This window comes from Talpa occidentalis, unplaced genomic scaffold (assembly GCF_014898055.3).
Source record: "Talpa occidentalis isolate TD23 unplaced genomic scaffold, MPIMG_talOcc4v2.1 talOcc4.5, whole genome shotgun sequence".
In the NCBI taxonomy this organism is placed as follows: domain Eukaryota; kingdom Metazoa; phylum Chordata; class Mammalia; order Eulipotyphla; family Talpidae; genus Talpa; species Talpa occidentalis.
In genome coordinates, this window is record NW_023604861.1 from 116,480,657 (window position 1) to 116,624,835 (window position 144,179).

A 144,179-nucleotide genomic window follows, 5' to 3' on the forward strand; every position below is an offset into this window, starting at 1 on the left:
ATTCTAGGCACTCATTAGAAATCTGATAAATGAATAACCCCATGCAGGTTACTTTTCATCAGTCAACTGAGTGAACCAGAAACAGAAGGGTCAAGGAGGTCACAGGGAACCTCCCCTCGCTTTGATCAAATCCTTACATTCCAAAGTCACCAAGGATAAAAGAAAAAAAATTCAGCTGTTATTCCTTGAAGGAAGATTTTCTCTCCCTTTTCCCTCTGTGACACGGGAATGTATGGAATCACGCAGCACAGAACCGGCTGCTCAGTCGTCACTAGGTAAAAGCTTGACATTTTCGGTGACACCCTTTTTGATTATGTAGGCGTAACACAGACCCACAGACTGAATGCTATAAAAATAATGAAATTGTACTAACTTTCATCTTAATCCGTTGCATTCTTCACTCATCTGGTTCCCCAGGGCAGTTGGTAAATTTTTTGGACAAGTTTGTAAGAAAAGTGTCCACACGTTCTGCTCCACATGGTTCCAGCAGCATCTGTGGCACTCAGCCCACTTCTGTCCAGCTCACCATCCTCTTCCCTCACCTTCACTTCAGTTCCACTGAAAGCCATTCCCCACTCCTGTGAACACGCTTTAAACTGTTGCTTTATTTGGAAAATCTTTGTTTAAGAACTGGCTCATCCTTTGAATCAATACTGCATTAATCACTTGTGTTATCTCCCCCAGATTACCTTTCGCACTTGGTTTACTTTCAATTCCCGAGTCCATTTTACTTGAGAAACATGTTGGCAGAAGAGCGATTTACTGTAGTCACAGCAGAAGCATATAAAGCAGAGACTGGTGTTCCATTGACACGTTTATAGGAACAGACACCCAAATAGGTGGACCTGAAAGCCTAGTTAGTTCATCTTTCTGGGGAGTTGGACACTTTGCCAGCAATTGGCCGAGAGCTCTTGGGTTAACACTCAGAGCCTCACTGTCCTCCATGAAAGAGATGATAATCAGAGCCTCCACGTACCTCCAAGCCTCCTTAGGGTTTTGTTTTTCTTTGTTTTGAAGTCACTGCACAGCAACCGACCTCTGAAAGAGAAAATATAAAATGAAGACCTCTCCGTGATGCACAATAAAACTCGGAAGATGTCCTTGTATTGACGCAACATCAGGTGACTTTATTTGACTGTGTGATTTACATGCAATGTTTTTAAAATTTGTTCACATTCAACGTGGATAAATAAGTTTATAGAGGTATTAAAGTTTCCTTGGGCTTCCTAAAGATGAAGTGATTGCCAGCATCCTTGGCGAACACATCAGCTCATGAATGACTCCAGAGGTTCAGGAGACGATTGATATATCAAGACAGTCACGAAACAAGGACTAAAATACATGAGTTCCTATCCTATCTCTAACCACAAAGCAATATAGCTTCCTTTTTTTGAATAATTGCTTTTATTCAATAATTTTTTAAAAGCCATCAGGAATGCTTTCACAGGACCAAGTAAGAAGGACCTACCCACTTAAATATTAATCTTTGAGCAAGCCTAGTGACAAGGGAATTTCTCAAAACGTCCTGTAGAAGGAGTGCCAAGAAGTTAATTAAAATTTCTGTCATACCTTTAGGCTACTGCAAAGTCCAGGGTCTCCTGAAGGTCAGTCATGTAAGGAGAGGTTCTGTGCTTATAAAAATAAGCACGGCATTCTTTACAACATTACAAAGGGCAGTGTGTGCTCTGGTTTAGAAATGTAGCCGCTTGATTAAAAGCTGCAGAGAAGTAACTTCCCAGGGAAACCATGAAAAATGAGGGGAAATGTGAACCTATATAGATGTATAAAATTTTGAGAAATAAGCCCATCGGCAGCTGAAAATGTACTCTTGGTATTTGTGCAGGGGATGGTGTTGGCAAGCGCAAAGAGTAACAACTTTGGAGTAAGAGGCCAGAATCCAAACCTCGGCTCTGCCACTGAGGACCTTAGTTGGGGAAGGTTATTTAACTTCCATGAGGCTTCGTTTCTCCATCCATAAAGTGGGGGTCATCAGAACAAGGCAAGATTGTAAAAAGATTGACCTGGAATAGTCACTGAGGAAATGCTGCGTCCCTCCTGTAGTCCCAGCAAGGCGCAGAGCAGGTTTTCTATGATCCAGGCAAATGGGTAAAGGAGAAGTCCTGGAGCCCTCGGTGACTTTTTCAGGCTTTTTATGATCTTTCTACACCATTTGTAGTGGAGCAGGCAGGGATGCTGGGGGGGGCGGGGGGTGGGGGCCAGGCTGGCTAGCCTCCTAGCCCCCAGCAAATCTTCACTCTTTCTGGGCTGTCTGGTGTTCTCTCCGGGCCTCGCCCCTGGTTTACTGCACCCCGCCACACGGTCCTCTACCACCAGGCCCTCTACCACCAGGCTCCGTTCCCTGCTGCCGTGCTCTTCTCTGCAGGCTGACACCGCCCTTAGACACTCAGCCTCTCGGCCCAGGTGTGCCCGTTTACGCATGCGCACACCCCACTCCAGGGCCGCCATCAGGCACGCGTGTGAGACCACAGGTGTGGCTCGTTGACGCTGATGGCAGGAGGGCAGAAAAAAACTGACAACTTCCATTTACCCAGCAGCTCCCTTTGGCATCTCATCAATAGCAAGAGACAGACTGAAGGGGAGACTGAGAACCAGAACTTTCTTTTCCAGTTCTCATTTGTAACTAATGTTTGCAAGAATGAAGGAGACTGAGGCACTGATAGGAATGGGACTTTGGCACCATCCTTACAATCAAGTCCTTAGAAAGGGAGTCGTGGTGTCTTGGGGGGTTGTTTGTATGTTTGTTTGTTTTTGAGTACCCAGTAGAGTCCAGAATTAACAAATGGAAACCAGAGTGTAGGAAGAAATGACAAACCCTCAACAATTTATTCAGGTCTATGGGTTCTTTTCACGCTCTTATGCTTAACAGCTTTAATCTGTGTGATGGATGAATGTGGAGGATGAGTGTGAAGTTTAGGCATGGTCAAGTTTCTAAAGCAAATGTTTATGTGCTCATCACTGTCAACTTGACTGACACACAAAGCCACAAGGATAAAGATAAAAGGTGTTTTGTGATTCTACAACTCAGTGTGCTGCGCTTGCTACCAGGCTGCAGTTGTGGAACCCCTGGTATTGGGGGAACAAGGTCAATGTAGCTCCAGGCCCTCCTTGTCAACATCAAGCAGAGCCTCCATGAGCCCCAGCTGAGCAAGGCTTCCAAGTATATTCCAGAATTCCCAGAGGATGTTATTCCATATCTATGCAAATTAAGGGAATTTATCTCCAAGAACCTGTGTAGTTATAAAACGTTTCCTAAAAGCCTGAGGGTACAGTCCAGTTACACTCAAGTCATCAGAACCAGGTCATGCAAAATTAGCAGATCACGGATCAGAGGTTTGTGCATTTTGTGAATGTCAGCAATGGCGGCCCTAAGACATAATGGGGTCTTAACTACAGAGCAGGCCCATAGCCCATGAGGTGTGATTTTAAGTGAGGGTGCCCAGTGTGTGACATCTGCCTTTCCTAGTCACTCACAATCACTATGTCCTTTCTCCTTGTCACTGAACTGAAGTCTTCCCAGTCACCTAGTTGATCAAGTTCACACTTGAACTCAACTCAATTTGCCCATGGTGGTACAGACAGCTTCTGGAGAATACCTAGAAATTAAAGAGGACAAAGCTGGTATTGGATCAATTAGAAAGAAAGTGCATTCGGGACTTAGTCCCACATTCTCAACTACAATTTTTCAATCCCAAACTCCACTTAGTTACTGATAAATGCCATCCTAGGTGACACTGAGCTTACCACAAAGCTTAGTAGTTTTTGTTTTTCATTTTTCCTCTTTTTCAAATTGTTTTATTCTCTTTTTGGTACAAGAGCCATAATTTCGTTGGTAAATAACCTTGCTCTAAACTTGCTTCGTTGTCATTCTTGATAGCATCCCTTCCTTTATCTCCTAGTTTCCAATTTACCAGCAAATCTTATCAATTTTATCTCTAAAATATATCTGCCTACTTTTTCCATGTTCATCACCACCCTCTTGGGCCAGCCACTGTGTGTCCTGCGCTCCTGCAGCACCCTCCATGCCAACAGGCATCTCCACCTCCAACCTCCAGTCTTGTTCACCCTTAGGCATGATGGGCAATGTTTTACTGTACATGCGGGAGTGGGGATGGAGGGAATAGGAAATAAAGCCAGAAAAGTGTCTTATTTTATAGCCAACCAATTTTTCTGCTATGGGAGCTACAGAAAGACATTCTAATAGATCACAGGACAATTAGAAATCTTGCTTTGGACACTGTCAAAATATATTGTGTATTGAGAGGAAATATATTAGATAGCCACATCCCGGTATGCCATGGATATCCTGAGCCTCTTTAAGTATTTGTGTCTGTCCTATAGAAAGGAGAGCTTCCGCTCCTTCTGGTCAAAGGGCAGGACCCTGGAGAAATTCAAATAATGCAATTTAAAAGGATTCTTGGTCAATATAGCCATTTGCATTCAAAGGAAGTAATTTTTGAAACATTCCTTTCAGAATTCCAATTAGATTTAAAACATACCCGCACATAAATGGGAAAGCTTTAAATTGAGGTGTAGCACCATATTGAGGTTACAAACTTAATAATGTCTGAGCTATCAAATAAATGTTCCATAGTACTTAGTTCATAACATTTGAAGTTATGTCTGGGTTAGTTTGGGTTAATAGTCCCTTTAATTATTCTAATGAAGCTTACTTGCTTGCCAAGCTATATTCTCATTCCATTTAGCCTCATCATACTATTGTATATTTTTATGGGCTTCCTAAAATTGGTGCTAAGGGATTCAGTTCTGTCCAGGGAAGATGAGAATTTCATTCTGTGACTCTGAATTCGTGCATTTATTCCATGAAGATTTAAGAGCACTGTAGTGTCCCAGACACTGAGCTAAGCATTGGAGACAAGACACAAATTAGACAGTTTCCACCTTGTTAGAGTTTATGATCCAGTTAGAGGGGAGGAGGGATTAGCATGCAGAGTGTAACTGGGCACATTTGAGAATGGCTTCTAGGAGTGTTGCGTTGAAGATACAAAGGAGAATCAACAAAAGCAGAGCAAGCCTGGGCATCCCAAACGTGCAGAGACCCAGAGGCGTGAGCAGGCAACATTAGCAGCCCCATGCACCCCACTGGGTAGTTTATCTTGATCCAGTGGCCTCCTGAGTCTCCAGGATCCCAGCTCCTCTTAACCTTTGCTCAGGTAACCTTAGGAACCCAGGGACCCATGATCCTTAACTCAGGAACTGAGGCTTACTGGCCAGGCACACCATTGTCATTGTCTAATTTAAGTTTCAAATGGGAAATCTTCAAAAGACAACCTCCCTCCTCTCTCCCAAAGCTAATGTACTTTTTCTGTTGCAGAGGATACATTCAAATGGCAAGAATGATATGAAGTGAAATGCACAGTCAGGGAAAATGTAATTCAAAAGAAACTTATCTTGAAAACCACTGAATTACTTTAATACTGGATTTCAGAAATCATTTAGGACTTAAGCGACTTTACATTTTTTACTATATGTCACTTCATTTTACTAGAACAAGCTTCACCAAGGTGAGAACCTTTGTCTTTCTTCATTGATTTTTCCCAAGGACCTAGACTAGTGCTTGGTTCATTGGAGGCATCCAATAAATATTTGTTGAAAGATGTGCCTTTCAAGGGAGAAAGTGCACCCATGGAGTTTTCCCACAGCCTGGACTCTTGACTCGCAAGGGCCCATGTTGATCAAAGGGGGGTAGGTTCCCTGGATGGGTGGCAGTACGCTAACAGAGCAAATAAACCAAGGACAAGGTTGTTCTAAAGAGGGACTTGTGGCGTCTACAGCTAAATCATCGCATTTTAGATAAATCCTTTTTTGGGAACAATCTACATGTGGCAGATGGGCATGATTCTTAGTTTGCCGTCCCAGGTGTTTTGTAAAGCTATTTACTTTCTATACAAAGGCCTTATCTTAAATGTGTGTGTTGGGACCTGGGGAGAGAGTTGGCTCTCGGTCATTTTTGGAGACACACACACACACACACACACACACACACAATCATACCAAATTGCCTGAGCATGTCAAGAGTCAGACTCATTACTTCTGAGACACCTGCTGTTCCAAGGCTCTGTCCATCCCAGCCCACTGTTTCTGTAGCTCTGACACCATGGTCGGGGCAGGAGAACCTTAGTACCCAGGGCTCCAGTATTCCTGGACACTCCAACCCAGCTGTCCTTACTGAGGCCTGATGCCTTCAGGGAGATAATCACTCGGCTGCCACTGTCCATCCTTCTCTCTTTCTAGTCTTTGGGGTTCCCTGGAGCACTTTCAATCATGAAGTCACTCCTCTGGCCCATCCCCCCTCCTGGACCCAGGGCATGCCCTCTTCCATGAGCTCAGACCCCTCCGCCTTCTGCCCTACAAAAAGCCCCAAGATAAAGAAAGACAGTCTGGCCCCAGGCCCGCCACTAGAAGTGGGACAGAGAGAACACAGGGAGAACAAATATCCCATCAGTTATTCTGCCCCACACAGGACTGTTCAGCGTTTCAACATTCTCTGCTTACAAGACAATTAAGAAAACCCTCTAAGACAAATTCATGGACTGGGCGGAGGGAGCAAATGTTTGACTCTGGAGACATTACTCAGCCAGTAAAGAGAAAGTGAGGAAGCCTGCACCACCCTGCCCTGGCTCCCTGGGGCTGGAAGGCAGGGGGGCTTGGTTCCCACAGCACTTTTGGAGCCTGAAGTCAGCCAGCTTCTGGGGGATTCTTTGCTGGCGTGTGAACCCTTCAACCGTCTGTCATCTGAGGCTTTCTTCCATTCTCACCTCAAACCCCTAGGAAGATTCTCTGAAACTTCAAAAGTCACTCACTCAGGCACTGCTTTGGTGGTTGGAATATAAATGTTCAAGAGTCTTGACATCTTCTATGGGGAACTTTAAAGAAGATTTCAAAGAAACAGCTCTCCGGCTCTCAGAATTTCTCACATAATAAATGAAAATAATCGCCCCTTCCTCTGTGTCTCTGATCTCATCCCAAGGGATGCGTTTATTACACAGGCCTGTGAGGTCGCCAGGGAACATACCCACAGGCCATGGAATAGCAAGTGTGGTCACAGCAGTCATCCAGCGGCTAATAAAATGCTTATGTGACAGTGCATGGGCATGGTCACTTGGAATTCAGACTTCATTTGGGGGTGGGGTGGAATTATCATTATCCTTTTATGAACTACCAAATATGTTTTTGTAACAAAAGGAAAAGGCACCTTTCACAAAATTAAATTGGAATCAGTGCCTATTTCTGGATATGGGTTCGCCTAGGCACCAGGATGTCTTTCACTGTAAAGTAGAGGATGATGTTGGAGTTAAAAGGAAAAGCTTAGGGCCTCCCTGCTGGCGCAAGGGTTAGGACACAACCTATGAAGCAATCCACAGCCACTGCAGCACGAGTTCGATTCCCGGCCGGCCAGGGAGCAACCTACATGATGCAGCAGACCTCTCCTGACTCGCCCGCTGCTCCCCTCAGCAGTGTGTTTCAGTCTGTCTGCCTGTTCTGTTCCCCACTCTGTCTCTGGTGAAGCCTCTCACCCCCCACACCTCTGGCCTGTACCCCAGCTCTTGTATGCATACATAAATAAATCTTTAAACAAAAATAAAGGAAAAGCTTAGATGTTAGCTAGGGTCCATCTCTCCATTTGAAAATAAGGGATTATAACAAGAGGGTATAATAATAGGAGGGCATAATGCCTCCACACAAAGAAAAAGGATTGAGAAAAGGATTGATGCAAACTTTGAGTCTTATCCTCAACTTCCTTAACGAGAAAATGGAATGATAGCACCTACCTGAAAAATCTTTGAGAGGATTAAATGAAATTATATCTGAGGAAAAAAACATAACCCAGTTACTGGCATACAGTAAGTGTTAAGTAAGTGTTAACTCTGAAGGAGATAACCACACTCTGGGCCAGAACACTGGCCCTCCATCCCAGCCACATACGAGATGTGATCTGATATTTATCCCAGATGTTACCTGGGATGGTTTTTTAAAAAAAATTCTCAAGCCCATGCCCAGATGTAGACATGGAGGTGGCTGTCTATAGTGGGCTCAGTGTAGATGCAGTTAAAGAATTAACCAATAATTCTAATTGGCAGCCAAGATTAAAGTTGAAACCCACCAATCCATGAGGTTCAGGAGGGAGGCCAGAAATCATGTATCTTTTTCACTGGCTAAACACCAGGTGGATGATAAAGGGGAAAATGGGGGTGAGGAGTCGGGCAGAGAAAAGAAAACCTTAATGCCATGATTGCTTGATTTTGAACATTTTAAAAGGACAGGTCTATTAGAAAAAGGAGAAAGGAAAAAAGGGGGGCACACACATAGATATAGGCAGGCACTCTTGGGATAAGAGCCCCGCCTATGGCTAGGTTTTAAAAGAAGTTGGAAAAAGGCATGTTTCGGTCAATAGCAAGTGTGTGGTTGCTACCAAAAAAAGTAAATAGAAATGCCCAACCTAATTAAATGAAGCAATTAGTAAGGCTTAATAAGGGTCTATTAAAACAACAGAGTTCTCACCTGTCATATGGCCACAGCTGAAGTCAGGCAAGCACACCCAGATTACCAAGGGGCATTCATTTAATGCAGAAACCCAGTGAACATAAAGAGACAGAGGCGGAACAACAGAGAGGACTTCAAACAATACTGCATAGTGTCACGGATTAGCGCTTACATGGTTCATCTGTTTTTCTTATAATTTTGACTCTAGTACAAAGACAGAGAAGAGACTTCAATTAAAAATAAATAAATAAGGCAACAGAAGAATCTTCCTGTGACAAGGAAGATCCACAGACAATGCACAAATATTTGGCGCTGACACAACAAAGACACCATTAAGACAAGTTCTGAAGATGCTGCATTAAAATTTAACAAGCGTGGTACAATGACAAGAAAATTATACTCACTTTGTTATGAACCGTTTTGCAAATAGAAATGACTCTCAGGTAATGTTATATACAAACTTTCTGAAATAAATGACAATCATACAAATTTTCCATTGCAAGTTCCTCTTTTTCTAAACCTAGAAATGTTCCATGGCACCGCTCCCTATTTCTCACAGTCAAAGCATAAATAGTCATTAAAGCACTTGAATCCACAGTAGTCTTGTCCTTAGAAAGGTATGGAGGTTTTGCATGATTTTAGATCAGTCATCCAGAAAGGGCTGGCAGGCAACAGGTTGGAATGTAGAAGATCGCTTTGTGCTTGGGATCCTGGGGAGAACGTGATCCACTCCCCCCAGGAGTCGTCTGCACTGTGGACGCACCACTGAGCAGTGAACTTGAGCGTGGACAGTCATACCGTGGAGTCCCTGCCAGACTTTAGATGTGCAATCTTGGTCCGGCTAATAAACGGGTAAGCGATGCAGAGACCTCCAGCTGCCACGATGAAGCCTAAACTGCACCAGGCGCAGAAGATGGACCAGCTGTAGCCGTGTTCCACATCGTCAGGCAGGCTGTAAATTAGCTTCGGGAGCCGGTTCAAATCATAGGAGATGCTGGCAGCGTAAGTGCAGAGGGAAATGGTGCAAAATATCCCTATAAATAATACCAAGAGAACAGGATGATGGGTCACAGTTTTGTCTGCTACAAGGCAAATGTCAGATACACCTTGGTGAAAATCAGATCACCCAATGAGGCGATAACTCCAAATTAATAAAGGAACTATAATTCTTTCACTTGAATGACTTCACTCAACAAACATTGGCAAAACCTTTATGTATCCTAGGTACCCGAGTCAAAGGAGTGAAAACGACAGGAGAAAATTCTGGTAACATAAATTATTCAGAATTATCTTGCATGAATGGTAGGTATATTGAAATACATTTGGGGGTTTTATTCTCAAAAACAGTAAAAATTCTAAATATTAAAGGAAAAGAATATTCTGTAATCACTCAAACCTAACACAATGGTTTTCACTGCCCTTTGTTCTACACCTGCTTTGACCCATGTTGCAATCATCAAACACAGTCTTCTTTCTGTTTCAATTACCATCTGTCATACTGGAGATGATTTTTTTTAAAGATTTATTTATTTATACAAGAAGTGGGGTACAGTCAGAGGCATGGGAGGGTGAGAGAATTCACCAGAGACAGAGCGAGGAGCAGAACTGGCAGGCGGACCAAAAACACTGCTGACGGGAACAGCGGGCGAAGCAGGAGAGGTCTGCTACACCATGTGGGTTTCTCCCTGGCCAGCTGGGAATAGAACACGCGCTGCCGAGGCTGCAGACAGCTCCACAGCGCGGCGCTCAACCCACTGCACTACCGGGGAGGCCCGGGAGATCATATTTTAAATGAACTTTTTCAAGTGCTAAATTATTTTCCAAGGCCTCGCACATAGTAGGGCCTCAATAAATCATAGCTTTAAAAAAAAAATGAAGACTTTTAAATAATATAAATTAAATCCAGGAAGTTGGAATTGATGTAAAATAGTCAAGGAGAACATATAATTCAACTACAGGATGAGAACAATTCAAGTGACATAAGGAAAAAGGACAGATACCAAATTTTAGGTTTTTATACCAACACATGTATGTATAATTGTCTTTCCAGATCACTAACATCTGGACTCTGATAAAAATGTTTCAAAAACCCCAAACATAGATTTTTAGTACTCAAATGATATATCAAGGATATAGATGTTTCTATTCTACCACAATGGAGCCACAATGCTGCTTTTGGATGCAATCAGAAGGAGGCAGGGTCTGAAGCCCAGTGACATATCAGAATGGCCAGAGTCCTGTGTTCAGAGTCCTACATGTCTCAGCAGTATCTCAAGAGGAAACAGACATACTGATTTGGAAACTAGAAGGAATGGCTAAAAGTACAAGTTCCCCCACCCACCCCTTTTTGAAATAGAGCTTCGGTGATCAGAGACATTAGCTGAACACCAAACAGGCAGCAAGTGAGAAGAAATAAAAATCACTTGAATGCCATTTTTGAAGTGCCAGAATTCTGACTCCGTACAAATCACATTGCCTGAAACCTTTTCCCAATGCACTCTTAGAAATGTTTTCAATCAAAAGAACACCTGATTTGAGAAAACTAATTCTGTTTTTCTAAAAAGGATAAAATCTTTTCTTCTGACTTGTTGCTACAGATTATTAGAGCAAACACATTGCTTTGAGTTTTCCAAAGAAAGACCGTAACGGAAAAAAGGGAAAGTATTCTTGCACCCACTGTAAGCTTTTACTGGCACCAAAACAGTCTGAGACCATGGTTCTTTAAGCAATGTCAGTAACAAACTAATAAGGCAGTTAGAAAAAATGATCTCTGGAGTATCAACAGGTAAAATACAATAATAGAACAATGACCTTTTTACAAAAAACAAAACAAAACAAAAAAATGCAACTATACTCTGCATTTAGCTGCACTGAATGTCTAAAGGCAAGATTTTTTATACATAACGTGGTATTAATGAACTGAGAGTTTTGAGTTCAAATTTAGACTTTTAAGCATCCTTTGATGTCCAAGTGCATTGGGCCGAGATGCAGCAAGTGTGTTATCTGACCCATTACTAATCACTATGTGACCTTGAAATTTCCTGACCTCGCTGAGCCTTGGTTTCTTCATCTAGGAAAAAAAAGGGAAACTTGGTTGCAGAAGTTTGGTACTGGGTTAGATTTCTGGGATTCTGTTATTTCAAAATAAGGCATGAAGCAATATTTCCCAAAACTTTCTAGTGAATCCAGTACTCAGAATTATGCAACAAATAAAAAAAAATAGAATGTCATGGACTTTCCTTTCTGTATACAATCCTTTTGAATTTATACTGAACAATTATTTTATTATCACCTCTCCCTGCCAAGGTCATAAACACTGCTTTAGGTTATTTTTTTTTTTTTTTAAAGAGGCATGTACTATTTATTTATTTAATTTATTTATTTGTTTGTTTGTTTATACATGCACTGGGTACAGTGAGAAGCGCGGGAGGGTGAGAGAATTCACCAGAGCCAGAGCAGGGAGCAGAGCAGGCAGAAGGACCGAAGTACACTGCTGAGGGGAGCAGCGGGCGGCAGGAGAGGTCTGCGCGCCATGTGGGACCCTCCTCCAGTGGCCGGGGAGCAGCCGGGGATGGAACCGGCGCCGCAGAGGCCGCGGGCAGCTTCGCAACCCAGCGCTCAACCGCTGCGCCACCAGGGAGGCCCAACACTGCTTTAGGTTAAATGATTGTTAGCATAACAGCAATTCACACAAAATCTAACCCAAGGAAACCTTGTCTGCCATAAAGTGGCCCCAGCTGTGCTTCCCCTGGGGCCCTTGGTTTGTGCTGCCTTCATGATGTCACCAGTAAAACTCACTTTTTTAAACCACATTCCCAAAGAGCTGAAATCCCCCTGAAAGTTAATCAGTGATCAACCATGAGCAAAAGTTGGGAACTTCATGGCATCCCACTAATCTCAGTCTTGGATCCTCTTACCTTGTAAACCTGATTACTCCTTTGTTTTATTTTAATTATTGATTTACATTTATTTTACATGAAAAAAATCATTCTTATCACTTTGCCACTGAGGTTCTTTTTGCAATAGGGTAGTCATCAAACCTTGATGCAAACCTGCTTTATTTCCTGCTATTTTTCCTCACTCAACTAACTGAGAGTGGTAGAGAGGGTTACTTCAAATTAGTGGTACATACTAGGTACATACTACCTAGGTACATACTAGGGAGTGCAATTGCTGAATTGTATGGTAGATCATCTATCTTTGATATTTTGAAAAACCTGTTTTTCAAGAGCACAATTTTGTATTCCCCCGAACAGCTCAAGAAGTAGAACAACAGAATCTTAACTATTGAACTAGAGGTTACCATTCCCACCAAAGGTGACTGGGAAAGCCTTTATCACATATAAAATACTATCTCCCATCACACCAATTCTTCAGCGTTAATCCCTCCAGTTCCATGCATGTTGTTGCAAATGGCCAGAGGTCATCCTTTTTTGTAGCTAATTAGTATTCCACTGAAGACTTTCTCCTTTTTAGACTGTCCCTTCTCTAAAAAAAACTTGCAAATATACAACCATCACAGCTACTCCTTGTGAGATTGGCAGGATTGTTTCTGATATTACAAGGAAATGATATGTGCTGACAGCAGACAAAGCACTGTTTCCAACTTTTCCAGTAAGCTTTTATGAGAGACCTCACTATTCAATATAATTTAAAAAGAAAAAAACCTTCTAACTTCAAAATTACCTGGAGAAAGTTGCTTGATTAAAAGATACTTGTTATAGGACCTCCCCGGTGGCGCAGCGGTTGAGCACTGGGTTGCGAAGCTGCCCACAGCCTCTGCAGAGCCAGTTCGATCCCCGGCTGCTCCCCGGCCACCAGAGGAGGGTCCCACATGGTGCGCAGACCTCTCCTGCCGCCCGCTGCTCCCCTCAGCAGTGTACTTCGGTCCTTCTGCCTGCTCTGCTCCCCGCTCTGGCTCTGGTGAATTCTCTCACCCTCCTGCGCTTCTGACTGTACCCAGTGCTTGTATAAATAAATAAATCTTTTTAAAAAATTTTAAAAAAGGATACTTGTTATAGTTGCATTATTAACCTTAGATCAATATTGATCTTAGACTTTTTTCCCTTTTTCCTTCTTCCCTGACCAGTCAAAGTTACTGATCTACTACAGCCCAGCAGGAGTGAAAGGTCACCAAGTCTTAAAAACCATCCTGGCTATTATTACTGGTAACATTTTCAGAGTGAACAGTAATTAATGGTTCTTTTAAGTCCTGTATAAAGCTACTTTTCTCATATATTAAAAGTTTTTCTGCCAATATTCTTAATTAGAAGATGTCATGATATCACAGAATTACAAGGCTGGAAGGCACATTTTCAGACTAGGACAGAAGTAAATTTATGATGCCATCCCAGATCATCCACCTAATTTTCTCCCCTAAAGTCTTCCTGGTGCCTATGGCCAGCTGGTAAGATGCAATTACAAAAACTGGGTCCACTCTTGACCATCCTTCCTTTGATGTGCTTAGAAGGCTGAAAGGGGGCCTCCCCAGTGGTGCAGACAGTTGAGCGCAGGGCTGTGAAGATGTCTGCAGCCTCTGCAGTGCCAGTTGGCTCCTGGCCATCGGGGGAGCTACCCACATGGCAGGGCAAACCACTCCTGTCTCGCCCGCTGCTCCCCTCAGCAGTGTATTTCAGTTGATCTGCCTGTTGTGTTCCCCACTCTGACTTTGGTGAACCCTCTCACCCTCCTGCACATCTGGCCTGTACCCCGGTTCTTGTATAAATAAAATAAATCTTAAAAAAAAAAGGCGGCTGAAAGGAATGGAAGTTGCTTCACCCTGGTTAGTCTGCTTGATAAATAACATACCTGTAACACCCAAAGGCATGGACTTTTTTTTTTTTTTTCCTCACTTCTTCAAAAGATGGCCTGCCCATCATTCTGGTGTCTTTGCAATTCCAGAAAAAAAATGCCTCTTGCTACTTTTCACTACAATTGCTCAGAAGCCATTCCCTGGTTGTCGCAAATAAATGACTGAGCAGGACTAGTAGCAGCAGACAAAATTAAAAATAAAAGATGCATGATCTGCAAAATTCCAAAATCCAAAAACATCAGGTCTTTTTCTGAAAGACTGCAGCAAAGCCTGACCTGAGGTGACAGATTATTTATAGTCCTTATTGATCCTGCTTAGTGTGAATATTCATATGTTTTGCTGCAGATATGTTAATGTATTTGATTTCAGACCCTGGTGAGGGTGCTGGGTAATATAGAACAAAGGTACCTTTTTAAAGGAATACCAAAAAATCCTTAATTCCAGAACACACCTGACCCCCCATGGGTTTCAGATAAGGCATTAAGGACCTGTAGTTTTAGGTCCTAATCGATGGGTAAACTAGATAATTCAATGCATCTCCCACAGTGAAATCTTTTTTTTATTTTAATGTATTGAAGAAAAGCAATAGGTAACCTGACTTGAGTATTAACTCTTCCTGACCTTTGCTGGGGCAGCCGTGCTATCTCTCCATTAGTCCCTGTCTCACAGGCAGTGGCCACTCAGGTCACAGCCTGTAAAGGGGAATGAATCCAGCAGGCAGTGACACCCCAGCCAGATACCCAAGCTTGATTCAGTTTTTGAGAATCCCAGTCTATTAGAAGATAATAAAAAATAAAAATAAAAATTCTACAACCAACACAAAATGATATTAAAAATGTTTGCAGAGACTAAATTAGCCCTTTAAATATTTATATTTGTAATTTAAATCATAATCGTCGTAATGGTATCACTGTGGTAAGCTAATAGAACACATCACTCAGCGCTGATGGAAGCTCTCATCCATGTACCCCGAACGCAGGGTGGTCTGGTCGGGTACGGCAGCAGCTTAGAGCCGCAGGGTGAGTGTCTTGGTCCCTTTCGTCCGCTGTGTCTGCTTCTGTGGGGAGGCGGGTGTGTGTCCTCAGAGCACATGAAGTCAAAGGCTACATCTGCCATCTCGTCTCGGGGGAGATAAGCCGGCCCCCCACCCTGCTGAAGGGCTCCTTAAGTCCAGGAAAGAGGAAGGGGGTGAAACACCTGGCTGGGAACTAAGAGTTGGCATTCAGCAACGGGTGCCACTCCACACGTGGGTAATCAAGAACTGTCTGTCGGCACCAAGGTGGGAGAAAGATGGTTCCAACGTTTCCATTTTAACATCTCAAACTGTCACATCACTGATGTTCTCCATTGAAGGTTTGGCTAATAAGTTCACGCAGGGAATGAAGATGCCAGCACAGTAGACGGGGCTAAATTTAGCAACAAGAATCTGTGGGAGTGACGCTGACTAGGGCTGCTGAAGATACTTCTGCTTAATTAAAATCAATTCTTTTAACCCTTCTTTGCTCTCACCGCCTGCTCAGTACATGCAAAAACCCGGCAGCTCGGTTAGCCCTTGCAAAGGAGTGGTGTGATTGTCTCAGTGTTTACAAAGGAAGGGTGAAGGCATTATTTGGAGGAGCAAAAGCAAAACCAAGCTCTCTAAATCTCACAGTAAGGGCACGAGCGGATGCACACAGCATATTCTCCCCAAGGAGGCAGCTATTAAAAGTATTAAAAAATGAGAACAGTGTCGTGCCATGGGGCGAATGTTAAGTGGAAGAGCAGGAGACAAAATACTTCCCATGTGATGATAGTCACAAAGGTTTTTCTTTTCTGTGTTTCTATTTCTTTTTTTTTTTAAATGAGGCGAGGCACATACCTGGACAAGACTTGCTTCAGAAAAAGGAAAACACTTAAACAACCTAATTTTTTAGGGGGTGGGATCTATAAGCAATTGTCCCCTTTATTCCAAACATGTTTGGGCAACAAAAGCAAAACAATGTCATGTTGTGCCAATAAGCCTCTCAGGACCGCTCATCAAGCCTCAAGTCCGTAAGTCCCACACTTTGGTGGTGGTGGTGGTGGTTTTGATTGTTATAGCTTTTTGTTTTTATAGGCATCACTTTGCTTGTTTTGTTTTTGTTTAACAACTACATGGGGACTTTCAATGATAAATCCTATTGATCACTAAGCCACTGTGGCTGGACTAGACAGTCCACACATGGGTGAGAAATAAAAGCTAAGCAGGGATAGGAGAACCTGATTCAGGAAACTCAGCCCTACTCTTCTCCATGATGTCAAGTGTCAACCCCGCTCCTCAGCGCCAATGCACCTCCTCTCATTTCAAACCAAGCCAGCTTCTGGGCCTCCCAAGAAACACTCACAAGGCCTGGCTTTTACAGCCCTGTGATTTACTTTCATGCTACAAATTGTTTTATATGCTGAGAGCATCCTAAATTATTCATGCATTGCCCGTATAAAGATGTCCTTTAACAACTACTACTGAGGCTTTTGTGGGTCCAAGGCTTCTCTCATTTTCCTGACAAAGGGTGTGAAGTAGGACCTATTCAGGGTCAGGAGGAAGGGGTGTGTGTGACCAGAAGTTGGGAAAATGGGAATTCAGCTCATAAAGAAGAGAAGAGAATGGTGGGGTGGAGGGACATTTTTAATGACCATTAAGCCCCAGCCAAGACTTAAAGGACTCCTGTGAGCAACACACCCCCCTGGTGCTGTGCTGTCCACGCAACTCATTTTTTTCATTGGGATTTTAAATAAGTCCCTCAAGCAGGCACCCAGGGACTGGTCCAGAGGGTTCCAGTCTTCCTCCAAAGCCTGAAGAATTAGAATTTTACTCTCTGTGCTACAGCCTGGTGGGCACAGTGTATTCCCAGTACTAAGCTGGTGTCCTGCTGACAACTATTCAGGGGCCCTGGGACTTCTGAATGCTCTTCAGGTGGTGACAATGATGCCCTGTTTTTGAGGTCATTTGCCCACAGTGTGGGAAAGGGGCATGTGGAGGCCGATGAGCTGACACACCAGGAAGCAAAGCACCACCTTCCTGTCAGCCCTAAAACACCAACAGAACTGATGTGGACCCCAGGGGTGCTATGGCCTCCAGCCCCAGGGGGTTGAGTGGCCACTCGGTGCTGCAGAACCTAGTGTGAGCACTCACATAACTGAAGTCCAGGGAAGGGGAAACAGGCTTTTACTGGACGTGGCTAATATCTAGAGCAACATCTGTTGTGATCCCATGTACACTTCTATGCAATTGTTAATGACTTTCAGTAATCATTAACACACATTTTTTTGGTGAAGGAGAGGAAGGAAAGACTTCTTCTCTGCAGCCACCTTCAGTCAGTATTAGATGTCAATGCAGCACCTGACTCCTTTTTAAGAAAAGATAACCTTCACCCGTTAGTCAGAAGATTATAGTCATGTCTTCATGCACCTTCCTTCCAATCTTCTGCTTCAAGATCAAGTTGCTCCTTTGTTTAAAACCTTCTGGTTGGGGGCCTCCCTGGTGGCGCAAGGGGTTAAGCACCACACTATGAAGCAATCTGCAGAGGCCGGCCAGGGGCAACTCTCTCCTGCTGCTCCCCTCAGCAGTGTATTTCAGTCAGTCTGCCTGTTCTGTTACCCACTGTCTCTGGTGAATCCTCTCACCCCCACATCCCTGGCCTGTATCCCAGCTCTTGTATGCGTAAATAAATAAATCTTAAAAAAAAAAAAAAAAAAAAAAAACCTTCTGGTTGGGCCTCCCTGGTGGTGCAGCTATGAAGCTGTCCGCAGCCTCTGCAATATGGCCAGCCAGGGAGATTCCCACATGGCGCAGCAGACCTCTCCTGTCTCGCCCGCTGCTCCCCTCAGCAGTGTTTTCCATCGTTCTGCCTGTTCTACTCCCCGCTCTGTCTCTGGTGAATTCTCTCACCCTCCTGCACCTCTGGCCTATACCCCAGTGCTTTGTAAATAAATAAATAAATAAATCTTAAAAAAAATATATCTTCTGGTTAAAACCTTCCATTACCCTCCAAGTCACTACCTGCTTCTCTCACCTCCTGTGATATTATCCTTTCCCTCCCTACCTTCCAGTCACACAGGTCTTTTCTCTTGGGACTCAAAATACACATCTCAGCCTTGGGGCTCAGCACACTCCCAGCCACTGGATGCTTCCCATGATTTAGCTCCGTGTGGCCTTCCCTGGGTGCCCACAGCTTTTGTCACTATCACAAGTTATAATTTTTTTCTCCACAACAAAAAGAGAGTAAAACCAAGACATTCCCATCTAACCCTCTTGAAGATTTATATTTAGAATCCCATTTAATAAGGTCAGGGGGCTAGAAAGACAATGCCCACTCATGTGAAAATCAGCAAACTACAGGACCCAACATGCTTTGCATCTCCCGGGAAAAATTATGTCTCCCCCTCAGGCAGAAGTGAGAGGCAGGTTCTCCAGAGGTTATGCAGAAGCTTGTTAGCTTGGATTCTGGGACTAGTACGTGGGTCTTGCCCAGAACACCCTCACCAATCTGTCTTCTCTTCTGTTGTTATGTTTCCCAACAAGCCTTGTTTGCTGTTAGAATTACTCATTGCTTTTATTTTAGGTCAATACGTTCAAGGCGCCACGATGGGGAAATCAGGACTGCAATTTAAAGCACTGTTCTTTCTTGTAAGTTCTGTGTCACCCAGCTAAGGCAAATGATCTACTGGTTGCTTTTCTCACAATTGAAGTCAAAGTAAGCAGAGAAATAACAAAGGACAGCCAGACACATACAGGGCAGCCTTCCTTGTTGAGGGGCTCAGCGTACCTGTCATGAGGAAAAGGAGTCCAGCCACGTGCCGGGTCAGGCTTTCCTCCCAGAAGAAACTGACCATCGCCACGATGCAGCCGCAGAGAAGGACGGCCACAGCCATGCCCAGGAAGCCGGCGGTGATCCTTCTTAAATCTAATCTCGAGACACGACAGGCATTTGAAATAATAAAGTAAAGAAGAAATGTTATTGAAAGTTAGAAAATGAAGAGTTTTGGATACATTGTGAAAATTAATGTTATTTGGGTCTGCTGAGGGCCTAGAGGACCGAGGTGGTTTAGGAAATTCTCTTCCCCTGGCATTTCTCAAGAGGACAGATGGGATATAACAAATCGAGGCATCAGAATCTACCCTTTCTGCATCCACACAAAGAAGAGAATAGACTAGAGGATGAGACCAGGGTTTACTAGTGATAGACAGCAAGTTACTGAACAAACAGAGAGGGTGGCATGGAGAACTATCTTGTTTTCCTCATAATAGAAATGCAAGTGACTGCACTGTAGTGACTGTATTAATCTAACTTTGCCGAGAGTCTAAAAAGGGGGTTGTTGTGATACGTGATTTTACCAGAGCATGTGGATGCCAATTATTTCACTTTTCATTTACATCTATTTCCTGCCTATTTTCAAAAAGAATTTGAGGAAGTGAGGACAACTGTGGTGCCTGAAACTGGGCCAAAGCTTACATATAAGACATCTGCTCATAAACAGCCTTCTCCCTTAAAGACAGACCCCAACCTGAGCATCCATTTACCCAGGGGTCAAGTACAGTTTGTTCTATCACACAAATGCAAATGTAGTCACTAAGCGGGGACCCCTGCCCCTCCCTCGCCTTCTAGGCCAAAACAGGAAGTGGGGTGACTGCCTGTAACTGGACACATTTTCACTCTGACGGCGACCCTACGGTTGCTCTCTGACTGTCCACTCTCTGGCTATTTAAATTTTTCTATTTCCTTCTTTTTATTTTTAAACAAAGTTATTTTTAAAATATATTAGCTGACTTTCTATGTTCCTTCCTAAATCAATAGATCCCAGACATAGATCTGTCACCCTTGAGGCCAGCCAAACAGGTCTGGGTGAGTGCATGTAGACTGTGCATACCTGTGCAAACACAGAGCCAAAACAGGGGCCATGTCCCACTGTGTGAGCCTGGAGGTGGGCTGCTCTCTTGGGTGCAATATTCCTGTGGCTCCTGGCATCTTGGGAGTGCTCCATAGAGGGTGGATTATAGAAGCTTCCAGTCTTGCTCCTACTCACACATGGACCACCCTTTGCTTTAAAAGGGACTTCTCAGAACCCCAAAAACTCCACAGAAAAATTAATTCAACTAATCAATCAGTTCAGTAAAGTGGCAGGATACAAAATCAACACGCAAAAATCGGTAGCCTTCCTATACACCAACAATAAATCTGAAGAAGAAGAAGAAATAAAAAAAAATCCCTTTTACTATCGAAACAAAAAAAATCAAATACTTGGGAATAAATCTAACAAAAGAGGTAAAGGACCTATACACAGAAAACTATAAAACACTATTAAAAGAAAGAGAAGAAGACACAAAGAAATGGAAAGACATCCCCTGCTCATGCACTGGAAGAATAAACATTATTAAAATGGCCATCCTACCAAAAGCAATATACAGATTCAATGTTACTCCAATAAAAATTTCTATGTCATTTTTCAAAGAAATAGAACAATTATTGATGAAATTCATATGGAATCACCAAAAACCCCGAATAGCCAAAGCTCTCCTGAAAAAAAAAAAGAAGGGAATGGAGGCATCACACTCCCAGACTTCAAACTATACTACAAAGCCATAATCATCAAAACTGCATGGTATTGGAACAAGAACAGACATACAGACCAATGGAATCGAATAGAAAATCCAGAAATAAACCCACAGATTTACAGTCAACTAATCTTTGACAAAGGAGCAAAGAATATGCACTGGAGCAAAGAAAGTTTGTTCAATAAATGGTGCTGGGAAAACTGGGTTGCTACATGCAAAAGAATGAAGCTTGACTACTACCTCACACCATATACAAAACCAACTCAAAATGGATTAAAGAACTAGACATAAGACCTGAAACCATAAAACACATAGAAGGAAATATAGGCGAAACACTACATGATATGCACATCAAAGACATCTTTACAGACACATCACCCAAAGCAGTGATAGTGAAGGCAAAGATAAACAGTTGGGACTACATCAAACTAAAGAGCTTCTGCACAGCAAAAGAGACAATAACAAAAACAAAGAGAAACCCCACCGACTGGGAGAACATTTTTGCACACAACACTAATGATAAAGGACTGATCACAAAAATCTACAAAGAGCTGATGAGACTCAACAAAAACAAAGAAAATAATACAGTCAAAAAATGGGCAAAAGAGCTAAAAAGAAATTTCTCTGAAGAGGAAATGCAAATGGCCAACAGGCATATGAAAAAATGTTCAACATCACTTGTAATCAGGGAAATGCAAATCAAAACTACCATGAGATACCATCTTACACCTGTGAGAATGGCACATATTAAAAAAACTAGCAACAACAAATGTTGGCAAGGTTGTGGAGAAAAAGGAACTCTTCTGCACTGTTGGTGGGAGTGCAAACTGGTCCAACCACTATGGAGAGCTGTGTGGAGATTTCTGGACCTACTAAACATAGAGCTTCCATATGATCCAGCAATTCCTCTCCTAGGTATTTACCCAGAGGACACAGAAACATCAATTCCTAGGTATTTACCCAGAGGACACAAAAACACCTGCACGCCTATGTTTATAGCAGCACTATTTACAATAGCTATGCTTTGGAAACAACCCAAATGCCCAAAAATAGATGACTGGATCAAGAAGATGTGGTACATATACACCATGGAATATTACTCAGCATTCAAAAAAGATAAACACATGCAATTTGCAGCCACATGGATGGCGCTGGAAGGGATCATGCTCAGCAAAATAAGCCAGAAAGAAAAAGAAAAATACCGGATGGTCTCACTCATAGCAGGAATCTAGAAAACTTAAATAAGGGACCAGGAAAAAGAATAACTATAAGAAAGAAAATATCAAAATCAACAAAAACTATGAACCAGAGACACTCTATGGGGGGTGGGGGGTGGGGAAAGGAGGGCTTGGGGTAAAAATAAGGGTGTTGTAATTGTATGGGGAATATAAAAATAAAATTTAAATTAAAAAATAAATAAATAAAATGAACAACTATAAAAAAATAAATAAATAAAAGGGACTTCTCATATTCAGCCCAGAGCATCTAAAATAAATCAGGGCATCTCTGCCTGGAAGAGGAAGCGTAGGCACCACAGAGCAGGGGCAAGGGACAATGATAATTTAAGGGGGATGGCTCCATGTTCAGGGTATAAATTGTTTTGTGACACCCACATCTGAGCAGGAGAAATGTAATAATAGTTCAGCCACTACTCTGTCACAATCTGCTCAGTTCCCTGTGGTTCAAGTGACAGTTCTATTTTCAATGACTATTAAAACCACAAAGTTTAGATATAATCCATGTGGGATTCACTGGTATCAGACATGTAGAGTTTATCCAGTAAACATGATACATATCATCAAATGTGACTTGCTTAGAAAAAGCCATGCTAGAAGCGTCTTTCCATGAGATGCTCGAGGAAAATATTCAAATATTGTCTTATTGGACAGTAACAGGGTATAAACTTTTATAGCAAAGAGATGAGCTCTTTTTCAGGATCCTTTGATGATCTTTTGGGGGCCTAGGATCAGAAACTATATGACTTTCCGCACAGGTGTTTAAGCAAAGAACTCCAAACACACAAAAAATGCAGACATAAAAACACTAACTCAGATCTCCTAAGAAAAAACAGTTAGAACCAGACAGCAAGAGACAATTTTGGAGAAGTGATACTATTAAGAAATAAACCACATTTTAGCCAACAACTTTCCAAGTCCTAAATTTGCTACTCATAATACTTATAATATTAGATCATTGCTGTGGCAATATCTCAAGAGCTTCCATTAACAGATTTGAGATTCAGACACAGAGCCTTTTAATCTGAAAAGAGACTTAACTGACAAATAAAGACTCTGCCTGTCTTTCTGCAGTGGCTGTGGTCACCAAACAAGATCCCCAAAGTCCTTGCTGCTTATTCTGGACAATGACAATGTCAACCTCTGAAGAGGATAAACAAAGAGAAGAATACAGTCTAGTTCTTTTTGCTTTCCTTAGTCAACGATCACTAGGCAGTGTGTACCAACAGTTTTCAGGAAAATAGTGTTCCTCTTTAGTATCCCATTGCATGATCCTTTCTAGATTTTCACATTTTCCTGACAGTGAAAAAGAGTGGTTCCAGCCACTGAGATGTAGTGGTAGCAGACACCCTCTGTGAAAATTGTGACAGACACTCATGAAGATGTTTCAGCTGAAACACCAAAGTCTGAGATAGTCACAGTAACTAAAATGAATATTGTCTAAACACACAAAGAGGATCTCAGGTATAATCTCCACGGCTTACTAAGATAAGTGGCAGAGTGGGTCCTTGTCCCTAATGAGGTAGTAAAGAAGACTCAGGAGGTGGCCTGTGTTCAGATACCACTTGCCCTGCTTCCACACACTGGCCTATAAACAAGCTGTGACCACAGCACAGTGAAATGACTGAGTCTCACCAAGTTGGACTGAGCCCAGAGGGCCCACACATGGTCAGAACAGCATCTTTCAGCCCAAACCTGTGAGGGCTGGTGGGGATACTTTTTGTCCAGAAAAGACACCATTTCCTTCCTGATCCTTTCCCAGAGATACTCACGAAGCAGGTGCCATTCGTCTTGCTGTATTGTCTTGGTTAAATTGAAAGGAATATTTCGTAAGCGGATTGGCTGAGAAAAGTGGTACTTGATAGCTGTGCATCGCTGCGCAATACCTTGAAGGAAAGAAGAAATGCGATTTACTAGTCTGTGCATTTGTAATGGAATTCTCAAGACCCGAGGCAGAATAACGTGTCTTCCACTGCATTGAATGAGGGAGGGGGAGGGAATCTGTTGATTAATAGAAGCAAGTCAGAGCAGCAAACACTTAAAACATGCACTAATTTTTAAATGATCTTTCCTTTTTGAATGTATTAAATTTGACAAGGGTCCTAAGTCTCCCAATTGGTTATTAACATTGAATTTTATAGACCAAATACAAAACTCCTCAAAGAGAAATGGCTTAAAAGTATACAAGTGGCTGGGATAAATCAACTTGGAATTTTAATTTAAGATAGATAAGCTATACAGGTCTGAATCTAACCTGAACTCTCAAAATGACTGAATCAAAAAGTTCATTAGGAAGTGTGTTATTTGGAAACCAGAAGATAGTTTCCACAAAGACAAACTCCATGGTGGTTTAGGTAGTGATTAGGTCTCTAGATAGCCCACAAAAATCAAATCCCAGGGCAGCTGATGTAATTCCTTAACACGTTATTTCACTGACCTGAATTCTCAGTCCTGAGGAAAAGGGTAACACTGATGAAGACAGAAAGGTGAAAGAAAAAAATTTCCTCCCTTTTCTGGTTACATGACCAGCCCTAGGCACAATATTTTCTTTTTTTTTAAGATTTATTTATTTATTCTGGGTACAGTCAGAAGCGCAGGAGGGTGAGAGAATTCACCAGAGCCAGAGCAGGGAACAGAACAGGCAGACTGACGAAACACACTGCTGAGGGGAGCAGCAGGCATGGCAGGAAAGGTCTGGTGCCATGTGGGACTCTCGCCTGTGGCCGGGGATCGAACCCGTGCTGCAGAGGCTGTGGGCAGCCTCGAAGCCCAGCACTCAACCACTGCGTCACCTGGGGAGGCCCTAGGCACAATATTTTTAAATGGACCAGTATACCCATTATTTCATCAAATACCTCCATTCTTTTTTTTTTTTTAAGATTTATTTATTTATTTAAATTTATTTATACAAACATTGGGTAGTCAGAAGCACGGGAGGGTGAGAGAATTCACCAGAGCCAGAGCAAGGAGCAGAGCAGGCAGAAGGACCGAAGTACACTGCTGAGGGGAGCAGCGGGTGGCAGGAGAGGTCTGCGCGCCATGTGGGACCCTCCTCTGGTGGCCGGGGAGCAGCCGGGGTAGAAACGGCACTGCAGAGGCTGTGGGCAGCTTCGCAACCCAGCGCTCAACCGCTGCGCCACCGGGGAGGCCCAATACCTCCATTCTTATATTCTCATTTCCAACCCATGCTTTCACTTTATAAATTAACACAGAGTCATTTATCTTCTAAAGTCTTCTGAATCCTGTGAAAATATCTACTCTCTCTTCATATTAAAAACACAACAGAAATTTCTTCTTTCATTGTAAATCATCTTGGTCAGTTATTTGGATAACTTCAATATGATTAATTTTAAAAAAGATATGAGTAACTGTTAACCCTAGCAGATGTTTAAAAAAAACTTCATAGATGCTAATAAATCTCTAGTTGGTGGAATTTGAGTAAGTGTAAAAATAAGGCAAAATCTTTTTAAATCTGGCATTGAAAGAAGGAGATTAATACTTGAGCACAGTTTGCCTGTTGAGTCTGTCAGTCCCTGCTGTGAATGCCCCTACAGGATCATCTACCCTAAATAGTTCTCTCAGTCATTAGTGAGCATAAGCATCAGCTGGGGAGCTAGTTAAATGTAGATTGCTGGACCCCACCCAAGATAATTCTGAATCAGAAGATTTGAGAGGGAGCCAGAAACCTCAATTTTAACAAATATCCCAAGTAAATCTAATGCAGGAGTCCTTGAATCTCACTTTGAGAAACACTGTGCTAGACAATCTCTGCTTTTGGAAGCTTTTATTGTTTTCAAATAACAAAGTTTCTTAAAGCTCAGAGATCTTTTATTTTTCTCTGTTTTACAACATGAGTCAGTGGCAGCTGTTGTGAGGTCTAATGCTTATAAGTTAGGTGTCTACATATAAGTTTGGTGCTTATAAGTCAGGAAATACTGGGCTTGCAAAGAGCAAGTAATATTTTGGGAGAATAATGACAGACAAAAGATATAACAGCTTACATCTGTATTTTTCAAAACTGTCATTTCATGAGATACTTATCATTTTGCTGGCCTTGCACCTCTGTAAGCAGGAAGTGAAGGCTAAAGCAGAGTTGAAGGCATGTCCCAAAACACACACAGGGCCCATAAGCAAAGACTGTGAAATGTAGTGTTTCCAGGCCATTAAAGACATTTCTGTCCAATCACTAGCTTCCCCCTAAATTAGCCAACTAGAAACATCAGGAACTACATATGATAAAGAATACAGACTTTATAGAATCAGCACAGGAAAGATAACTAAAGAAACAACAAAAACAACTCAAACACAGGAGGGGAAAGAATCAAATTTGCTATGTTATTTAAAATGTCCAGTTTTCAACAAAAAAGTACAAAACATACAAATAAATAAGAACATAGCCATACATAGGGTGGAGAGTGGAAGTCAATAAAAACTGTCACTTGGAAGTCCAGGCATTGCACTTACCTGACAAAAACTTTAAATCAGCTACTTTAAATCTGTTCAAGGAACTAAGGAAAGTTTGAGAACAATGTGTCACCAAATAGAGACTATCAGTAACATAAGGCATGAAAAGAAAAAGTAAAGGGAAAATCAAAGAGAAATTCTTGAGTTGAAACATACAAAACTGAAATGAAAATTTCAGGAGAGGAGTTCAACAGAATTTTGAACAGAGAGAAGAGATTATCAGTAAACTTGATGATAGGTCAATTGAGATTATCCAATATCAGGAAAATAAGAAAAAAGAATGAAGAAAATTAACAGAAGCTCAGAGATCTGTGCGATATCATCAATCATACCAACATAAGTATAATGGAAGTCCCAGAACGGAGAAAAAATAGAAATAATATTTGAAGAAATCATCAGCAAAAGCTCCCCAAATTTGATGGGAAACATGAATCTACACATACAAAAGTTGAGGAACTACGAAAAAAGATAAATCAAAGAGATCCACATCCAGATACAGCATATCAAACTAATGAAAAGCAAAGATAGAGAATTTTGAAAACAGCAAGGAAAAAAGCAACTTATCACAGATAAAAGATCCTCAAAAGAACCGAGGAGGGGACAGGATGACATATCCAAAGCACTGAAAAAAGATAATCATCCAAGAATCTCATATGCAACAAATCATTGTTCAAAAATGAAAGAAAAACTAAGATGTTCCCGGTTAAATGAAAGCTGAATTTGTCACTTGCAGACCTGCCTTACAAGAAATAATAAGTGTTTTCAAACTGAAATGAAAGGACAGTAACTGAATCCACATGAAGGCTTAAAGAAGATTTGTAAATATAATGCTGTAAGTAAAAATTCAAAAATAGCATAAATATATATTTGTTGTTACCTTTTTTTCTCTTGACTTAAAATACACAAGCATAAAGCAATACTTATGAATCTTTATTGATGAGTAAACAATGTAATTTGTATGATGATAGCAGTACAAGGGAGAGGAGAACAGAGCTATAAAGTTGCAAAGTCCGAATACACTATGACATTCAGTTGACATTAATCCAAACTAAATTGTTATAAAATAAAATGTAATTGTAATCCACAGGGAAGTCACTAAAAAAATAATAAATAAATGTATATATAGTAAATGAAACAAAAAGAATTTAAAAGGCATACTAGAAAATGTCTTTGATTCAAAAAAGGCAATAATGGAGTAACAGAGGAACAAAAAAGACGTAAGGCATATAAAAAACAAATATTAAAGTAGCAGATATCAAGAATTACTTAAAGTATAAACAGATCAAGTAATTAGATCAAAAGTTTTTAATCAAAAGGCAGTGATTAGCATTACAGGCAAATGACATTATCCAAGTTTATGATGTCCACAAGAGACATACTTAGACTCAAAGACACAGATAGGCTAGAAGTAAAAGGAAGAAAAACAGATATATCATGGAAACAGTCACCAAAAAGAGGGAGATTGGAATGGTTACTCTGATATCAGACATTACAGACTTTAAGACAAATATTGTTACTAGAGGCAAAGAAAGACATTTATAAAAATAAAAAAGCCAGTCCATTCAGAAGATAAAACAATTATGAACATATTACATATATGCACACATCCAACCGCAACCCCAAAATAAAGGAAGCAAAAACTGACAGAATTGAAGGGAGAAACAGACAATACAACAATAATAGCTGAAGACTTCATCCCCACTTTGAAAAATGGTAGAACAATTAGGCAAAACTCCAACAAGGAAAGACAAAACAGACTAGACAACTAGACAAAACAAACATCTAAAGTCACCAAAAACACATAATATATATTCTTTTCTACTGCATGTAAGACATTGTCTAGAATAGACAATCACATATTGAGATTATAAAACAAACTCAATAAATTTAAAAGTATTTAAGTCAAACAAAGTGTGCATTATGATCCCTGTGCACTAAAAATAGAAATAAACAACAGAAGAAAATTTGAGAAATTCATAAATTTGTGGAAAGTAAAGTAACACACTCCTAAACAACCAATAGGTCAAAGAAGAAATGACAAAGGAAATTTAAAAATACTTTGAGAATAATGAAAACAAAATCACAACATAGCAAAATGTATGGAACAGCTAACGTTGTGCTTAGAGGAAAATTTATAGCTGCAAAATGCCTACATTAAAAAAGGTCTCAAAGCAATAAGCTAACTTTCTCACTTGAGGAACTAAAAAAAGAAAAAAACAAAACCCAAAACAGAAAGGGATTACAGAATTAGAGTGGAAATCAATGAAATAGAGGAAAGAAAAAGAGAAAATAAGCAAAACCAAAAACTGGTTCCTGGAAAAGATTAATAAAATTGACAAATCTTTAGATGGACTATACAAGATAAAAGGAGAAAAGACTCATGTTACTATAATTAGGAATAAAACAGAACATATTGCTAATGATAGAAATAAAAAGTAGTAAAAGAAAACACATAAAAATTATGTGCCAACAAATTTAATAATGTGAAATACCAAATTCTTAGAAAGACACAAACTACCATGACTGACTCAAGAAGAAATAAAAATGTGAATAAAGTTTTAGTGAGTAAAGAGCCCAAGCTAGTATTTAACTTAGTAAAAAAATTCCCACAGGTCCAGATGGCTTCAGCAGTGAATTTTACAGAATGTTAAAAGAAGAATCAACAATCTTTTACAGACTTTTCAAAAAATTAGAAAAGAAGAGAATAATCCCTAGATCATTATGAAAGATTAGTATCACCTTGATACAAAACCTAAAACATCACAAGAAATGAATATTATTAAAAAAAAATCCTTTTAAGTATATATATGTATGCATGTGTGTGTATTTAAAAAAAAAAAAAAAAACCTCAACAAAGTGCAAACTGAATTCAGCAACATATAAAAAGGATTGTACATCATGACCAAGAGGGATTTAGGCCAGGAAAGCAAGATGGCTCAGTATAAGAAAATTAACGAAATATACCTTATCAATAGAATAAAGCACAGAAACCACATGATCATCTCATAGATGTAGAAAAATAATTCAACAAAAATCCCAACAACTTTTGTGATCTAACTCTGAAAGGCATTATTAACTCGATAAAGTAGTTAGAAAAATCTGAAGCTCAGAGAGGTTAAATATCTCTCTGCAATGCACAATGCAAAACCCAGCTCTAACATACATGCTATTATCCAAACTTTGTTTACTACCACTCAGGAAAGTTAGAAATTTTTATTTAGTCTTTAGGAATGCATCTTAATTCTGTGATAGTTTAAACTGTAGTTATGAAACTGTTAACTTGAAGTGAAAAACAATTTTTTTTTTCAGTTCAGTGCCAGCATATGTTCTTTTGGAAACACAGTTGATACCCAGTTGAGGCTTTAATCTGTATGTTATCCATACCTTTTATAAATTCTATTTAAAGATTGGATTCACTCCATGACTGACTCAGTAGCTTCCTCCTACTTGCATCCCATGGAAGCTGCTTAATGCTGGAGATGGGGTGCGGATTGGGGAGAAATTATTCCTGCAGGCTCAGAGGGACTGACTCTAGAACAATCCTGTGCTGGAAAATGTGTGGTTTCTGCAAATATTCTCAGGGCCCATCTTCTCTGCCCACTCGCTGGGAACTCGCATGATCTCAGCCCATTGGGAGAGAAGCAGAAAGGAGGTGGGCAGCTAGCCCAGTGTTTCTGCACTTCCCCAGGGAAGCTGGCATGTGCCAGGAATGAGGTAAGCCATGCACACAGCACTGAATTACCTTTCTCTCTCCACTGGGCTCCTAGGCTAAATTTAAATTGTTAAGAACTTCGATATGAGAGAAGAGATAGGGAGAGTGACAAGGTCTGCACTGGACAATAAGAAGCAGTACTCAAAAATCCCAAAGATTGTGAGTCTGGTAAGCCCAGAGTTGCTCAGTTGAATTTGCAAGAAACTGTTCTACAGCCTCAGCGCTCCTCTCCCTTGGAAGATGATTAGACTCCAGGCAGAATTAGAAGAGAAAGTGGCAGCGAAGGGTAGATCAGCAACAGCAGCAGGGGTCTGTCATTAGTTGTTTTATTTCCTTGCTCTTAACACTTGCTCCACTGTCATAGCATAAAATCAAATAGATTGGAAGAGGAAAGTGTATTACATACATACACATAAAACCGACAAAATGAAACTTGACAAAAACCACACAGGAAAAGATGTATAGTTGCTGCATGGCTCGCCAAGGACAAATTAGGTCCTTTTGATTAAAAGACAAGTGTGCACGTATCCATTATGGTTAAGTTCTGTGCAATGCAATGTTAAAGAGTGATACTGTGAAAATCCACAAGGAGGCATTAGATTCAAATTTTTTTCAAGGCCATGCATGCAAACTTTGAAATGAACTGGTTTTCCTGGTTTGGAGAGCAATGAGTCTGGCTCTCAGAAAAGGAACACAAAAAGCATGAGCTCATAGCACCAGATGGCATCACACAATGGGGGGAAGAAACATGCAGAGGGTTGAAAAGAACAAGTTGTGGTCTATATTTAGTGATTAATTAGCTTCTTAAAGGGCCAAGTAGAGCCACTTTAATGATGATATAAACCACAGAGTAAGATATATGAATATGCTACATAGGAATGGGAATGGAGCTATGGCCTGGTGAATTTCTGTAGTCTCTGATGCTTAGATGAATTAAATTCCAAGCTAAGTCAAAGTCATACAGAAACCCATACTCTAATTTAAATGGGAGGAGGGGTGAGAAACAGCAGAAGATGCTGTAAAAAGTAATTAGCACCAATTAAGGATGAGGCTATTATGTATAGTGGCCAAAGGTTTGGCAGTTTGGATTTGAACAAATCCAAGAGACTTGGATTTGAATCACAGCTGTGTGATTTTTGGTGAATTACCTAACTTCTCTGAGCCTTGGTATCCTCATGTATAAGAGAGGAGAAATAATGACAGATAGCTTGAGAGGTTATTATAAGGAGTGAAGGAGATAATTCAAGGACGTAGCATAGGCAGCCCACTCTAAATTCTCAGTAAATGTCAGCACTCAATTATGAGTTCTCTTGGCACCTCGTCACATTCGCTGTACAGAAGCACTGCCACACACGTGGAGTCTGTATCCTAAACACAGATTAACCCAAGTGTACAGAGAGATAAACAGACACATTAACCTGCAGCCTGAACAATGGTTTAACCCAAGCTTCTAATGTTTCCTCTCCTCCTCAGGGCATTCTCACCTCCTCAGCGCAGGATTCTTATCACTTCACCCCTGCTGCACTGGCTAGCTCGCCTCCATGCTGTTCGCCCCACCCTACAACCCTCCCTCCATGCAGCTGCTAGAGAAATGTGCTGTGAAGTTTTGGAATCTCTGGAGCTTTAGTTGCCCGCTTGTAGAATGTAGATGTAGAAAAGATTTTTGCTACATTCTCATGCCTTTTACAGTACATGAACTGATAGTTTCTTTCAGTTGACTACCATTAACAAGAAAAGTTTTACTTATTATGTCATTATTTTAGAATTTTGTATTGATTTAAAAACAAAGTGCTTCACATAGAGCTAATTGTTTATTAAATAGTTTTAAAGTGCCAATGTGTCAGCTTCTGTAACAGGATGGTCCCCAGGAAAGGGGGAGGTTCCAGGTTTCCTGACCCACCCAAGGGAGGGGGGAGCTAAGCAGGGAGAGAAGAAGCTGCAGAGGAAACTGAGGAAGGAAGGAGGCAGGATGGAGCCAGAAGGAGACCTGGAGGAGGCGCATGGAGCCGAGAGACACATGAAGAAACTGTGCTTGCCTTTGGTCATGAACTGGTTGACACAGATGTGGGTGAGAGACCCGTGGGGAGGTGACAATGGCGGTTTTTGTCTTGATTTTGATTTTGCTCTTTTCCCTCCAGACTTGTCTGATCCTTTTCTGTGGGTCCCCACTCTAAGATGCTTTAGACTTGTGGCAGGCTTTGGGGCCTTGCTCTGGGCCAATCCCATGTAGATGGAGTTTTACCCACGAGGGGACGGGTAACTTTGGGTGCTTCATTTAGAAACTAGACTCTTTGCCTTTCCTGTATTGTTTCCTAGTTTTATTAAAGTTCCTTCCCATTAAAGTCTCATATGTTTTGTGTTGATGCGGCGGATGGCAGAACCCATTTAGAGTAGGCAGGTTGCGGGGTCTGGGCTGCCCCTCTCCCTGTCCTGTAACACTTCCACACTTAGGCAAGCAGAAGACGAGAAACAGATCTGGTGGTGCCTGAGAACACAAAGACTAGGGTCTTCGTTGTCTGATTGTGTCTCGCTCTGCCCCCACCTCACTAAAGGCTTAACTGTGACAGGTGCCCAAGGGCGACCCCCACCTCTCCCAGATGTGGCCCCCTGGCAATGTCATGGTGCCCATTCTTCCTATACCTACAACCCTCACTTATGACAATACAAAACCTACTAAGCCCTCCAGCACCTTCGTTCATCAAGTCTTCCCCTAACACTGAGACAGGCACCTCATTCCCCTCTCTGGCTTTATTTTCATGTTAGAGCTGAATCACATCTGGCTCCTGATTCCTTAGTCTTTGTTACTTCCTAAGATATCAGAAAGTCTCTCTCTTCTGAATGTCCCAAGTGCCTTAAAAGCCCAAGACTGACTTCTTTCAGGTCTTTTGGCAGATGAAAGGGCCAGTGAGCAGTCTGCACTATTCTAGAACTTTTCAAGGGCAACTTGGAATTCCATAACTGGCCCACCAGTTCTGCCTGTACATATTTAAATCTTTCAAATCTGCCCAATTTGAAGGAACGACCAATTTGTGGGGTCACAGAGCAGGGTAGCTGCTGTGTTCTTGTCAGAGACATTTAATTTCAGAGAAAAGCAGGTGTTAAGCAGACAAGAGAATGTTTTCCTCATCTCTCCTTCAATGGGTATGAACAGCCCTCACTTAGATAAAGCTTCAAATGGCAATTGCAATTGTAAAAATAAAGCCAGAGGGCAAACCCATCATTTTAAATTGGGTTAGAAATGTTATGTCTTCAGGTCATCACACTGAAAAATAAACAAGTGAGGTTAATTTTAACATATCTTCATTTACCATGCAATCAATATTTTGAAAGTTTTGGAGACTTTTACATATGTCATTTGGAAATCTATGTGTGATTTCCACCTACAGCACATCTCCTCCGAGATGGGCCTCATTCTAGGTGCTTGCTAGTCTCCTGGGGCTGCTGGCAACTAGTGGAGATAGAAGGCTTCCAGATGAAGGTGAAAAAGAGGCCAATTAATGTAAAGGCAAATAGAGCAAAAGTGTGCCTGAAAGGTGTGAAAGTTCCTTTGTTTACATCCTCTCTCCACAACATACTGTCCTGTTCTGCCATGGTTGTTTCCTATTACTAAGGCAGCGTCGAGCTCGTGGCATTATCTTTATAGTCACTCTGTATTCTCTTTGGAGCAAGACAGCCTGGATTTGCATCCTGACTTGACACTGACAAGCTGTATGCTGTTGGTCAGTTACTTAACCTCTCTATCTCATCAAAAGATTAAGTGAGAAACTCATGTAACAGTGTTATTGTTAACATCCAGTAGTAGTAGTAGTATTAGTAGCAGCAGCAGCAGCACCAGCAGCAGCACCAGCGGTTATTTTATTTACCTGAACAAACCCAAACTGGACTATTTCTTAAAGGCAAGACTGAAGTGAGTTCCTCAAATTGTAAACACATGATTTCTAGGAGCCAGAGAGGGAGGAGTCAATGACGTCTGGCAGAGGTAGCCTATTGTAGAGATAGTGAATATCACCACGGGGTGTTTATAAAAGAGAGTGGCAGTGGAGCAGAGAAAGCAGCATGCAGACAGGCACATCCCATGCAGACACAGACACTGTCAGCGGGCCAGATGACCACTGGTGTGCTGAATTAATTTTTTAATTCTTTCAATGTAGTGATAATACTATGTTTTGTCTACAACAAAAAGTAATAAACTATTTTAAAATTTAAAACCAGGCATCCTCATCCTCAGCTTCTCAGACCATGATGGCAAATGGAGACCTAGCTGGCGGGGTAGGTATTCAAGATTGGAGGCTATGAGGATGTGATTCTATGTGGCTTTGGGGGATTTCAGTCCAGCTGAATGCTCTCTGCTGCTTTCTCCCGCCCGCTTCTCCTCTGCATCTCCCCTTAGCCTCTCTGTAGCAGGAGAGCTGTAATGTGGGGAGAGGACCTATTTCTTTTTCTTGGTCTCAGGAGTTGTGAGTGTGGGAATAGGGATCTGATTATGCCATTGGAGAGAAGGCAGACACAGATAAGAGCTGGCACCTCATCTCATACCCTGTTCTCTGAGTCCCATCTCACATGAACCCCAATAGAGCAGCCGACTCTTGGAGGCTGGACCATAACACACAGTGGTGTTTCCCTACCCACAGGGAACACGTGTTACAGGCAGGTTGATCATCACTGCTGGTTACTCTTGCTCTGGTCACAATATGCCGAACTCAGAGAGATTGATATAGTCTGAACAAAATCTGGCTTAATAGTACCTGGGTCTAAAGCTGTCGTTAATACAGAGCTGAAGTTAACATCTCCTGGATTCAGGAAGGTCTAAACACTCAGTGTAGGAAGCAAATCTAAGCTTTCTTCCCTCTCTAGTAGGACTTTATCAATGAGTGTGAACATCAGTGAACATAATTTTTTTTTAATCAGAAGCTTTGCCTGTGTACTCCCAAATATTAAGAGAAACCTAAGGGTATGGGTTATTTTTTCTGCATTTAATATAGCTGTGTAAGAAGTCATATGCAAGGGTATAAGCTAGATTATTGGCTTTAGGGAAGCTGTGTGACTTAGAACAATAAACTTGACCACTCTGAGCCTCAATTTCCTCATTTATAAAATAGAGATAATACAATCTCATAAAATTGTCACAGAACTAAATGAGATAATATAGCTAAAGGGACCCAGTTCAGTGTCTTCTCCAAAGCTGATGCTTAATAAAGGACAGTGTTCATCCAGCTCCCCCCTCCACATTATAAGAAGGATGAATAAACTGTGAGTCCTAACCTGAGGTATTGAAGTACTAGTAATTTCATCTTTATCTCCAGCATACAGGAGAAAATCAGTGCCCAATTATTAATCATTACCTTTTGCCATCAAAAGTCAATCACCTTATCCTACCCATCTACTGGTTTCCCTCAACACTCTAAAGCAGAATGTTCCTATTTGGTATGATTTATTTAGTAGGTTATCTTTTGGGTTTGGGAATGTTCAAAAATTTTCCATGTAAATTCATAGTAACAGCATTTCCAGACCTCAAAAACAGGCTATCAAATCACACAAAATAGGAATGGTCTTCTTTCAGATAGGCAGGGAAACCTGTATTTTCTTTGACTCACTAATTTATTCATTCATTCAACAAACATTTATTTAGCAAGTGCTGTTTAGACAGAGGATGCTTTCTGAATCTAGAATATGGCACCATGAAATGAAAATCTAACAAAGCAAAGCTAAACCATAATTCTGAAATGTAGAGTGACAAGAGAGACACAGAGGGAAGGAAGAGTAGATGGATGGATAGAAAGGGGGAGAGAGACAGAGCCCACCTATCACATTATGGCTTCAGCCATTTCCCAAATACTCAGAAAAGAGCAACTTGCTGGAAAAACTGCCTGTTTTAGAGTGAGTTGGCAGCATTTCAGGGCAAGTTATTCTTAAACACAGTGCACTATTGGCCCCTTCCAGGTGTCTTGATAGAATCCTTCTAATTGATCTATACTTTCAGAAGCCTGTTTCTGTTTGAACATGAACCCTGGATCAAGCTGAACTGACTAATTACTGTATATGGAGATTAGGAAAGCAACATTTGGTAGAGCTAATTTATGAAAATACAGACAAGGGCAATAGTTCTGCTCAGATAGTGAAAAAAAATTAAACATACTTGCTACTGTGAACAATGTTCTCATGTCCCTTTCACCAGATGGGCTGCTGGATTTATGACAGGATGTGTCACAGATATACATCAAGATAAATGGAAACTTGGAGCCCCTGTAAAGCCCACCTTCGGGATCCAAAGAGAGTCTGTTCTTACAGTCAGCTCAATAACTGATAGAGTTGTCCTATTGGGGCTTTGTAGGTTATTGAAATCAATTTCAAAAAGTAATCTAAACTGATTGAAACAGTACTTTCTGTTTTCCTAAGTAATGACAAGACTAGGCAATGATCAAACGAAACTGACAAGTCTGAATTTCCTTTCCTTTTATTTCTTTTTTTTTTTTTTTTTTTTTAAATATTAAATTTTATTTTTATATTCCCCCATACAATTGCAAACGCCCCATTCTGACCCCAATCCTTCCCCTCCCGCCCCCCCCCCCAAAAAGTGTCTCTGGTTCATAGTTTTTTGTTGATTTTGATTTTCACTTTCTTATATTCATTTTCCTGGTCCCTTATTTAAGTTTTCTAGATTCCTGCTATGAGTGAGACCATCCGGTATTTTTCTTTTTCTTTTTGGCTTATTTCGCTGAGCATGATCCCTTCCAGTGCCATCCATGTTGCTGCAAATTGCATGTGTTTATCTTTTTTGAATGCTGAGTAATATTCCATGGTATATATGTACCACATCTTCTTGATCCAGTCATCTATTTTTGGGCATTTGGGTTGTTTCCAAAGCTTAGCTATTGTAAACAGTGCTGCTATAAACATAGGAGTGCAGGTGCTCTTTGGAATTGATGTTTCTGTGTCCTTTGGGTAAATACCTAGGAGTGGAATTGCTGGATCATATGGAAGCTCTATGTTTAGTAGGTCCAGAAATCTCCACACAGCTCTCCATAGTGGTTGGACCAGTTTGCACTCCCACCAACAGTGCACAAGAGTTCCTTTTTCTCCACACCCTCGCCAACATTTGTTGTTGCTAGTTTTTTTAATATGTGCCATTCTCACTGGTGTGAGATGGTATCTCATGGTAGTTTTGATTTGCATTTCCCTGATTACAAGTGATGTTGAACATTTTTTCATATGTCTGTTGGCCATTTGCATTTCCTCTTCAGAGAAGTTTCTTTTTAGCTCTTCTGCCCATTTTTTGACTGGATTATTTTCTTTCTTGTTGCTGAGTCTCATCAGCTCTTTGCAGATTTTTGTGATCAGTCCTTTATCATTAGTGTTGGGTGCAAAAATGTTCTCCCAGTTGGTGGGGTTTCTCTTTGTTTTTGTTATTGTCTCTTTTGCTGTGCAGAAGCTCTTTAATTTGATGTAGTCCCAGCTGTTTATCTTTCTCTTCACTATCACTGCTTTGGGTGATGTGTCTGTAAAGATGTCTTTGATGTGCAAATCCCGTAGTGTTTCGCCTATATTTCCTTCTATGTATTTTATGGTTTCAGGTCTTATGTCTAGTTCTTTAATCCATTTTGAGTTGATTTTTGTGTATGGTGTGAGGTAGTGGTCAAGCTTCATTCTTTTGCATGTAGCGACCCAGTTTTCCCAGCACCATTTATTGAACAAACTTTCTTTGCTCCAATGCATAGTCTTTGCTCCTTTGTCAAAGATTAGTTGACCATAAATCTGTGGGTTTATTTCTGGATTTTCTATTCGATTCCATTGGTCTGTATGTATGTTCTTGTTCCAATACCATGCAGTTTTGATGATTATGGCTTTGTAGTATAGTTTGAAGTCTGGGAGTGTGATGCCTCCATTTCCTTCTTTTTTTTTCAGTAGAGCTTTGGCTATTCGGGGTTTTTGGTGATTCCATATGAATTTCATCAATAATTGTTCTATTTCTTTGAAGAATGCCATTGAGATTTTGATTGGAATAGCATTGAATCTGTATATTGCTTTTGGTAGGATGGCCATTTTAATAATGTTTATTCTTCCAATCCATGAGCAGGGGATGTCTTTCCATTTCTTTGTGTCTTCTTCTATTTCTTTTAACAGTGTTTTATAGTTTTCTTTGTATAGGTCCTTTACCTCTTTTGTTAGATTTATTCCCAAATATTTGATTTTTTTTGTTTCGATAGTAAAAGGGGTGGTTTTTTTGATTTCTTCTTCTTCAGATTTATTGTTTGTGTATAGGAAGGCTACTGACTTTTGCGTGTTGATTTTGTATCCTGCCACTTTACTGAATTGATTGATGAGTTGAATTAGTTTTTCTGTGGAGATTTTGGGGTTCTCTATGTATATTATCATATCATCTGCAAATAGTGATAGTTTGACTTCTTCTTTTCCTATTTGGATTCCTTGGATGTCTTTCTCTTGTCTTATTGCTCTGGCTAGGACTTCCAGTATTATATTGAAAAGCAGTGGTGAGAGTGGACATCCTTGTCTTGTTCCAGATCTTAATGGAATTGCTTTCAGCTTTTCACCATTGAGAATGATACTGGCTGTTGGCTTGTCATAGATGGCCTTTATGATGTTGAGGTATGTTCCTTGTATCCCAAGAATTTCAAGGGCTTTTATCATGAATGGGTGTTGCACTTTGTCGAAAGCTTTCTCAGCATCTATTGATATTATCATATGGTTTTTATATTTCTTTTTGTTGATGTGTTGGATAACGTTGATTGATTTTCGGATGTTAAACCATCCTTGTGCCCCTGGAATGAATCCAACTTGGTCGTGGTGAATTATCTTATGGATACATTGTTGGATTCTGATAGCTAAAATTTTATTGAGGATTTTTGCATCAGTGTTCATTAGGGAGATTGGCCTATAGTTTTCCTTTTTTGTGTTGTCCTTATTCGGTTTTGGTATTAGTGTAATATTGGCTTCATAGAACGTGTTTGGTATTGTCCCTTCCTTCTCAATTTTTTGGAAGAGTTTGTGAAGGATAGGCACTAATTCGTCTCTGAATGTTTGGTAGAATTCATTTGTAAATCCATCAGGTCCTGGGCTTTTGTTTTTGGGGAGGTTTTTAATTACCATTTCAATTTCGCTGCTTGTAATTGGTCTGTTTAGGTGTTCTATTTCTTCTTTATCTAGCTTTGGGTGATTGTAGAGTTGTAGGAATTTGTCCATCTCCTCTAGATTGTTGAACTTGTTTCCATATAACTGTTCATAGTAGTTACTGATTATTCTTTTGATTTCTGCTGTGTCCGTTGTGATTTCTCCTCTTTCATTTATGATTCTGTGTATTTGTGCTTTCTCCCTTTTTTCCTTTGTGAGCCTGGCTAGGGGTTTGTCTATTTTATTGATTTTTTCAAAGAACCAGCTCTTGGTTTCATTGATCTTTTGGATTGTTTTTTTAGTTTCAATTTCATTTATTTCTGCTTTGGTTTTTATTATTTCTTTTCTTCTACTGGTTCTGGGGTTTTTTTGTTGTTCTTTTTCTAGATCTTTGAGCTTCGAGATTAGGTTGTTTCTTTGAGTTCTTTCTTGTTTTTTGATGTGAGCTTCTATTGCTATATATTTTCCTCTTATTACTGCTTTTGCTGCATCCCATACATTTAGGATATTGGTGTCCTCCTTGTCATTCAATTCAAAGAATTTTTTAATTTCTTCTTTGATCTCCTCGTTAATCCAGTGGTCTTCCAGTAGTGTGGCTTTTAATCTCCATGAGGTAGGATAATTCCTTGCCTTCTTTTTATGATTTATTTCTAGTTTGATGCCTTCGTGGTCAGAAAAGATGGTTGGTATGATTTCAATCTTGGTGTATCTGTTGATGTTTGTCTTGTGCCCCAGTATGTGATCGATCCTGGAGAATGATCCGTGTGCGCTTGAGAAAAATGTGTACTCCGTTTTTTTTGGGTTTAGTGTTCTATAGATGTCTGTTAAGCCCAAATGCTCTAGGTCCTTATTTAGAGCTTTAGTTTCTTTACTTATTTTTTGTCTTGTTGATCTATCCATTGTTGATAGTGGTGTGTTGAAGTCTCCCACTACATATGTGTTTTCTCTGATGTCTGTTTTCAGAGAGGACAACAGTTGTCTGATATATTTTGGTGCTCTTTCGTTTGGTGAGTATATGTTAATGAGTGTTATTTCTTCTTGAAGTATTGTCCCCTTGATCATAATGTAGTGACCATTGGGGTCTCTTTTTATTTTGTTGAGTTTGAAGTCTGTTTTATCTGATATAAGTATAGCTGTTCCTGCTTTCTTTTTTGGCCCATTTGCTTGTAGGATTGTTTTCCATCCTTTGACTTTGAGCCTATTTTTATCTTTTGTAGCTAAATGTGTTTCCTGGAGACAGCAAAAGGTTGGGTTTTGTTTCTTAATCCAGGCTGCAACTCTGTGTCTTTTTATTGAAGAGTTTAGTCCATTTACATTTAGAGTTAATATTGATATGTTAGCATCTGTATTTGCCATTATGTTTGTCTTTCCTTTGATTTTATTTATTTATTCTTTTAATAACTTTTTTTTTTTTTTGGTCTTCTTTCGTTGTTATTCGTCCCTCTGAGGTTCTGGCTTTAGGATTCCTTGTAGTATTTTTTGGAGTGGGGGTTTAGTCGCAATGAAATTCCGGAGTTTCTCTTTGTCTGGGAAGGTCCATATTCTTTCTTCATGGAGGAAAGAGAGCTTTGCGGGATAGAGTATTCTTGGTTGGCATCTGTTTTCTTGGAGTCTGTTGACTATGTCCCTCCACTCTCTCCTTGCCCGTAGTGTTTCTTCAGAGAAGTCTGATGTCAGCCTGATTGGTTTTCCTTTGAATGTTATCTGTTTCTTCCCTCTTGTCAGCTTCATTATTTTTTCCTTGTCCTGGATTCTTGGGAGCTTTACTATTATGTGTCTTGCTGTGTTTTTCCTTTCGTCGTGGAAGTTTGGTGTTCTTCTTGCTTCTTGTATATCAATTTTCAGCTCCTTCTTCTCATTTGGGAAGTTCTCTTCAATTATATCCATGAATATTTTCTCTGTTCCTACATCTCTCTCCTCTCCTTCTGGAATTCCTATAACTCTTATATTTCCTTTCCTCATGGAGTCAGATAGTTCCCGAAGTCTTTCTTCATTCTTTTTCCTTCGTACTTCTCTTTCCTTTTCTGTTTTGGTTCTTTTTATTTCTGTGTCTTCAAGATTACTTATTCGTTCTTCCATTTCATCTATTCTGCTTTCATTGCTTTTCCCAGAGTTCTTTAGTTCCTCCATTAATTCTTTGATCTCCTGCATTTCTCTTACTTCCCTCTTTAGGGACTCAATTTCCTTCTTCTGATCTATCACTTTTTTAATCATGGCAATTTTAAATTCTCTTTCTGGAAGGCTCAGAAGTTCTTCCAAGTTGCTGTCGTTGCAATCTGGGGAGTGGTTTTCTTTTTGTGGTGTGCTTCTTTCCTGAGGAGTTTTTAGGTTGCGTGTGGTTCTTCTACTCCCTACTGTCTGTTTTCTAATTTGTCGTATGCATTGGGACACTGTGTTGCTCGGACTGACTGACATCTTGGGTGAACTTCTCCGCTCCCCTCTGGCTCTTCCAGGAGCCATCTCTGTCTTCTGGGGGAGCTTTCTGCTGGTTTTAGGCAGTTTTTACTGAAGAAATGTCCCTGTTCTCAAATGGCGAAGCAGGATGCAGTCTCTGCGCCTCCGGTTTCAGGCACACTCTTCTGCGCACCCGGTCTGCCCCGGACGTGGGTGCCTGCTCCCTCTGTGGGCTCAGACTGCTGGTCGGAAGGGGCCTGGCGTGGAATAACTTCCCAGCTGGCCACTGGGTCCTCCAGAAACCTTCTGCCCTTTTCAAGCAGTCTTAAGAAATGTCCTGTTTTATAGGGTGTTAGTGACTTTTTTTTTTCCTGGTCGCTAGGTGGCGCCAGAGATCTCTCCTATTGTCCTTGGGGGGCTGTTTTTCGCCTCCCCCACCCCGTGGGACAGAGAACAGAGCGGGAATGGTAGGGTACACCTCAACAGCTTTGGGGTGCTGTGTCTGCCTTGTGCCCCACCGTCGTGGAGAAACCACGCCCCGAATTTTGGTGCCCCGGGTCTCAGTTCAAAGCCCTCAGTTCCAGGACGGGGGCTGTAGCCCAGTTCAGTGGCGCGGGAATGGCGCCTTTTGCACAGCTCCCGTGCCTGGGCGCCTGGTTCCTGCTCACTCAGGGAGGGACCTTCACCTCAGTGAGGACCTCCGCGCGTCTCCCAGCAAGCCTAGGTCGTCTCCCCGCAAGCCTAGGTCGCAGGCGCAGGGACCTGGGCAGCCGCGATCCCGGTCTGCACTTGCTTTTCAAGCGCGCCGAGCGCGCCGCGTTTCCGCATCAGCTTACCGGCAGCCCGGGCTGTGTGCGCGTCTCCCGGGGTCTTTGTTCTTCTCTAATGGCGCCCGGAGCCGTTCGCTCACCGCCGCGGCGGATCCTGCAGGGTTCGCCTCAGCTCCCGTTCACGGGGTGTGGTGGCTGCAATAGTTCCTTTCCACGCACAGTCCCGCTTGCTGCGTCGTTTGTTCTTGTTGGCCGTTTTGGTTTGTTGTTTCCTCCTCTCTGCCGGTCGGAGAGTGCCGCCTCTGTGGGCGGGGGAGGGGAGCAGGGTTCTGCGCTTCCCTCCCTTCTGGTCCTCTTTTATGGCCACTTTCTTCTTCGGGCAGTTCGCTGGCGTCACCCGTTTATCTTCCGTGGCCCAGTTCTCACTGGGACCTGCCGCTTTTCCTCCCTATTCACTTTTTTTAATGGGAGATCTTACTGGCAGCGTCTCCTCGCCGCCATGTTGCTCCGCCCCTTTCCCTCCTTTTATTTCTTAGCCCACCCTCTCAAAATTAGGTGGCCTGGGAGGCACCAGAAACAACAAAGAAGCAAATTGGATGAATTATCAAGGAGTCACTCTAACAAGAGCTGAGGATGGCACTCAGCACCTCCCAGTGGCAAGAACCTTATGGGGGAAAGAAGCCAAATCCCAAAGCCATTGGCAGCAGCGGCAGGAGGATATAGCCAGGATGGGGGTCTGTCTTCGGGCAGCCTCCGTTGCAGTTCCCGTGTGTTTCGGCTCACAACAGTGCTACAGGCATCTGTGAATTCAGCCATGAGTTGGCAGCCAGAGAAGCACACTTTGGAGACCCCCAGAATGGCTGTAGTGAAGTTATAGGAAAATGGCAATTACGTTTGTATTTATTATATAGCATGTTATACTGTTCAAAGCACCTTCTCAACACATCCCTCTAAGTTACGTAAAGCAGATTTTCTTCCCTTTTTCAAATAAGAACAAGATTCAGACCACTTAAGTGACCCACTTGAGGCCACATAACTGATGATGATAATGACGAACTTTCCGTCACACTGCTGAGAGCTTCACTCGTATTTCTCCCATGAGCCAACTTCTATCATTGCTTGTTTTACAGAGGAGGACACTGAAGCTCAGAGAGGTTAAACCATCTCCTTAAGTCCCACAGCTAACAGCTAATACAGTCAACAAGTGACAAAGCTGGCCTGATTGTGCATCTGCTATGCCAATTCTTAGCTATCTTAATAAATTTTGTCAGATGAGACTCACCATAATTACCCCTGATCAGCCCCAATTCATCCTTTTCAATGGACAAGGACAAAGTAGGCAGGCCTGGATTGACACGTGGCACTGCTTTTATCATAATATTGATGTGTGCATGTCCACCCCCTTGGCTGGCCTCTGCCCACCAGGAACAGCAAGACTCAAGGAAACCATTCTCCGAAGTCCTGCATGCAAAGATTCTCCCTGCTAGCTGAGCAGGTTTTCATGTCCCTAAACCCCAACTGGGGCTAGGGCAAAAAGAGTCATTGGGGAAGGAAAGAGATGTGGGAAGGATGAGAGGGAAGAAGAGTGCTGGGTGGAAGATTCCACCTCTCTGTAATCCTAGAGAACCCCACATCCATGTCCCCAGATTTGGGGAGGGGAGGGGAAGCATGTGAACAAAGAGTGAGGAGGTTCTAATGGGAAAAATCTCTTGACAAGTGGAGTTGACATCTCATGGGATGTGGGGGAAGAGGGTTCGCCTCCCCACCCCTCCACTGCTGCACACTCTAAGCTGAATGTCCCATTTTTCTCCCTACCAGAACTCACCCCCCTGCTAACATTCTTGAGTCAAAATCACCTGAAACATAAATGTACTTCCAGTCCAGTTCCAAGGACAGGGTGAAGGAAGCTGTCTACCACCTATGCTGACTCCATCTAATCCTAACAAACCCTTTTAGGGTGAGGAAAGGATAAGATAACTTGCATTAGTCCAGAGTTGTACCTTACTACTGTTCTCACGGCATCTTATAACCTGCACACGCGCACACGCACACGCACACACACACACACAAGAACCCCACCCCCACCCTTCCCACACACACAGCCACACTGCAGCCCACATCTCATCAGAACATGCCTACAAAATGTTTCCAGCCCTAATTTAACATCAGGCAGCATAAATGAAATAGACAACCAGGCAGGGGGAAAAAAGTGCCAATAGGCAGTTTCGCTAAGCATCACTTCAATCAGCTATTTGGGGATACAGTGCTCAGAATCTGCGGGAAGGCAGAGTTTGTCAGAATCACAAAAATTAAAGGTTACTGCCCAGCCCCCATTCACCTTGTTGGGTCAGCAGCTCTGCTCCAGCTGCCCCTAAGATGCTCAGGCTTAGCCACTCACCTGCTCCAACCCTGCCCAGAGGGCTGAGCTCACTGGGGGCTCGCCTCAGCCACCAGCTCAGCCGAGAGCTGCAGCACATTAGCATTCCTATCACTCCCCTCAACCCAAAGGGAAACTTCCAGATGCCTCCTACTTAAGCATCACCCTGGGCTCCATAAGCCTGAGTCTGTGCATAATTGACAAGGAATATGTTGATAAGGAATGGGACTGTTCCAACTTTCTGAAGGATAACTAGGTAATTAAAAGGAAAACCTAATTTAAGAAAATTCCAAGAAAAAAAATTTTAAACTCTGGTAACAGCCTTTATGGATTATTCTTTCACCAGACTTCTGTTTTGCCTTTGTTTGGTTTCAAAACCCCAGGGCTTGAATTTTGTTTTCCAGGGCATACCACAGTCCTCAGCCTCCTCTGGGGGTAACTTTAAAAACCCTGAAGAAGAAATAGAAGGAACTAGGTAGATGCATGCTCTCTTCTGGTTCCTCAAGCAACTCAAATTTACCTGGATTTTCTAAAGTCTGAGCATCTGGTGACTCCCTGCTCAGGATGCAGCACAGTGCCCACTGAGGGCCCTGGCACCCTGGTCGGCAGCTGCTGCCACTTGTACAGGGTAATGCAAAAGGTCTTGGAGAGCATCATTAATTATCAAGAGCACAAATGTGCAGAGATGAAATCAGGCTCCACTTCTGGCTGTGCAACCTCACAGGCTGCCTGATCAAGACCACGTGGCCAGCCAGTCAGCTGCCAAAAATGAATCCTGAGATACGCAAGCAAAAGCATGTGGGGCCCCCCAGCCACACACCAGGAGCACTGTCACTACCTAACAGCATGTTCTTCATTCCACAAGGCCTCCCTGATCCTGGAGGTTGGCTTAACATTAATTTATGGCTCTACAACCTGCTATCTTTATGAAATTCTCTGAGCCTCAGCTAATCTATAAAATAAAATTGATAATATTTTTTGTATAGGATATTCCAAGAACTCTAAAAGACCAGGTACCTCTTACACATGAGTCCCTTAAAGCCACACATCCTGCATTATTACCCCTACATCTAACACAACTGGTCTTATCTAGTCTGATTTATTGAAGAATATGTCTAACTTCAATCATTGCATATAGTGATTCCCCTCCCCCCATCCGATCCCATCTACTAATTGGAGAAAGCACACGGCCCTGCCCGCAGAGTTCAGAGTCTGAGGACACAGACATGATTGACATACAATACAGAGATTACAGTGCTGCAGGGGGAGAAGCGTGTACGCTCTGAAACCACAGAACAGGGAGCCTGAGCTAGGAGAGGAAGGGAAGGGAGCCAAGAAGGCCGAGTCCCGAGGAAGAGCAGATCAGCCCAGTGGGGCAGGAGAAAAGGCAGGTACAAAGGCTTTTCAGAGGAAGGCCTGTGGGACTCGGGTACAGAAGGTGAGGGGGGTGTCACAGAAGACATACAATAAAGGGAAATGGGAGTTGATCGAGAGAGCCTGAAGGTGAGGTTAAGACTCTGTCTCTATCATGATCAGAAACACGATCAGAATTGATTTTTTTTTTTTAAACAAACACGTTTAGGGCTAGAGAGGAAATTTCTCCCTAATGCTATGGGTTTTTCTGGGGCTAATCAAGCAATCAAATTAGCACCAGACAGAGTAGTAAGAAAAAAGAACAGATTAATGAATATAGAGGATCGACATGGATGCAGATTCTCAAGCCAATGGGACAAAATGAGGAGTATATTTCCTGAGCTAAGATATGGAAGGGAGACTGAGGCTTCAAAGAGAACAGAAGGTGATTCACATAGGAAGAGCAGAACCTGTATAGAGAGGCTTGCCCTGACATTGACATATGTTTCTCTGATAAAAAGGTTATTTCTATAATACCCTCTACGTTCGTTCTTCTTAGTAAAGGAGTAGTAAACCTTTCCCGTGAGCCTTCAGGGTCTCAATGGACCCCAGCTCAAAATAATCCACAAGCCCAAGTGACGTATCTCGGGAAGGCTTCTCTGGATGTCCTTTGGGGGCATAAACACTGCCTCAGTGTGGACAGGGCCTTAGAGGGGCCAGCTGGCATCTGAGCCCAGGAGATACCAGCTGGCCATTGCAGAGCTGCGGGAGACAGATTCCCAGGCTGGGAGGAGAAAAAAGCCCCCGCCCCCACCCCCCCCCCCCAGTGAATCTGAAACCTAAGTCACAGCCAGCCCCCATCCCCACCCCCATATGGGGGTAGGGGGGTGGGGATGGGGGGAGATGCTGTTGTTCTTCAAGGAAGAACTGGGAATTCCAGCCAGAGGACTCTAGGAGGCGAAGGTATGGAGGTAAATCGAGCTAACAAGGACTGCTGGACAGAAGGTTCAGTGTTGCTGGAGCATAAAGTGTGACATGGAGTAAGATGAGAAATGCAGTGTTAAGAGGGAAGGTTGGCAGAGACCAGGCAGGAAGAGCTCCTTCCCCCACACACAAAGCCTCATCCAGCAAGTTATCAGCAGCCACAGAAGGGTTTAAGCAGGGAAGTGATATGATCAAGTTTTCTTTTAGATAGATGATTCTGTCAGCTGGGCAAAAACAGGGATATGAAGAGATATGGGAGTTAGGAAGATTCGTTAACTAGAAAGCTATGCATCCACACAAAAAATACTGAGCAGATATTAAGAAAGATTACAACTGGAAAAATCTCATGGCTTAAAGCTGGATATAAAGCAGTTTATTTCTTATTATCTCATATGTGTCTTTGTGTATAAAGACTGGGTGAAAATAAATCAAACTTGTAATAGGGTTCTATAACTAAGCTGGGGGTTACAGGTGGGTTTTGTTTTCTTCTTTATAGTTTCTCGCATTTCTACGATGAGCATGTGTTTATGAGAATCCATAATTAGAGAAAAAAATTTAAACTGCTTATAGTCCGCATGAGCAACACTATTAAACTGATAGCACAATTTACATTTTGATAGTGCCTGATATTTAGTGACCCTAAATCTTAAGCCACAAGATAAATATCATTCTCTCTGTGTTCACAGAGAGGAAAATGAAAAACAGGGAAGCAGAATGATTCATTTAACATGACACGAAGGGCTAGAGGCAGAAGCAGATAAAAGTAGGTAGATGCATGTTTTCTTCAACTGGTTCAATTATTATGCTGAGAAATTGTTTGAACAGAACAGATCATGCACGATCCAATAATTAAGATAGCCAAAATAATTAGAAACAACCCAACAGACTGCATGATTATCAGCCCAAATCAATAAAGAGGAAGTCAACCCAAAGCCTTGGATAAATAAGGCCGCAGGCAACGCTGCTACAGAGACTGTAACTCCAGAATCCTCAGCTCAATTGTGACAGTATTTTTCTAAAATCCAGGAGGGGTTAGTATTAAGAGAGGTCGAAGCTGAAGGTGCTTTCACAAAGTGCCCATTCTTACCCATTCAGATTATGAACATATTGCAAAATATTCTGGAAAATGACCCCTCCCTGTTCTGGCAGACAGGAGAACAAGGCCATTCACAGACACTTGAGGTCTGAAACCATAATGTAACATTTGATGCCTGCAGATAAAGCCAGTAGTTACACACACACACACACACACACACACACACACACACACACTCCCATGACCAAGGAGCTGGGTAAAGAAAAATTAACAATGGGTCCCCAGAAATTGAGACTCTACAGTACAGCTTTAGAAAGGAAGAGATTCTACCCTGCATTGCCTTCCTCTGCAGAGATAGTATCAGCATATCTTTAGGTTGGGACAAATTAGAATTACAAGCCTCCTGTCAAGAACAATTACAATTTTAATGTCAATGACTCACTGTTTCTACCTATGTAAACTAAATTCAAATTTGTGTTTGTTTGAACAATTCTCACAGAGTAAAATCTGTCAGACTGTATCCTGGGTCCAATTTTTGATTATCTAATAAACTCTTTGTCTATCTTTGAGCCATTGTTTTCAGTTAACAGGTTGCCTTAAAAGTGAGGAAAATGCTAACACCCTTTTTCAAAAAGAGTGTTATAAAGTCCCCCTTCTCTAATTACAAATCACCTCCAAGCTTTTCCCCCACACCTTCCTATTACCCTCAGGAGTTACATAAACACATGCCCCAGTAAAGCCATGGCCACAATAACAGACCTGGCTTAGCTTCCTGTGCAGGATGAGTGTCCACACCTTCCTGGTGTTCCCAGGGTAGCACTAGGTTTGGCTGCTTCCCTGCCACGTGTGCCCAAAAACAGCAGAGAGAGCCCAGTGAGATCGACCTATTTGATGCTTATTTTTATTTGTTTATGTTAAAACTTCAGAAAAGTTTAGAAAAACCCAATGGTGTTTTTTTTAATATGACTCCAATGGCGTAAAATTGCATTCTTGGCTTTGTCAGATAAGTCAGACCATGGCTGGGGAGGGTGAGTGGAGGAGGTAGGAGGTTTCCCCAAATTGCCAAGCTTGCAGATTAAACAAGTACAAATTAGTCAATGTCCAAATTTATGCTGAAATGGACTATACTGTATTTTGCAAATTAATAAGTAGCATTTACATGTAAATACACAGACAATGAATAACTACTTTACATTTTCTTAACCTACAGAAAGTAGTTCTAAGGATCAATAGAATAACAAATAGTTAAAGTTTATCACTCCTGGTTCCTAATTCAAGCTTTGCCACTACCAGTCCCCTGTATCTGCTTTATCTAAAGGGGGACAGTAGTGGTTGCCATGGTAGAGAATGGCTGGCAAGCAAAGGTTGTAATCAAGATGACTGTGTGGAATGCCCAACAAGTGAGACCTGGCCTGGCCTGGCCTGTCCATCATGTGGACACCCTCACAGACTCTGTCCATCTGCCCAATCAGTGACACCTACTTCTGAGCCTTTTTAGTCCCACAGGCTATGTCGCTCTTGCCCTACTCTGAACCCCACTTTCTCTTCTATGAGGAATGGTCACAAATGCCTCATCACCCCACAAATAGGACACCCCATATATCTTTATGCAAGATTCACTTACTGCAACATGAACACCCCAAAGACCTCAGGGAATAAATCCCAATGTCCTCACTCACAGGAAAGTAGCTCCTGCTACCTCACCTAGAGACTGTTACTCTAGCGTCTTGCCCGCGCTCCATCTGCGGTCCCCTATCCCAACTCCATTAGAAGTAGCAAGGTGGAATATCAAAAAAGTTACAGACTCCAATGCAAAAAAAGAGAAGTGGGTTCTTGGCCCTCTAGGGAAAGGAACCCCCAGAGAGCACCAGATGTAGTTTAACCAGGTCAGAGTTAATTACAGTCGCTCTTGCATGTGGGAACCAGCACCAGAAAAGAGAATGTAGCCAGGGTCCCTGAAGGAAGTTAGGAGGAGATATTTAAAGGGTAGGACCACGAGGTTGAGTGGAGAAGAGCAGCGTCATGGCTTGTCCTGGGTCGGGGGACACCTGGGCATGCACAGACGGGTCATGTTCCAACTGTGCATTCCAGATCTCAGCCTTCTCCCTCCAGGACGCTGTGAGGTAATCATTAGTCAGGATCTAACACTTTTTGTCTAGCACAGAGCCTTCTGGTCAGTGAGGTGGGCCAAGCTGTTAGGACAGGATTTTGGGACAGGACTCCCCAGTGTATGATTTACACCACCTGTTCAAACAGGACTTGAGGTAATTCTTATCCTACCAGCTCCAATTTCTTTTACCTAGGCATCTCAGGAACAGCTAGAGGCAAACGATGAAAGCAGAAGCAAGTAGTACTTCAAAAAACAGCAAACATTAAAACATTTCAGAACAAGCACCATTTTTTTAAGGATAGCAGACTGCTATCACTTAGTTTTGAGGCACACAGTTCTACAAACTTCTGTATTCTCTAAGGGGGCCCAGGTATTACATCACAGTTATTAATGATAACCTTGAGTCATTAAGCACCGTTAAATCTGGTCCTCTCTGTTCCAGGAAGCAGGAAGTACATAATGCATTGAATAAATACATCTAGCCAGCCAGGTAAAAGCAAGTTTGAATATACAAAAAGGTAGCTTTGGGATTTCTGAGAAACTTAGCCTTTACTCCCTGATGCTCTAAATAAATAATGTAATAATTTGGAAAACTATGAAAATTGAACCTTTTTGTTAAAAAGGAGAAATTGGGATCTAAAGAGGTTTAAAAGACTTGCCTAGACACATATTAAAAAAACTAGCAACAACAAATGTTGGCGAGGATGTGGAGAAAAAGGAACTCTCCTGCACTGCTGGTGGGAGTGCAAACTGGTCCAACCACTATGGAGAGCTGTGTGGAGATTTCTGAACCTACTAAACATAGATTTTCCATGTGATCCAGCAATTCCACTCCTAGGTATTTACCCAAAGGACACAGAAACATCAATTCCAAAGAGCACCTGCACCCCTATGTTTAGAGCAGCACTGTTTACAATAGCTAAGCTTTGGAAACAGCCCAAATGCCCAAAAATAGATGACTGGATCAAGAAGATGTGGTACATATATACCATGGAATATTACTCAGCATTCAAAAAAGATAAACACATGCAATTTGCAGCAACATGGATGGTGCTGGAAGGGCTCATGCTCAGCGAAATAAGCCAGAAAGAAAAAGAAAAATACCGGATGGTCTCACTCATAGCAGGAATCTAGAAAACTTAAATAAGGGACCAGGAAAATGAATAACTATAAGAAAGTGAAAATCAAAATCAACAAAAAACTATGAACCAGAGACACTCTATGGGGGGTGGAGGGTGGGGAGGGAGGGATTGGGGTCAAAATAAGGGGATTGCAATTGTATGGGGAATATAAAAATAAAATTTATTTAAAAAAAAAAAAAAGAAAATGTAATGAAGAAAAAAAAAAAAAAAGACTTGCTTAGATCCCACAGGTGGCAGGAAGAGCCAGGACCAAGCCTGGAACTCCTAGTTCCCAGAGTTTCTCCCCTTCCCCCACCTGCCACCAGATGCCTTCCCCCTGCATACCAAGGGCAATTCCAGTTCCACTTAGTCAGGGAACATGTCTCCTTCTCCTCTTTGTAGAAAACTGCTTTGGTTTTTTATGTGGAAGTATCTGCTGTGTATACTTAAGGTGCTTTTATATTTCAGGAGTGTCACATCATATGGCCACGACAGAGTAATTTCCGTTCCCGACTTCATAATCTTTTGTTAAGACAGTTCCCAAGTGTTCCTGTTTGTAAAAGGAAGCAAACAAACAAGATGCCAAAAGGATGAAGAGACTTTCAAAGAAATATATTCCCAAATCTGAGACCAAATTTAAGACCATCACGAGCTGGCTCTTGCCATTGTCCATGGAGAAGCCTTGTCCCTCCTCTTTCCATCTTCATTCAGTAAAATTCTGTCCTACTGGTTTTGAACAGCTTATTTCCCCTTCTTAGATAATATTCTAAGTACCTCTTTCAGATGATCAAAATGCTCAAGACAGGGCAAAGGTGAGATGATACACTCGATATTTTAATACTTATACAGTCTGGCCTGGAGTCACAGTCTGGCTCTCTCCCGCAGAGCCATCCTGCCCCTGATGGGGATGAGGCCGATGACGGACTTGTCTGCCTAAGCTCTGCTTTGTGTGAGAGGATTTAAGTAAAAGCAACTGGTCCTATCAAGCCATAGGAGTTGAGCAGTTAATCACTGTCATGGCCGACTGAAGTAGTTTACCTGGGTAATCCTTTCATCTGCATAAAGGAAGAAAATGGGGGTCAAGGAAAGTCATATTCTGCTCACATTTTTTGAATAGGGCTTTCAGTGAAATTAGCTATTATGCCGATTACAATAGGTAGCAAGCCACCTAAAATATCATTCGAGGGAAAAAAAGAACCTGAAATGAATGATCAAGGTTCATAATATGAATTAAATTAAAATGATCAAATATACCTTCCAGGTATTTAACACAGTGGATTATTAAATTCAGAAAGCCCATCTGTAAAACTTCTGAACAAAACGAAGCATAGCACATAATTGTAGACTTCTCTTTGACTTTGTGTGGATTGTGAATATTAAATACGCTCATGAAGCAAAGAAGGAATAAACTTGGAATTTTTCCCTATAGTAAAAAAAATTAGTGATTTTTTTTCTTTGGTTGAAATCTTTTCAAAACTTCTTCAAAGCAATTTAAAATGAGTGAATAAGACAAAATTTAAATTACACTATGACATTTTCGAAAGGGTACACCATTTTGCTCCCTGTTATAAATTCTAACTCCAGTTCCTAAAACCAGATATAACTTACGATTACCAATACCCTAGGGAATCATCTAAGAAGAAAAAAACTGAGTCCTTCCAACCATACGACAAGATGTTTGTCCCACAGAAGAGAATTCCTAGGCAATATAGAAAGTCCTGTTTTCTCCTTGGAAACCCTCAGAAAATGAAAAATAAAATTAACAAGCAGAAAGCATGTCACATTCAAAAGAGCAAAGGAAAGACATGTGGGTGAACAATTTGACAGCAGGCAAAGCATCTCCAATTTGGATTGTCCTAATGCTTACCTGCTTCTAGAGAGAATTGACCTTGTTCTATCCTTACACTTTGCTGAGTTAATTAAGGTGCTATTTTCTGGGCACCCTATAATTACAGCTGGTTAAAGCTGCAAGAGACCCCACAAGGTTACACTGCTCCAACCTCTATATTTACCAGTGAGAAAACGAAGATCTGGAGAGGTGAGGTGACTTGCCCGATGTCACAGAGCTTGTTAATAGCAGAGTGAAGAGGCTCCAAGTCTCCTGACTTCTGTCACCTCCATAAACTGCAAAATAAACTTGCAGGGAGGGAGAGCATTTCAGAATACCAGCAAAGCCACTGGTCTCTTGGAGAGGCACCTCTGCTAGGAGAGGCCTAAGAGCACTCTTGCACCCACAGGATCCTCCAGGCTTTCTCAGCATACAAGAGCCTCCCTGGTAACCAGTCTGACACAGCAGCAGGAAAGCTCAGTTAAAAGCCTGATGAAAGCCACAACCCAGAGGCTTGCGAAATACATTCCAGCTATTATGCTTTCTGGCCCAAGTAACTTGGACTTGCAACAATTTTATTGAATTTTTATCTGGAAATACTTAGAATGAACTTGGCAAAATGCTAGCTAGGTGAGTTCCTATTATGTGAAGATGGCCCTGTTGGGTCCTGTTGTTAGGGGGAAAAGGCTGTCCCAAAGCAAATTCTATATAGGCTTTGTGGACTCCACCCCCACCCCAGGTCAAAGCCAAAGACACTGGGAACTCCAAATCCCATCACCACCAAAAGGAAGGTGGCTGGGACCTGAGGGTGGGGTTAAGCAGCCAGGTGGATACAAAAGGCAGACACGTGGGTTTTGGGGTCTCTCCATTTTTGGGCTCTCGGCCAGCTCTGAGAATGACTTTGGGTTTCCAGGTCGTCGGATCGGGTAGGACGCATTAAAGACTTTATTTCCCTATTTTCTCCCTGAGTTGTACATTTTCCTTCTTTCTTTTTCTCTTGTAAATAAACCTTTTATTAACCCTTTTGCGTGTGTCTGTAGTAGAGTATTCATAAGTCCCTTTAAAGCGCGCGGGTGAGGACCCACAGCCAGGAACCCGTTTAATATCGGGGTTGCTCTATAACACTGTGACACAACAGAGACAAAGGAAAAGTGCTTTGAAGTTAGGGACTTCCTCTGGCCTTCAGCAGAAAGACAAGAAAACCTCAATAATAATATGATCTTTCAGTTAAGGATTAAGAATATTTTATGAGGAAAATTTCCTTAAGAGCTGCACTGTTAATTTTACGCTGGTTTTTTGAATACTTTTAAAACAAAAGCATACCACAAATTTTGTTTTACATATACTACTATTACTACTCTTTTACTGCTAAGTACTTTGTCTTCTCTGAAGTAATTATAAGTGTCCTAGTCTTTGGAAATGGAGAATAATTCCCCCATTTCTGTGTCCTTGAAAGAAAGGACACAGAGTGGAGTGGATGAGAAGAAAATGGAACAAATACAACTGTCATTTGAGTCAATCCAATGCAATTTTTTCAACAGTCATCCTATGGAAAGATTGCCACATGCCAGATACCGAGCAGGGGAGGCATCTGTCCCTGGCCTTAAGGTAGTGGGTACAATGGACAGGGAAACAAATCACCATACAGTGTAGGGAGCACCATAACAGATGTATGTGTAAAGCACACTGGGTCCCAGCTAATGAAGTAATTAATTCTGCAGGGAATGAGCGGCTAAGGGTAGAGTAAAAAGAAAAAAAAATCTAGAAAGGAAATAATAATGGTACTAAGTTTTCAAGAAAGCATGCCCAGATGAACAAAAGGGGAAGGTATTTCAGGTAGAGGAAATAGGATTCCCCATGATTGAGTTAAGGGTACATGTATTGAGGGCCTCCCCGGTGGCGCAGCGGTTGAGCGCTGGGTTGCGAAGCTGCCCGCGGCCTCTGCGGCGCCGGTTCGATCCCCAGCTGCTCCCCAGCCACCAGAGGAGGGTCCCACATGGCGCGCAGACCTCTCCTGCCGCCCGCTGCTCCCCTCAGCAGTGTACTTCGGTCCTTCTGCCTGCTCTGCTCCCCGCTCTGGCTCTGGTGAATTCTCTCGCCCTCCCGTGCTTCTGACTGTACCCAGTGCTTGTATAAATAAATAAATAAAAAAAAAATCTTTAAAAAAAAAAAAAAAGGGTACATGTATTGAGGGAACAGCGAATAGCCTGGTATATATAGTCTGATGCTAGATTTCATGGCCAAGTGGCTGCATACACAACCAGGCAGGTAGTTAGAAACACATGGTAGAGGCTTTTTTCCTGACCTGTTAAGTTCAGACTTATAGCTGTAGGTAATGGAAACCATAAATTTTTTTAAGCATCTAAAATACATGATTCAATTTCACGTAGCACAGTATGCAGCCATTTCCACTATTTTCACAAACCCAAAAGTAAATCTGTGCCCATGAAGCAGCCACTCCTCATTCTTCCCTTCTTATTTCCTGTTTTTCCTTATTTCCTTAGTTGTCCTTATTCCCATATAGCATAGGTCAGAATAGGCTAAAGAGACGTGTGTTTCATTAAGATGGAATAATACAAGACACTGTCTTTTGTCTCTGGCTTCTTTCACTTAGCATATGTTTCCATGGTTCATCTGTGTTGTAGCAGGCATCAGCACAACCTGTTTATGGCTGAATAATGTTCCATTGTACCCTTATAACACATTTGATTATCCAGTCATCAGCTGATGGACATTTGGATTCTATCCACCTTTTGGCTAATGTTAATAGTGCTGCTGCAAACATTCACATAAAATATTTTATTTGAAGGCAACTATAAACCAGAGACATTCTGTAGGGGTGGGGGCGAGAAGGGAGTAGGATCAAAACAGGGGTGGGAAGAGCACAAGGGACCATGGCAATAGTTCACTGGTGAATGGGTGGTGGGAATTTCACAGGGACTATAACCAAGATGAAAATGCATACATTAGGGGCCTCCCTGGTTGTGCAAGGGGTTAAGACACAATCTACTAAGTTCTCCACAACCACAGTATCACAAGTTCGATCCCTGGCCAGGGAGATACAATCATGGTGCAGCAGACCTCTCCTGACTGGCCCGCTGTTCCCCTCAGCAGTGTACTTCTGTCAATCTGCCTGTTCTGTTCCCTACTCTGTCTCTGGTGAATCCTCTCACCCTCCACACATCTGGCCTGTACCCCAGTTCTTGTATGCATAAATAAATAAAACTTAAAAAAAGAAAGAAAATGCATGCATTGTACAAAAATGAAAAATGATGTAAAAATATATAAAAATAATAATTAAAAAATAAATAAACAAAATATTTTGTTTAAATCCTTGTTTTTAATTCTAGGTATATTCTTAGGAGTGGAATTGCTGAATCACTTGGTAAATCCTGTGTCCAAATGATTGAGAAACCCATCAGATAGAGATTTTTAATCAAAGGAAAGACATGATAAGATTGTATTTAAGAAAGATAAGGGTACCTAATAGATATTTAAAGAACCAAGATCCCTTTGAGATGGTTACCCCAAAGACCCGCCAAATAGCTGTTCCTTTGCTCCTTCTTGCTTTTTTTTTTTTACTTCCTGCCTGCTCACTTTTTTTTTTCTTTTTGAACCTCCGAATTGGCATGCAATCTGGTGGTCCAAATATATGTCCACCCACATACCTCGTGGCTCTACACCATCTTCTGAGGCTTCTGCACTAAAATCCTGCTAGCTCAGCCCATCTGTAAGCAGTTCAGATTGTTTTCTTGCTTATAATTCTTCTTGCTTTAAAATGGTATTGAGCTTTAAGAAATACACCTCTTGGTTTCAAACGAAAGGTCCAAGAGGAGTGTAGCAACTCTACCAGGAGACTCAAGATGCACTCAAGTGGTTTGACCAGAATATTCCTGCCGAGATACCAAGTTTCACACTCCCCCTCCATTCCTCTCCTCCCAGCAGAATCATGCACCAGTAAATAACAGCTTCCATGGGTGACCTTCCAGGTTTGTTATTTCAAAACAAACAATTCTTAACACAAATTTCAGGGATGATTCAAGCCCAATACAGACACAAGTAAAGTGGCTTTTCTTCAAATAAGAATGGTTCATGTCTCAAAGTTTGAATATGTGCCTCTCTCAGCACCTCAGGACACAATAATAGCAGAGTGATTTGCTACTTTTTTTTCTCAAAGTCCTTATAGTTACAGATGCACTTAGATGTTGTAACTACTATAGTCAAGGGTTTTGCAATGGATGGAAAGGAAATATCCTGTTGTTGCTGTTGTTTCCCTCCAAGAAATTAAAACAAGTCATATTGTGGGGTGGAGATTTGACAAAACATTCTGGCTTAGGGATGGGGGTGGGGTAGGGGTGGGGGTGGGGATAGGGCATGTTCAAAATAATGATCTCTAAGAAGCTCTTTCTGGAGTGCACTGGACTACCTTTGGGGACAGGGATAGGGTGGGGGAAACAATGGTTGTGCATTTGGAAAGCATTGAAACACTGACCTCACCAATCCAGTGTGTACTAAATTTATAGCAACGATCTTAGAGTACATTATTATGACCTAAAATAGACAATCCTGAACATGCTAGATTTCATTTTTAAAAGTGCAATTATAAATAAGCCTCCTTAGAAAGAGACATGCAGGCTCTGGGTCACTGGAGATTAAAGAATTACAAACAATTCTTCAAAAAGCAAAGCACCTCACTTTCAGAACTCTTCCATGTGCCCATAAAGGGGTAAGGATTATGTTGAGCTGAAGGCGACTGAGAAGTAGGTACAAGAAAAGTTCTCTACCCTCCTCCTATATGCCTAAAAGCAGGACATAAATTTGTAAAGGTGCCCCCCACTGCCCCTTCCTCTCTACCACAAAGGACAGAAGTTAATCACTGGAACAAACTCTGGACTCTTATCAGCCTGGAGAAGAAACTTGAGGAATTTACATTTTTAAAAAATTGTTCAAACTAGCCCTTACCTGCAAGTGCTTTCCTCCTATATTTGCCTGCCCACAATTTGCCACCCCTAGAAACTCAAAATCCTTTTCTTTCATCTTGTCACTTTTCTAAACATTGATTGTGTTTTCTTTAGATGCTATTTAAGCCCAGGTTCTATCCACCATTTGGATAGAATTTGGAGTCATTCATCTCTGAGTGTTTCGGGTATGCATGATGCACATTTTTCAAACCTTGTTTTTCTCTTATCTTTTGTCAATCTAATTCATAGGGTCCCAGTCAGAGAAGCTAAGGGCATGGAGAGGAAAGAGGAGTTTCCTTCACTGCGCCCATCAGGGCAGGATGTGGAGAGAGAACACAGTAAATCTGGAAATGCTGGCAGGAATCTGGATTTTCCTCTCCGTCCTGTTCCAGCTCTGGAGTGACAGCAGGCAGGAGGGGACTGCCATTTGGATTTCCCTGCTGTGGCCGGCACTATGGTTGTGTACACAACAGCCACACTTCCTGAGCTAACAGAAGCCAGATTTTGTCCAATGTCAGGCAGCCAAAAGCTTGTTGGGGAGACCAAGTCCTTCCCCGGCCCCTGGGTGTGGGTTTGGTGGTAATATGATTGGCCAGAAGAAACCATGATAATCCCACTCCACTTTCTGGGGACTGGTTTTAGAATGGTCATGTGACATATCTCTAACCAATGAGACCTGCAGCATGCCTGCAGGGAGACTTCTAGACAGTTATTGTAAAAAAAGAAAAAAAAGTTCATAAAAAAGGGGCATGGCCTCTCCTGCTTTCCAGCCTTTGAACTGCTGTGGTGTGAGAAAGTGACACTCAGCCATGCTGTGACCAGGAAGAGAAGCCTGAAGGCAAAACTATCCATGTTGGGACCACTGAAGCTCAACAGCACTGAATCTTTAATTAACCAGCCCAGTGTGGGCTTCCTCCAGACTTCTTCTTACAGGACATAACACATTTTCCTTGTAGGTTAAGCTTTGTTTATTTGGGTTTCCTGTTATTTGGCTCCAAAGGCCCTTAACTGATAAACCCACCTACATTAGTAGATGTTTATGAAATAATTCATAAAAATTGCAGTTGTATAAATTAAACCCATAACCCAAATTATAATGTTTCACACCTAATCAGAATGCTGCTATATATACCTGACTTTTTCAGGAACAAAAACAACTCCAGAAAACTATAAGAGAATACTCGGCCAGGTTAAATATATATATATATCTGCCTGCCATTTTATCCTACAAATAGACCAGAACAAAGATAAAACATGCTATAAAAACACCCATGCCACAAATTTCAAAAATTAAAATCTAGGGCATATTTTTAAGAAGCACTCAATATCCCCCCATGGTGTAATCAAATATTGCTGCAGAATCATCTGTATGTGTGTGTTAGAACAGGCATTACACAAAGTGTGATGCCTCTCCGGCTCTCCAACAGATTTATTTCAATAACGTTGTCATATTTGGAGGACATACAAAACTGTGACCTTTTATGATTTCTTCTGTCATTTTGTTAACTTTCCCAAATCAGATGTTCTGGGACGGTTCCAAAGACTAATAGGTAATGAGACGTTTATATAGCTTTCAATTTCTAAATCATAATGGAGGGATAGGATTGGCAGCCCTGAAACACCCTTGCTCATAATGTCCATCAGCTCCCCCTTCCAACCCCCATCCCTAAAAAATACACAACTTGGATAAAACCTCCACTCCACTCCCAATCAGACTCAATCTCTAAGCCTCTTCTACACAACATCAAAGGGCCTGCCCTATCCAGACAATAGACTCTGCTTTATAAATTGAAACTGATTTGAGACTATGTCGATGCCACATCCCTTCCCCCAAGTCATTCCCATAATACCCTTTCAGAGAGAAAAGGAGGGAGTCAGAAGTGGAAAACCAGGAAAGCCTGTCACTGGCAGGACTCTGTGGAAATCATCCATTGCGGCATCACAGTGTAAAACTCAGGAGAGAATCACAGCGCCAAGTTCTTTTCAGCTCTATGAATCTTTGACTCTACATGTGCTTCCTAATTTTCCTTTTACCAATTTGAGTTTCTTTCAGAAAGAAGAGGTAACCCTTGAGAAAGAAAGGAAGAAAATACAACACGACTTTGATGGCTTCTTCAGCAAACATCTTCCAACTGGCTATGACTGCTGAATAGGAAGTGGTTTCCCTGTGTCTCTTGTTTTGTTTGTTACAAACACCTGAACAAAAAGATAGTATTTTCCAGAAGCATTCATGTTTGCAGTCACTGTGGCTTTTCCTGACACTCTTTAGTTTTAGCCTCTCTTTATATTTTCAGTGTTAGCTAGTTTGTTTTTTTTTTTTAAAGATTTATTTATTTATGCATACCATTGCTGGGGCACAGGCCAGAGGTGTTGGGGGGGGAAGGGGGGGGGAGACGATTCACCAGAGACAATAGCAGGTAACAGAACAGGCAGATTGACCGAAGTATACTGCTGAGGGGAGCAGAAGGCGAGTCAGGAGAGGTCTGCTGCGCCATGTGGGTTGCTCCCTGGCCGGCTGGAGATCGAACTCTAACTCGTGCTGCAGAGGTTGTGGACAGTTTCATTGGTTGCGTTTTAACCCCTTGCGCCTCAGGGGAGGGCCCCGATGTGTTAGCTAGTTTTAACTTGCTTCTTCCAATACTTCCATTGTCTGAACACCAAAGTTTTCTACAATATATTAGATGCTAAGGATTATATCACCTGGACTAAGTGATTCTTAAGCATGAGAGTCATAAAACAAAAACTTAGCTCCAAATGGCCTTCACTCAATTATTCCAATTGGCTGTTATGGTTTTAAATTTTCCCCACTACAGTTTATCTTCTTCTAAGTCGAACTGTCACACTGATGACCTGTTTCATAATTTTCAATCACATGCAAGCGATCCACCCTGTTTTTTCTTAGGATAACTTCACTGAGCACCATCAGTGTGTCTGAACAGATGAACATGTTTAAAATCCCAAGACAACTGTAAACATGACTGTAAGTAGTTTTCAAAATTGTGAGAACTTAAGAAATGGCATTCGATTCAAATTAACCAACAGCTACTCATACCTACTCAGACACCTTCCTCACTGTTCTGGGTGAGACTAGGGAAGGCACAAGCCCACAGGGCTAGGACAGTACCATGGTCCACTTCTTTTCCATCACTTAGTAATATTTGTTTACTGGTTGTTAAGTGAAGTAAATGCTAACATCCCTTATGCCAAATAAAAATTCCTTAAAATGGAACTTTATCACTCCTTTATCACTCCCTACCTCTGCTCCCCCCTACCCTGCCTGTTCCACTGCCATACACCCTAAGTTTGCAGTCAGTGCAAACCGAAACATCAGTGTGGACTTGCTATTGAGTGACCTGTTTTAAAAAGACAATTAAGCCTTCTGGAATTATCTATACACTCAGAATTCCTCACTTTTATTTCTGGAGTTTCTTCCCTGTCTATCTGCATAATGTCAAATAACTTGGAGAAACCAAAAGGGAACATATATACCCTTTAGGTCCTTAGAGGAGAAATGCGTTGATTGATTTTTACTTAGGAACAAAATATTAAAAAGTATGAACACTGCGGGACATCCAGCAAGTTACAGAAATTAATTCAGTGTGTCCTCAGTAATTCAAGATAAAGGAAACTAAAATATGGTTTGCATTGTTCCCCTTTTTTCACTTGCTAATGCATTCCCCGATGGGTGTCCCCATGACATTATTGTTTGGTCTGCAATCAGCTTATCTGGCTGAGTTACAAGAAAGATGGAGTACAGCATGCAGTTTCCCCGTTACTCTGCAGCAAACAAAGGCTGTCATGTCAGCTTCATGACGGCGCTGCAGACGCTCATGCTCCTAGAAGTTCAGTTACATCCTTTTAGTTAAAACTTGCAATAAAACAGATTAATCACAGCAAGCACTTGTAACCACAGGAAACACTATAAGAAAACAAAACGAAACAAAAAAAAATAAAGACTGTTATACATTTTATCAGGTTTTGAAGATAAAGTCCATTTTCTATTCACAAATGCCTTTGAGTAAAACAAAACAAAAAAAAAAAAACCTTTACAAGCAATTGTGCAAAGCTTCAAACAATATAAAATGGCATTTATTTAAAAAGTAACTACAGAACAGATTTTTAACCCAGAGTCAAATCTACATGATTAAGATGATCTTCCCTGAAAGATTCTCCCAAATACTAGGCTTTGTTTTAATTCAAAAGAGACACATTTGGTATTTGTATGATTTGCCAATCTTCCAGTTTGTTTTCAACTTTTTCCTTTTCACCAGTTGTTTATACAAAGAGGTGAGGAAAAAGGAGGATGACCAAATCTGATGGCTTTCACTCTTTTAACTAGCAAATAACACACACACACCCCAAAATGGGCCCCAGAAATGCACCCATTGAGTATCAAAGAGGAGCAGTGCAATCACTCTGAAAGATAAGGTGATAACCCACAAGAAAGGTGAGTTCAGGGAATAAGGAAACAGTAAATCCAAGATCATGACTTGCTTGGTAAAGGTCAATAATCTGGAGTATAGGGCACTGCAGGCATACACAGAGATGAAAGGAGAGTTCATTCTTGGTAGCTGTTGAGAAAATTTATGACCCACCTAAATGCCTGTAATGTTCCCACTCCTCACGGTCTCCGATTTAGCACTGGCACTGGGAGTCTCAGTTACCCCCTCAATGAAACAGGACATCCACATGCTCCCCCAACAAAAGCTTATCTTCTATGGCAATCAAGAATACTTGCAATTATGAGCAGTCTGTCTGATGGGATTTGAGGGCTCTTTTTGAGCTTTGAAGAAGAAAAATCAGTAGGCTAAGGAAAAGAAAATCACAGCGACTTGGGTATAATTGAATGTGAACTTCCTAAGACCTAGCAAAAACTCTTCGCTTTTCCCCTCAAGGCCATTGTCAAATGTTATCCATGGTGGATATAAATGTCATTGATTCCGGCAATTCTGGTCACAAACTATTTAAAGCATCATCCACTTGTATGTTTATAAATTACTTTAAAAAGATAATTCGGGCGTGCAGACATAGAGGATGGAAAAATGTATCTTTATCTGATAGCAGAATTGGCAGGTAATAATTTAATTTTGGCTCACAACAACCTTCAGGAGTATTAGCAATAGAATGTGTTGAAATACAGAGGCGCACACTTGGATCTATTCAACCTCAATATAGTGTGGGACAGAAGTACAAATCTGGAGTTGTGTAGTATGAGCTGGCAATTGTTTAATCAAAAGGAGTCACTTAAGGTCAGGAAAGATATCAAAATAAAATGACTCTTCTTTGCTCCTCTGTGCAAGCTGAATGTGTGTGATATAACACTGCAGTGGGAGACCCATCATAAATTTCAGCCATACTAGGAGAAATCACTCCTTCCTCAGCCCAGGTGACAGACTTGGCTCTGCTAATGAGCAGTAAGTGACACAGGTGAGCATGTACATGTGGAGGGTGGGGGGCGGTGGGGGGGACAAACAATGCCTTAGAAAGTGGAGTGGAAATAGTTAAACTTCTATTTGTGTCTATTTATCACAATGTCCTTTTAGAATTTACCTTCATCTGTCTTATGTGATGTACATGTTATTCCAGTTCACGCACATAATTTTAAGAAAAGTAAGTATCAATGACATAGAGTGATGCTCACAATTTTGGAGACCACTTGCCTGAAGAAGTAAAGAAAGAACAAGGAAGTCTTAATGATATCCCTAGCACCCCATAAACCGAGCAGCATCCTCTGGTGCAAGAGAGGGTCTGAGAATACTATGTGAACTAATGGGTCAGGGAGGAGAAAACTGTGGTAGGGGAAGCCTCTCAGCTTCCCTAGATATACCTGCTCTTGGGAGATAATTATTCTAATACAAATGATACTTTGGTCTACAAATGAGCTGAAGAAAATCATCAATCTATTTCTGTGTCAGGTAGAACTTGGTGGGTCCTGTACAGACTATTAATTTCATGGAAAATAAGCAACAGGGGAAACAGATAAATCATTAGCAGAGTGAAGAGCAGACCCAATGAATTTCTCCCAATTCTACTTTCTTTTTCTCGCAGAGAGCAAAATGACAAAGTATTTATGTCCCACAGCCTTTGATATCTCTGTTTATCTCATTAAAGGAAAAATGCTTCTGAAACCACAAGGACATGTTTTATTTTAAGTTTCAAGAATTCAATCCCAGATGATTTACACATGCTACCATTATGCACACAGAATAATAATAATCCTCACATTTCTGAAATTCTATCATTTTTAAGTTCATAAAACAAAACACTACAATATGTATTTCCTTTTGTTTATTACAGGCAATATGTAACATTAAAATTTGATTTACATAAACAAGGTACATATATTTGAAAAGTAATTGCTGTTTTTAATGAAAAATTTTAATTAAAAAATAAAAAATATTGATGTTAAGGCTAGCAGAACAGTTGGAACTTTCGCAATAATCTCAGTGACTAATTCTTCTCCAAAATTAATTTCTCCAAAGTTCTACATAATGTATTCATAAGCCTCATCAATGTTTATTTACTGAAGTTAGTGTTTTCAGTAACTAAAATAGGCATTATATAATGTTTCCAACTGAGTCTCCTTCCATCTGGCCTCCTATTTTACTGTTCATCTAAAAGTTTAAACATAAGAATCCTGCTTCGAACAGAATAGTTGAGCATTGCACAAAGGATGCAGCACTCCATCACTTTGCACTGTATTTTCACTTATCTGCCTTCCCAAAGTGCTCTTGGGCTCTAGTCAGAAATTCTTCTTATAATCTGCTAAGAGCAGTTACTATATCATCCACCACCAAATAACTCCACTACTTGATATAAAAGCTCTATGAGGTTAGACATTTTTACCCATTTTGTTCACCCCTATATCTTCTATACCTGAAACAATACCTGACACATAATAAATATTTGTTCAGGGAGTAAATAGAGGAATGAATGAAAGAAAAACCTAGCCTTAGGTCACCTCCTCTCATTTCCTAGGTTTCTTATGTAATCTATGCATTGCCCACCTGCCTTGCTGGCTTTCTGTGATTTTTACATAGAAAGGCTTCTTCCCAGCCCCGGACATTCCCAGTGGCACAGAGGAGCCTGAGGCCCTATCCTTAAAAGTTCATTCTCTCAAGTTTCTAACACAAGACTCCCCCAATCAGGCTAGTCCTCGAATTGCCGGTTGGAGGACAACTTCATTCACATTTTAATCAAAGATAGTCCTTACTTTTACCAGCAAGGTTTCCTTAGCATCAAAAGTTAGTTACAAGAAGCACTACATGGAAGAATAGCTTAGAGTAATTTACCAACTCAAACACAAAAGAACCTTCACCTATATCATAGGCTTTCAATGGGCATTTATTACATTGGATAATAAATCATGGAAACACAGAGTGAACCTAACATCTCTGAAGTATTTATAAGTTCCCATGATATCCTGGTGGGTAAGATTATGAAATGTGGATTAGTCAACACAATGCTAGTAAGAAGACTTCCTGCCGGAAAAACAGGTGCTGGTGAAATGGTCCTTTGTCAGCCTGGTACATTAGCACAGGATTCTAGCCCTGGTTCTAAATGGGTTTATCATTAACTTTACCTCCACTCTTATTGAAGATCCTGGTTGGAGTAGCATGGTTGGAATTCTAACCAGGACCTTTAGGGTCACTCTGGGATATATAATCTTAATGAAAGAATAAGAATCAGAATTTGATGATTTTCACAAATACTTGACCCACTGAGATCAAAACTTTTCTGGCTTATGTTATTTCTCTTAAAGAGGTTAATACTGTACATTTCATTTCTAAAAGAATCCCTCATTGTCCACAGTGAATGTTTCCATCTCCTCTACCTCTCTCAGAAATACTCGCCTGGTCTCTAGGAGCAGGAAATAGGAGTGCAATGTGAGGATGCTTTCCAAATTATTTTTTTTAAAGATTTATTTATTTATTTATACAAGCACTGGGTACAGTCAGAAGTGTGGGAGGGTGAGAGGGACCAGAAGCAGAACAGGCAGAAGGACCGAAGTACACTGCTGAGGGGAGCAGGGGGCGGCAGGAGAGGTCGGCGCACCATGTGGGACCCTCGCGGGGGATCTAACCAGAGCTGCAGAGGCTGCGGGCAGCTTTGCAGCCCAGCGCTCAACTGCTGCACCACCAGGTGAGTCCCGCTTTCCAAATTGTTAACCCTGCATTCCCCTCCCTGCAATTTCCACCTGGCTTTGCCTTCACTGTCTGCTAAAAGAAAGATTAACTTCTTTTTCTCTCAAAGCTCACCAAATACACCACAGCTCTTGTGCCTATTTTCCACCTTTTCCAATTCGCTAACTTGAGTCAACTTTTCTTCATTTCTAGAATTAAAATGTCTAAATGTTGAGACTCATAAATAGGGCTATTCAGAGGGGAAAAAATAAGAATGGAACTTGGGACTCTAGTTATCCAATTTTTTTTTTAATTTTATGTCATGTCAATCTTTAGTTATAAGTGACTCACTTAAGAAATTCATACCACAGCCACTAATGTCAGATGCCAAAACAAAGGTGTATACCTTATACCAGTGCCAAAATTTTCTAGTTGTTCATTTCACCCATTCATATCCCAGATGATGACACTGAGATCCAAGTTATGTAATTAGCCCCAGTTAGAGTTGCAGCAATGTTGAAAGTACTTGAGGCACTTCTGTCATTCTTCCAAGCAAATTATCATCTTATAATGTACCAATATCTGTCACTTCCTCCAAATTTCTCATTTCTTAATAATGTCAGCTCATTAACTTCCTGCAAAGCTAAATTTACATTGTTATTAATACAACAATGACAGATGTTAGAACTACAAAATTCCTTAAAGCCTTCCTTCTACCATAGACAAGGAGACCGAATACCAGTCCAAGGAGGTCTGGATAATTGTTGGAAGATGCGCTGCCTTTAGCAATAGAGCCCGTGTCTTCTGATTACACCTAGAACTCTCTAGTGTTCTGCACAAAGGATTAGCTGAACACATTGAACATTACAAATCTGAGATTGTTTTAATCTAAAACATGTGCACAGACTAGAAAAACATGGTTCTTTTAACTAGTATGTGAAGTCTGTCTTATGGAGCCACTAGACAACTATTTGACAGAAAGACTACAGAAAAAGCAAGTTAGAATAGTAGGTGGGAGGTTGGCTTTAATGACCTCTAATGTTCCTTCCATCTCTAGGATTCTAGACTACCCAGGCACCCATGGAACTTCCTGAGGTGGAGAATGTGCAATGTTCCTCTCCTGTCATTGAGTTGAACTCTGCTTTGCTGTTTCAGGCATTATTCTCTATTCAATTTACATGCAATCAAATACTCTAGGCATAGAAAGAATGTAAGGAAATGCAGCTCTGTCATTTCTAAAGACAGACTACACTGCTTAGCTTTCAAAATTGCCTTGCCTAAATGAACATTCCATAACTGAGCCTCCAAATTCAGCTTTTACAGTTTGTTCATGTACTATGCTACTATCAAAATTAATTATGCAGCATCTTCATGAGGAGAAATCAGATTTGGATGCAAGTAAGGAGAAGAAAGAAAAAGGCACATTTCCCAAAGGCAGGTTACTGTATCTCATTCCCCCAAAAGCCTGGAGTCCTTCCATACTCAGACAGATTTCAGATGGCAGTCCCCAGCTGAGTTAGCCATGGGAAGAAGGAAGTTGACATGTTTGGGAAATGAAGAATATGCCAACTAACAAGACTGTAAAGGCCAAAATGTTATTAACTCCCTCCTTTCTATGCAATTCCATTTCACACTGAAATTCCACAAAAATCTGTTCTTTTGCTTTCCTGAATGGCAACTAAATATTAAAATGTTTAATATGAGACTTTTTCTTTTTCTGCAATAATGAATACAAGGGAAAGAAGGGTCTTTTTTTTTTTTTCATTTCAGAGAAAAGGAATGTATATTAACTGTAGAGTTCTAAAAGAAGGAGCTTCACCAATAGGAGTGTTACATTGAATATTTTTACATGAGTGAGATTACAAAAAGGAAATCAATCTGATTACTCGAATGGGAGCCAGGTCTGCATAGATCTCAGAAAAGGAAATTGATGATCTACAACTCAGTGCCAAATAACACCACACCACCAACAAACACAACCTTGCAAGGAATCACAGACCCCAGAGAGTGATTATGGAGTGACTCCAAGCGCAAACCCGGAATGCTCTACTTTAAAGGGCTAGGGCGAGTCCCTCCCCTTCTTACCCTCAAGTGCCTAGACCCCGAGTGGTAGGGAGGTTGAAAAAACAAAGCAGAGGTGCTATTTGCCTTCAGTTACATCCACCAATGAATTAATGTCATCTTGAGATCTAATTCACAGGAACCCCGCACTTGGGGGCTCCTCAGGCCTCCTCAGCTCTGGCCTCCTCAGCTCCCGCCAGGCTGGGATGACCACGCCAGTTTGTCTGATACCGGTACCAGCACAATACAAGAGAAAGCCCGGTCCCTCCTCTTCTAAGGCTTGCACCACTTTTCCTGCAAAGATCTCTCTAAAAGGAAACACAACTTGAGGGAAGGAGCTGGATGGGGAAAGGTCAGGTCTTTTTGACTGTCGCCCTCCTGGGAGCAGCGTCAAGAAAAATCCACACGCGTTCCCAGTCAGGCAGGTGTACAAAGACAGTGAAAGACCAAGGGAATGGTGGTGGGGGGGGGGAGATGGAATGAAAAAATATGGGGGGTCGTCGGGTTAAGCGCAGACTTGAGAGAAGGGGGGAAAGGAAGAACAGGTTGAGGGAGAAAGAAGAGTCTTGGAAAGAGAGAAGAGCCGGGAGAGCGGAGAAATGGGGGGCTTGGGGGGGGGGCGAAGGGTATCGATAAAGGGACAGAGATAAAGAATGGGGGTGGCTGGGAAGGATGCAAAAATGTGCCGGCGCGGAGCGCGGGGCCGCGGGGACCGGCGCGCGCCTGGGGAGCCGCGGGCTGCGCTCCTCGCGCGGGCGCCCTGGACGCGGGGCGCGCCCGCCGCTCACCTTTCAGGATGAGGGTGTCGATGTCCCGGTCGATGCCCAGGAAGTAGCACTTCCTCCAGAGGCCCGAGTAGGTGGCGAAGAGCGGCCGGCCGCACTCGGCGTCCAGCCCGCCGAGCCCCAGCAGCGAGCGCCAGGACTCGGGGTCCGCGCGCCCGGGGCCGCCGGGGAGCAGCCGGCGCCCCAAAGGGGGCGAGTCCCGCAGCGGCAGGTGCGACAGCGGCATCAGGCGGTTCTTCTGGTCCGGGGGGTCGGCGCCGGCGCGGCTGCGCTCGCAGCTCTCCTTGTGGCGCCGGGGGTCGGTCTCGTACCAGTGGTCGGTGAAGATGGCCGTGACGAGCAGCCCCAGGGAGCAGAGGCTGAGGCCGAGGCTGAGCGCCGTGACGAGCGCCCGCGGCTCCATGGCTTCCCGCCCCGCCGCAGCCGCCGGTGGGCTCGCGCGCCGCCGCCAGACACAATGCACTTGGCCTCGGCTCTCCGCCGCGCTCCCTCCCGCTCGCCCCCCCTGCCCCCCACCTCCCTCCCGCGGCCTCCCCGCCCTCGGCTCCCAGCCCGCGGCGCTCCGGGCCCCTAGCTCTGCGGGCGACCGCCCCCCGCCCCCTCCCGGACCCCAGTCTGCTCGCCCGCCCTGCCCAGCGCCGCTCTCACTTTCTTGTCCTCCGCCTTCTCCCCAGCCCCCGCGCCGCGCTCGGCACCCCCTCGTCCGCTCACTCCCTCGTGTGCACCCCACCTCCGGGTCTGATCTCCGGCCCAACCTCCAGCGACCCCCCTCCCCCGGCCCCTTTTAATCCTCCCTCCTCGCCACCTTCACTTTTCTCGCTGAGCTCCTCTCTCCCCTTAACCCTGTCCCCACTTCACACTTACTTTTCTTCAACTCTTCCTCCCTCGCTTTTCCCCATTCATTTTGTCCCTACATTTTTCTGGCTCTGCGTCCCTTTATTATCCCTGCGCTGGACTCGGCGCTTCTCTCCACCTACCCCAGAACACACCACCTCCCGCCCGCCCCCTCCTACGACCTGACATCAGACTCAGTCTTGTCACTTGTCCAGGTGGATTTTGATCGGTGTCCCGTTTTGTCCCCAGAAGCAAAGCCCATCCAGGTCGGCGGCGTGGTAATATTTAACTCTTTGGACTCTTGATATGGAGCTGAAGACCCTTTCTCCTGTCTAAAAGATGCAGCCTGCTAGAACCATTAGCAGCAATCTCAGACACTCTCTGCCTCTCACGGACCCACTGCAACATCTAAGCCTCCTCGGGGCTCCAGGCACCACCAAATGTCACTGGAAGGACAGAACCAAGGCCAGAGAATTTTCTCCCTCTTTGCTTCAGCCAGCTTCAGAGATGGACTTCTTTTTCCTAAACCACCTGCCTCTCCCTCCAGAGTGATAGCCTCCTGGAATTTCTAGAAGAGCAGAGGATCAATAAGCCCTTGCAATGGCACCTGCTCTGGGAGGTGAATAAAGAAAGCCCCCAGTAATAAATCAAAGTAACGATTTATTACTTTCCTCTCCTGCAAGTTTCTGGCATGAGTGGGTCAACAACAAAGCAATGCTGCAGCCAAAGCCAACATCTCAGCTGGCTTCTGTTCTGGTGGGACGCTCAGCAGTTGCAGATGTTAATTAGGAGAATGGCAGGAAGTTCACATTTTCTAAAATGAAGAAATGTTAGGACCCAGGGTACTGAAAGAGTTAATTGCTTATGTTGTGAGTCTTACAATGGAGTTACAATACCCTTGTGCCACTTAATGCCCTTGGGGCCATGTCAGGGACACAAAACCCTGCTGCATGAGCTCACGGATGCCAATTCCAGTGTTCTTATGCTATGAAATATTAATGATCAAGAGATTATGAGGCACTCATTAGATACTAAATGTCATTACTTCACAATTTAATGGGACTTATTAATTAGTGTCCCACATCAATTGGTATTAATGTGATTTATATATTTCCTCAGGAATGACATCTGTAAAGGTGGCATAAGAATCTTGCTGGGATTCATTTCCTCACTGTTTGCATCTCCAGAGGGTGTATTTCCAATGAAGACTGTGCAGCTCTTCTGAGCTGTTCAGTTCACAGATAGATCACTTAAGCAAATCTTTCAGTCGTATTGGACCCCGTGCCCATTTCTGCTGACCTGACAATGTGAATTATTGCTTGGATTTTCTCATGGCTTCAGCAAGTTCTATGGTGAGCCCTAGTCTAATTAAGGGAGACAAAGAATTATAATTTTAGTGTTCTTCTCACCTATAAGCTTTTCCTTAACAGGAAACGCTAAGCTCATCAAAGGAGTCTTATCTGGATTTACGCAAAAATGATGAGACTTAGAAGCTTTCTTTTATTTATACTCTATAATATGTGTAAAATCCTAGATCTTTATGGATATGCAGAGAGAATACCATTAACTGTGAGCTTGCAGTTGACATCTGAAATTCACCCAAGTTGTCATTCATCCTTTCATTTTTTAAAAAAAGTCTCCTGAGATAAAGTTGTTACAAACCTTCCAAGTCCCAAGGGAGGGGAGGGGGGTCAAACCATTAGCAATTCCTTGCCCTCTTCTCAAACTCTGATGAAAAAAATGAATGAAAGAACTATTCCCCCATATTCCAGTGTCATCTGATTATCTCCACAAAATAACCCTTTCCCCAACTGGAACAGACAGAAGGAAACCTCTTTTTCAGGCACTTCTATTTAACTTAAAGGAACATAATGTTTCTATTTTTAACCACACCTGAGAAAAGAAAGCAAACACTGTAAAAAAAAAAAAATGATGTAAAATACACATAAATAAAAAAATAATGTTTCTGCCTCCTTTTTCTAACCAGAACTCTTTGATCATACCCTTCTTAGCAAAAAGCATTATCCTTAAAGTTCATTTATGTCTGTTTAAGATGAGTCTCAGCATATAATCCAAAGGTTACTATATGATGGATTACCCTTGACAGTATTTCATAAAAAATGTCACACGTTACAAATTCAGGCCAGCAGTGTGTAATGGGGGCATTGCCTGCGTCGGTGCAGCATCCACGACAGGAGCAGGGAGGTGACATATGATGTAGACACAGGTTTTGCTACAGCCAACTGCATATGGCTCCATCCATGTTCTTAAAATTTCCCTTTGGATATGTCCAACAATGAAAGATCACCCATTAGCCACCATTCTATTTTGAGAGAGGGGAGACACAACGATAAATAAATGGTTCCCATCTTCAAGACACACAGAAATGAAGTCCATGTGCTCTAGTAGAAATAAGAATAAAGTGAGGTGGACAACGCAAAGCCCAACTGCCTGGGGATCTGGGCAGGCTACTCAGAGAGTAACTTCTGAGTGAGTCTTCAAAGGATGAGTTAAGCTTTACCAAGGAGATTATATCAGAGATATTGGCACTGTAATCAGACTGTAACTCTTTGATTTATATGTCTGTCTCACAAATTTGCAAGCTTCTATATTTTGAGCCACTGTAAAAAAAGAACTTTTTCTGCATTTTTTAAATCATAAAGGTTGCACGTTCTAATGTCTGACTACAAGCTAAATACTTGCGGATGAGGAGAAGCTGAAAGCAAAGCCAGAACACAGCCCACGTCTGGAGGCATTTAACCTGGCAGGGAGTCAAAATGATGGAAAATCAAATATCCAGCGAGAACACTGGGGCCTGTCTCAGGTGTGGCTGTGCTGTGACCTCAACACTGTCCATCTTAACTTGTTCTTCACTTGTCTTAAATGTCTCTGCCATCTCCAGATCCCCAATGTACCTCTCACAGAATAGCAGTGCCCTAAAGTGACAGGGGTGGAGCCAAAGGATTTCTAGCTGGGTATCTCACCATGTTATTGAATGCAACATGTCCAAAAGTGTAAACTCTTCTATTTCCAGGGGGTCACACTGCCTTCCCCACCCCCTCTCTCGTTGACAAGTCATACACATCTCTCAGACTCAATATTTTTGATTCATCTACCACATTCACAAAGCAGTGGGGATTTTTCCTTTGAAATGTCTTTAATATTAGCCCTTGCTTTTCAATTGTACCACTTGCTATCACTCTGCTTCTATCACCTCACAGCTGGATTATTATTACAGTTTCCTCCTGTACCCCCATGGTTCCAGGAACAACCCAGTTTATGCTAGACACTGCAGTCAAATGCATCTTCTTCAAATGTTACTTCAGCTCCCAACTCTCCTTTCTAGGTTAGAGAATTATCCACTATATTACTCTGGAAATATTTTTTTTTTTGTTACTGTTGGCATTTCCATAGCATTTAAGCAATCCTACCGGTATTTGACCATTTTTAAATATTTAGAAAACAAAATACTTTTTTGCCTTCTCTAAGCTTATCGAGGTGCTTTACGGCTTTCATCATATTTCTCTTTACAGTCAGGGAGTTCTTTTTAAAAACATTTCTTTATAAAAATGTTCACAGGCCTCCCTGGTGGCGCAAGGGGTTAAGATACAACCAATGAAGCTCTCCAGCGCTCCACAACCTCTGCAGCACAAGTTCGATCCCCAGCCAGCCAGGGAGCAACCCATATGGTGCAGCAGACCTCTCTTGACTCACCCACTGCTCCACTCAGCAGTGTACTTGTGTCAGTCTGCCTGTTCTGTTCCCCATTCTGTCTCTGGTGAATCCTCTCACCCCAGCCCTCCCCCACCCCGCACCTCTGGCCTGTACCCCAGTTCTTGGATGCATAAATAAATAAATCTTTAAAAAAAAGTTCACATATACACAAATCTCCAATTATCCCCAGTAAATCCAATGACTTATTGACATACCTATGCTAAACTAACCACGAACACTCTTTTAAAAGACTTCCACCCTTTCGCTCCAGTGCTGAGACCAAAAGCAATATCCTCTCTCATTTCAAACATTTAAATTGCACAGATTTTAGACTATGCAGTTTAACCAAAACCATGCCCTGGTTTTTATGAAGAGTGGAGGCTTCTTCTTTTATCATGGCATTTCATGTAAGGTTATCATCAGTTATACTATTGATTTATAATAAGTCAATTCAGCAAACAACTGAGTTCCACTTGTTGAGTTCAATAATATAATGAGGTATGTTAAAGTCACCACTCTAAATTGTTCTAAAAAATAATATTTTTAAAGTTTTTTTTAAAAGATTTATTTATTTATACATACAAGAGCTGGGGTACAGGCCAGAGGTGTGGGGGGATGAGAGGATTCACCAGAGACAGAGTGGGGGATACAACAGGCAGATTGACCAAAGCACACTGTTAAGGGGAGCAGCAGGTAAGCCAGGAGAGGTCTGCTGCACCATGTGCATTGCTCCCTGGCTGGCAGGGGATAGAAATTGTGGTGCAGTGGTTGCGGACAGCTTCATAGGTTGCGTCTTAACCCCTTGCACCACCAGGGAGGCCCTAAAAAATAATATTTTAATTCAACAATATCTATTGAGCACCTCCAATGTAAGTCACTGTGCTAGTTCCCATTAGAATAAGCAAAGATGCAAAAAATAAAAAAAAAAAAGGCCTGTGCCCTCAGGGAGCTGGAGATAAAGGAGGAGGAAGATCAAAATGCTAGAGGCTACAAAGGATAGCCTGGGACTAGGGCTATCATAGTATGCAAACAAAAAGCAACAGGAAAACCTAGTGCAGAGAGATGAATTTCCATTTGGGAAGTCTACAGGGCCTTAGAGCAAAAGGGACATTTTCTGTATGTGTGTCAACTTACCAGGGCAAAGTCAAAAGTCAATTTTAGAAGTAGCTCCTACCACAGAGCTTTTCTCTACCCCACTCATGTGGTAAGTCATCTTGGCAGTGCCATTTTGTCACTAACTAGAAGCCTGAAACCATAAAATACCACAAAACCCCTGAAATAGATGGTGCCTGATAAGATTCTCATTTCAGTGAGACACCACAGAATGTCACCATTCTTTATCACATTCCTGGATTAAGCTGTTTCCTTTTTGGAGCCTGTAAGCACATATGGTTAAAATTAAAAAAAAGAAACCTTCAAAGAAACCCATAACCATGTTAAATCCCACTCACAGTGTAATGTTTTAGCAGATGGTGGCTCATTAATTGCCATACCTAACTCTATTCCCCACCTTATCTGTGTGTATGGATACTGAGTTTTGCAATCGGGGTCTAATACAACTTATTCAGGTCTTATTTGACAGCCAGGACCAAATCAGATCGAACAGTGGTGTCCAGTCTCTCTGATTGACAGCACCCTGTGATACTGCCCTTGTGAACAAAAAACAAAACAGTGTTTCCAGATGTCTTCCCTTTTCCTTACCTTCAAACATCCTCTAGCACCTGTATCTGCTCTAAAGCACCAGGATGAGGAACACACATGCATGCTGGAATCAAACCCCCTGTAAATTTCAGACCCACTGGTTTCTACCTGCTCACTCTTAGCCAGTTACCTAGCCTCTGAGCTGCCTACCTCATGAAAATAGGAATATCAGCATCTACCTCACAGAATTAATGATTTATGATCATCAAATGCTCAATAGACTTCCTCCCATTCCCACTCACTCTCTCTCTACTCCCTACTGCACTCATGTAAACACACAAACATGCTAGCTGGAAAACCCATAGCCTAGATTAAGCCCATGTCATTTAAATATAAATACAAATGGCTAAATAAATTATTAATGACATGATTTTTTCCACATTACTTAAAATTTCTATTATTCATGTACGAGAGGCAATCTACTATTCTTATTTGTTCAGATAACATTTATTGAGCACCTATGAGCTAGGGAAAGAACATTCCAAGCAGAGGGAACAGCCTGTGTAAAAGTGCTGATACATGAAAGAGCTCAGGGTCACTGAAGAACTACAATGATACCCCGCAGCTACAGAGCAGAGCAGTGAATGAGGTAAGATTTGATTGCAGGTTAGTCAAGAGCCAGATCATACATGGTGTTGAAGACCATGCTGTGGTGTGCAGGCTGTAGTCAAAAGAAACTTTTGAAGAGATTTAAGCAGAGGAAGGGCATGAGTTGACTCATGTTTTAAATGTCACTCGGAAGACAGTGGAAAGAATTAGCACTGGAGGTGGCAAGTATGAAAATAGGAAAATCAGCCAGGACATTACTGCAATGGTCCAGGTAATGGAAGTTAGTAGCTTGGGATAAAGAGACAGCTATGGAAATCAAGAAGCGGGTAGGTAGTGAACTCACAGAAGAAAAAGAGAAATCAAGATCCGTGCCTGTATGTCAAAGTGGTGGCATCATGAGCTGAAATGTGGAAGGTACTTGGGGTAGAAGTGAAAAATTTTGTTTTGACATGTGAGTCTGAGATGCCATTTCGAAATCTCAATAGGATATATGAATCTTAGGGTAAGGGAAGCCGTCTGGAATGAAGATTTAGATTTAAGAGATTTCAGCAGATAGGTGTCACACACGTGCTGACATTTAAATTCACAGAACTAGAGATTACTTTAAAGTAGAGCTAGAAAAACCAAGTGGTCTGGGTCCCAGACTCTGAGATCCTCAAGCATTTAGAGCTCCACTGGAGGAGGAGGTGCCACAGAGATTAAGAAGAAAGGTAGGAGGGAATCCAAAAAAAATGCATGTCCCCAAAACAAGCAGAAGGAAGTCTGATGATATGTCCCTATATGATGATACAGGGAGAAGATGCGACAGCCTGGGATGTGGAATCAAACTCAGATTTAAATTTGAGTGTGATTTGGGGGCGGCGGGGGCAGGGAAGAGAAGAAATTTACTCAGTCTCTCCAAGCCTCCGTTTTCTCATCTATGAAATGGGGATTAGGGTAATAATATCCTTCTTAGGGTTGCTGTGAAAATCAAACATGGATACAAAGCACTTAGCAACACAGTGGATGTGAAGACCAACAGCTAATAAGTGCTCCGTGCATAAATGGCAACTATTGTCATTGTTGTCACTTATCACCTCCAACAATAATATTTGGTGACTAATCACATTTGCAGGCTATGATCCTATAGCCAGTACAAAATGTTATTCTCCCAAGGATTGTGCCTTAATGAAAAGCATGGAAGCCTACCATAAGACCCTAAAAACATAAATCGCCTACAGTATTGGTGGAATGATGGGTATTCAAAACTATGAGAAACCATTATGTTCTTTCAATAGGCTATTTTGTTATGAGCCCATAAAGGGGCTTAATGCTGTTTTGTGAATAGCTGAAATAAGCTGCCAGAGGACGATAAGGTATCTCTATTTCTCAAGGTCTTTAAATGGACTAGATAGAAAGGCCCTTGTAGAAAATGACTGCCCAGAGCTATTGCATATTATGGGTACAAATAACATTAGGGGAATTGAAGGAGTTCCTGGGCCTTCCTGTCCCCATGCAAGGGGACATCAGTCAGTCTTGGATAGTGTCTGGATGTCTTAAAGGGAGATGGCCTCCCTCTAAGAAGGGCAGGGAGAAAAGGGTGAGGACTCAGGAAGGATCCAAGATACAGCAAAGGTACAGCTGCTAGAAGCCAGAGATAGCTCTCCGAGAATGATGAGAAATCCAAACATTGCCCACATGAATTTGGTCGATAGTCCAGACTCACATTCTCAGGATCCCGAGACAAAGGCTGAGTCAGGTGTCCCTGAAAATGGTGACTCCAACTCAGGACCACAGACACTTGCTCCCACCCCAGAGAGCAAGGCCACCACCTGGGTAACTATTTTTCTCTTCAATTCCTGATTTGAATAAACCTCTTGGAAAATTATCTGAGTCCAGGTAATCACTAGGCGATACCGAATAGCTATTATGAATCAGATCGTTTGAAGAATAGATAACAATGTATTGTGTTCTTTAGAGCTCTTGGCACGCTAGCCTTCCACGAGGCACTGTGGAATGTAATCATCTGATGTGCACAGTGCTTGGAGAACCATCCTGTTCTTTTGGAAGGAGTAGCCAGTTTGGCAGGACCTGGCACACACCTCCACACGGTTGCACCTGAGCCCCTATAATGAATGGGTGCCACGTGGCACAGATGGTCACTCAAGTGGAGAGGCAAATGAAATCTTGAGGACAAATTACCATCTCACCCCTGACTATGGGTATGGAGAGGCAGGACCCTGTCAGGGTCAGATTTATGAGGCTGATTAAAAAAGAGAGAGAGGAAATGCACCAATAGCCAAAAAGGAATCCAAGTAGGTGGCTTTGATGTATGAGTTCCATCTGCCTAATTTATTTGGTGTCTGCAATCTGCATGTGATCAAGAGCCTTGGATTATGTGAGTGGCAAGTCAGGGAGAGGGTTGGCAATGGGGAAGCTGTTTCTTAGTGTTTTCCAGCCAGGTCACCATGTGTCCTTATAAACTGTGCTGAAATAAAAACACAACAGAAAGGGATTGTTTCCCAAGAATGTTTTCATATTTAGCCAAAAGAAATCCCTAAAGTTTTAAACACTGAAGTTTAATCACTTCAAGAGGTTTGTTTTCTGGGTATTTAGAGAAATTCTTTCATTTCTCAAATTCCCTTTCTGAAGACTGTCTGGCTCTTTAGTCTTGAATTTTGTGAGCATAGTTTTTAATTATTTGCTTTTTCCATTCTCACTCAGGAGTTTATCCTTTTCCATATCAACCACTTTTGCCAAGAAGCTCAGGTTCTTCTCAGGCATACTGTTAACTGGGTTTATAGAGCATCTTTTTAAATGTTATATTTGGTAGCAATGACAGCAAACTAGATGTGGAATCCTGAAAGGGGGAGGTCAACCCAGAATATAACCAGGATCAGGACGAAGGCTTTGTGAAGTTCCTGGGAAGAGCTATAGAAAATACCCTCGAGGGCATTATGCTAAGTGATATAAGTCAGAAGGAGAATGACAAGTACCAGATGATTGTGCTCGTATGTGGAATTAAAAGCAGCAAAATAAAGGAATGGACAAAACTAAATCAAAACAAACCCTGACTGTAGAATTGAAGCTGCCAAAGGGGGAGAGAGAATGGAGAAGAAAGGAGGTAAGAAGCACAGTGGACTATGGCAGAGGATCATGGGTGCTTTGGTAGTGGAAGTGGTGTGGTAACATACACCTCTGAGAGGTATGAACTATACCTTTGAATCATGAAGGGTGTTTTATACCAACATTACCTCAATAAGACAGTATACATTTTTAAAGGAAGAAAATACTCTCAACAATGGAAAAAGAATGACAGTAGCAAATAGTACACGATCATAAAAATGTTAGCATTGTACTGTTATTTTGTAAATTTACAGGTGAAAAACTGCACAAAATAAACAACATATAAAGAAGTAGACACAGGTCAGAGTGGCTTGGAACAACACCTCCCTGGCCTGTCTCAGTGTAAGTTTGGGTATTTGAAGATTTGGATGATTTGAGCTGAGGACAATGGCCATTTCCACAGTTTCCCTGATCATCTTGCCTATTTCCACCTATTGTCACAAAGCTTTTATAGATTTCTAGAGTAACAATAAGCAGTTAATATTTATCACATTTTACTTGCCAGACACTATTCCAAACACTTTGTATCTTTTACACCTTCTGACAATAAATAGTAATATTGCTATTATCCCCATTTCACAAAGGCAGAAACTGAAACACAGAGAAGGTAAATAACTTGCCCAACATCATACTCTTTGTAAGTGGCAGAGCTAGGATTCAAGTCTGTATGGTGTGACTGCAGGGCCTGCAATCTTTAACTGTTATTTGTATTGTTAGGACAGTGTTTTAGACCAGATGATAACACAGTGGAAAAAGCAGTCAGATACTGGGTAGACATTGAAAGGAGAGCCAACCGGATTTACTGATATGCATGTACAAGTGTTGGGAAGACAGAAAGAAAGTGACTGCGTTGACTTGTCATCCACAGGCATGAGGGAACTGATGGAAGATGCAGGTTGGAGCAGGGATAATGTCAGAAGCTCAGTTTGGGGCACACAGAGTTCAAGATGATATCTATTGGATGTTTAGTGGAGACTCTGAGTGATTGATTAGATATACAAGCCTAGAACTCAGAGGAGTGGTTCAAGCTAAAGATACAAATTTGAGAGTCAACAGGATCCACATATAGATGGTAGTTTAAAACCATTGGACTTGGGCCTCCCTGGTTGTGCAAGGGGTTAAGCACCGCTCTCTGAAGCAATCTGCAGCCTCTGCAATATGAGTTTGATCCCCGGCCAGCCAGGGAGCAACCCACATGGCGCGGCAGACCTCTCCTGTCTCACCTGCTGCTCCCCTCAGCAGTGTACTTCAGTCAGTCTGCCTGTTCTGTTCCCCACTCTGTCTCTGGTGAGTCCTCTTACCTCCTGCATCTCTGGCCTGTACCCCAGCTCTAGTATGCATAAATAAATAAATCTTTAAAAAAAAAAAAACCACCATTGGACTTGATGATGTCCCTCAGGGAATGGGTGTTGATAGAAAAGGGAAGAGGACCAAGACTGAGACATGGAAATCATGACATATTGAGATCTAGGAGATGAATAGGAATCAGCAATAGAGACTGAAAGGGAGCGACAGAGAGACAGTAAAGTATAGAGTCTTAGAAGCTAAGTAAGGAAAGTGTTTCAAACAGGAGAGAATCATTAACACCTCAGAGTTTCTGACTGGTCAAGCAAGAATTGAGAAATGAGAATTGAGCATTGGAATTAGCAAAATGAGCTTAATAAGATCATTTTCACTGGAGTGTTGGGGATATAAGCTTCATTGGAATGGGTTCAAGAGAGAATGGGAAGTGGGAAGTTAGAGCAGTGGATATAGATCAGATCACTTTTTCAAGGAGTCTTGCCATAAAAAAAGGAGAAAAAAATGGGTAACGACTAGAGGTGGACATGAGATTAAGAGGGTTGTTTTATTGATGATGAGAAAATAACAGCATGCTTGTATGCTGATGAGAATGATCCAAGAGGGATGAAAAAAATGATACAGGCAAAAGAGGGAGAAGTACTGGAGTCAAGTCAGTGAATGAACAAGCGGGAAGAGATCTGCAAGACAAGGGGAAAGGTTGTCCTAGGTGAATACAGAGTTCATCCACAGTTACAGTGAAAAAAAATTGAGGACATGGTGACAGTTGTAGGAAAATGAGCGGATGGATAATTGAACCTTATGAAAGTTTTCTACTGATCTATAATGTGCTCAGAAAATGTTAATGTGTTCAGAGACAGGAGAGCTCCTTTAAGTGGAGACAGCTAAAGAAGTATTGATGAGGAAGTTGGGACTTGAGTTTTAAAAGATCTATGAGAGTAAGTTGGTAGAGAAGCTGCAGTTCAGGAATAGAAAGCTATGTGAACCTAGAGATACTCATGAACGAGTTATGTTCATGGGACAGTAAGCATCCTGGTCCACTAGACTGCATGGTTTGTGATGAAAAGTTCAGGATAAATTTGGAAATATTGATTAGGTTCAGAATGCAGAGGGTTTAAATTTCACTAAGATCTTAGGCAATGAAGAGATAAGGAGATAATCTAAAAGTGGTGGTGAAATCAATGATAAGAAGGACTTTCAATCACTGAGGTGATGAGATTCATGACAACGGCACTGAAAGCAAAGAAAGAGATGCAAGAAACATGAATAAAAATAGATAGACCAAAGTAGGGGGGAAAGAACCCCATACAAATGCTGGAGATTTAAGGCAAATTAAGCAACGGGCAGTGATGGTCTGTTGACAAAGACGACCTTTTACGAAAGCCAGTACGTCAGTCAGTCAGAGGAGAACCAAATAAGCATTGGCAATTTGAATTTGAGGGGACAAAGGATATCTGTATAGAAAATTCCTGCAGATATTTGGGAAAGAATTGGCAGGTGTCTACCTAGAGGCAACCATATTGAGAAGTCTGTGAGACTGTGCAGAAAAGAATAATGGTCATATGAGTTAATCAGGATAGTCACACAGACCCCAAGGATGGGGAGTTTGAGAGAGGGCCTGGTCAAATGGTATCAAGAATTGCAGAAACATCTAGCAATTCATCCAGTAGAAGAGTGAGAGATGCTTTTAGTGATAGGATCCCTGGGACCCACAGCAGGTCAGTGTCAATAGATAGCTTAGGGCAGAATCAAACTTCTGGGGCTTGATGGGTGAATAGAAGTGAGGAAAGATAAAGGGAACACATTTCAATTAATTTTTGCAGAATTTTGGCAGTCAAAGGGGAAGAAAAGGACAGGAAGATTTAAAGAGTCTGAAAGCAGAGAGTATTTATGTAATGTGAAATTGAGACAGAGAAAGACCAAAGTTACCCATAATACTAAAATTAAGTAATTTGAAAAAAGACAAGTTATGATTCATTATTATTATTATTACTTGCTTGCATTAGAATTTCATTTGTCACTGATTTGATGTCAAGTAGAGAATTTGTTTTTAAATCTGTAAATATCTTATTAGATCTTAGGGAGACAAAAAAAAGTAGATTCAAAGGTAGAAATTGCCTTTTTCTGTCTCAGTGAGGACATGAACTGTGTGGTGTGGTAGAATAGAATAACTGCGCCTCCACCACCCCACCATGAGTGCCTATGAATATGTTACCTTAGAAGGCAAAAGGAAAGACTTTCCAGCTTCTATTAAGTATCTTCAAAGAAGGAGATGCTCCTGGATTATCCAACTGGGTACAATCTAATCACATGTGATCTTAAAGCCCATGACCCTTTGTTGGCTATATCAGAGAGGTTGACAATGGAAAAAGTTCAGAGAGATGCATCTTTACTGGCTTTAAAGATAGAGGAGGTAGACCACATGCCAAGGAATGCAGGAAGCTTCTAGAAGCAGGAATAGACAAGGACACAAATTCTCCCCTAGAGCCCTTCAGCAGAAAAGGCAGCCCTTCTAATAATGCCTTTGTTTCAGCTCCCATGAGACTAGTTTTGTATTTCTGACTTAAGAACTGTTAGGTAAGAAACTGTCTTATTTTAAGTCTTTGAGTTAGTGGTAATAATTGTGCTGCAACTGGAAAGGAAGATGGTGGTTAAATGGCTTCCTTTTTTCAGACAGGTAGTCCACAATTCACCACTGTTTCCCCTTCTTCCTAGCCTGTTTCCTCTTTGATCATGTTCCAAGGGTCTTCTGAATTCCAGAAGATAAGAATTAAAGTTCATAACAGCTGGAGAATAAATGTCTGAGCAAATCCACCCCAGCGCCAGGCATGCATTTTCTTCCGGCATTTATTTCAGCTGAGCACCCCTCCCCTCATCCGAGGTGCTACTCTGTCTGCCATCCAGGAACAGGAAAGACTTGAGAATTACTCTAGTGGATGCTCCAGAAAGCAGTAGAGAAGCCTGGGTGCAAATGATCGTGTCTGTTAGTCACAGGAATGATGCATCCAGTTGAGATTTGCGTAGAAGCATGAGCTGTTTTCTATATCACAGAGTTGGGAAGTTTTTTCTTCTGTCTTCACTTTGAATTCAACCAGAATGGATTTCACCTGGCATTTAACAGCATGAAGCAAACATAGCTATACCCTAATTACCTGCACCCAAGTTACCAAGGCCCTACACATTGCCTTTGGATTCGGAATACGAACTTTGAAAAAGGACCCAAGATTTCTGAGTGTTGCTTAAAAGGCAGGTATATACTGAGTGAGCAGTATTGATCCAGAGGAGGAATTTATTGCATAGGAGGAGGGAAAGACATCAAGGTTAACAAGTAAAAATAAAAGAAGTTGAGTTAATAAATCCAAGGGAGTTTGGACAGGTGATGAATATTTTCTGGAGAAACAGCAACAAAAGAATGGGAAAAAAAGGAAGGAGAAACTGAAGAATATTTAGATTCTTTTTCTTAAAAAAAAGATTTATTTATTTATGCATACGAGAGCTGGGGTACAGGCCAGAAGTGTGGGGGGTGAGAGGATTCACCAGAGACAGAGTGGGGAGCAGAACAGGCGGATTGACTGAAATACACTATTGAGGGGAGCAGCAGGTGAGACAGGAGAGGTCTGCTGTGCCATGTGGGTTAGCTCATGCTGGGATTGAGCTCATGCTGCAGTGGCTGGCAATAGCTTCACAGTGCTGAGACTTAACTTCTTGCACCACCAGGGAAGACCACGTTTAGATTCTTAGCACCATAAAAGTGAAAGGTGTCAAGAACATAGTTGGGACTTAGATATAAAACGCAGAGATTTCAGCTAAAACTGAATCACACCTGCCAGCTTTTGTGCTCTAGCATTGGGCTTATTTCTCTTGTTAATGATGTGACAAGAAAAACAGTATACTAGCTAGTTATCAGAAATTGGGTTACATGTGTCTAATTAGCACCATTTTGAGAAGAGACCTGCTAGGGCTTTGGATGAGGGGCTGTTTGCATCCATGAAGGAGGTCATGAAAGAGAGAACTAGTTGCATTCTAAAGGGTTACATTGGACCCTTCCAGCAGAATAAGCTCCTGGCCTGGAGACTTGTTGCTCATCTGGCTGAACCATCAAATGGATGAAAGTCATAAAAATGCATCTGTCACTAATTTGAAGAGATAGATGCACTCCTATGTTCATTGCAGCACTATTCACAATGGCCAAGGTATGGAAACAAACTAACTGCTCAATGACAGATCAGGGGATTAAGATGTGGTGTGTATATACACAGTGGAATACTACTCAGCTCTTAAAAAAGTTAAACTCTTGCCATTTATAACATGAATGGAACTAGAGGGGATACTGCTAAGTGAAATAAAGTCAGAAGGAAAAAGACAAATCCAGATGGTTTTACTTCTATGTGGAATATAGAGAAACAAAACAAAGGGTCAAAGACAAAGCAATAACAAACCCTAGAAACCTGCCTATAGAATTGAGGCTACCAGATGGCGAGGGGGAGGATGCAGAACAAGTGTAGAGGGGGCACAACGGACCATGAGGGATGATTGTGGGTGCCTTGGTAGGGGATGAGGTATAGTGACGTGTGTGAAGAGGTGTGATCCCATACTTCTGAATCCTAGTGTGCTGTAAACCAATGTTATCTCAAAAAATAAATAAAAACACATTTGTATACAGGTTTCTCCAGCTATCTGAGTAGAATATTCCTTTATGGTATGATTTGGTAGGTTATTTTCTTGGATCTGGGAATACTATTACCATTCACTTACATGAAAAGAATTTTAGCATTTCCAGATCCAAAACATACCCTACCAAGTCATAGCAAATAGGAATCTTCTACTTTCTGATGGGGGTCAGGGAGTGGGGCAACTCTGTAACACTGCCTTGCCAGTTCTGCATGGAAGGAAACCTTCAGCACAGAGGCTATGTAGCAGCTTGATCCCATGGGACTCCATGGAACCCGAAAGCAGTGTGAGGACAAAGTCCAGGTAGTTCCCCTGACTCAGCAGTGTTCAGGACAATATGCTCACCCAGCTGGCTGTATGTAGAAGAAAACAGCATCAGAGGGCACTTATTATTCATCTTAAAAACAAAATCAACGTTCATGAACATATGTGGGCTAATTTTTTATTCCAGGTACCCTAAGTTACAACAAACAAATCTATTGACCCTGAGATAGCTTTATGAAAGTCAATCCTATAGAAAAACAAAAGGTGTGTGCTTATTTGTGCATTTTTCAGAAAGCTTTTTCTTTGACTAGACAAGGGAAGGAGCAGGTATTAGGGAGTGCAGGGCCAATGACTCAATAAATCATTTTCAGCTTTTAAAAACATTTTGTTGAAATTCCATGGTATTTGTATTAAGGCTTATAATTTGTCTTCCTGTTCTTTGATCACAGGTGGATAAACGAAAGGTATGTGTATATAGCATCCTGCATACACTCACACATATGTAAATATATGCTCTGTCTTAAGTGAGGTAACACATGTGCATATGTTTATGGGGAGAAGGAAGGGGCTATAAAACCCCACGATGAAGAACCCACTGCCACTTGGTCATTATATAGCTTATTGCAGGAAAACTGAAGAAATAAGCTATCTCCAATGACAAAGAATCTAGTGGTCTTGGAAGAAAGAAGCACATTAAGCCTTTCCCACACATACTAATGCCAAACCAGTGAACTGCAATAAAAGTGTAATATGTTAGTACACATAATATAGTACAGACTGATAAGTTATATATCCAATTTTTATTAGTAGTACTCCTGCTAGTCAATTCTTTGCTTCCTTCTAAGGTGACTGTAGAGGTTAGGAATGGGCACAGTGCAGGTTTTCTGGGATCCCATGCAGAACAGGTAATGGAGGAGTCAGAGTCCTAGTGGGTTTTTGCAGGTCTTTTATTGAGGTTCACCAGGCATATGGCAGGCAGGGGTGCTGGGGGGCTGGGAGACTGGCAGTCCTCCCAGCCCCCAGCAAGTCTTCCCTCTATCTGGGCTCTCTGGAGTTCTCTGCTGCTTCTCGGCTTCCCTTTCAGCTTCTGCTTCGGCTTCTACTGCTGCTGCTGGCATCCCCGTGACTGACGCCGCCCTTAAAAGCCCAGTCTCAGCCCAGGTGAATCCCATCTACCTATGCCCACACCCTACTCCAGGTGCTCGCCATCAGGCATGCATTCAGGACCACAAGGATCCATCTGTCCTGATGGCGGGAGGGCAGAAAAGCCTGACATTTTCTTTACCCTACAGTGACCTAACTTACATCGGCTTGTATTAAGAATGCCTTTTTATTTAGATGTTTTGACATCTAGGACTTTGTTGACCCTGAAGAGAGTGCCCCTCCCAAGGCTAGCCAATTCCTACAGACAGCAAAGGACTCTCCTTGGAGTATGCCTTTCAAATTCAAACCAACCAATCCAGAGTCACCCCAAATCACTCCCTTTATTGGACTTTTAACATGCTGAGCCTGTGAGCCTCCTACCCTAGTCACCCCTGGCCTAGACAACTAGAGCAGCTGGTATTCCTTAAACCCACTGGTATTATACAAACTAAACCCCCCTAAACCTGTTCACCCTGCCTCATGCATTTCTTCCCTTGGAAAGCACAATAAAGCCTCTTTCTCACATTTCCCTTCACTCCATCTACCTCCTGACTGATCCTAGTGCTTACTTTTGTGGCAAATCCCCACTCACCCACCTACTCTTATAGCACAAAGTGCCCTCTCCTTTAGAAATCATTAGAAACAAACTATCTTTTCAGTGGCACTTATCTGCTCTGTTGACCTCACCTTTTTATTTTTTTAAAGTTTTTTTTTTTTTTTTATGCATACAAGAGCTGGTGTACAGGCCAGAGGCATGGGGGGGCGGGTGAGAGGATTCACCAGAGACAGAGTAGGGAACAGAACAGGCAGATTGACTGAAATACACTGCTGAGGGGAGCAGCAGGTAAGTCAGCAGAGGTCTGCTGCGCCATGTGGATTGCTCCCTGGCTGGCTGCAGATCGAACTCGTGCTGCAGTGGCTGCGGATAGCTTCATAGGTTGTGGTCTTAACCCCTTGCATCACCAGGGAGGCCCGGACCTCACCTTATATAAATAACAACAAAATTTACATCTTAACCACAGCCTTATTGGCGTAGGCTCACAAAAATTGTGTTGATTAGTGAAAGATTAGGATTCAGTTGTTTAGGAAACAGTTACTAGTAAGAACAGGTGATGATTCCGTAATAAGAAAGGTGAATTTGTTTTACTCTGATTCACTGTGAAACATTCACACTGCAAATTCAATTATTTAGCAAATATTTATTTAGGGCTACCACATACCAAATAGATATATACAAAATCATCTTTCACCTCTAAATTCAAATGGAATCTTCACATAAATAGCTGAACTACCGAAGCCAGGAGAGGAAAGCCACAATTCCCCACTGAGGGACGTGACCACCCAAGTTAGTACTGATGTATGATGTCCAGAAACTTCCTCATTTCCCATCTGTGCTCCCTGGATGGGGCAGTCACCATAAGGATAATGCAACCATTTCACTTTATGCGTCTTCCAGACAATCTGCAGTGACAGAATTCATCCTTTAAGTCACCTTCACAAATGTTCCAGTCACTGTCTATAGAACATAGGTGTCTGCAAACACACCCATGGAATTGCTCCAAAGGCAAGGGGGCAGGGGAGTGAAGAAAAGGCTACTCAGTTTCATTTCAACAATGCATACTTTTATACTTCATCTCAGTTTTACAGTTGAGGAGCCTGAGACCTAGAAAAACAGTGATTTATCTAGAATGAATGGCCTATTTGGGAATAGCATCCCTGTCTGAATCCTACTGCAATTCTGCCCTATTTGTGTGATTTAGAGCACATCAATTAACTTCCCTAAACCTCAATTACTTTTTCTGAAAATGAGGATAATAGTACCCTTCATAGCTTTATTGTATTACTCAAGATATGAAAAGTGCTTTGTAAACTGTAAATGGGGAAACGAATAATGTATATTATAAATGGTATCATTAAGCTGATAGAGTAAAGGGGCCAGACCAACAGACAATTTGGACTTACACTCCTACCTTCTCTCAGAAGGCAGAACACATATCCTAGAAACAGTCTCAGATAAAATGTTTCATCTGATATCCTAGAGCTACCACAGAAGTCTATTTGTAATTATGGAGTTATTCTTTTTGGCTACTATGTAACCCTAGGATTACTCTAGAATCTTGACTGAAAAATTCTTAAATTATTTAATCTTTTTCAAATATATGCTTAATTACAGAATACATGTTAATAGTGAATATTTCAATAATACAGAAATTTAGGAAGACAAAGTTATGGTCCTCTGTCACCGTCCTCAACCTCATTTCCCAAAGGCAGCAGTATTAAACACACTTGGTTTCTTAAAACACATAAATGGAATCATATATATATATATATATATATGGGTCATTTCACATTCTTCTTAGCAATCAACACTGGTCATCTTTATTCTTATAAAGCTTCCTGGCCATTTTTCACAGCTATATAGTATTCTACTGCATATGTCAATAAGTCATAATTTGTGGCTGCCAATTTAGGTTGTTCCCAATTAGTTAATTCTTATACAATCTACTATAATTCACTTCATTGTATATTATTGGTTTGAGTATTTCTTGGTTTGAGTATTTCTGGCACTTGTTTGAGTATTTCTGTAGACTTGATTCCTGGAAGTCAAAGGGTAGATAACCTCAGGGAGGGCTCAGAGAATGCAGACTTCTGTGTTTTCACAGTCCTGACTTTCATCATACTTTTATCATCAACTACGCCTACAGGCAGACAATTATGCACAAGCCTAACACAGATGAAGTCGACATGGTGCAGACTTGGTAACTGCACCAGAATAGAACTGGTTGCATAAGAGAGGGGTTATCTGGCGTGCTCTGCAGAGTGACTCAGCCTCACATCGTTCGTTTCTCACCCTGTCAAACTCCGCTGTTCTTGCTGCCTGGCGGCATCTGTGTGTACAATGCAGCTTCTGAAAACACCAGCCTAGGGTTGCTTTAAATATACCAAGGAGGTCATGTCACAGTTAGTGAGCATTCACAAATAACTTCCTAATGAATAAAAACAAGAGGAAGCCCAGTATCCCACTCTGCAAAAAGGTCAAACTCGGTCTGCATTTGGAGACTGGGAATATTGATGCCTCATCAGCCAAGCAAGGCCCTGGCATGCCCCAGGCATGGTTGGGTTGCTCACAACCCCAGCCCTTCCTCAGCTCTCACAGTCCCAACCTATGCATTCTGAACTCCAGCTCCTGGGAAATGCTGGAACAAATCCCAGTTTTCTGAGTTGTCTTTAGCTTTGAGAAAATATTTTCAGGAGTCCAGTTGTATTTACTGAACATTCATAGAACATTCCTAATATATCCAATTTTCTAGACCAACTGTAATTCACCTGTTACATTTGGACTTTTGGCTGTGCTATAGTTTTCCTAAATTGAAATGTTTCTTATGCTCAAAGATCTCCCTGGTGTTCAAAAGCAAAATTGGTTTCCTATAAAAACTTGGCATTGCTATCATTAATTAACAGAAAGCAGAATGCCTCTGTGTATTTACCTTCACAAAGTGTATCCATGCAACACATTTCTGTCCCAGAGGCATAGTTTATTCTTATAGACCAGAAATTAAGAATGTGCTTTAAAAAATGCATGTCTCACCAGCAGGGAAATTTTGAGAAGTAGACTACTACTATAGTTAATGAAAGGACATCAGATATAGGGGTGTGAGATTAACGAGAGCCTCTCGCTCTGAGAAAGCAAATTATATCATTCACTTTATCTGAGGCTACTTTTCTGTCCCTTGATCCAATGTGCAGAATGATAAAAGGGCTGATCATTCAACCAGCAAGTAGTTACTTATTGTTCAGCTTTATTGCTGGTCAGACTGGTGAGGAATGCAAGGTTGAAGTGCATCTGGGCATATGTATGCATGTATGTGTGTTTTTATTACTGGTTTTAACAGTAAGGACTCAGAGTTTCAATTTAAAGTTAGAAGTCTTTTAAAGACTGGTGATGGGCCTGCCTGGTGGCACAAGGGGTTAAGGCACAGCCTATGAAGCCAGGCAGGGAGCTACCCACATGGCACAGCAGACCTCTCCTGACTTGCCCATTGCTCCCCTCAGCAGTGTATTTCAGTAGATCCACCCGTTCTGTTCCCCAATCTGTCTCTGGTGAATCCTCTCACCCCCTACACTTCTGGCCTGTATCCCAGTTCTTGTATGCATAAATAAATAGATCTTTAAAGATAAATAAATAAAGACTGGTGTTGTAATGTAAGACCGGAACAAAGGTTCTCTGTGTGGTTTCTTTACAGGTGGCATAATTTGAGTCCTGGTGTACCTAAAACCATGAACTAGATTGTAATATCAGTTACATTTCTATAAGCATCAAATGTTAAGTCATCATGACATCTGGGTACACACCTCGAACCACATTTTCTGTTATTTGTTCCTTTATGACTTTTATAACCAGGTTAAGGATACCAGTAACTTTTGAAAAATCTTAGACATTTGATAAACATTGTCTGCCTTGCCTTTAACTAGACACACTCTCCTCCCTCTGCTATGTATGCTCTATGACAGATAACATCAGATAAAAAATTTTAATTCAAAAAGTCTTCTCTGAATCCTGCAGTCTAGTCACTGGAAAGAAGCAGGAGGCTCAGTGGGAAGTCCAGTTGAAGGCAGCGGCTTTGTTGGCAGTCCTCTTTTCTTCTTCTCCTTCTACTGAAATCAGGGCCAGAGTCATACGGAGCAGTGCCATGTGTCCTGGGAGCACTGAGTAACATCAATTCTATTAAACTGAAAATGGGACAGAGCCCAGACTCAGGCAGGCTGGGGCCTTGGCAACAAAGGGCAGGCAGGATCAGGGATGGTGAGCACTAGCAGAGGCCTGGCCAGCTGGGACCTTAATGGTCCTGAGCCCAGTCTGACCTGATGGTTAGGGGCCACAAGCCCAGCACGATTCAATCCTCACACCATGACCACCACCCCCTGCTAAATTCCTGCCTGCCTCCTGTGCTTGCCAAGCATTCATTTCAGACCCAATTATAACCTGGGCACTCCTGGCCACCTGTTCTTCTGTGCCATGACCACCACCCCCACCCCAACTTCACCTCCAGGTTCATAGTGATTCTTCTTCCTTGTTTGGTGAGCCCTCCATTGCTTTTCTAGAATTGTGAGTGTCTCAGCCCCTCAGGTCCATGTTCAGTGCCCACTCCTGTAACCGCTGCCATAGGCAACCGGAGCATCCAGCTCAACACCTTCAGCTTATACTTGGCCCTTTGCCTCTGGGCAGAGAGGGTAGGACTCAGTCTCTAGGCTTAGTGGTCAAGGGCACAGGCACAGTTCCAAGTTAGTATACACGTGAGCTTTAGCTCAAAGAGAGGAACATAGTAGCAAGAGATGCTCATGGCAGGCTAGGCTATGAGGACAGGCAGGTTACTGGTGGGCACTGTGTGATAAAGAGCTCAGAGCAATGCTGGAAGCCAATGCTTGTGACCATGTCACTGGACATCCTGCCTCCCCAGGATGTGAACTAATTCTAAAGGTAAGGCAAATACACTCCCTGCCAGGATTAATTTTGTAACCAAGATGGACATGAGGTTGGAATTGGGAGCATTTTAAGTACAGCTCTAAGGAATTAGGGAGGACAAAATCAGAACGATGAGAACTAACTGAGGAGGAGGTGCAGGAGAACAAACTTAAAAGATGACTATTTATAGAAGAGAGAGAAAGAGATTCCACTAAAACAATTATGTCTGAGAAAACTTTTGGGGAAAAAACAAGGTGGTATAGTTAGCAATCTTACGTCTTCTAAACTAAACAGAAAATAGTTGTGATAATAGCTATAAATTTACTCACAAACTGAGAGCATATATTTCTGGTGGGCATGCACCTTGCTGAAAGAAAAAGAATTTCCCTTTTGGAACTCACAAGTGGCAAGTTAAATGACAACTCTTTCTACAGAACAGGTAGTTCAAAGGAAACATTCAGGCCAGGAGAAGGCCTGCTGGTTATAAGGTAACATCTTAACTCCCACACCAAGATCAAAAGGTAACCTCTTAAAAGTGTGTGTCAGTAATTTAATTCTCCTCACTGTGATCTGATTTGCCACTATAAGTCACTGTAATAATCACAGCCGCAAATACTTAAATATATGCTTCAAACCTGGATAATTGCCCAGATGTAAAATGTATCCCAGGATCTACTATGCTGACATTTAATAAAAGTTTGAATTATATTTGCAGTCTGCTGTGATTTAATTTTCTTGAGCTCAATATTTAATAAAACATAGAAAAATTATTACAAGTATCTGGTGCCATTCATAAATGACTGGTTATAAGCCTGATTCCAGGGTCAGACTGCAAATGATTAAATCCCAACTTAGCTAGGTACTAGTTGTCTGATCAGCAAATTTCTCAGCCTATTTGTTCTTGATTTTCTCACTAGACAAACACGTATTAATTATAGAATCTGCTCACTGTGACTGTTGTGAGGATGAATGAATTATTACATACAGAGAGGAGTGCTCCCAGGTACCTACTGAGTACTCAGTAGAAGTTGACTCATTTAATGAAATGGAACCCGGCTGCTCCCTCTTCTTGCATTGTTTGTTTGCTTGTCTGATTGTTTCAAATGACTATACAAACATCTGTACAGTTTCCCAGCTTGTTTTAAATATTCTTCCAAATAAACTCTTTTTTTTTTAATTTTTTTTTTAATTTTTTTTTAATAGAGGCATGTTTTATTTTATTTATTTATTTGTTTGTTTGTTTGTTTTGTTTATACATGCACTGGGTACAGTCAGAAGCGCGGGAGGGTGAGAGAATTCACCAGAGCCAGAGCGGGGAGCAGAGCAGGCAGAAGGACCGAAGTACACTGCTGAGGGGAGCAGCGGGCGGCAGGAGAGGTCTGCCGCCATGTGGGACCCTCCTCCGGTGGCCGGGGAGCAGCCAGGGATCGAACCGGCGCTGTAGAGGCTGCGGGCAGCTTCGCAACCCAGCACTCAACCGCTGCGCCACCGGGGAGGCCCCAAATAAACTCTTTTTAGAAAGAAAAGAATTCTACCAATTTCAGACTTCAACATGGAAAATCAGATAATGGGGACTGAGAATATAAGCAGAGACACGTCTAAACCAAAGAGGGTCACAGAGAAATCTGATTTCAAGAAAACCTTTAAAACTGGCACAGGACCCTGATTTTGGAAGGATCTCCATTAAGCACAGGAACGGAAGACCTGGTGAAGGAGATAAGGGGATGATACTGCCTAAGTCTACTTCTGCCCTTCTGCTGTCTGTCAGCCCTGTAATAGCAAGAAAGGTATTACATTTGCCTTTTTATCCTTGAGGCCAGTAGCACTGTCACAAACTTAGAATGCTGGTTGGTTGTTTAAATGAGCAAAATTAGAAATGAGCCATAGATTTAGCACTAAACTAATAATGCATCATATTCATGTACGCTAGCACTACATGTGAAAATAACACCAGGGACAAGTATTTTGTTTCACTTTTCTGTAACATTCTATTGAGGGCTTTGTTTGCTTCTTGGATCTCTGGTTATTTAAGTAGAATATGGTATAAAGGTAACAAGGGCGCACCATCCATTTACTGAGAGTTTACATGTGTCGAGTACTATGTTAAGCGCAGTATACATTTAATCTTAAAAGAATTTTGGGCTGTAGCTATTACTATTGTCATAGCTTTACAAATGATGAAAATGGAGAACAAAAAGGTTGAGTTTTTCAAGCTCATACAGCTAATGTTGAACATGAATGTAAGAAGATAATATAGGCCTGAAACTTAGTTTTATCTGATTCCAAAAGTCTCTGCTTTTAACCATTACACTGCATTCAATCCTCTCAACACAAAATATCAGAAACTCAAAGGCTCTTGCATATTTTGCATATAAGGAAACTGAGATGCAGAGGTGTGAAATGCATTGCCTAATACCTCCTGGCCCTCCAAGGCAGAACCTGAGACTTGGTCTTATTGCTCCGGACTGATAATCCAAATGCTTTCTCCTATACGAGAGACTCCCTTTCCAACAAAAGCAGACCTATTCTAACTTTGGTAAACCTCGACTGATCTCTTCTCTGAGTGCTAAAAAGAATTTCCCTTCCAGAAATGACTTACTTTTGTTTCATAAGCTCAATCAGTTCTTTTGTAATCCAAAAAAACACACCTCAAAATCAATTCTGTGGGTTAGTAGTCTAAGCACTCATTTTTTTAATTTTCACTTCCTTCAAAATTGCCACTCAGGGCATGCTGCCTGATACCCAAGCCTTTCCCAGGGACCAGGGCTGGTGGAGGGCAAGGAGTATAATGACAAAGTCCAAATCTATTTTCACTATCAGAGCTGGCATTCACCAGGTGATTGCCAAATAACAGATGAGGGTGACAACAGACACCCGATGAAGTCTAGCATCTTAACTAAGACGCCCATTGTGTCTGATTCATTTGTGAAAGACACCCATGCTGCACCAGGTGTGTGATCATTCGGGCATTGTTCACCAAGCCAGGCATTATGACTGCTGCGGGAATAAAACCTTATATGCAGAATGTAATGTTGATTAGTACAATAATAAAGCTTTCTTGGGTTGAAAGGAGGCTGCTCCTCCAGGTGTGGGACTCTCACTTCAGCAGGCATGCAGGTTGGACCGCAAGGGCGACTTCACAATGGGACAGAAGAGAGAGGATCCAGTTTATGGACCTCGGAGAAGGGGAAAGGATGCAGGACCTATTCAGTTTCCTTGGAATCACCAGCAGAGCCTTCCACAGAATCATCCCTGTTAAAGGCCTCCCCAGTGGCATAGTGGGTTGAGCACAGCGCTGTGAAGCTGTCCGCAGCCTCTGTAGTGCCAGTTCTATTCCCGGCCTGCCAGGGAGAAACCCACATGGCAAGGCAGACCTCTGCTGCTTCACCCGCTACTCCCCTCAGCAGTGCTTTTGGTCCATCTGCCTGTTCTGCTCCCTGTTCTGTCTCTGGTGAATTCTCTCACCCTCCTGCACCTCTGGCCTGTACCCCAGCTCTTGTATGTATAAATAAATAAATCTTTTTTAAAAAAAAGTGGTAAAAGATTTAAAAAAAAAATCATTCTTATTAAAAGTGTCCTTTTACACAATATTGATAATTATTAAATTTGGAGGATGGCAGAGGGGTCTATTATTCTATTCTCTATATTTTTGTGAATCTCAAAACTTTCACAATAAAATGAATTTTGTTTACATTAAAGTAATCCTTTCCTCAGGAATAAGCTTCCCAGAGCCTTACCTTAGTGACTGTCATCCAGGAAGCAATGATGAGAGGGGGCCCTGGACTCAAGTTCCTGACTTCTAGCAGTCCCACAACCTTTCTGGCCTCAGAGCCTTGAGGATTCAACCCTCCTTGACTTCCATTTGTCTTGATGTATTTCCTGTGTCTTCTTCCCCATTGGGAATATGAGACTTCTTCAGAGAAGGGATCATGACCTATCTGGTTGAATGTTGAATAACCAGCACCCAGCACAATGTCTGCATGTAGCCAACATACATACAGACACTTGCTCAGCCAAGTAAGAAAGCAACTGAAACTGATGAAATGTATATGTATTAGAGGTACATGTCTACTATTGCTGTTGTAAAGATTAAGTGAGATCACTCAGCATAGTGGTTGATTATAGTAAGCACTTATGTAATGGTAGCTGCTTAAATAAAATTTATCATTATCACTACTATCATTATTATTACCCACCTATCATAGGCTGTTTAATCATCTCCTGAAAGATAATGTGCAGGGAGTTCCCAATCACACCCTTACTAAGTGGCAGAATTCTAAGACTATTTGTCTCTAAAGTTCATTCTCTTAGCTCTGCATCATTCTGATTCATTTCTTATATTACTGTCAACTCCAACATTAATCAGGCTGTAGAGGGCCTAAAAAGAGCCAAAGCGTCTCAATTGTGGATTACTATCCTCGCTGATAGCAGTGGCAGGATACCTGGTACCTGGCTGAAAGGAAGACTCATCAAATGTTCCTGGCTGCTTAAATTCAATTTAATCCCTGAGTGAACACAAAGAAACAAATAGCAGTCACTATAGTTCATGGGGTTGAAATTAATGTATATTCCTCTGAGTTCACAATTGTCTCCTCAAATATACATTAATGTTAGTGTACTGTGTCTTACTTTTTTCTCTAGACTTAATCATGATTATATGAAATCATGTGGGTGCTTCTAGTCTAACAGCATGGGTTTGAATTAAATGTTAAGAGAAGACTGGACTTTTCTTCCATCTGCATTTGAATTTGCTGCTTTCTGAGGAGCTATAAATGGCAGCTTTTTTAGGAGACAAAGTGTGACGGTGAACCAGCTGGGCAACAGGTCCAAGAAGAGATAGTCAGCCTGTTAGCTCTGCCAGTTTGATGAACTTGGTGATATCAGACAAGTCATTGCCTCCCTTCATGATTGTTTGCTTGGTCAGGAATGAGAGAATAAGGCAGAGATATAGAGAGAGTTGGGGTTCACACATGCAAAGGACCCTGAAAAGCTACATAAGAATGAATAAAAAAGAATTTACTATATATGCAAATCATTGCAGTTTGTTAGGTCCTATGTTAAAAATATATCAAGAAAGCACAGAGTTCTTCAGCCTGGTGCTCATGTCTCCCAGCCCACAGATGAAGGACCAGCAGGTCAAGGGGCACAGTCAGCCATGCTCAGGCAGAATGCAGTCTCAGGGTGTTTTTGGATTCAAGAGACTAGATGTGCCTCCCAGCCAAGTGTTTTCCTGTGAATTCAGTCAGAGTTTTAGGATTGGACTTCCAGGGCTTGGCCTCCACACTCCTTTCTAAATATAATCACCATTAGATTAGACAGTAACTGCATCAAACAACTTATAATTAAACTCACACTTCTAGTTCTCTGAGGATTTTAAAGTTCAAAATTACCTCCATGGCCAAAAAAAAATCAAAGTCCTTAAAACAATGAAATAAGTCACTGATGTGGTAATAAAGCATTAAAGGCAGGAGCTCTTCAAATCCTGAAAGGTTTACCAATATCTTCAAAGTTGACTGGTTTCACCTCCTTTCAGGTATTTGGGGCTTACTGTGAGGAAGAACAAGGTGAAGAAACTTAAAGAGATCTTGGGAAATCAGATGTTTCCTCTTCAACAGCAAGTCTTCCTGGGAGATAACAAAGACTCTCCCCTCCCACATACTACACACATGACATAAAAAATAGGGAAATGCTGGGGAGAACAAGCAAAGGGGTCTACATGTTCAGAAAGCAAAAGAGAAATTTCATGAACCAGAAGTTCAGTTTTTAACAACTTCTGAACCATCCAGAAGAAAGCCTAGAAATCGTGATCAAAACAGAACACTGAGACAACTTCCCAAGAAATCCATAAGCCTTTTCAACAAGAATAACAGGGATCTTGGGTAAAGATACCCAAAAGAGAGATGCACCCAGCCCTGATGCCCAAGGAACCATTGCCAGATCTCTGCTGAAGAAGAATATGTCTCATCTTTGTGTGAGGAGCTTAAACATCACTGCACAAGGACTGAAACATCATTGTGCAGTGACTTGACAAGTGGACTCTGAGTCAAGCACATCAAGTCATCTTCAAATAGCCACTCAAGTTTCAAAACTTCTTTTTAAGATCCTAGATATTGTTTAAAGCAGCAAAAACTGAGTCTGATAGATAATAAATGTGCATACATGCTGTGTCATGGCAAGTGGACAGACTAGCCCATACCAGACATACTCACACACTCATTACACAAGAAGAAATGTGTAAACACCACATAGAGAGGACACATCCAGTCTTCATACTCATCTGCTGGTTGCTAAATCTGTTACTGTGATGTTTCACCTCATCTGCCCATGTCACCCTCATTGCCTGCTCCCTACCTTTTCCCTAGAAATAACATTTCTATCCCCTCAGTGTGCAGTTGTCTGATTAAAATATGAGAGTTTGATATCCTTAATCTTTGAAGGAGAATTTACATTTTCAAATAGAAGAACCATTAACTTCAATTGATCTGATCTTCGCAAAGGTTTCAGTAAAGTATAAGTGATAATTTTTTTAAGTTTTAGAGTATCCTAGTCTGGGAGTACAAGTTATTGAAAACAAATCAAGCTCCTCCAAGCCTAAAGGGAATCTATGCTTTATTTTTCAGCCTTCCTGTAGATCATCTAAACCATTCCTTTGGTCGCATGGTAGAATAAAGCTGCCCAATGTTCTTGAGATACCACATCACAGCTCATGAGACATACTGGTTATATGTCTAATTTCTAACTTGCAGAGAGAGAATCTAATAGATACAGCCTGGTTCACTTCATTCCCAGTGATGTAGGTGTGACATGACTCAAATATGAATGCAATGTGCCTACCCATAGGTAAGGAGTAGTGTCGGTGGGGCTCTTACAGCTGGATGCAAGCTAACTCCTACAAGGCACCTCCCCACAGATCCTTTAAATCAGTGTTTTCAGATATCTCTGACCCGCATCTGAAGAATTTGAAGCAACTGGTCTAAGATGGACTCAAGAAATGTCTATTTTTAGTAAATGCATGAGGTTATCGTCATCATGAAGTTTGCAAAACCCTGTTGAATCAAACCACAGAGTTTATAGCCTGTACAGAAGGATATCTCTGAGAAGTATACCATGCTCCACCATTCTGCATTCTTAAAATATCTTGGCCATGATTCTCCATGAGCCTACTCTCTCCTTAATCTAAATCTGATCGTCTTTACCTGAATCATTTCAGGTTCTCTGTGAAGAGAGCCAATATTACCTACACTTCAACTTCAATAGGAGTACAGGATCCATCATTTCAATGCTAGAAGTAAAACAAGGATTAAAAAGAAAGTGAATTCCCCATATAGATTTCTCTCCCCTTCCTTATAAGTCAAGTGTTAAGAAAAACTCTCTTCCTTTAAGAAAAGCAAATGCCTTAGGAGCATATATACTTGACATCTCTCATATTCTCTCTTTACCCCAAGCCCAACATTCCATCTCCTAAGTATTTTGGTCTCAGGCATTTTATCATATAATGTAAGAGATCAGTTCACCTCTCCTAGAACATCTACATAGAATGTTGATAGGACAGTTATGTACAAAAAGCTAAGGGCTTAACAGCATATTGTTGGGTTTTTTTTTTTTATTTAGTTCCAGCTTTCTTACTCTTTTTGTTTTTAATTGTATTGTTTTATTGAGGTTTCAAACAACATATATGATGCAGAGATAGACTTTCATTTCCCCATTCCATATTCTTGTTTCCTTTGCTGTAGATTGACTGTCCATATAAGGTAAGTTAGTCCTATTTCTTTGAAGAATATCATTGAAACTTTGACAGGGATTGCAATTAATATGTATATTGCTTTGGGCAAAATAGCCACCTTAATGTTAATTCTCCTAATCTATGAACAGGGAATATCATTCCATTTTTTGTGCCTCTTTTATAGCTTTTAATATGTTTTATAGTTTCCATTTTATAGGTTCTACACCTCTTTTGTTCAGTTTATTCCAAAATATTATTTTAAGAGTCAAATAATATTTTCCTAAGAAAGACAATATGATGCTGGTATATCTTTAGAAAGGGTAATCAAATAAAGGAAGCCACAGTTGCAACTAGAACAAGGATCAAGCAGACAACTGACAGCTGCTGAAATCATTTTTTTCCTCTGTAAAGGACAGTAGAGTAATTAAAAAGAAGAATGCTGCAAATAAAAATTATAAAATGCCAACCATGAACATATGAAAAACTGTCCTACCTCAGTAAGAATACAAATTAAAAAAAAAAAATGAGCTCAATCTTTGCCTATCAAATTGACAAAAAAGAATAACACCCAGTGTTGACGAATGCTCATATTCTTTTTGTTTTGTTTTGCTTTGCTTTGTTTTGTTTTTTGTTGTTTTCTTTTCTATTTTTTTAAAATAAATTTTATTTTTATATTCCCCATACAATTGCAACCCCCTTATTTTGACACCAATCCCTCCCCTCCCCGCCCCCACCCCTCATGGAGTGTCTCTGGTTCATAGTTTTTTGTTGATTTTGATTTTCACTTTCTTAGTTATTCATTTTCCTGGTCCCTTATTTAAGTTTTCTAGATTCCTGCTATGCAAATGCTCATATTCTTTACTGCATTGATGACAGCATTCTTCATGGCGCAGTTTTTCCCGAAGGTAATTTGGTATGTATTTCTAAAATGTCAGTACTTCTTAACCTAGCAACTTTGCTGTTTAAAGACTTTATCCTTAAAAAAAATAAAAACCCAAGAATTAAATGGGTACAAAGACTGATGACAAGGTTGTTCATAACATTATTCCCTTAGGCCTTCAGTGTGCCTATGAATCCCCTGGAGATGTTGCTAAAGTGCAGATTCCGCTCAGTAGGTCCAGAGTATGTACTGAGAATTTGCATTTCTAATTGGTCACAGGTAAACCAACTGGTATACCAGGCTGGTCGCGTGAACATTGCTGCCTCAAGAGTACCTAGCACACAAACGTTTCTTATGTTGTTATTAATATGCAAAAGAATCCTCAATTAACTGGGAGGTATTAAGGGTTGGTGATTTTGGTTGCTTAGATGTTCTAGTTATATTGATGTTAAATGCTGCCATGTTTTCTGTTTCCACTCCTGGAACAACTGTTTCTAAATGTATTATTAGTTCACTTTTTGGCTTTGGTAAGTACAGGATATAATTTAATCTTTCTTTGATGATTTGTGAGGTACTTCAGACCCTCGCAGTGCCTCGGGTCATTATTTAGAACATTCATTTTCATTGTCAAGTTCCTTAGACACAGGAGTTATAGGTTATAAGAAATTGAACTGAACTTGTTCATACCTAGAGCAAAAACTAAACTCTGTTGAAGGGCTTTACATATTTCTATGGAACGCCTTTTCTTGCCTTAAAATGAAATGAAGAACACTGTTCTGGCAACTTGAAGGGCCCACTTGTGCTCTGGATAGTTGAGTTACAGAAAAAGCTACATGGTAATACCATGCCAGGATGGAGTCATGAACTCCCTCAGATAGGCCAACCTGACCTTTGATGGAAAGCGCTAAGGGAACCATCCCTGGGACGCTTTGCAGACCCAGGGACCCTAGAGCCATCTTACCTAATTACCATGCAAATACACTCTCTGTTCCTCAGTCCTGTCTTGACAAAGAATTAGGCCAGCATCAACACCATTTCTCAAATAAAATACTCAAGGCTGACAAAATCTGTATTTTCTTTAGTTTGTGGAGGTTTTACAGAGGTTTTCTGCTACATGGATTGATCATTTCGCAAGATGCTTCAAACTCTTATATCTACTAGAAGGCACATGAACCATATCTAATCTTGCCTGGCTGTATTTCTCCATTCAGTTCTATTTCTTCCCTTCTGCATTCTTCTTCCTTTCTTCTTTTCCTATTTCTTTTCCCTCTCAGGCATTATTATTGAGGGATGAGACAGGGTGTATGCACTGCCAGAGAAGTCAGAGTTCGTCCCTCTCTCTCCTCTCTCTCCTCTCCTTTCCCCTCAGCCCCACCTGCTCCTCACTCAGACACATCCTTTATTTCCAATCCTGTCCTCCAAGGTTTCTCTATTACCACTAATTCCATTCTTATAAGAAAACATAGTCTACTTTTGATATATTTGAGAGTAGGCACAATTTCTCCTAGATATTCCTCTGATTACAAGTCTTTTTGAATGTCTGCAGGTCTCAACACACACTTAACGAAGATTGGTGACAAATGCATTTGGAGACTGAGCTACCTCACTTCCGACCCTCCATTTTGTTCCTCAGCAGACACAGTGTGGCTGTTTGCCTGTACAACCCCATGGCGCCAACACCAACCCAGAAAGAGCACAGATCTATCCCCAGAAGCTTTGAAGAATGATGCAGGTCATAGCTGTCCAAGGGGAACACAATGTGAACCACATGCATAATGTCAAATTTTCTAGTGGACACATCTTTTAAAAAGTAAAAAGAAACTGGTAAAATTTAAGCTTTAATCATGAATTATCAAAGCCAGTATTTAAAAAATATTTCAACAAGGGTTCATGTGAAAAAATTATCAATGGGAGTAAATATTTTACATTCTTTTCTTCATCCTGAATTTTCCAAGCTCAGCATGTGTGTTACACAGATCGCACATCTCAGTTTGGACCAGTGTTACTTTAAGGACTCCACAGCTGCATGTGGCCACTGGCTCCCACATGGGAAAGAGCAGAATGGTGATCTTTATTTTGATTTTCTTAAAGGAGCAGGGGAAAGGTTTTATGCAGCCTGTCTGAAAGACCACATCCTTTAAATCATTTCTTGATAACTCTCTCCACCCAAAGCAATAGCTAAAACTCTCTCACCACACTTACCTTGAGTCCTCTCATTGCTTTGTCTCAACTCTCCTTTCTCTCTGTTTCCCAACCTGCCCCAGGTTCTTACTATGAAAATTTGTCTCTGCTTTTCTTCAAGAATTAGTCTTCCTAGAATTGTAGTGGATAAAATCATCTTTCTTATTATTCTTAAAGGTTCACAGTTCAGTGGCACCTGCTCACTGATCTCCCATGTTTCTGATGGGGCCACACCTGGGTGAGCACAAATGACCACCAGCCAGAAACAGATGAGCCACTCTCCAAATGTGTGGGGACCTCACCAAGGCAACTGAATGTGCCTGCAATGAAAACGCTCCTGCTAACCAGCCCACTTTTCTAAGCCCGCCTCAGGACCGCTGCCAGCACTGCAGCTCTAACCAGAGAGCTAATGGGAAGAGAAAGGCTTCTGCTCCAAGGCAATCACCCTTCCTGTGACGCCTGGAGTCTTAGTGATGAGACAGTAGGGAACATGGATGCTAAGCTCCACTCTCTGGCTACCAGCTTTATTATATCCAGCTGTAAGTAAGGACTATAGAACTAATCATGATCTGTTTGTACAGCTTATCTCTCAACACCAATTATATCTACCCTTTGCTTCTCTAACACTCAGACATGCTCCCCCCAAAGGCAATGCAGGTTGTATTATACCTTCCAGGGGTAATTCATGGATTTGTTCTTATTCGGTCCTATCCTCCCTAAGGTTTTGTATGAAACTCAGTTTCAAATCATTTGTTTGGGAGAAGATAGCAAACTTTGCTCTGAAGATAGATCTTCTACCTGTGGAAAATGGACACATTTTTTAATAATGTCTAGCTGAGCAGCCTTATCTTCTTAAGACACTGCTGGGTCCTACTGAATGAGGGTTACTACTATATCCATATAGAAAGTATGATTGGGGGCCTCCCCAGTGGCGCAGTGGGTTGAGTGCAGCACTGTAAAGCTGTCCACAGCCTCTGCGTGCAGGTTCAACTCCCGGCTGGCCAGGGAGCAACCCACATGGCGCAGCAGACCTCTCCTGTCTCACTCACTGCTCCCCTCAGCAGTGTACTTCGGTCAATCTGCCTGTTCTGCTCCCCACTCTGTCTCTGGTGAATTCTCTCACCCTCTTGTGCCTCTGGCCTGTACCCCAACTATTGTATAAATAAAAAATAAATCTTAAAAAAAAGTATGATTGGGACATGCAAGATCTGCTCTGAAACAGCCCAAACTTTCACAGGAATCAGAATCAACCCAGACTCACCAGGGTTGAACCCCTACGGTTTTCTAAACCAATGCAGTATTGACAGAAACGGTTATCCAAGGAGAGAAGAGAATTGAACAGCATTCCATTCAGCATCCTTTACCTCGTATCAATCACACAGAGAAACTTTAGGCTGAAGACCCGGCTACTCTTGAGACACCCTTTTTTATGTAAACATTAAAAAATATCCAAGAAATATGAATTTTTCTTTTCATCTTTCCACAGCTGAATCAAGTCATTCTAACACTGAATGACCTTTTAATATCTCTAACACACTCCTCCTCCTCCTATGTCTGCCAATATTATAATGTATCTCTTGGCTGGTGATTTTTCTCATTTCTCTTTTCAACTCAGCAGCCAGAACTGCATCTCCTGACTTGGCCAAAGTTGATGGTATCCATTCTTCCTGACTTTTATGCCTGTTCATTGTCAAAAATCTGTTATCTTCAAGGTTTTCAAATTTTAATTTTCTTAGGGGAGAAGGAGTATTATTTGTGGTCAAGATTTAATACATTCCAAGTTTACTCTATGGCTATAAGAACTACTTAATACTGGTCTCTGCCTCCTTGCAATACAAAAGAAATATTTAATTGTCAAAAGGGACAAGTTATACAACTCCCAGAGATGCTGATTGCTGCAGGAGGCCTTGTTGCTCCAGCCAGATAGGATACTGACAAGCAGCTAAGAGAAAGGGCCTCACACCATGGGGCTGAAGATCTGGCATCCTTTGCTTTTTGTTCATGGTCATAGAAAAAAATTTATCAAAAAGTATATTAGGCAATAAATTATATGTATCAGCATACTATAAGTAAATAGCACAAAAAATTGTTTGTTTAAAAATTAGTTGTTGGACAGTTTGGCCCACTTGACAATGGAAGATGGTTTGTTGTGCATGCCTGACAAGCAATCCAGCACAACAATTGTAGTGGGTCCTTCTTTTGCCTTCTCTTGAAGTTTCCTGGGAAAGTTTTTAAATAAAGCTATTTGAGTTAGGAGTTTCTAAATAGAAAAAATTCTGATAGCTAAGTAGCAGCCGGTCCCCGGCTGAAGGCCATGAGAATAAAAAAAGTCTTTTCTTGCTTAGGCTTTGGCTGATAGGGATGCACTGGCGGCTATCTACTGTCTTAGGTTATTGTTTAGCTAAAACAATGAGTTCTAGTGTAAGACTTAGTTTTTTATTAACCTTAAAGGTTGTCTTCTTACTGAGAGCACGTAGTGGTCAAAAGCCCATAGAAAAAGAGATGCACTGATTGTTTCTGCTTTGTTTCTATGCACATGATAATGTAATCTCACTGCTTGCAAAAAATGTATAAATAAAAAACCTGCTGAGCCTCTCGGCAAAAGATACTAACACCTCAAAAAAAAAAAAAAAAGGGACAAGTTATACAAGAATTCTAATCTAATTAACAGAAAGGGCATTTTTGTTGTTAAATATCCCATGTGTGGTATACATGTAGTTTTCCCTGAGCTAGTTCATTTATGATACTTCTCTCTGCTGATCTATACAAATAATCATTTCAGAGAAGTTTAAGACAGTTATAGTATGTCCATGAACTGGACTCTGCCACCAACTGGCTGCGTCCTTGGAGAGTACTTAGTATCCATTAACCACATTTATTTTCATCTGTTAAAAGAGGAGATTAGATCAGTGGTTCCTAAGGTACAGGTCCCGGAGGGACTCTAAATCCATGTGTACACCTAGTTGTGTATAGAGGAAACAAATTACATGTCTCATTCACATAAGTACAGCTATTTGTTTCAAATACATGAATTTGCTATAAATTTATGTGGCTGATTATTGAATTCATAGTGGTTCTTTGCCCTCCACCTTCTCAATCCATGGATACCACAAATCTAAGTGTCACTGAATGAGAATCCAAAAATGATGAGTTTGAAAAAAGGGTTCTCATTCTTGAAAAGACTTGGAAATCTCCCTATGGTATGGTGATCTGTAAGATCTCTTGCAGCAATTAAATTCTGTGCTAAACATTTCTATTTTGACAGCAGGTCAAAGGCCAGTAAAGGGAATAGCTGAGCATGGGGCAGACTTGTAGTAACCATCTACTTTTACCGGGCAGACCAGACCCGCCTCTAATCCCACTACACTCTAATTAACTGTAAAAGCTCTTGCAGAAGAAAGGAAAATTCCAGATGGGGCTATTACTGTCTTAGAAAATTTCCTGAGACTGTTGGTTTTATTTTTTTTCTCTTCTCTGTTCCATTTAACTGTCAACTAACTTCTGGCTCTATGTTTCTGGAATAGGCACTCTATATCAATTATGGCAACCAGACATGAAGCAAAAAGTCCACTCTTTAAATAACCATAGTGCTCTACCTTGAAACACTAAGTCTTTTCAAACTAGGCACATGTGAATATTAAGCGAATTATACACAAACTACAAACCACTTCTTTTGAGAGTTGTCTAATTCTTTTCACCTTATTGCAGGCCTTAGAATAATCCTGAGGTGAGAATTATCACAAACATATAGAACTATATACTAAGCCTAGTTTAATGATTACAAAAATAAAGAGACAGATCTATCTCTTAAATAAATAAGAACAAATAACTTATTATGAGTTCTTTGGAGGATGGACAATCTTTTATTTACCTTTGTGTCTCTGAACCCTAGCAAGGTTTATGGTTATTGCTATCAAAAAATATTTGTTTAATGGTAACAGCCCTCTATATAAAAATAAACATTAGAATTGGAGAGACTCTTGACTCTCCCTTAACTAAGGGGATAGGTTTGGATATAATCAATCATACTCTACGAACTTAATATGAATAATAATTTGTGGGATTTCATTTCTAAGAGTTTGGGAGGAAATGGGAAATGAGTCACCAGACCTACCAGAACATATCACTGCAAAGTGATAGATAATCCATTATTCCACTATCTTAACTAAAATTGACTTCTTGGGAACAGGTTTATCAGATTATATGTGGAGTTAGCAAGCTATTGTGAGAATATTAAGTGGCTAAGAATGTCAAAGGAAAGACCAGGAGGGACCATCTTAGGCATTAATTACTTTTAGGAAAGGAATAGGGCAAAAATGACTAAAAAGAGATTGTTGGGTGAAGGTGTTCAAAAGTTATGAGTTTAGGTAAAAACAAACAAAACCACTAACTTAGAATGTTTACAAAAAGAGGAGTATTGGCCAATTTGTGACATCTGACAAGATGGTTAGAATGGCAACAAAGAAAAAGTTCAACCAAAGACAATTATTTACAGAAATAATAAAAGTGGAAATTAATGTTTTCTTGAAGAAACTTAATGTATCTGGCATTATTCTAAACACATTACTTCCTCATCTAATTCTACCTTCTCAATTCTGCCAGGTAAATAGGAGCAATGTGGTCCCATTTTACAAGATGAGGTTGAAGAACTTTGCCCAAGATAATACGAGCAGAAAGTGGCAGGGCCAGAGTGGAGAATGACTTTCAAGTCCATGATCAGTGTTCAATGTTACATCAATCCCATTAGGGATCCCAAGGGAAACTAGAAGAAAAATGAATTTAGGAAGCAAGGGGATGAAACTACTAAACAAGGAGAGTGCCTTTGACAGTGAAAAGTTCAGGGTCAGCTTCTACTAAGTCCATGGGAAAAACCTGGCTGCACACAGACCAAAGGCAAAATGGTCTCCCCCTAACACAAAGGATCTGAGCATGATTTAAAAGAACCAAGAAGGAAGGCGTGAGAGATTTTGGCAAATATTATACTGCAATGGTTGATAAGAACATATATGCAATCTGGCAGTCTGCCATGGAGAGGACAGAAAGAGCTGACAGTTTGGTGAACTTAAGAGAAGTCACATAGAGAGGGTACCAAGGAAATTTACTAGATTTTGAGCAGGGCAAAAGGTTTTTGCTCAAATCACATAAATCATATGAACACAAATTAGACAATAATACAAAACAGAACAATGTCAAGGAGCAGGGGAAATATTATTTATGATACAGATTGTAAGAAATATAGGAAATTAAATATGATGCTTGATACCATTTATGCATTTTATCATATATTTTTTTAAACAAAAGACAATTCCAGGTCCTAGTTTGAAAAGTATTCTCAATGAGAATTAACTTAAACAAAAGCCAGTGAGGTTTCATTAGCACTGAACTGTAAGTTCATAGACTTAATGTGATTTTTTTAAACAAATACCTTGGCATTGCTAAAATTTAATTTTCTCACTGGTAAACAGGGTATAATAATAATATGAGGCTCAGAGGATCTTTGTGAGCATTAAATGATGTTTGTGAAAATTGCCAGTATTATTCAATCTTCATGATCATTATTATTCCTACTCCATTCTTGCTTAACAGTGTGACCTTGATAACTGTAAGGGGAGTTGGGAAGGTTAGACTAGATTATCCCTTTTAAGCTCATACTTTCTGTGTATAGCCATTATTTTCTCCTCAAAATTACATAAATAATTTGGGTAGCAGATAAGCAATTAAAACATGTAAGAATACACCTCCCCATGCAGACTGGATAGAGAGGAAAATAAATTAAACTGAGAAGGGGGAGGAAGGTAAATTCTTACCAACTTATTCCATACATTGCATGTGGCATGCAGACCTGCATTAATAAGAAGAGTCTTGCGAAATTTAAAGAAGTGGAGTAAAATTCTGAAAAGAAATATGAGTATATAGGCAAAACGCCCATCACACCGAGTTACAAGGACACTTACCAGTGATAACAGATGAACACAGCAATGCCACTTCTGCATTGATTTGGTAAGCGCCTACTAATTCTACACAGTTCCATGCCACTGTCTATGATTTCTCCTAAGAAGCCTTCCCAAAGTTTGCTTTCAGAGAACTGAGTATATATCCACCTTTACCAGTCACTTACAGTTGGTTGTTTTTGACATCTTCCTCACCAGATTGCTAGAGCCTTAAGAATTTGAATAGCATTTCATTCACAGTCAAGCACAGGGTCTAGTACATAGAAGGCACTCAATAATGTTGGCTTGTGAATTGAAATAATCAATTAAGTGGGTGTTAAAAACAAAAAGTACATGATAGAAAATGGCTCTTGAGTCAACAGAAAAGACTTTCACCTTTAAATGACATCAGAAACTATCACTCTAAAATTTCTCATAAAATATCTGTGAATAGGGGATTCTCAAACTCTTCTGAAAATGCAGACATTTCATTAGCCATCAAGATAATGAAATTGTGCTGTGGAGTGCAACTGGTAAACTCTGGTGTTATGCCCCTGAACAGAACAGAACAACAGTCCATCTGAAACACAGTAAAAGACCATTCATTTCTCCTAAACAGTCTGACTCCTTGGGATAATAAGAATGCACACTCTGTCCCATCACAGAAACTGGATAGCTGACCTTTATTGGCTGCTTTTTGAGACTGTCAAAATATCATTTTTTCTTACCTTCCCTACTTTATAAAGATCCAACTAATGAATCACAGGTAAGAGAAGCCAAAGTAAGTGGAAAGAAAACTATAGTCAATGACATAATTGGGGGGAGAGGGAGAAAATTTAAAAAAAAAAACTCAATTTACAGATTTAAGGAGGCCACAATGTACACAGAATTAAAAATTGTATATATTGGGAGAAAAATCTCAACTAAGTGCATTCTTGGAAGAGGTTTTAATGTTATTATAATAAAAAAAAAACCTCTTCAAACATCAGGAATGATGAATTGCATATAAGGGAAGAAAAGTCATACAGTTCTCAGACTGCTCCTTTGTATTATTACATGCTGGAAGGAAAATAAGTAGAGTGCACACAATTTTAAGGGGCAAAAGTTGCAAGTTTTTTATGTTCAACTTTGGTTGCAAGTCTGAGGAAACCCAGTTTAAAACAGCTCAAGAGGAAATAAATGAATATATTGGCTCATAAGACTTCCAAGGTAACTTGAGGTACAAATGGACCAGCTGCTCAAAATCATCCTCCCTCCTTCTCTTCCTGTCCACCTTCAATTCCACCATATCTTGCTTCAGCCTCATTTGGCTATTCTTTTTATATTGGCCCCATTCTCTTCCACTGTAAGTACACCCTTTTCCTATACTAGGAAACAACTCCAAGCCCACATGACTTTATCACATGATTCGAATGGAAAGAAGACACCCTATAGCCATGAGATTTTAAATCTCATTGAAAGACTCTGGCTGCTGGTACTCAGACCATGTCCTGTTACCAGGGATGAGAGGCTCACCCCTATTTGGTCAGGCCTGGCTCACTTACTATTCCTGAAAACTGGGGATACTCTGATTAACAGTCATATAAAGACCTAATGGGATGGGAGAGGGATGGTTCTTTCACAGAAAAGATGGATAGACAATGAAAGCAAATATCCACTGTATTTCCCCCCATGTCTGCTTAACACAATGTCATACACATTTCTGTATGTGTAATTCCAAAAGTTCTTCCACCTAATGTTTGTCCAACAAACATATAACCAATATCACACTCAGAAGAGACAACTCAGAATCACATCCAGGTACCAATGCATCTTCATGTCCAAGATCTCTGGGTCTGGACATAACTATGACATCCTGATATGGCTCCTCTTAATCAATAACTTACAGCTTCTTTTTTAATTATTTATTTATGCATAGAACTAAGTGTAGGGGCAGGGGGATTCACCAGAGACAGTGTGGGGAGCAGATCTACTGAAATACACTGCTGAGGGGAGCAGCAAATGAGACAGGAGAGGTCTGCTGTGCCATGTGGGTTAGCTCCCTGGTGGGGGATCCAAATCAGGCCTTAACAGTGGTAGCCCTGAGACTTAACTGCTAGACCACCAGGAGGCTCCAAGAACCTGCAGTTCAAATGATCAATGTAATGATCCCCTATACTTCCATATACCATACAGGAGAGAAAACAAGTTATCGTCAATTAAAATTCCATTTAGAAAGAATGTATGACATATGCTAGTGTTGTATACCAGATCCTACAGAATAACACAGTGAGGACTTACATATTTACAGTAGTACCAATATGGTGACCCAAATTCATTATTCTCCAAAGCTGTGCCTGAAATGAGTGCAAGGCAAAAATCCTTCCAGAGGTCCTTCTTCTTAGCATGTCTGATGTAACAAGGACCCAAAGATCATTTTAGAAGTCCAACAATCCCTAGGCCCTTTGTGTTGTCGTTTCTCTGGGAATCCTTACTCTGGGGACCCTAGTCATCCACTGGTTGAGGCTGCTTCTGTAAATGAACACCAGAAGTCTAGTTGTGTCCTTGATTATAGACCAGACTCATTTGCATATCTGTCTTTCAGCAGCCGGTCTTAGCCCTCAGTTAAATGACTCCTAAATGACTAAGGCTGAGGTGTTGAGGCAGAACTAATCGGCTCTGTGCCCAGGCTGAACCCACTGGTTTACTGTTTACTAGGAAAAAAATTGTTCCCTTCACAACCAGAAGTGCTCAGCAAAATCGTTTGGGGATGGACTTAAAAGATCAGGTTTCTGGATTTCTCAAATTGTCCCTGAATCCCAATTATGTTGCCTACTGTGACTCCCACCTTCCAATCTCTGCCAACACTAACTTCAGCTTGAGGCAGAAGATTTGAGTTTTGTAGGTCCATGAGGTGCACAATTATCTGACCTATAGCAGTCTTAGATTACTGCTCACATCCAAATAGGGAAAGGCATCTCTTTACAGAGTTAGATACTATTTCTTTCCTACTTTCAAAGGGACCAATTTACACTGAAAATACTTCTTTTCTTGAAAGACATGCAAGAAGCAGACAATATCCTGAATATCTGACAACTCCCCCAAAATGCTGGTCTCAGCAGGCATGTGGTCTAAGTCCTGTTAAAAATCAAAATTTAGCTGAGTAAATTTAAGATCTAATTGACTTTACCAAACAATTTATAAATCAGGCAGCATCTCATCTAGCAATTATAAAGAAGTTCTGACAAATTTTAAAAATACGGAATGCTATTATAGGCAGAAAGGGGGTGAAAGAAAATAAAAGGATTGCTTCAGACAAAGTCACCTTCCCAGTTAGCATCATCAGTGCTAACTGGACAATTCCAGAGTGCCCCATTGAAGGTTAGATTTCTGGCCAATGTTGTTTAATTAGGTTAGGTATTAAGTCTTGATTAGCTGATGTGGGGCTTGGCACAAGTGACTCCATTTAGGGCCTGTTGTCTCTTCTTCAACAGTTCAAAGAAAGAACAGGTAACTATTAAATCATGTTTCATAATAGCATAACAAAGACTGCCAACTTTACTGTCCTTGGTAAGGGTATTCTCTCCATCCTGTGCCACACTTAGGCCCAACCAAATCCTCATTATAGAGTCGTTTCTAGAAATGGCCTATTCTACAATTGTACCAACTTTATCCTTTCTTTTTCTCAGTTGTAAAGGACAGAAACCCAGCTCAAACTATCTTAAGGAAAACTAAAACAATGTATTGGCTTATGCAGCATTGCAATTTATAATAATATATATTTGGTCATTGTCCCTTTTTCTGCACAGAGCCCCTAAAACCCTTGGAATTTGCTAAGTGAGAAAAGCAACAAAGGTGTGTTTTATCATGTTAGGAGGTGACTTTGGACCTAAAGATGGGAGCTAATTGTTAAGAGAACCAGTCCTGTTATTACAAGGTTGGAACTTTCAGTTCTAGCCCCCAAGCTCCCAGCCCAACCTCTAGGGTTGGAGGTAGAATAAATCACTAATGGCCAATGATTAAATCCTGGCCTGTCCACAGGGACTGGCAACTCAACTCTAGATTCATACAGCTTATAAACCATACAGGTAGCTTAATTCAAGGACCCTGATTGGTCCTTTATGGATTATATGCCCACCTCTTGCATATGACATTGTGGACATGAATATCAACATGTAATGAAGCCTCCTATGTAATGAAGCCTCCATAAAAACCCATAGGGCAAAGCTTGGGAGTATCTGGGCTGGTGAACACATAGAGAGGCACCATGAAGAGGACATGGAAGCTCCCCACCCTTTCTCCATACCCTACCCTATGCATCTATTCCATCTGGCTGTTCCTGAATTATATCCTTTTATAGTAAACCAGTAGTCTAGTGAGTAAAATGTTTCTTTGAGTTCTATGATTTACTCTAGCAAATTAATCAAACTCAAGGAGAGTTTCATGGGAACATCTGATTTATATAACAAGTGGATCAGAAGCACAGGTAACATTCTGGTTTGTGATTGGCATCCGAAGTAGAGAGGGGATCAGTCTTGGAAGACTGAATGCTTAATCTGTGGAAACTGATGCTATTTCTAGGTAGTGTCAGAACTGAGTTGAATTGTGGACAGATCATCACATTTAAGCAGGTGTAGGTATGGTCCCAACCTGTAGTGATAATGCTACAAAATAATGGGTTGGTGAATAAATATTCCTCAATGAAAAATGAAAAACAGTACATTGAGCAAAAAAGCACAACAGATGTTCCATCAGTCTGACATATTAGTCTTCTATAATTGCAGGAATTCTCAAATATTCATGGGATCAGCAAATATACTATCTATTTATCTTTTTTGAAAAGTGTACTTGAAGAATTCCAACTAACCAAAATCAATATATTACATAGAAAGACATCCAGGTACTAATAAGTACTGGTGTACTTCCTTTTTTCAGGTTTGGCCCTAAACTTGGGAATTAAGCTTTATTTAATAATGGATGAGAGGAAAAATTATAATAAATAAAAAAAATTAACAGGCAACTAAATCAGAGACATCCTGCAGGAGAGGGGGAGAGAGAGGGATCAAGACAGGGGAGGGAAGAGTACAAGGGACTATGGGATGGTGCACAGGTGAATTAGTGCTGGGAATATTATGATGACTACACCTGAGAGGAGAATGCATACATCGTACAAAAATGAAGAATGGGGCCTCCCTGGTAGTGCAGGCGGTTGAGCATCACACTGTGGAACTGTCTGCAGCCTCTGCAGTGTGGGTTCGATCCCAGCTGCACGGCAAGAATCCCACATGGCACAGCAGACCTCTCCTGCCTCGCCCGCTGCTCTCCTCAGCAGTGTATTTCAGTCAGTCTGCCTGTTCTGTTCCCCACTCTGTCCCTGATGAAGCCTCTCACCCTCCCGTGCATCTGGCCTGTACCCCAATTCTTGTATAAATAAATAATCTTTAAAAAAAAGAATGATGTAAAATATATATAAATTAAATTAATTAATTTTAAAAAGTTCTATTTCTTTTATTTATTTGGCTCCAATTAGCCAAAGCTGGATCAACTTATATAACCAAATAAATGATGATTGTATGCAGTTATAATTTAATGAATAAAATGAAGATCCATCAGTCCATACTGATATAACTGAATAAATAAACAACAAAGGAGCAAGTCTTCCTTACAGAGGAATTCCAATTAAGAAACACAGAAGGGTTGTTTCCGAAGCTTAACAATAGATGACTGGATCAAGAAGATGTGGTACATATACACCAGGGAATATTACTCAGCATTCAAAAAAGATAAACACATGCAATTTGCAGCAACATGGATGGCGCTGGAAGGGATCATGCTCAGCGAAATAAGCCAGAAAGAAAAAGAAAAATACCGGATGGTCTCACTCATAACAGGAATCTAGAAAACTTAAATAAGGGATCAGGAAAAAGAATAACTATAAGAAAGAAAATATCAAAATCAACAAACAACTATGAACCAGAGACACTCTATGGAGGGTGGGGGGTGGGGAAAGTAGGGATTGGGGTCAAAATAAGGGGGTTATAATTGTATGGGGAATATAAAAATAAAATTTAAATTAAAAAAAAGAAACATAGAAGGAATGAGGAAAATAGAAAATCACGATTAGAACACCATAGTAATTATTGCTACAGGCAAGATCTACTGATGAAAGCTCAAACTGATGGATGAATGTAAAGAAATGGGATATTTGCACAATCTCCAAATACTGTCCACAAGATATTTATTTAATACAAAGGAGAAAGTAGTATCTGTGCAGTGGAGAGATCTAGCAGATACCACCTTAACCACTGATCAATTTTAACATGATAAGAAGATACATAATAAATATAAAATAAATAATAATTTTAATTAAATAATCAAATATATGGAAGGCTACATAACCCACAAAATATATACTCTCAATCTAACCATGAGAAAGCATTAAGGGATGGCCTTAATGAAAGAAATATCTGATCAGACTCTTCAACGTCATGGAAGACAGGGAAAGGTTGAGGACACATGGAGAAGACTAAATGCAATGAGCTCATTTTAACTTTTCTTAGACCAAAAAAGGGACATTAGTGGGAAAACAGGTAGAATCTGGAAAAAGTATGCAGTTCAGTTAATAGTATGGTATCAATGTTTCTTAGTTTTGGTCACTCTATCATGGTTATGTGGGATGTTAGTATTAGGCGAAGTTGGGGAAAAGACGTAAAAGCCTATATGTCCTACTTCTGTAACTCTTATGCATGTCTAAGCTTATTTAAAGTAAAGTAAAAAGAAAAAAACAATAGTTGGTGGTGTTCTGTGCTAACTTGCTACCAGTATCTAAATTGTCTATAGGGAAATTACTAATGAAATGTTTTCCTCTCCCCAAAGACAGAGTCATTTTCATTGATGAGAAATCTGAAGAATTTCTGTATTTTAAAAGTTAATACCCATGGTACTAAAAACATGTTGCATTGCCATCTTCCATCCAGACCCATGTTCTGCCTCATGGGTTGACCATGAGGATTAAATAGGTTATTAAATATAAACCACCTATGAAGTGCTTAGTAGGCATTAAATCAAAGTTAGCTATTGTGATGCTTGCTATCATACAAAATATACAGAAAATTTAACTTGGTTTTGAAATTTTAAGTGATATTTTTGCCTCCTTACTTTTAAGATTTGCTTAATTTTTTTTTAATAAAAACAACAGGCTTCTAGAAAAGATTTATGTCATAAGCTTGCTATTTTTGTTTTAAAAAGCACACCCTCTACAGACATGTTTTTCTTCCCTTATTGCCTCCACATTGCCCTCAGGAAAAGATCCCACTCCTTAACACAGACAAGACTACTTCAGTCTACCCTTCTTTCCTCTTCAGCCTCATTTCTCACTCCCACAACCTCACAATCCAGCCAGAATTAATTTCACTTGGTTACTCTAAATGCTGATTTCTGTTCCTGCCACATCTTTCTATTCTGCTTCTTTCTGGGAACCCTTTTCTCCAGCTTTCTACCCAGGCTAACACTGTGTCAGCCTTCAGATCTCAGATTACTTGTTTGTGCATTTATTCACTGGTTCTAGTTATAACAAAATTTTATTGAGCTTCTACTTTATGCTAGGAGTCTGGGGGTAAACTGCTACACATCAAAGTCCCTGTATCATCAAGGGCCATTAAGTGTATCATCAAGAAAGCAGATGAGGGGCCTCCCCGGTGGCGCAGTGGTTGAGCGCTGGGTTGCGAAGCTGCCCGCAGCCTCTGCCGCGCCGGTTCTATCCCTGGCCACCAGGTGAGGGTCCCACATGGCACGCAGACCTCTTCTGCCACCCGCTGCTCCCCTCAGCAGTGTACTTTGTCAGTCTGCCTGCTCTGCTCCCCGTTCTGACTCTGGTGAATTCTCTCACCCTCCCGCACTTCTGACTGTACCCAGTGCTTGTATAAATAAATAATCTTAAAAAAAAAAAGAAAGAAAGAAAGCAGATGATACTTTCACAGTGAGGGGAAATTAATACAGGGATAATTTAAGAAGGTGTAGGTAGGCTATCTGGGAAGCACAGGGGGTGGTCACCATGGACATGACTGGGTCTAAAGGAGCAGTGTTTAATGGAATCTGGAGAGCTTGTGAACAGGCTACCAGACAGAACCTGTGAGTCAAGGACACAACCATCCTAATGTGGCACCACCTCAATCCCCCTCTTTGGAATGGAGCCAAAGGAATAAATTCCCCAAACTTACTCTTTTCATGACCTCAGTTTCCCACCATTTCCATAACCCAACTAGAAGCCAGAGGCAAGGGCTATTAATGTAGACCACATTAGCCAGTCTGCTGGGTCAATAAGCAAATGAAGAAGGGCAAAGCATGAATTTGGAAGAACAAATGAAAGACATTCAACACCAACCTTCATCTTACTGAACAAATATTCTAGAAGAGGAAAACAAACATCATTATAGTTAACATTCTGCAAACCCAGGTACATTTTAAGCACGTAACATGTTACAACTTGCTTAATATTCACAATGTCTAATAACCTCAAATTAACAGAGGAGAAAATGGGTACAAAGAGATTGGAAACTTTGTGCAGAGATATTAAGAAGAGTTGGATTCAAACCAGGAAGTCTGGTTTCCTAATCTAGGCTCTTACCTGTTATTCTAGACCAACTCTCAAGCAAAATACTTTTCAACACATGAATGTGTGAAGAAGAAAATAAATTGGGATAAGACAGAAAGTGATAAAGTCACAGAGGGCAGGAGAAGTACATAGGTTTCTCTTTATTTGCTAGATGGTCTTGGAAGACATTTCTTAGGAAGCTACTTTTAAGCAGAGGCCCACTGAACGACCTGATCATCTGAATGAGTCAGTCATGCAAAGAATGACTTTGGGCTAAGGGCTGAGGCCCTAAGTCTGCTTGGCATATATGAGGGCACCAAGTCAGCCCCTGGGCCTGGTGTCTGTAGGAAGAAGGAGCGTGCTGTGAAATTAAGCTGGAAGGATAGAGAAGAGCCTTGAAATAAAAACAACTGTTTTAAACAGGGAAAGAAAGTGGTATTATTTATGTTTTTAAAAGATTGTTATGAATACTGGGTAGAGAAAAAAAAAAGACTGGGAACAGAGGATGTGGGCAAGACACAGGGGGACCAGGTAAAAAACTACTGTAGCTATTCAAACAAGAGATGATGTCATCCTGAACCATGAGAATGGCAGATTCTGATTATGTTATGGGGAAGACTTGATTGGAGTTGTTGATAGACTGGATAGGAGGAAGATGAAGAGAATGTCCTGAGGAAAAAAGCCTAGGAAAGTAACAGATGGGGATGCAGGGATAAAGAATCAACATGTTTCAGCTATGTTCATTTTGAGATTTCAATTAGACGTTCAAGTGAAATGTCAGGAAGACAGTTGGATCTACAGTCTGGAGTTCAGTAACAACTTCAATGCAGAAGATATAAATCTGAGAGTAATTGGGCCTCCCTGGTGGTACAAGGGGTTGAGCACCACACTATGAAGCAATCCGCAGCCTCTGCAGCACAAGTTCAATCCCCAGCCGGCCAGGGAGCAACCCACATGGCACAGCAGACCTTTCCTGTCATGCCTGCTGCTCCCCTCAGCAGGGTACTTCAGTCAATCTGCCTATTTTGTTCCCCACTCTGTCTCTAGTGAATCCCCCACCTTGCATCTCTGGCCTGTACCCCAGCTCTTGTATGCATAAATAAATAAATCTTTTTTAAAAAATTGAGAGTACTCATGTATATACAATGCCACTGATCTATTTTAAAGGATTTACTTATTGCTTCTAAATATCTCCATTTTCAGGTAGGGATTAAGCCATCCCCAAACATTATATTATGTATATGGAAAAATAGTTGGCATACAAAAATGCAGGATGGGATTTTCCAGGGAGCAAGTACAGCTAGAGAAGACAGCGCAAGTTTGAACAGTGAACTCTAACATCTAGAGATATGGTCAACAATGAGGGAGCAGCAGTGGAGACCAAAAAGAAGCAACTGGTAAAATGAAAGAAAACTTACAGTGACTGACATCACAGAATCCAAGAGAAAAAAAGAGTATTTTTACAAAAAGGAGACAACTATATTGAGTGTTGCTAAGAGGCTGATTGACAAGAGGACAAAGAAATGGGGATTCAGTTTGGCAACATGGATTAGTTGGTTGCCATGCTAACAAGGGCAAAGGGCAGCACAATCTGCAGGCCTAATGAAACAGCATTCATGGAGGCAAACAAAGACATAGGAAGAGCAATAGGCATGGGGATGCCTGTTGCAATGCACCAAGATCTAGCAGGGTGGAATTGTCAGATTCCAGGAGCAGGACTACAACCATTGTGCTAAGAGGTTTTCAGCCTGCAGAGTCAAGGACACACAAGAGTGGTCTTTTTTGTGCACATAAGACCCAGCCCTATCCTTCCAGTTCAGTATTTATTTATAATTTGTGGAAGAAGCAGACCATCTCCTGGCACAATAAGGAAGCTAAAATCCAACCCTTATGGTTGACAAGTTATGCTGTTGGCCATGGCTGGGCTCTATGGAGCTCTAAAGAAGACCAGCTCCTTTCCCAGAAAATCAAATTGCATGAGGTCAGTACTAGAACAGTTAGACTGTATCTTTCATTAGTGATCTTGGTAAGAAAAGCTTCAGTGAAATGGTAAAAATTAGTTGAAGAGAAAAATCAAAGGCGAGAACACAGAAAAGCAGGTAAAGACAACTCATTTACACAGTTCGGTGTGAAGTAGAGCAGAGAAGTGTAGCACTACTAGAAGAGGAATTGGTGTCAAGGGAGAGTTCTTTTAAGATAAGATATTCTAGAGCATGTTTGAATGCTGCTCTGAAGTGAAGTCCTTCGCATCATGGGGGCGCTTCTGTAATGGGATGAAAGAAAAGGACACCGCTGACGGGACAATACGTTTGGTGGTGGCGAGATAAAAAGTATCTCAAGATGCATTTCTTTTCTCAGTGAAGATGAATCTAATGGTCACATGCTCTAAGAGCCTTCAGAAGACCCCCAAACTGAGCCTTTCTATGTATTCCAAAAGGGTCTTGCACATACTCCTATCTTTCCACTGATAACATTGTGTTTTGGCTTTCTGCTTCCTTTCTATATTACTTTCTAGACTATCAGCTGCGTGAGAACAGATACCTCATCTTCTTTATGATTATGATCACAGTATCTAGCACACTGTAGATGTTCAATTATTTCTTGAATGACAGAACTAATTGTCACCAGATGGAAAAATCATGGGAGGCAATTTTTCTTCCTTCTGCTTTTTCTTTATTATCATATGTCTGATAAACATATATTACTTTAATAGTTGAAGAAACAAATTTTATTAAAGTCAATAGAACACAAGAATATTAAACTAAAAAAATACAACATAATACTATTAGAGGTATTAAGAGTGTAGATGATAAAAATTATCTTACATGCTGTGGAGGGGACAGGAGGCAGACAAAAATTGGGAAATAAGAATAAAGAATGCAAAAAAAAAGAGAAAACAAATTTGGGAAGGATTTGGAAATTGTCATTAGAAAATGGGTAAAACTGTATAGTTTCTGGTGTTAATTATATTCTCCATTAATTGCAAATTGAAGTCCTGGTAAGTGAAAGAAAAACTCTTATGAAGTTCTTCTATAGACTATATTCTTTATGTGTTTATGTATTATGTGTAACGTTGTGGCTTGAAACAACAATAAAGATTTATTATCTCACACAGTTTCTATGTGTCAAGAATTGGGAAGCAGCCTGCTTATGGTTCCATTTCTAGAGGTAGCAGCTAAGTTGTCAACTGGGGCTCCAGTTACATGGGTGTTTGACTGGGGCTTAGAGACTCTGTTTCTGACCTGGTCCGCTCAGTTAAAGGTGATTGTAGCAGTTCCCAATTCTTTCCATGTGGGCCTCTCCATGAATTGCTTCAGTTCTTACAACACAGTGGCTGGTTTCCCTCAGAGCAAGAGATGTTTCAATAAAGACAGCAAAACAGAAGCCACAATGTATTTTATGACCTAGTATCAGAAGTCACACAACCATTATTTCTGCAATATCTTAATTGTGCATCAACCCTATTAAATATGTGGGGGGGGGCATGTGCACATTGAGGGCACAACAGCAGTGCTATCTGGGAAGGTAGGTATTATATCAACCATCAGCAAAACCTAGAGAAGGTCTCCTTAACCTCTAACAGTACAATAAATTTGAATGACGGAGGCAGAGAAATCACTGATTTCAGCTTAATGTGTTGGTCTCGATAAGGCAGAAAACAACAATGGAAAAGCAACGTCAAAGTCTACCTTCAGATATTAAAAGATTGGCTAACTGTGGAATCTGTTTTAAACTCTTTTGGCTTGTTTTTGTTTTAAGCAAAAAGGGGCAACCTATAAACATGCCTCTAGAATACAGTAGTGGAGTGGAGAACAAAGGCTGGTAATCTCTAAAGGCAAAATCAACAAAGCATATACAAAGAAATACTGAGTGGAGTCTACGTCTATTCAAAACAGAGATTGGTGGTGGGTTTATCACTGAAGACATTTTAAGCTCTTTAAAAGTTTATAAGAACATGGAATATGTCACAGAAGATATTAAATTAAGTAAGCTTAGATCTGAGAGTTCTTATATTTAGTGTATACCCTGGGCCTACTCACCCCTCAACTCCTTACTCACACACACCCCTATCCCCTGTTCCCTGAATTTATTTTTTTTACTTAATACTCCTTTGATTACATCCAGGGTTCTGTCCTGGCTTCCAGAGTCAAAATGCAGAGGTGGAAGTTCTAAATGACAGATATAGAGATAGAAAAAATAAAAGTGAGATTAGAAAAAACAAAGGAAGAGTTGATGACAAAACAGCCCCTTCCTCTACCAGGGAGCCAATGAATGCTATTTAATCCCCTTAGGATGCAAGCAAAAAAGAGGAGTCATCAAATCTCTGCTTTCTTGGTCAGTTGTATTTTCTCTTTTTATAGAAGTCACCCCAGGAGTTAGACTGAACAATCATCCCCTTTTTTTTAGGGCTGAGGATTTTCTCAGATGTTAGATAGTTGGGGCTAACACAAGCAAAGTCCCGGGCAACAGAGACAGTTGGTCTCCCTACCTATATTTTTATTTAAGTATCTGTGAAATCCAGGTACCTATCTCCTTCCTTCATGTACATGACAATACAATCAAGTTCTCCTGACAGACACACAGTGAAGAAAGAAAGAATAGAAAAGTGAAGAATAGAAAAGTTCTACTTTTCTGGAGGGGGGAAAAGCCACATCTTAATTCTAAATGAACCATGACAAAATTTATAGCTTTTTGGAAACTATAATTAATATTTGGGGGAGACGAAAAATGAAGGAAAATGAATATGATAAATACACGATTTTTTAATCACTAAGACTAAGGATTCTGGGGATCAGATGCCAACACTTGCATAAAAATGTGAGAAGAGCTGGATCAAAAAGGGAAACACAGAATAGAAAAAAACAAGAAGGGAATATATGGAAGAGAAAGGCAATACTAGCATATTCTGTTCAACAAAATTAATATGCAATTGTAAGTATTTAAGTATTCATACTATGTAACTGCCTTTTGCAAATCAGATTATAGATCTGCTTGCAAACAGTAAGAATAGTAAATAAATGTAAGGTGCTATTATTTAAAAAAAAAAAAAAGCGGATGATGTTGGCAGCAATTCCTACAGAAACCTCAAGCTTCCAGAAAGATACTACCTATAAAGAAATGTACTGTGCTTACAGCATCCCCACAGCTAGATCTGGGGTTAGTAAATGAGAAATAAACACTTCTCTGATTTCTCCTGTGAACTGAGATTGATTGACCTGCTGGGCAGAAGAACAGTAAATTTCAGGCTGGACTTTCAGAGGATAGAGTCCTCAGGCTTAGGATTGTTCCATGAAGCTTCCCTATGGGACCAAGGCAAACTTAAATAGGGAATTGGCCTGAGGAAATGACCCTAGAGGTCTGGTATTGAAACTATGAGCACATATGTGCTGCTTCTGTCCACTCAAGTCCCTTCCTCCCCTTCACCCACTGAGCTGACAAAGCACAGTAACTGCAGGAGAAGATGAAGTCGCTGTGTGTTTAGATCAGTTCTGCAGGACACAGCAAAATCTGAAATGGATTGTGACCTGCTGATAATCTTTCACGGCAAACCGAGTGATCATTGATTAAAAATAGCTTTGAACATGTATTGCACATCTATTTCAGGCCTCGTTTTATTTGGAATGCAAATACTGCTGGAAGCCAGAGCTACATGAGCAGCAGCTGGAAATCTACTCAGACATTCTAGCCAATTCACGTCAAGCCCAGTTGGCAAAATTAATGCCATTCTGTGGTTTCAGAGAAGGAGAGAGAGTTAATTATGCCCCACTGCCCAGTGGTTTCTATTATGGACACATCTGGACTAAAAGGCTCATTTGAAATCCCCAATTTCACTGCTTCCCAGAGTCTAAACCAAGTTTAAAAATTGATTTGTGAGGATGAGAGGGTCGTGCATACAAACCTCCTGCCCACAGACTCCAGGCAGGCTGTTAGGAAAGTCAGTCCTAGTTTCAAAGACTCTGTTATGCCCTGGGCACTCATATTTTTATCTGTTTCTTACCAGTTTCTAAAATGCCATGTTTGGACAGGTTTCTTAGTAAATAATAAATGAAACACACAGGCCCATCCCTGCACCTCAGGGCTAAGGAGTTCAGCATCCACGGAGCCCTCATCCACCACAGGCTGTGATATTTTCATCTTTGAAAGGAAGGCAGGCTGGGACCTTGTCGATTCGAACAGAAAGCCTTTCAGGGATTGTGTGTGCCTTACATCAAGGGATGTAGTCATTTGTTCTGAGGAAAACTTCCCTCCAAAGATGTATTTGAAGGAGGACAAGAATAGAAAAAAACTGAAAAGGAGGTGTGCCACAAGACCAGAAACCTGGCTCACACAAGGAGGTGGAGGCAGAAGAGATTAGCATAGCCATTGACACAGCTATGGAAACCAAGATCCTTAGGCACAGGCAACACAGTAGCGGAAACTCGTATCCTTAGGTGCAGAATGGTATCCTGAGGCCCGGAAGCCTAGATTACAAAGCATAACATCCAAGCAGGTATCTGAGGGCAGGTGCATCCAAAGGTAAAGATATGGAGATTGAGCCCATTATAGAATTTACAGTCCCTTTCAAATTCTATATAGTTATCCAAAATTAGTTGGGCTCACATAGAGTGAGGCCCACCCAAACAGAAGAAGACTATATCAGTTCAGTGTCCACACAGGCTCAGGGCAGCACTCCATCTGCCCACCTGAGACTATGCAGGTGCCTCTTCACCAACCCTCCCCCTCTGCAAGGCAGCAGCCTTCCTGCCTGCCAGTGACTTGTCAAGGCCACCAGCCTGCAACCATGCAGGCCTCTCTTAGCAAACCTGACCCTTCTGGGACAGCTCTACCTGCCTGCTTGTGTCTATACAAGTGTCTTTAACTGTTTCATCCCTTCTCTAATAAATCTACCCTTTAAATATAACTGTCTCTGTCTCACAGAGAAACTCGCAGGGAAACTCGCCGCTTGTCACTGAAACAGGAGCTCTGGTGAAACCTTTTCCAGAGCGAACCCCAGGACCCTGCACTCCAAACCCACAGACTCCAAAAACAACAACATATGGTGCCCAATGTGGGGTTTCTCACGTCATCTGGTGCCCAACATACTCACTCCTGTTTCTGTCACAGGAGGAGTCGAGAGGACATTGCACCACTGGAGGTGCCATCTTAGAGGAGAGAATTAAAACAGATCATCAGTCAAACCCAGGGTGGCTAGTCAAATCCAATGGGGCTTTAGTGTTAGCAAATCGTTCACTTCCTATTGCACTTAGACCTCAAACAAGCAGCTTCCCTCTGCTCCATGCCATCTCCCCCAAGAGACCAGACAGCAGCCCTTGGAGGAGGAAGGCTCCCCTTGGTGAGGTAACATAAGCTCTACAAAGTTTGTTCTCTGACCCCCACCCTCCCTCAAACTGCTTGATGACTAAGATTCATTTCAAACATGTTCCTTTATAGCAAACCTTTCAAGGCTTCATCTTTAATAAACTGCAAATGCTCCTAGGAGGAGACAATCATGCTTTCTCAGTCATTTACACTTGAAGGTGGCTGAGTTTCTAGACTTTTTCTGATCAGGAATTCAGATGGAGGAAGAAAAGTCAGACTAGAGAGGAAGGCAGATGACTGAGAACACTGAAAATAAACTCTACTGGAGACCCTAATCATACTGCCCAGAGCTACCCTTGCTCTGTCCAACCTAATTTCCATAAACTACTTGGTTCATGAGTTGGTTTTATAGAAATCAATCTTTGATAAGATTGAGGAAAATCAATGAGCTAAGGAACTTGAAAATTATTGGAAGCAATATGTAAGCTTCATTTTAAAAGTTTCTGCCCTGCCAGACTCGCCTAACACTGTGCCAATTAAGCAGGAGATAGTGTCGTTGCATCCCTGGGAAGCATTTAAAGGGAGTCTGACATTTCTGACAATGGTGCTGGAGAGGGCATTTCTGCCTCAGCAGGCATTGGAACAAGATCAAGTTGGAAGTCCATTTCAGTTCTGAGGTTTTCATAGTTCACTCAATTATCTCATGGAGGCTCGTGATTCTGACCAAAGGAGCTAAAATCAGTGTGCTCTACAACAGCCAAAGCTGGAGCACAGGTGCCTACAACTGACAGTATGAGGAAGTCACGCCACAACTCCTCCCTTAAACTGCCTGGGGATGAAAGAAGAGACTCCAAACTTATCTGCCCTAGATAGACAATGTCACTGTCTCTCAGCTGCCCAGAGCCCAAAGCACAGAAGGTGGAAACTTCAGTGCCTCTTGCATTTCTCTATCATGGAACCAAATGCTTAAATGCCTAAATGGTGCTGGAGCTGGAGCTGGAGCTAGAGAACCAAAGAAAGAAGGCAGGTTGGAATGAGATTTGGAAATTAGGGGGAATCTAGATTTGCCCAACACGAAGGTTAAGGGTGGAGCCTGGTTTCAGAGACCTGACAGAAGGGGTACTGAAAAGTACAAAGAACAAGTGCTTTGGAAACCTACAAATTTGCATTTGTAGGGTAAGGTAAAAGTATCAGGCTTTTCTGCCCTCCTGCCATCAGGATAGATGACCGATCTGCAGTCCTGAATGCATGTCTGATGACGGACACCTGGAATAGGGTGTGGGCATAGGTAGATGGAATGTCATGGGGACGCCAGCAGAAGCCAAAAGAGCAGAAGCCAAAAGAGCAGAAGCAGAAGAAGCAGAGAAGCTTGAAGAACCACGAAAGCAGCAGAGATCACCAGAGAGCCCAGACAGAGTGAAGACTTGCTAGGGGCTGGGAAGCCTGCCAGCCTCCCGGCCCCCCAGTACCCCTGCCTGCTGTGTACCTGGTAAATCCCAATAAAGGCCTGAAAAGCCACTGAGGGCTCCAGGACTCCTCCTTTACCCGTGTCTGCTGGATCAGAAAACCTGCTCAGTGCCCATTTCCTGCCCAATATAGTATTCAAAGCCTAGATCATCGCCACCTTTTCCTCCTCCTCCCCCTACCCCTGCCCTGTTTTTCAGGTTCAAGTGAGACATGCAATAGGCCTGAGGATTCAGTATGCCAGCTTTCAAAATGCTTGCATTCAAAGCCTAGTTCTTCTGTAAGATCTTCAGCAGTGGCCTTATGTTTTCTGAGCTTCAGTTTTCCCCACTGGTAAAATAAGGCTCCTAATACTTCCTTTAAGTAATTATATGAAAATTAAATTAGAATATGGGAGAAAAAGAAAAAAAACTAGGGTTAGAGTGGGCATTTTGCAAATGTCAGTTATGCTGCTCCCTATCTCATTGGTTACAGATGAGAATAACCTGGGGAGTTTTTTTTTTTTTTTAATAGAGGCATGTTTCATTTATTTATTTATTTTGTTTGTTTGTTTTTTGTTTATACATGCACTGGGTACAGTCAGAAGCGCGGGAGGGTGAGAGAATTCACCAGAGCCAGAGTGGGGAGCAGAGCAGGCAGAAGGACCAAGGTACACTGCTGAGGGGAGCAGCGGGCGGCAGGAGAGGTCTGCGCACCATGTGGGATCCTCCTCCGGTGGCCGGTGAGCAGCCGGGGATCGAACCGGCGCTGCAGAGGCTGCGCTGCAGAGGCTGCTGGCAGCTTCGCAACCCAGCGCTCAACCGCTGCACCACCAGGGAGGCCCCAACCTGGGGAGTTTTAAAAGCCATTTCTATGCCTGCTCCTCCCTTGCCCCAAAGCTTCTGATGTAATTGTTCTGGACCAAGGTGGTGTCATCGCTATTTTCAAATGTTTTTAAAATCTTCCCAGGAGATTCCAATATGCTCCCAAGATTGAGAACCACTGCCCAAGTATATCAGAATATGAGAATCATCCCTGGACTTGAAATTTTGTATTATTGTTTAGGCAAATATTTTACTTTTATAAGGCTGAGTTTATTATTTTAAAGGCAGTAATGATTATCTCAATGTGTAGTAACATATAGTTTTAAAGCTCCCAATAAAAGAAGTAACTGACAATTAGTAAATGCTCAATAGATATTCATTTTCTTATCATTAGTCAGGTAACCACATGTGCCAAATTATTAATGAAATCAATAAGGACAACAGACATGAGATACTATCAAATAGACAGTTTTGAAATTAATTACCAACTGCCTAAGGCAAAACTATCTTACCTATGTTCTACTGGAAAATGAAGTTAAATCCTAGGATGGGGATGGCAAATATGGTGTTCATTTACTCCATTCCTCCCTTCCATACTCATGGCAGACATCACTAATCAATATTAGCTTTCTTTCTTATTTGGGGTTGCAATGAGTTCTCTAAGTCCTTTATCATACAGCCCTCTCATGCCTGCATTAACAATTCATCAGAGCTGGCATATGTATTGAAACAAATTTTCCATCCTTATCTTAGGTCATAGACTGCCTCAAGCCTGCAAATGAGGCATATTTCAGAGATGATTAAGTGGGTTCCCTGGTACATAGAGAGTGTATGGCTAGTGATAAAGGCAGACCCTGAGAGTTCCCAGCTTTATGCAATCTGATCTGTACTAAGCTAAGAATCTATGCTTTATGGCGAAGGCAGGGACTGTATAGTGTGAAAATGAACAAACACCAAACTAGAACTGGAAGTGCCAGTGCCTGCATGGGGCTTGGTGCACTCAGGGTGTGCCTACCTCCCACAATTTCCAGAAAGCGCTATCAGATTGTTTTCCAAAAGCTAGTTATTTCTCTGGCTTCAGAACAGTGAAACTAACTATTGCTGTTTCTCAGATGACAGGCAAAGGGTCAGATGAGAGCGCTCCCATGAAGCTCAAGTCAGTGGGTCTAACATTGGTACCTGTAGGCTTGGCATGGTTGAGGCCACCTACATGTGAAGGCCGGAGGACTGGTGTGAGTGGCTGGGATCCTTGTCTGCTGTGCCCACTGAGGCCAAGATGGCTGCAAATGGAGCCTTCTACTAATATTCCTTGTTATTGATAAACCCTTTTGCAGGCCATAAGTGTTTTCACTTGTTACAGAACACGATTAGCCCCTGCTGAGCCACATCACAATGGATTTGAGTTGATTCTACAGTATGCATTGGTTTAATTCTGATAACCTGTTTATAAGTTGTTTTACTTGGGACCTTTAAATTGTAACATGCTGATCTTCCCTTACCAAAAACAAGCAAACAAACAAAAAAACACAACACTTCAGTGTTTTTCTTTGTTAAAAAATTCGGAGCCAGGAGCCAGGAAATAAATCCATGATAATGGGACAATGGGTTGGTTTTGTTCATTTGGGGTTTTTTACCACAAATGTGAGCTTGATGCTGCCTTCACTTCCCTTCCCAGCATGGAGACGTTGACACAGCAGCTGAATTCACAAGGAAATAAGGGGTTTAGGAAACCAGAGAAACATGGACAGGAAACTGGAAGACAAAGGTTGCAGATCAGAAAGTGGATGGTACACAGAGGTGCAATGTGGAGATGGTGAGTGGAAGAGACAGCCAGGGTGGTTGGGAGATTGAGCTCGTGTAGTGGCAGGAATACCACAGTGCAGGTTTTCTAGGATCCCATGCAGACCGGGTAAAAGAGAAGTCCTGGAGCCCTCAGTGGCTTTTATGGGTCTTTTATTGGGATTTTACCAGGCATATGGCAGGCAGGGGTGCTGGGGGGCCCAGGAGGCTGGCAGTTCTCCCAGCCCCCAGCAAACCTTCACTCTATCTGGGCTCTCTTGGTGTAGGGTAAAGAAAATGTCAGGCTTTTCTGCCCTTCCGCCATCAGGATAGATGATGGATCCTTGTCCTGAATGCATGCCTGATGGCGGGCACATGGAATAGGGTGTGGGCATAGGTAGATGGGATTCAGCTGAGCTAAGACTGTGCTTTTTAAGGGCGGCATCACGGGGGGACGCCAGCAGCACCAGTAGCAGCAGCCGCAGTAGAAGCCGAAGCAGAAGCCGAGAAGCAGCAGAACGAACGCCAGAGAGTCCAGATAGAGTGAAGACTTGCTGGGGGCTGGGAGGCCTGCCAACCTCCCAGCCCCCCAGCCAGCACCCCTGCCTGCCATATGCCTGGTGAATCCCAAATAAAAAACCTGCAAAACTACTGAGGACTCTGACTCCTCCTTTACCCGGTCTGCATGGGATCAGAGAACCTGCACTGTGCCCAGTCCTGCCCTTACAATTGGCATAAGTCGGCAAGATCCATGCAGACGGGTATTGGAGCCCTCCGAAGACCTGGAGGGACTAAGGAGAACAGAGTGTTTGCCTGTGATGATGCTGGAGGCGCCATGGCGGCACAGAAGGTGGACAACGCCCACGAGCTACAGGACGAGACCTGGCGTGAAGGAGACGCCCAAAAGGACCAGCCAACGACACCGGAAAGGACCAGCCACCAACACCGGAAAGGACCAGCCAATGACCCCTGTGGCAGCAGGCCATTGCTGACGCAGGGAGAGGCCAATGGACTTGAACTGATGGACTGATGGACTTGGACTGACAATCCCGCCAGAAGGCGGAGGACCTTGCAGGTTGATATGTTTTGGGACCCTGGGGGTGGAACAGTTTTGTTTGTAAACCCCAGGAGATGGGAATCTAGGGGTGGCCAGTGGGCCTATATGGCCAAAAGCAGCCTGTGTATGCCCAGCAGCCAGGTGGAGGAGAAAAGCCAACTAAGAAAGCAAAAGCTGGTACTGATGATAAGTTGAAAAGCCCTGAGCGGCTGTTAAGCAGCCTTGGTATGCTGAAGAACTGTGAGTCTCGTAAAATCACCTGTGGGTGATGCCCTGCTCATTCTTGAGCGAGGGTGAGGAGCTGAGGAACCTGTCCTTGGGGGACGGGTGGGGAATGTGGCTTGGGGTGGAGCCCAAGCCGAATGCAGAGTTTGGATCCCCGACCCATGTGATTGTGCAGTGGGTTGGCTTGAGTGCAGGGGTCTGTGAGTCGCATTGGTGGCCGTGAAGGCTGAATGTTGGAGCGACTGCAGACAGAAACCCTGAGGGTTGGTGATTACCCCCAACAGAATAAAATTGCCAATCCCAGAGCTAGTGCATCCTGGGGGTGGATGCTGTGTGTGCCTTGTAGCCTAGACTACAGCCGGAGAAGGCCAGGAAGCCTGACGGCTCCTGGTGTGATATAGTAGATGCCGTGAGTGATTCCCCTCCCTCGTATGAGCAGTGCCTTCGGCAGCAGATTTGGTGGCTCATCTGCTGGTACCAATAATTGTCTTTTGCACTTGGTTGGTGCCCTGCCTGGACTTATTTGTGTTCTGTTGTATTTTGTCATATTGTATTTTGTTATATTTGATGTATTTGCTTTTGTGGGCCATGGCTGCATTGTTTGTTTGCTTAGAAAATTGTATATATATATGTATAGACTGTATGGCAGAAAACCCTGAGGGGGTGGACTGTAGGGTAAAGAAAATGTCAGGCTTTTCTGCCCTTCCGCCATCAGGATAGATGATGGATCCTTGTCCTGAATGCATGCCTGATGGCGGGCACCTGGAATAGGGTGTGGGCATAGGTAGATGGGATTCAGCTGAGCTAAGACTTTGCTTTTTAAGGGCGGCATCACGGGGGGACGCCAGCAGCACCAGTAGCAGCAGCCGCAGTAGCAGCAGTAGAAGCCGAGAAGCAGCAGAACGAACGCCAGAGAGTCCAGATAGAGTGAAGACTTGCTGGGGGCTGGGAGGCCTGCCAACCTCCCAGCCCCCCAGCCAGCACCCCTGCCTGCCATATGCCTGGTGAACCCCAAATAAAAAACCTGCAAAACTACTGAGGACTCTGACTCCTCCTTTACCCGGTCTGCATGGGATCAGAAAACCTGCACTGTGCCCAGTCCTGCCCTTACACTTGGCTTCTCTTCTTCTCTTGGCTTCTGTTGCTTCTTTCTCGGCTTTGCTTTTGGCTGCTGATGGTGTCCCTGTGATGACGCCCTTAAAAGCCCAGTCTTAGCCCAGGTGAATCCCATCTACCTATGCCCACACCCTACTCCAAGTGCCCACCATGAGGCATGCATTCAGGACCGCAAGGATCCATCATCTATCCTGATGGCGGGAGGGCAGAAAAGCCTGACATTTTTTTCCTTACCCTACAGCACGTAAATAAATATATTGAGGGTAACGAGTCAAAACTCTCGTTTATGAACATCAAAACAGAGAAGTCTAGAAAGAACCCATATGTGTTGGACTCAAATTGACATATTGTAGGGTAAGGTAAAAAATGTCAGGCTTTTCTGCCCTTCCACCATCAGGATAGATGATGGATCCTTGCAGTCCTGAATGCATGCCTGATGGCGGGCACCTGGAATAGGGTGTGGGCTTAGGTAGATGGGATTCACCTGGGCTAAGACTGGGCTTTTAAGGGCACCGTCACGGGGATGCCAGCAGCAGCAGAAGCCGAAAGAGAAGCCGAGAGAGAAGCAGAAAAGAAGCAGCAGAAAATAAGCAGCAGAAGCAGAGAACGCCAGAGAGCCCAGATAGAGTGAACATTTGCTGGGGGCTGGGAGGACTGCCAGCCTCCCAGCCCCCCAGCACTCCTGCCTGCCATGTACCCGCTAAATCCCAATAAAAGACCTGCAAAAAGCCACTGAGGACTCTGACTCCTCCTTTACCCGTTCGTATGGGATCCTAAAAAACCTGCCCTGTGTCCGTCCATTCCTGCCCTTACACATATAAATATAAATTTATGTTATGTGTGCATGTGAATGTGTACATATACACAGATATAAAAATGGTGATAGATGTATGTATGCACATACATAGGTATTTCCTATCTGTCCACTGAGTGAGAGTAAAACCAGTGAGATCCTGGTAACAGTTAAAACAATGAGTGCCCAGGGCCTCCCCGGGGCGCAGCGGTTGAGCGCTGGGTTGCGAAGCTGCCCGCAGCCTCTGCAGCGCCGGTTCGATCCCCGGCTGCTCCCCGGCCACCAGAGGAGGGTCCCGCATGGCGAGCAGACCTCTCCTGCAGCCCGCTGCTCCCCTCAGCAGTGTACTTTGGTCCTTCTGCCTGCTCTGCTCCCCGCTCTGGCTCTGGTGAATTCTCTCACCCTCCTGCGCTTCTGACTGTACCCAATGTTTGTATAAATAAATAAATTAATTTTTTAAAAAAGAAATTTGTAAATAAATAAATAAATAAAATAAAACAATGAGTGCCCAAGTTTGGTACCTAACTAATATTTTGTATTAAAATAAACTAACAATCCTTTAGAAAATGATCCCAGGGCTGTAACAGAGAAAGAACAAGTTGAATCTGAAACACTGTTTTATGCAAGAAAATAAGGAAATTCTCAATGGATAATGAAGACTATGCTAAAAGGACACAGGAATGAGCTTGAAAGGGTCAAGTTTGGAGGCAATAAGCATAATAATAATAATAATAATAATAACAATAATAATAGAGGATTACAACCCGCTGAATAAAATTGGAATAACTAAATGAATAACTGAGGGAGAAGAAAATTTTCTTATAATAGAATGCCAACTACTAAAAATAGAAAAAATGATGTAAATAGGGCCTCCTTGGTGACCTAGGTGTTAAGTCTCACCGCTATCACCACTATTGCCTGAATTCGATTCCCAGCCAGGGAGATAACCCACATGGCACAGCAGACCCCTCCTGTCTCACCTGCTGTTCCCCTCAGCAATGTATTTCAGTAGAGATGCCTGTTCTGCTTGTTCTGCTCCCCACTCTGTCCCTGGGGAATCCTCACTCCCACACCTCTGGTCTACACCCCAGTTCTTCTAATAAAAATAAATATTTTTTAAAATGCTTCTTTAAAAAATAAAGAAAATGATGGAAATAGAATATCATATTTGACAACCTTCACAAAAGTGGTTAATTCAGTCAAGAGATACTTAGGCCAGTCATTAGAAGTTTGAGGAGGAATAAAATATCGACTAATATCCTTTTTTGTCATCATGAAATGCTAACCAACTACAAAAACCAAGATACAGAATTTAAGGCAGGGAGACACAGCAGACCACAATGTGATCAAGCAGTCAAGGTGAGCTTGGCCAGTAATAAGGAGGGATGACAACATTTGCCCCCTAGTGAGAGACAGTGAGAACAAAGCACCATCTCTATAGAATTACTGCCAAGAATACTCAACCTCAGTACAGCCGTGAGAAAACAAATATCAGACAGACCCCGGTTGGAGGTCATCCTACAGAATTAAACACCTGTGCTCTTTAAAACCGTTAAGTACATGAAAGAGATAGAGGAGATGTACAAGTTTAAAGGAGTCTGAAGAGACGTGTCAACTAAATACAGCATATATTCTTGGATAGTATCCTGGAACAGAAAGGAAAAAAGAAGAATTTGGGCAGCAAGGTGGGTCACTGGCATATTTGAATGTGGTTTGTGGACTGGACAATATTATTCCAATGTTGACACCCTGATTTGGAGAGCTGTATGTTGGTTCTGTAAAAGACTGTCTTGTTTAGGGGAAATACATAGAGTGTGTGAGGGTGATGTCACATCATATCTTCAGCTTGTTCTCAAAAGGTTCAGAAAAAGACTAATGATGATGGGTATAGTAGAGAGAGAATGGACAATGGAGCAAATGCCATAAAATATTAACAATGGAAGGATCTGGGGAAGAGAGTACTGGAGTTACCAGTAATATTCTGGGGGCTGAAATTATTTCAGGATAAATTATTGAAAATCTTTTATATGTGTGTACACAAACAGATACATTGAATATATACTTAAATAAATGCCACAATGAGAAACCACCATACATCCAACTGCATGGGTAAAATGATAGAAAGAATCACAAGAGCAAATGTATTGGAACATGAAAGAACTGGAACTCTTATATACACTGTTCATAGGAGTGTACATTAGTATAACCACTTCAAAATACCTGACAGCTTCTTACAAAACTAAACCTATAGAGGTACTCTATGATGAAATGATTCCTATTCCTGGCATCTGCCAAAGAGAAATGAAAATGTATATAAAAAAAATACTTAACGAAGAATATTCAGAGAATTTTTACTCTCAACATCCAAAAATCAGAAAAAGCCCAGGTATCTATTAGTAATAAACTGTGATATATCTATACAATGTAATACCTCTAAATAACAAGGAACAAACAATTAATTTAAACAATAACAAGGATGAAGGCAAAAATCTTATGCTACACAGTACCAATAGGGGAGATGTACGTTAAAACCCCAATGATTAGTCTTTCTCCTGGTCCCTTATTTGGGTTTTCTCAATTCCTGCTATGAGTGAGACCATCCGGTATTTTTTTTTTTCTTTCTGGCTTATTTTGCTGAGCATGATCCCTTCCAGCTCCATCCATTTTACCCATGGGAATTGCATGGGGACTATAACCAAGACGAAAAAGCATACATTGTGCAAAAATGAAAAATGATGTAAAAATATATATAAAATATTGAAAAAACAAACTCCAATGAGATATCATCTCACACCCACGAGAAGAGCACATGTCAAGAAGACCCCAACAAGTACTGGAGAAGATACAGACATGGAGGAATCCTATTTATACTGATGGTGGGAATGTAATCTGGTGCAGTCGTTATGGAAAGCAATCTGGATTTATCTTTAAAAAGCTAAAAATGGAAACATGGAATCGAACAATCTTATATGTATATTTAGATACAAGTAATCATCTTTTAGATAAATTCCTAGAAGTGGAGCTATTGGGTCACAGAGAATGTACCCATGCCAGTCATGTATCTATTTTCTTTGCCAAAGCCCATCCTCCTACACTTTGCTTTGTAACTCTGGAGTAGGAATGAATAAACTGCCTTTCCCAAACTGCCTTGCCAGCTGGCTTCTTATGGTTTCTTCCAGGAAAGTTTTGCTAAATCAACCTCCAAAATGGCTGTCATCAATTTGAATTCCCACCAACAGTGTGTGAAAGTGTTTCTCTCCCTACTTGTAGAGTGGGGTTTTTTGGTACAGCTATAGGACTAAGAATATATCAGGGAGGGGCCTGGGCATCTGTGTTTTCTCAGAGCATCACAAGTGACCCTTGCAGAGATAGAGGAGAACCATCATTCTGGATCTTTGATTCTCAACATGTGTCCCTAGACCAAGGGTCAGCATCACCTGAGAGGCTGTTAGAAACAGAATCTCAGAAGTTGCATTTTAACAAAATCCCCAGAAGCACATTAAAGTTTGAGACACGCTGCTCTATAAAGGATGCTACTAAATGAGAAGCAATAACTCCAAGTTTTATGGACCCCCAAATTTATATAATTTAGGGAACACTTTCACCAGAAGAAAATAGAAAATTAAACAAAAATCGAGTGCAGATTGAATATTTACAATCAAGTAAGAAATCTTAATAAAATGCTAATTTCTAAAAGCTGAAAAATACCACAAATATCACAAAATCTTGCGGGGGGGGCGATGGATGATAAAACATGTTTGCTAATGAACGACCTTTAGGATACTTCGATAATACTTTTCTAAACGAATACTTTTCTAAACTACTTTTCTAACGAGATGAGAAAGAAAATTCAGTCTACTAGAAATGTTTTTTTATTTTTGACAATTTAGAAATTATTTTCAACTTCTGGTTTGTGAAATGTCACATAAAATTTTTAGAGTTGTGTCAAACTTGGGATAAGCTCTACCCAGTTTCCTTCACCCATGAGCTATGAGAGTAATGGCATTCAGGTTCCTTGTGCAGTGGCTGATTTTAAATACCCTTAGACTCAATGACACTCATTCACCTTCTTGTAGTTCATCACCTTATTAGAAACTACTCCTGCCTTATTTCTTTTGCTCTTCTGTTTCTTGTCCTGGAATGCCTCAATTCACATGTTTCCCTCATCTTCTGTTATTGTTTCGTCTATCTTTTCTTTGCTACCATGATCATGTACTTTGTCTTTATGATTTTCACCCTCTGAATTGTTTAGCTTCTGTTGTGATAAGAGAGTTTTCAACATTTTCAAGTTTCCTCTAGGCTACTTCCTTTTAGTTTAAACCTTCAGTTTACAGTAAGATACTTCTTTCCCTTCACATTTGATTTTTAGTATAGCAACCATTCTAAAAATAGAAATCATTATACAATATATAAAATTAATCTGAAATTAAGGCATGCATGAGAGCAAGTCAAATACATTTTTAAATTGAGTCTACAATATATTGAGCTACATAAATGTATAATCAAATTATTTTTGCACTGTATCTATTGCCTTGCTGATGAATATAGGAGTTCCGTCACTAGAACACTTGTTTTTTCCAGACTTTTTAATGCACAGTGTCATATTGCATGCTGTTTCATCTGAAACCAGCAGAATTCATCTGGACAAGGTATGTCAAATATACTAAGACTTATTTTGAGATGCATAAAACCTGCAACGTCACATACTTACTGCTTGTAGTACTATTAAAGGTTCCTGTCTCTACTAAGACAGACATGCCAGTAAATTCTATTTTGAGCACTTATAATTTTAAAAAGAAAACGGCATATTTGTAATTGTATAACCTGCATTACTGAGTACATTCCTGATGGGGGAACATTTCCATTTTGTTTAGGCTTCATTGAGAACTGAATCTTCCATTTACAACTTTACATGTGTGATAATTGGAAGAATTTTCTACAGCCTCACTTCTGGGTCTGAATATTTCAAGTTGACTTTCTCTCCCATTCCCCACATGATTCCAGTGCCAAGTGTTGTAGGAAAAGTTTCATTGACACTATGTATGGCCTGGCACCTTCTTGCCACAGTGGTAGGTGAACCAGCAGAGTGAGTGGTAGAAATATTAGAGCTACTATTAGGTCTATTAGGAAGCCATACCTGCATTAGGGTGGCTAACAACACTATAACTGTAGTGAGAAATAAGCATAAACTACATCAGGCCTCCCTGGTGGCGCAAGTTACGATGTAACCTATGAAGCTTTCCAAAGTCTCTGCAGCACGAGTTCAATCCCCGGCCAGGCAGGGAGCAACCCACATGGTGCAGCAGACCTCTCCTGACTCGCCTGCTGCTCCCCTCAGCAGTGTGTTTTGGTCAATCTGCCTGTTCTGTTCCCCACTGTCTCTGGTGAATCCTCTCACCCCCCCATACCTCTGGCCTGTACCCCAGCTCTTATATGCATAAATAAATAAATCTAAAAACAAAAGTATAAACTACATCAAAATGTATCAATAAATGCAAAGTCAACTTACCTCCAACTCAATTTTCGTTCATCTGGATCCCCAAAATACCTGCGGCCACTTCAAGGCCATCTCACATCTGAGCAACTAATTGTAATAGAGAGAGAGGGGGAGTAGAAAGAGAAAGATGTCTTAGCTGATTTCAGGTAAAATATCTTACTTTTGTAACTTACCAGAAATCTCTGACCACGTAAGGATATTGATGGGGCTCCTCCTGGGGCTTCAGGAAGGAGCTGTGCAAGCAAAGAGCCCAGGGCTTGAGCTTCATGAAGTTCACAATCTGCCCCTGCAGAGGGGCTCATAGTGTCCAAATTGTAGAGCAGAGAAATATCTTCAGAATTCACTAGTGGAAACCCTTTGGAATAAAGACGAGACAGGGCAACAGAGGCTGGGCAACCTCTCTGGGATCACACATCGTGCTGATAACAGAAGTGGGACTAGGCATTTGACTCCAGGTCCAGTGATGTTTCTCTAGCATGCTTCTGGCTTTGTGGTCGTCCCCTAAAGATCCTCAGACTTTGAGAGCTAAATTTGTGCCCACAATGAATTGAAGGAAATAAAGTACTAGAAGAGGTGTCACTCCAGACCGCATTCAGACAAAGTACCAAATAAATATCCTTTATCTCTATGATCTGTCTCACAGTCTCTCACAAAGTACTTGCCAAAAGATATATTTTGCTGATCCATTGAATCTTACATGGCAATAAAAGCACCTTCCATAAGTCATAACACATATGTTGATGAGATGTGGTTTGATACCAAATTAGGAATTCTGTACCCAAAGAAGGAATGATTACTGAATACTAATATTGATGCTAATGTTAGCCTATTGCAAGTGTCTCCTGCTGTGCCTCTATTCTGATTTGTGCCTTAAGATAAAGATCTAATATCACTCATGTAAATTACAGTTATCTATTGGGTTTTTAATGGGCTGCAGTATGATACTATACTAACATTTCAATGCAGTCATTTCCACCCTGAAGATTTATTTGGTCTGACAATTCACATGTATCACATAATTAAAACAACTTAAATATCAGCTATCTGGGCCACATTCTCTCTTCTCATGCATGCAACAATCATTTATTGAATGGCCTCACTGTGCCAAGCACCATGATAGAGGAAATAGAAATGTGACATCAAAGAGGGGATGCAAAGATAAATGACAGAAGGTGATTGTGCTAAGAAGCTGGGACTAGAAGCTTGACTGTCCCTCTTAGACAAGAGCGACAAATAGATACCTGGCACAATAGTTACAGTACAATGTGGTAGAGTGTGAGAGCACAGAAGAAGGGATCAGTAATTTGGCTGGGGAGAGGGGAATTCAAGAAAGCTTTGGAGAGTTGACACTTGAGTTTATTCTTAAAAAAAAAAAAAAAGTCACCAGACAGAGAAGAGGAAGGGCATTAAAACAGAAGAACCAACATGTGCAAAGGTTTGGAGATGTGAAGAATGTTTAGGAGACTTAATGTTTATTTGGGGCACAACCCAGAGTGCCTGAGAGCAGGGAGAGTGGCAGCAGGAGGAAGGCTGAAGCACAGAGGGTCCTATCAGCCTAGGAGATCTTTGTGCACATGCTAAGGAGTCTGGATTGCTTGTGCTGGAAAGGGTACATTTTTAGACAGTATACTGAGATAATACAATCTGTGTTTAGTATAATCAAGAGTAGGAGGCATGGAGTTACAATGCCATAGGTGGCAAAGAGCCAGGCAAGAAATAAGAGTTTGAACTGTGAAAATCCCAATGACAATGATGACAGCATCTACTGGCAAAGAATCTCAGAGGTATCTACTGATAACCATCTCATTGTAATAGTCTAACTAGAAATGTCAGGACTGCATAGCCAACCTAAAGTCCTCCCTATTTCTTTTCATACAGCAGGCCATTATTTGCAAAGTTAAGTTCCCAGATCATTTCTTTAAGTAAATAAGACATACTGCTGGGTAACCTAAATCTAATTCATTCCTCTTACTCCAGCTAATATTCACATACCATTCAATTTATAGACATTATATAAAGTATATGTACAGTATATATACTATGTGTGTGTATGTATGTGTGTGTGTATATATATATATATATATATACACATATGTAATGAAACTGACTCTAGAACAGTGAATAAGTCTAATTTGCAGCAATAGCAATGATGTAAGAGGAATGGGATCTAAGTCCAAAAGCTCCTCTCCTCCAGGTCAAACAGTAAAATACAGAAATGCACTGGCTCAGAGGAAACAAAAGTGTCAACTTATTACTAGACCAGCAAGCACCAAATAATCCCCCAAATGCAGAGTTGACTGGTAAAAACTAGATTGGAGGAAAAAGGATTAAACTTTAGGACATGTGCAACCTCTGCTCCCATCCCAGATCTATACATGGGGATTTGAGTACTCAGGCGTGTCTGTGATGAAGTGGCCCTTGGAACTGATTGCAAGGCCAATGGAATGGATTAAGTCTTCAGTGGACAGCAGGACAAAAGACAGGGGCCCTGCTGGGAACTCTCGCCAGAGACAAAGAGAGGAAGCTCTGTGTCCAGGAAGTAAAAGTCAAAGTATAAACCAAAGGCCTTGCCTTAGTCATCACTAACCATGTCAGTCAAATGTGGCCAAGGAAGGTTGCATCAGATTTACCAAGAAGTACCAGTAAAAGGATGGAGAGAAGCAGAAATAGGCACCTGCTCTGGTGAGAGGGGCAGACATGTTTGTGGGAAGACAGAAGTTGCCAAATAAAATACAGAATGCCAAGTTAAATTTGGATTTCAAATCAACAGCAAGTAACCTTATAGTATAGTTAGTCCCGATATTGGGACATGCAGCCCCAAAATTGTTCCTGTTTATCTGAAATCAAAATGAAACAAGGCATATTATACTTGTATTTGATGAATCTGACAACCCTAGTGGAAGACTCTGATTTCATGACAGAGATAGTCACGTCCCCACATCTGAATTCAAAGCTCAGAGTTCTAGAAACACAGAACTTTAAAATCACCCAGTCCATCAGTTCAAATTTATTGCTGATAAGAGTAAGGAGACACAGAGAACTATAATAACTGGCCCAAAGTCAGGCTACTAATTAATAACAGACCAGAGAATGAAATACACTGCAGAGCCTGTTGTGGTGTTCCATCCCCCTTGCCACCCTAAACTCCTTTGGTCTCTTGGCTCACTAGCTCCTGAATTACATGAAAATTCCTTAAGGGCAAAGAGAATTATTTTTTAATACCTTCTCCCAGTGCCTAACACAATGCTTTATGAGCCCTGGCAGTGCAATCGATATTGTGGAGTGGCAGGCCGTGTGGCTAAATTACCTGGATAACTGCCACCTTTCTCCCCTTTACTCACACCTTCTGTGTTCTGTGCTTGTGAACCCATTTTGGGAACTTGCTGGGAGGTTGGTACCGCCTCCAGCCAGGTGTGAAAATGGTCTTAGCCCTCCTGAGAGGCCGTGAAATATGACTTCCTGAGTAACAATACAGCCTTTGGGAAGGACCCTCTCTACTGAGGTAATGGATTCGAGAAAACACAGCTGAGGCCTGAGAGCTTGCCTGAAAGGCAGTCTTATTTTAATCAGGAACTTCGGCTTCCTCCACAGCAAACCATTGACCAGAGCTGCCAGCAAAGACCATCTGGACTCAGGATTTCTCTCTCCTTTCCCTTGCCTCCCTCTTGTGGACAAGCTGACAAGCAGTTAGTACAATGGACTCAGGAGGTGGGGAGGCCTTAAACAACCACACAACTGATCCCTGTCTCTGCTACATGTGGCACTTGTCCCGCCAGCCCTTGACAAATTTGGGAAGTGGAGTGTTCTCACAACTCACACTGCTTTGCCTTCTCCTTGTTCCCAGGACCCCGGTCATGTCCCCATATCTCAACCTCTCCTAACCTCCATGGTCATGTTCCTGACCTCCTTCCTCTGTAACTCAACCAAGATTTAGCCTTAGTGCCCCCTACAAGTAATTCTTTCCTCCTCCAGGAGTGCACACTTAAGAGGACGCTGGGATTTCATGCTAACATTTATTTAGTGCTTCATTAGTGTAAGGTTCTTTTGCTAAGCACTTAGTACACATTAACTCATTTACATTCATAATCTTTACAGCAAACCAATGAGGCAGAGCGTGGGCTTATGTCCATTTCACAGATGAGGAATCTGATGTTTGGAAACATTAAATAATGCACCAAGCTTTTACTTGAAGAGGCAGAACTGAGAATAGACTCAGAAAATCCCATTGTAGACTGTACAATAGGATTTCTGCAGTGAGGAAAACGTTCTGTATTGTCTGGTAGGGTAGCCACTAATCACGGGTAGCTGTTGAGCATTTAAAATGTGACTTTTGTAACTGACAAATTTTTTATTTTATTTAATGTGAATTCACTTTAATTTAATAGACACAAATGACTGGCACCTACTCTCGAATAGCACAGCCTAGAATTTAACCCCTGCGTCATTCAGTTACTTGCTTTTCCCTTCCCAACATTCACGCACACATGCATACTGTGAGTGGGCTAGGGAGGTGTTTTACTCACATAATTCCCTTGGCCCTCATGCTACATATATTTAAATGACCCCTGACTAGAAAATTGATAGATGACTTATGTTCTCTTTGATGCAATAAGGCAAGGAAAGGCGAATGAACGATATAAAAGATATGAGCTGTCATTTTTGCTCTACTGGTGACAAGTCACATAATTTCCTTGGGCCTGTTTCCACCTCTGTACAAGGACAGAGCTGTACTCAATGGTCTCAAAGACCACTTCCATTTTTAACAGTCTGTGCTTGCTAGGTGCCCCCACAGAATCCTTCTCCGGCTCTCAAGGTGGCACATTGAAAACAAGAGCCCCCAGGTGATGAGTCTGGCACCAACAGTGATTACCTGGAGAAACAGTCAGCAAGCAAGTGTGATTGTGCACATCCAACACCCCATAATATAAGGGGTTCTTTTTTTAGAACCCTAATCAGAGATTCCATTTGCATAATTAACATCTTTAGGAATAATTGCAAATGACACATCTGTTCACCATCACCCCCTCCTTAGGAAACTATGTGCTATAAACACAGTTTCTTCAGCTCTCTGCACACTTGGTGCCAGTCCTTTGCTTGGCTGTAGTCACTTCCCACCTTACGGTGGTGATGGCTCTGTGTGACCTCCCCTGTCAGGATCCCATCCCTGTGCCAGTGGCACTCAAGCCACATTAGGACTTGCTTTCAACAACTACTTGTTTTGACAGACCACAGAGTTGGAGTCCTTAATCTTGGCTCCCTAAACCAAGGCTACCGAGAATTCATGAATTTTATGAAATTCTAGGTAATACACTCATGCAAGTATATTCTGGGAAGAGGGTCCATGGCTTCCACTGGAGTTTCAGTGGATATTTATAATCTAAAAAAATAGCTAAGAACCACATACTATAAGATACCATTTATATGAGAATTCAGAATAGATAAATCTATAGAGACAAAAAGTAGATTAGTGGTTACTTAAAGGAGGGATAGAGTGAGGAGACAGAAGGAAGGAGGCATGAAAAGAAAACACCTATTTTGAGTTGCTGCCTCAGCATTTTACACTATGACAACCCTGCTTGCACCCAGAGTCTGGGCATTTAGATAAGGACCTGAGTTTAGGATTCCCACCATGTGCCACTTTACTTCTCCTGAAGCACCTTTTAAAATAAACACTTACAGTTGAAGCCTCAAGAAGTCAATGAATCTCCTCATCCCCAAATACCTTTTAAGTAATAGATTCTTACCACCTTACTCTCTAGCTCCTGCTCATCTGTAACCTGAGATGAGAGACTCCCCTTCCCCTGGCTGATTGTACATTCCCATCAGCCACCCCAGCCTGGCTTCTGGGATATGTAATAAGTCTTGTGATTTTACTTACTTGTGTGAGTATATTGAAACTGTGCCTTCAAGTAAAACCCTGGGGTTTCACTCCCCTCAAATGGGTGCTTGGTGCTTGGATGCTAAGGGAGCTACCTATTGACCCCACATGGGTGAACTGTGTCTCCCCATTCAGCAGGTCATAACTGCATATTCTTAATATACCAGTTGCAGAGGGAGCCCCTCAACCAACACAGAGGGTGATAGCTAAAGAATACAAGATTTGTTCTTAATGTGATGAAATGTTCTCAGATTGACTTGGTGGTTACACATAGCTATGAATATATGAAGAACTACTAGATCATACTCTTTACATGGGTGAATTGTGTGGTATGTGAGTTATATCTCAATAAAACTTTTTTAAAATGGTCTATACCCTTTGGGTATAGACTCTCAGTGTTACCGGAAAGTGAGACTGGACCTTCTCTGGTCCATCAGAGCTTTTGATGATACCAAGTACAGTTTTATTTAATTTTTTTTCACAGTTCTATTTTAGAAGGAAGGCCGCTTTATATGGGCGTTCCCATGAGGTCAGGAAGGCTCTCAAACTTCAACAAGTATGTGAGTTACTTGGTGATCTTGTTAAAATGCAAGTGCTGATTCAGCAGTTCTGGAGTGGGCCCAATATAGTCCTGGCAGGTCACATTAGGACCTGGTGGGTCATATGGACACACGAGGAGAAACAAGACTTTAGACCAAAACTATGTTGCATCCTCTCACCTTGCCTGGTTATCATGCCATCCGGGCACTTATAACAACAATTTCCTGAGCTATTTAGCTCTGTGTACTCTATTCTTGAGTAGGACCTTCTCCCCAATAACTTACCTGCTCCCTTGTTCTAGAAAAATAAGCTAAACAGCTCACAAGCCTCAAAGGCCGTATTTATTCTTTTC

The 144,179-nt window shown here is 41.4% G+C and overlaps 1 protein-coding gene across 2 annotated transcripts; it reads right to left on the reverse strand.

Moving 5' to 3' along the window:
- Positions 1 to 8,585: 8,585 nt before the first annotated feature.
- Positions 8,586 to 69,807, reverse strand: TMEM178A (transmembrane protein 178A). Of its 2 annotated transcripts, XM_037528177.2 has the most exons (4): positions 69,350 to 69,807; positions 23,914 to 24,027; positions 19,120 to 19,257; positions 8,586 to 9,557 (listed from the first exon to the last, which is right to left on the reverse strand). In XM_037528177.2, the coding sequence occupies exons 1-4, from the start codon at positions 69,747 to 69,749 to the stop codon at positions 9,316 to 9,318; spliced, it is 894 nt and encodes a 297-aa protein (XP_037384074.1). In that variant the 5' UTR covers positions 69,750 to 69,807; the 3' UTR covers positions 8,586 to 9,315. The 2 variants fall into 2 exon arrangements, with proteins under 2 accessions (XP_037384074.1, XP_054557161.1); XM_054701186.1 differs by lacking the exons at positions 23,914 to 24,027; positions 69,350 to 69,807 and adding an exon at positions 20,222 to 20,458.
- Positions 69,808 to 144,179: the final 74,372 nt, after the last annotated feature.

What these genes read in the sequence shown, in the direction of transcription:
- TMEM178A (XM_037528177.2), bottom strand. Translation starts at nt 69,749, where the DNA reads ATGGAGCCGCGGGCGCTCGTCACGGCGCTCAGCCTCGGCCTCAGCCTC. An exon ending in AGACGAATGGCACCTGCTTC is followed by an intron (nt 19,258 to 23,913) that starts GTGAGTATCTCT and finishes TCTCGAGATTAG; the next exon opens with ATTTAAGAAGGATCACCGCC. An exon ending in ACTCCTTTTCCTCATGACAG is followed by an intron (nt 9,558 to 19,119) that starts GTACGCTGAGCC and finishes TATTATTTATAG; the next exon opens with GGATATTTTGCACCATTTCC.